Consider the following 133,787-nt stretch of genomic DNA (forward strand, 5'->3'; position numbering starts at 1 on the left):
TCTTGATCTCAGAGGTGTGAGTTCAAGTCCCACATTACAAATCTTTTTTTTTTTATTATTTTATTTATTTACAGGAGAGAGAGAGCATTGCGGGGGGCGGGCAGCAGACAGAGGGAGAAGCAAGCTCCCCGCTGAGCAGGGAGCCTGATGCAGGACTCAGTCCCAGGAATCTGGGATCGTGACCTGAGCCAAAGGCAGACGCCCAACAGACTGAGCCACCCAGGTGCTCTAGAGATTACAAGTCTTAAATACATTTGAAATATATACATATATCAAATCATTATGTTGTACACTTAAAACTAATACAGGGCTGCTTGGCTGCCTCCGTTGGTAGAGTGTGCAACTCTTTTTTTCTTTTTTTAAGATGTCTTTATTTATTTTAGAGAGAGAGAGACACAGAGCAGGATCAGGAGGGGCAGAGGGAGAGGGAGAGAGAATCTCAAGCCGACTCCTCGCTGACCGCAGAGCCCACGGGGAGCTGAATCCCACGATACCGAGATCAGGGCCTGAGCCGAAACCAAGAGTCAAATGCTTAACCAACTGCATCAACCCGGAGCCCCCTTGAGCAACTCTTGATCTCAGGGTTGTGAGTTCGAGCTCCACATTGATGTAGAGATTACTTTAGATAAATAAATAAACAAATGACTAAGTAAATAAAACTAATACAATGTTATACATCAATTATATCTCAGTAAAACTGGGGGGAATCTCTTAAGCAAATATGGAAAAAGGTTAAAATGGTAAATTTTATATTTTATCTATTTTTCCACAGTAAAAATTTATTTTTTATTTTTTAAATATTTCATTTATTTATTTATTTGACAGAGAGAGCACAAGCAAGGGGAGCAGCAGAGGGAGAGGAAGAAGCAGGCTGAGCAGGGAGCCCATGCAGGACTCCATCCCAGGACATTGGGATCAAGGCCTGAGCCAAAGGCAAGGGCTTAACCCACTGAGCCACCCAGGTGCCCTATAGTAAAAATTTATATAAAGAAATGAAAACATGTACACACACAAAAAAAAATACATCAAATACAACGAAAATTTTGAAAACAGAGGAGTGTAATAAGCTTTACTGAGGATTCAATTTTAATTAAATAACCTTATTTAAGATTTAAAAATAGATAATATATGGGGCCTCTGGCTGGTTCAGCCGCAAGAGCATACAACTCTTCATCTCAGCATTGTGGGTTCAAGCCACATATTGGGTGTAGAAATTCCTTTTTTTTTTTTTAAGATTTTATTTACTGGGGGGCCTGGGTGGCTCAGTCAGTTAAGGATCTGCCTTTGTCTCAGGTCATGATCCCAGGGTCCTAGGATCGAGCCCTGCATCTGGCTCCCTGCTCAGCGGGAGCCTGCTTCTCCTTCTCCTCCCCTGTGCTCTCTCTTGCTATCTCTGTCACTATCTCTCTCTCTCTCTCTCAAATAAATAAATAAATAAATAAATAAATCCTAAAAAAATACTTTATTTATTTATTTGACAGACAGAGACACAGCGAGAGAGGGAACACAAGCAGGGGGAGTGGGAGAAGGAGAAGCAGAATTCCCGCTGAGCAAGGAGCCCCACGCAGGGCTTAATCCCAGGACCCCAGGAACATGACCTGAGCCGAAGACAGACGCTCAACTGACTGAGCCACTCAGGCACCCCTATAAATTACTTTAAAAAATAACTAATAACTAGGGCACCTGGGTGGCTCAGTTGGTTAAGCGACTGCCTTCGGCTCAGGTCATGATCCTGGAGTCCCGGGATCGAGTCCCGCATCAGGCTTCCTGCTCGGCAGGGAGTCTGCTTCTCCCTCTGACCCTCTTCCCTCTCATGCTCTCTGTCTCTCATTCTCTCTGTCTCAAATAAATAAATAAAATCTTAAAAAAATAATTAATAACTAAATAAAATAGATAATATATATCCACATGTTTTTTTAAATGTGGATAAAGTGTATGGCATGAATTATCTTTCCCACTCCTGTTCTGTCAAAACAGTTCTCACCCCTTAATATTAAATAATGTTTAGTATTTATTCATTCTTGTCTATACTCACAGACATTTGTCAGCATGTATTAGCAAGTACGTATTTTCTTCCTGTTGCTGTTGTTTTTGATTGATTCATTTAGATATACTATGGGTTTTTTTTTCATCTTCCACAAGTTTTAATACTTTAATACTTTTTACAAATGGAATCTTTGAACTGCCATTTTCCACTAGTCATAGATCATTCTCTCATGGAATTGCCTCAACATCATTCCCAACATTATGATTTACCCCAAATATAAGTTCGATAATAGTTATATTATAATTCGATAGCAAAAAGGAGGCATGAGAGAAACTGCCAGTTGTCCCTCAGTGCCTATCCCATCTCTTCTAATAAAATCAATATAGGGGCACCTGGGTGGCTCAGTCCTTAAGCATCTGCCTTCAGCTCAGGTCATGACCCCGGGGTCCTGGGATGGAGCCCCAAGTGGGGCTCCCTGCTCAGTGGGAAGCCTGCTTCTCCCTCTTTCTCTGCCTGCTGCTCTCCCTGCTTGTGCTCTCTTCAAAATAAATAAATAAAATCTTTTTAAAAAATCATTATACCACACGTGGTCCCTGTGATTTACTTTGTTTCATATGATTATGTGTCTAAGATTTATTGGTGTCCTATTTAGTTGTGGTCCATTCTTTTCTTCTGCAAATCAACATACAGTCGGATATTGGTATAAATATACCACAGTGTACTTATTCATTCTCTAGTCAATGATCTTGTGAACTTCTCAGTTTGTTATTATAAACAGTTCTCCTGTGAGCCTCTGTGTACGAATCTCCTTGCACACCTGTGCAAGAATCTTAGGAATGGACTTGCAAGACCCTAGACCGGATGGATATTCAACTTTACTAGGCAGTACCAACTTTTTTCTAGGTGATTACAGCAATTGACAGCTACAGTAGTACTGTAAGAAAGCTTCCCTGTGTCAGACACTTATCCACCTGTGCCACCCAGGAGCCCCGGGGTGCAATTCTTTTTTTTTTAATTTTATTGTTTTTTTAAGATTTTATTTATTTATTTGACAGAGAGAGAGACAGCCAGAGAGGGAACACAAGCAGGGGGAGTGGGAGAGAGAGAAGCAGGCCTCCTGCAGAGCAGGGAGCCCGATGTGGGGCTCGATCCCAGGACCCTGGGATCCCAGGACCCTGGGATGCTTAACAACTGAGCCACCCAGGCACCTCAAGATTTTATTTATTTATTTGACAGAGAGAGACACAGCGAGAGAGGGAACACAAGCAGGGGGAGTGGGAGAGGGAGAAGCAGGCCTCCCGCCGAGCAGGGAGCCCGATGCAGGGCTCGATCTCAGGACCCCGGGATCATGACCCAAGCCGAAGGCAGACGCTTAACAACTGAGCCACCCAGGCGCCCCTATATATATATATATATTTTAACTAAACTCTACCCCCATTGTGGGGCTCAAACTCACTAATCCAACATCAAGAGTTGCATGCTTTACCAACTGAGCCAGCCAGGCGCCCCTCTATGTGTTTTGCAAGACATAGTATTAGTCCTGTCATCCTCCTGATTTATTATTATTATTATTGCCAGTTTGTGTTTTATAGATGAGGGTCCTCGGGCTTTGACCGCAGACTCCCGCAGCAGGTGCAGCCGCTCCTTCCGCTGCTGCTTCTTCTGCTTCTTCTTCTTCTTCTTCTTCTTCTTCTTCTTCTTCAGGTTTTCCTCATGCTTCTTCAGTCGTGGCGCATGGCACGCGTCTTCTTAGGCCACAGCTCCAGGGGCTTGTACTTCTTACTCCTGTAGAATTCTCGGAGGTTCTCTTTCTGAGTCTGGTTGATGACAGTGAGAACACAGGCGATAGAGATGCCAACAACTCGGATCTTGGCGGCTGGGAAGCCACGCCACCTGTCACTTTGGCGACGCAGCTGGGACAGCTGCACCATCAGGTCTTCCAGCGGTTTAAGCAGCTCTTCCTTCTTGCCGGGAAGTTGCAAGCCTTAATCTTGGCCATGTCTGCACAATCCGCCACCGCCGAGGCCGAGGGAAAGAGCCATCCTCCTGATTTTTTAAATGTGTTTTGGTTTTTTGTTTGTTTGTTTAATTCCCTCAAATAATAATTTGATGATGATTAAGAGCCAACAGTATCGGAGCAGGTGCCCGGGTGTGCCAGTTGTCTGGTAAGCCCTACAGTGTCATCACTTCCCACAGTACAGTGAGGTGGGTACTACTATCATTCCCATTTTATGAATGAACTGAGGCAGAAACATTCACCGGCTCATAATCAAGGAACAGGAATTGAAATCTAGTCCTGTCTGAGCTCTGTGAAGCCACCCTTTCATACAGCTTCTTTTCCTGAAGGAGAAAGCAGTATTAGGGATTGCAGCATAGAGCAGGGGTGAAAAGGTTACAAACAGAGGAATCGGTGTTGGGGGGTACTCTGGCATCACCACTCAGAAGCCAGGTGACTTTGGTCAGGTGATGCCACTCATTGAGTGTCACTTTCTTTATCTTTAAATTGGGGCAGAAGGTCATTATGATGGTATGCAGGGTCTAGCACACTTTAAGTGCTCAAATATGCACATGAATATATGTGTAATAAACATCTTGAAGCGTTCACTCTGTTTCAGGCTGTTCTCACTGCTGGCAACACAGCAGCGAACAAGGAGACAAAAATCCATGCCCTGAATGAACAAACAAGAAAAATAAATAAAACATACCATGTCTCAGGTGGTGATGAGTGCTGGGGAATAAAGAGGGCAGGGGAGGGGAGAAAGATTTGGGAAGTGACTATTATTAAGTCATCTCTACACCCAATGTAGCACTCGAACTCACGAACCCAAGATCAAAAGTCATATGCTTTAACAGCTGAACTAGCCAGGCGCCCCTGGGAGGTGACTATTTTAAATAGGCTGGTCACGATCAGACTCATGGAGAAGGTGAGATGTGAGTTAAGACCGGAAGGAGATCTGGGAGGAGTCATAATATAAGATCTCAGAGGGGCACCTGGCTGGCTCAGTTGGTGGAGCATGTGACTCTTGATCTCTGGGTTGTGAGTTCGAGCCCCATGTTGGGTGTAATTACTTAAAAGAAAAATCTTAAAAAAGAAGAAGAAGAATCTCGAGAGAGAGCATTTCAGGCAGTGGGACAATTGAGAGCAAAGGCCCTGAAGTGGGAATGTGTCTGGATTGTTTGCAGTGCAGCGGGGAGATGAGTGTGGCTGGAGGGAGTGAGGGAAGGAACGGAAGACGAGGGTGAGAAGGTCACAGCGTGAGATTCTGCAAGGCCTCTGGTTTGCAACAAGGACTTTAGCTTCCCTCTGAGCTAGATGGGAGGGTGGGGGTTCCTTAGCAGATCGTGAAGTGAAGCAAGCTCTTTCTATTACCAAGAGGTAAACTGGGGTGTGGAGGTGGGGTGCAGCTGAGATTCACTGACCTCTGCTTTAGGGGTTTCGGCGCTGCTCAGCAGGGAGGGCTGGGGGCGCCAGAAGGCCGCCACTATTCGAAAGGCGCTGGGAGCGCGGCTTCAGAACGCTGGACAGCACCCCTCGCGTTGCCGGGAGACCAGGGAAGCGGCGGCTCTGGGGGCGGAGCCTTGGGAAAGCGTCCTTTCCCAAGCCATTGGATGTGAGCACCAGGCGGGAGACACCTATGGGGGCGCGGCCCAGGGCGGAGCCTGCAACAGCGCCCAATTGGAAGTTTGCTGACGGCACAAGGGCGTGGCGTCTCGAGGCGGGGCCTGCTGGGAGCGGCGCCTGTAGAATACTTCTGTTCCATACCGGGTCTGTTGATTGGGCATAAGACGGGCGGGCCGTGTGCACCAGGCCGACCTAAGGGCGGAGAGCACGTGGTTTGGTAAGGGAGGTGTTGTCAGAGGCCGGACCTGAGCCGGCCTCTGCGCCCCTCGCGTGGAGACCCGGGCACAGGTTCAAGATGTGGCTGGAGGGGGTTCCCACTAGATCTCCCAACCTCCCCTTCCCTGGGAACGCCACCGTCGCCCAGGGAAGCCCCCAAACCCGGGGACTAGGTAGTTGGCTTTAAGAAGCTGATACTGAGGGGCGCCTGAGTGGCTCAGTCCTTAAGCGTCTGCCTTCGGCTCAGGTCATGATCCCAGGGTCCTGGAATCGAGCCCCACATCAGGCTCCCTGCTCAGCGGGAAGCCTGCTTCTCCCTCTCCCACTCCCCCTGCTTGTGTTCCCCCTCTCGTTCTGTCAAATAAATAAAATCTTAAAAAAAAAAAAAAAAAAAAAAAAGCTGATACTGAGGTCTCGGGACCCAGAAGAGCAGGAGTCGGATTTCTAGGCACGGACTGGGAATCCAAAACCTCTGGAAGAGGAGTTGGGGGTTTCGAATATTTGACAGAGTACTTGGAGCCCCGTGTTGGTTGGTTGTCCCAGGAGGCTGGAGAGTAATGTTTGCTCCAGTTTATCCAGCCAGGAATGGAGCCTATCATTCCGTGATATTCTCACCCCCGCAGCCCAGTGCCAAGTAGGCTGAGCTTAGCTGTCAGCTTCTTGGGAAACGTTGGAAATGGCATGGGCCCAGGACTTGCGACCTCAGGAAAATGACTTCCATGGCGTTTTAGACTTTTCTGCTTGTCTCCCAACCACAGAGCAGAGTGCCTATGGGCCCTCTACTTCTTGTGGACTGAGGCAATGCAGTGCCCCTCTCTGGGCCCGTCTACCCTGTCTGGGACATGTAGGTGTTACCTCTCTCAGGTTTGGGGGCAGTTTCCTCACCTAGTCCAATGAACTCTATGGCCTAAATCACCCTGAACCTCAGTTCAAATGCTCCAGGACGGGAGTCTCTGCTGATCACCTGGCCTGCATTCTCACCTCTCCCACACACCTATTCTCTGCCCAACAGCCAAAAAGACTGTTCTGAAGCATAACTGAGCCTGGGTTCTCCACAGCTCAGAGTCTTTCCATGGCTCCCCACTGCCCTCAGAATCAATGTTAGAACTCCACTGCTCGGGGCGCCTGGGTGGCTCAGTCGTTAAGCACCTGCTTTCAGCTCAGGTCATGATCCCAGGGTCCTGGGATCGAGCCCCGAGTCGCACTCGCTGCTCAGTGGGGAGTCTGCTTCTCCCTCCCCCACTACCTCGCTTGTGTTCCCTCTCTCGCTGTCTGTCAAAAAAAAAAAAAAAAAAAAAACAACTCCACTGCTCAGCTGTCAAGGCCCTGTAGTGGTTGGCCCCCACTGAACATCCAGCCACACTTCTCATCTTACAACCAGAATGCTTCACCCGCCCGACTTCAGCTGCCTGAAGTCCATTCCCAACACACAGCTGAACTTTTATGCATGCTGTTCCTGTGCACAGCATAACCTGTGCTCACCCTCCCTAACACACCTTCTGGTTCCGATTTAACTGTCCTGTCTTTCTTAAAACACAGTAAGCCTTGGGCGCCTGGGTGGCTTAGTTGGTTAAGCGACTGCCTTCGGCTCAGGTCATGATCCTGGAGTCCCGGGATCGAGTCCCGCATCGGGCTCCCTGCTCGGCAGGGAGTCTGCTTCTCCCTCTGACCCTCCTCCCTCTCATGCTCTCTGTCTCTCATTCTGTCTCAAATAAATTTAAAAAATCTTAAAAAAAAAAAAAAAAAAAAAAACACAGAAAGCCTTCCCTGACACTCGCAGCACAAGCTGGAACAGGGCTCTCTTGGTACCTGGAAGCTCCATGAGAGCAGGACCCAGGTTCATGTTCCCAGCACCCTGTACAGGACTGATAAATAAGCAACACCCAATAAATACATGTGGAGTGAATGAAACAATGAACACATGAAGTTTCCATTTATTCTGGGATGGATTAGAATGAGCATCCAGGCCAAGAAGGCTTGCTGGTGTGTGGCCCATAATTGTGTCCAGAAGTCTCAGGATAGGCTTGCAAAGGGCACAGACCATGTGGGGCTCACCCCTGCAGACTGCATCCTGAGGCTGAGCCCAGCTGCAAAAGGCCAGGCCTGGGGAACCAGGTCAGTCCTTCGGGGTAGGACAGGCCTGGCTGACTACACAATGGTCAGTGGTCAGAGGGACAGCACACGTTTCCCTGCCGGAGTGGAAGCAACTGGGTGTCAACTTCCAGGTCAGACTGGACCCCAGCCCACAGGGACAACCAGGACCCTAGTGATTCTGCTCAATGTAGGAAGGAGGAAATCCTGAATCTGTGTCCCATTACTGCTCAGAGGCCCCCTTTGGCCCTAGGTCTCAACCACCCCCCACCTCCCCTATGGGATCAGCTGAAATTCTCTGCAAGCCTCTGCCCCTCTGACTTCATCTCGGCCCACCACTCATGTGGCCAGCTTTTGCCTCAGTCATGAGGTCTTTCTCCCTTCCTCCCTCCAAAGGCATCCTGAGCCCTCTGGGGTGGTGTCCAGTCCTGGGTCATTGACCCTCATGGTCTATCCACCAGGTAAGCACCCTACCCTGATCAACTTGCTGAGTAAGCATGTGGGCCACTGGCTCTTCCCGCTGATGCTCCCCTGGTGATCTCTGCTGGTGACTGAAAGAGGCAGGACACCCTCCTCTGGCAGCATGTGGGCTGAGGCATCTCTGTTGCCCACCGTGTCCCTGGCCGAGGAGGACCTGGAGAAGCATCTCAGTGAGAACCTCCTCCAGGCTGGCTTCCTGCACTTAGAGGGCAACAGGCCTGGAAAGGCCTTGGTCAGCTCTGAATGACATGCCAGCACCCAGGTCTTCTCCATGTTCACCGTGTCGGCCATACCTTCCTAAACCCAGCTTGCTGGGACGGCAGGTCCTGCGGGCTGTGATACTGTTGCTGACCAGCTGCATCACAGTGCCATTAGCACCGAGGTCCCCAAGCAGTTAGGGTGCCAAGGGATGTGTGCTCATGAGCTGTCGCCTTGGGACAGGTCCCCGCCATGCTGACCACGTGATGATCCTGATGGTGGTTGACCACCTCCCAGGGCTGTGCCAGCAGCATGGGATAAAGCCTTCACCCAACTCTTTAGTGGGTTGTATAGTGTTCCCCCCAAAACGTACATCCAAGTCCTAACTGCCGATACCCGTGAATGTGAAGGGTCTTGGGATGCGCTCACCCTGGATTAGGGTGGAGTTGAAATCCAATGACTGGTGTCCTTGTAAGAAAGGAGCCTGAGACACAGAGGCTCACAGGGAGGTCCCGTGAAGGAGGCGGAGCCTGGAGTGATGCTGTCATGAGCCAAGGAATGCCCTAAGTCACCAGAAGCTGGAAGAAACAGGGCAAGATCCTACTCCGATACTGCTCTGTTCTTGACAATGTCTCTCAGGTCAACAAAACTTGCCCTGGCTTGGGGAGCGCTCAGGCCGGCCCCAGGGACCGAGACAGGCATCTATTCGAGACAAGCCACCCAGGGAGCCACCCTTTTTCAAAAGAGGAACGTGGCACCAAGTCACAGCTCCCTGAGGCCTCCACTTCAAGATGGGCTGGGAGCTCTTTCCACAGCCTTCTTCAAGATTCCTGCCCTTGTGAAGGGCCTGCATTCAGAAACTTCAATGTGGTGGTGGTCAGCGCTTTGGAAACTGGTGTTAAGGAGAGACTCGTGCCAAGAACACAGGCCCACAGCTTGAAGGTATTTGGCAGGCGGGGTAGGGCCTTCCTTCCCGTGGGTTTCTGAGCGCTGCAGGCTCCATCCACAGCCTGTGTCTTCTCATTTCAATACAAGGTCCTAATGATCTGGAGGGGCTCTCTGTCCCAGCCCCCTGGAAGTGTCTAGGAGAGACGATGGGTCATGGACATGTCACATCTCATCAAAGTCTGGGTTGGGACCCATCCCTCAGGTCTGTCTCATCTCCACTGGTGCGCGCACACACACTCGAGGGATCCCAGCTTGCGGCAGGCCCACCTGAATGCTCGCACTGTGGACCACCTCTCAGGTGGGCATCATACCATCCCTCCCTCTCCCCGAATTAGACCACCTGGGTCCTCCTCTGCTCCAGAAGACAAAATTCTTCCAGTGTTTTCTTTTGTCTAGTGCAGAACACCTTTCATTCACCTCTCCAAGGCAAAGCTTCATCCTTTGAAGGCACATTAGATTTTCTGCCTCAGCGGAAGAGTTCTGAGTCAAGAATAGTTTGATTTTCTTCCAAAGGCTATAGTTAACCAAGTACAGGAGGCCAAGGGACTTCCCGGGGTTCAGAACTCAAATGGTGCCTGGTCTGAGAGATGGCAGAGAGACGGCGAGAGGAGAAGGGTCTCTGCAGAGGTACAGCCCCAGGCCTCACCCAAGAGGCTCTTCCGAGACAGAGCTGAAGCCCGGGCAAAGGCAGTCAGGGCGCCTCCCCCACTCCGCCCCCTCCCCCCGGGGCAGGGCCAGAGCTGGAAAGCGCTGCTCTCAGGGCAGGTTCCTTCACCTTCACACAGCTGACACTTAAGCGCAGAACAGTCAGTAGCATCATTGGCCTCTGCCCACTGGGTGACCAATGGTCCCCCAAACAATGCAACACTGCCTGAGATTGAGAAGCACCGCTCCAGGGAAGCCTGCTAGAACGGGGCTGGGCCACGACTGAGCGTCTGGGCGGGGGCTGCTCCAGGAAGGCTGCTGGAGACACAAAACCACGCCATCCCGACATGGAAGGTTCTATGGCTGGGTTTCCCAGATCTTGGGATGCTTTAGCCAGATTCAACTGGCCTTTTTCAAGTCAGGTTACACGTACCAAACCTCGGACATTTTACTCCATGGTGACGTGAAACTGCACTTAAAACAACACCAGAACCCATGGAGCAGAAAAGCAAGCATGCAGAACTGTGAGAGCAAATCCCCAGACACCAGCCTGGGCCGCTCGTAAGCCACTCTGCAGACCATCAGGAATACAAGGTCCCGATGTAACCGGCTTGCTGGCCCCAGCCAACCTTGGAGTTAAGGCATCTAGAGGCCTGGAGCTGGACTCTTTTGTGACAGGGGACTGCCCTGCCACCCCCGCCCTGCATTCCCGTGCCGGGAACAGTGGAGGAACCTGCCCATCACACTGCCGGTGGGTCAGACACCCAGGCCTACGACGGGCACAGAGTTTTCTTTTTCTTTATTTGTCTACATTCAGCTTAATTCAGATGTACTGCCTGAATGATCCAGACATACAAAAAAACCCCACTCTTTCCCACTGGTTTTTAAAATAAAATCTTCACTTATAAAACTGAAACACTAAAGCATTAAAATACAGAAAGCTCGTTTAACTCACTTCACAAAAGCATTAACAGATGATGTATCCCTTCTGTAGCTATTTAAAGACAAACTGAGTTAACACTAACACCAATTGTAAATAGACAGAGGGATACGTAACTGCAAGAACTCAAAAAACTCTACTCAGACAAAGTTGTGATGGCAACTAACAAACCACTGAAGACATGGAAGTCCCAAACACGGCTAAATATGGGTCACAGGACGGGTCACAGCAGTGACCAGCTGCACCTCACAACACAGCAACGTGGACAGGTTGGGGCGGAGGGGACCTGGAGGCCAGCTGACGTGTTAACTGTGATGCATAAAACTGAATCTTACAACGAGGGGTAAGTGCAGAAGGTACAAATCTTCACCCCTCGGGGGGGCTTTATCTATACTGGTAGTTCATGCTGTGATCTGCGTTTCTGCCGTAGCCGCCCTGTGAGGACTGGTAGGAGCTGGGAGGGCCGCTGTAATTCTGGCCGGACCCCGGGGAGTTGTAGTTTGATTGTGACGAGTAGCCTCCTAGGGAAGAGAGGAGTGGGGTTAGAGGGGAGCAGCACGGGGCTCGCCCTGCCATCACAGCTCAGGACCACGGCCAGCACCCGAGCCGTGCTGTGTCCGCTTGTGAGACCGCCGCAGGGGAGCAGGACGGGCACGGCCGCTCGCTCAGGGCCTTTCCTGGGTCATCAGGGCTGGCGGTCACCGACACCCTGTGAGGTGGAACCACCGGACCCTGGTTCGTAAGCGGTGGGGATCTGTCCTGTACAGACAGCGGCAGCGGGAGCTGTCTCTGGGGGCCGCCCGAGCACAAGGCTGAGCCTGAAGCCCCTGAACCAGAGGCCACACAGCAGGCTGTCTGGGCCTCGGTGTTGTGAGCATTTTCCATACAGGAGCCATCATTTTAAGACCAAGGCAACATCTGGACGTCTGGCTTCTGAAAAGCCGAGAAGCTGGAGGTATGCCTGAGCCCGTGTGCCCGTGTCTCCCTCTTCCTGTTCTCATCCCACATGGAAGCCAGACGGCAGGTGCCACTGCAGCCCTGCCTACGCCACCCGCCTGTCCACGCCAGGCGATGCCCCTCATCACCTGACCCCCCCCCCACCGTACTGTGCCACCTGCCGATCCAGGCCCACCTTGTTTGCCTTGGTATGAGGAGCCGCCCCCAGAGCCACCGCCGTAGCCCCCGTGTGACCCTGGGTTGTAGGACGACCCGCCTGAGCCGTAGCTGTTCCCGCCGCTCCGGCCTCCACTACCACTGTAGTCTGGGGGAGAGAAGACAGCGTGGTTAAGGGGCCTTGGCAAAGACACGGCTGGGGTGGTCTGGGATCCTCGTGCTATGGCCCTGGAAGTGGCAGGTTGGGACCACGGGCCTTTACAAATCTCCCTGTCCCATCTGCTTTCATCTGGCACACGTCCATTCAGCTGAGGACTGCCAGGGGCCCGGCTGCAGCCCTGCAAGGTCATCGTGCCCTGGGTCAGCCCACTCACCAAGCTCGGACGCCCAGCTGCATCCTGCCTTCCCACCTACTCCTCCAACCCAAGCTTCCCAGCAGTTCAGGAACCACACGGCAGCTTCCTCTCCTCCCACCCAGCTGCCACCAGACACCCAGTGTCCCCTGGCCCCCACACACAGAGAGCACGGCTTCTTTAAAGTCCCTGGCCCGCCTGCGGACCAGTGTCCCATCACAGAAAACAAGCGCCCACCTACGCTTTCCTAGCTCGGCCACCAGCTCAGCTGCAGCCTGCTGGGTGTGGGCATGAGGGGGAGGGAGAGGCGGGGCAGAGAAGTGACTCGGGCTCTTTGGGGGCTGGAGGCAAGGCTGTCCCCAGGCCCATCCCCAGAGCTCCCCGCAGAGCAGCCGGCCCCGACTCACAGACTCCACCCTTGTGCCCCAGCCTCAGCGCACAGGCTTCCTTGGCACAGGGGCCTCCGCTAGACCCGCCTTCGGAGACCACCACAGGAAGGGAACGGCGAGGATCTGGGCCAAGGGCTCTCTGCCTCCACGATTTCCCTAAAGCCCGCCCAGCAGCCAGCACCACCCGGCTTCCTTCCAGTCCCTGAGCAAGAGGCCAGGGCAAAGGCCGACTTCCGACACTCCACGGGGTGCGCCGCGGGCCCGGACCCCGGCCAGGCCTCGGGGCCCTGGAAGCCAACTCACTGAATTTGCTCTCGTAGCTGTAGTCTGATCCGCCCCCGCCCCCGGGGGAGCTGTAGGAGTTTGAGTAGGAGGAGTAGTTGCCTTGTCCATGGTTATAGCCCTTCTGCTTGCCCTGCGGGGGGCCGTAGTTGCCATACTGGCCCTGGCTGTATGACTGCTGCTGGCCTTGGTGGGACTGGTAGCCCGAGCCGTAGGAGGGCTTCTGCTGGCCCCCGTGCGGCTGCTTCTTTCCGGCGTGTTTCGGGGGCACCGGTGAGCTGTAGTTGTCGCCTTGGTAGTAGGAGCTGTAGCCGGAGGAGCCACCACCGCCCCCGCCGCCGCCACCACCGGCATTCCCAGAATGCCCTCCGTTGCTGTAGAACTGACCTAAACAGGAAGGCAGCGGGTCAGGCGGAGGATGGGGGGAGACGGGGGGGGGGCAAAGACAGGGAAGGTGGCAGCTGTGGGTCCTGAAGGCTGACTCACAAGCCCCGCTGCCCGGGGCCAGGGCAGAGGGCCAGAGGCAGGAGAGCGAGGAGCAGTGGCTCGGGTCCTTAAAGCAGCCAGGTTCGGGCTGGTCCAGCCTTCAGCGCCACTCCCCCATCAGCTGACGACAACAATGGATCTTTGCCAAGCAGCCCAGGACAGTGCGCCAACAGCAGCTTTTGCAGCGGATGTCAACATTACAATGAGATGAGCTCCAGCGCGAGATGACATTCATGACTAGCTGTTACCCAGATGTCCCCGACGGTGACAGGGAAAGCAAAGCCCCAGAGAAGCAGCCGGCCACCCCCACCGCCCCCCTGCTGTGCTGGGAAGAGGCTCTGCAGTCAAAGGCCTGGGGAACCCCAAGGGATGCTCTTTAACAAGGCCCCGGAAACTGGTGTCACTCCTGGACGAACAACTGGTCTGATGTGGCTCTTGGAGAAGTAAATGGAGAGTTAGTCAAATGACCTGGGGGCGTCTCCCTGGTGTGACTGGTGCAAACGTAGGACTTAGGAGTGATTCTCATGGGGAGGCTCGCTAAAAAGTTGGGATCCGAACATCCAGGCCAGGCCTCCAGTTACAGCCGCAGACGGCCCCCCAGAGGGCCCCTCTTGGTTCCCAGCACAGCTGCCAGGGGCAGGCGGACCGAGCGTGGATTGACAAGCGTGCAGGGAGGCCGCCACATTCTCAGACCCTGAAGCTGAGAATGTCACAGTAAGACCCTCCTCTGGTCCTCCGTGTAGATCCCATCCCGCAAGACAGGTACGTCCACACCCTGCCCCCACCAGACACTCAGGTGGGCCGACGGGGGATGGGTCAGCGAAGGGGAGGTGGGAGGAAGGGGAGGCCAGGCCGTGTGGGTGGCTCGCAAGCCCAGCAGAGCAATCCCCAGCGCTCCCACGGGGCCGGTGGGGCTCCTGGCTGGTGGAGCAGGTAGGTGGGCCTGTGGGCACGCCTTCGCCGGTTGCTGCTGCCTCAGTCTACAGACGGCCGGAGCTACCCCGCTGAGCCCAGGGTGACTGGGAGGGGGAGGGGACACTCGCACACAGCCAACCTTCCTTCCCATATTTAGCACCAAGGGTTCCCCCGCCTTTTGGGTAGAGTTAATTTGGGAGTCATCCCATGCCTCCCACCCGCTGCAGATGTGCACCCCACGCTGCTAGGTCTTGGGTTGCTGGAACAATAATTTGGATAAAACTGACCTGTGACATCAGTTTATTTTCTTCAGGTGGCCTCCTCCACCCCTCCACCCGCCCCCATCACAAAGCCAAAAACACCAAGGAGAAGGGCATGGTCCACAATGCAAGAGAGCAAACATGCGAAGGCCTGGCAAGGAGGCTGGAGGATAGGAGGTCCTCTTCAGACCCCCTCTCAGAACCCCGCCACCTCAGCTGCCCCACGGCCTAAACTGAGCACCTCAGCGCCCCTCCTCAAGCACAGGAATGAATGAAGACGCCAAGTACTGAGGACTTGTTACTTTAACATGTATTGATTAAAAAAAAATAAAGGGAAGGAGAAGTTTTCAACGTCATTTCAGGATAACTATTTCCTGGTATAAAAAGACATTATTCTCAAACAATAACTTTCTAAAAAAAAAAAAATACATCATGCAAAGTTTTAAAAAGTTTCACTGAATGTTTCAAACCTCTGGGAACAAATTATATAGTAACCGTTTTGACCACTTTTTGCCTGAAAAAACGCAAAATCTTGCAAGTCAACGCAAAGGCAGGCTTTGCTGCAAAGGACTGCTGACCAGAGCTGAACCGTGCTCTTTCCAAAAGGGACTGCCACTGGGAAACGGGGGTCTTGGTGAAGAACGCTATTGCCTCCATGTGCCTCTGCGTACAGGGAGAAGTCAGAAACTCCAGCCTGCACCCAAAGGTGAGAGGGCAGAAGATTCCAGACCTTCTGGAATCCGTCATGGCTGCATACCCAGCAGCACTGGGTCCTCACGGGGAGAACTGGGCTGCGTATTAAGTCTTTCTGCTTAATTATTTTAAAGCCCCATTAAAACAAACAACTCTAGAATCCCATGCATTTGCAGCTGTGATTAGGACTTGCAAAATTCCACGTTCTCTCTCCCTTGAAGCCTGTCTGTTTCCTGCACTAATAATGGAAGCACAGTTTTGATACCTTTGAGAGTTCACCTCTAACTAAACCAGCCACAAAATACCACACCCCCAAACAAGAACCCACCAGAGCATTTACAAAAGGCGGGAGAGGTTAACTTAGCACAATGTACAATTCCCAATGTTCCCAACGTTTTACAAGCTTATTTAAAAAAAAAAAAAAGAAGAAGAAAAAAAAAAGCCAGTTGCTCTGGATTCAGATGTGATAAAATCATTTTCATTACTGTCAAAGGCATCAACCAGATGTGGGAATTTGTTAAAAGGTTAAAAATTCATACAAAACCTGCTGTAAATTAAGACAAAGGTAGATTAAAATGCATCATTATCTGTCTCTTAAATAAAGTAATGCTTTCCATAAAAAGCAAAGGTGGGCTTTTGCCTTGATGCTGACCAGCGCTGGCTCTAGAATTCTGTGCAATTCTGCACAAAAATGCATTCTCTGAAAATTGTTTTCCACTTATTGTGAACTTCAATATGACCAAGTTCAAAGGCAAATCACGATAAAAACTGCCATTGTCTTAAATTCTGCAGGCTAAGAGTTTCAGACAAGCTGCGGTGACAAGCCACGGTTGAGAAACCCAGTGAAGCACAGGGGCACAGCACGGACACTTTGGGTTTTGGAGTTCGAGAAAATTGGAGTAAAAAGTTGATTTTGTGTGCAATACTTTTAGATGCTCTAGGAAGACCCAAAATCATGATAGCCGTAGCAGTCTGTGAAAAAGTCACCTACAAAAGGGGGAGACAGAGCAGAGAAAAAAAATTAGAATTCTTTTGAAAAATGGCACAGAGCGCCACATTTGAAATTCATGTTTTAGATTTCTCTGCTCCTGTAACCCCCCAATGAAGGCTCCTTCTCAAGACAAGAGCTGCGCACTGTCAGGAAAAGCATCATCAGAGGACTGGTGCTTCGCATGGCTTACAGCAGAGAAATTTAAAATTCTGACTCTTAAGAAAATTTCAAGTCACACAAATATGTGTGTTAACATTTAAAGAACAAATTACACTTTTGCAGAACGGGGCTGGAGGATCGTCTGCCCTAACCACCCCTGAGAAGAGGTGCGTGCCACTCCTAAATCTCAGGGAGGCTGCTGCTGCTGGGCCGCCCTGCTCTAACTCAGGTGTGGCAGCTAAACTGTAGCTTCTCCCCAACCTCAGACAAAGAGAAACACACACTTACTGTAGCCTGCTGTCGCCGAGTTGCCTCCATACCCATAGCTGCCATATCCCGCGCCTGGAAGGAACACACACAGGGTTACAGGGCTGGAAGGTGAGTCTGCCCTGCCCCTGCTCTCCCGCCGTCTCGGCCTGACCCCAGGGGCCCCGCACGCTCCAGGGAGCAAGCAGGGTCCACGGGCCAACACAAGGCAAGGGTCCTCACCAGCGTTCATGTAGCCTCCATGGTTGGCGCCACCAAATCCTCTCCCTCTTCCTCGACCTCGGATGTTTCCTCCTCTTCCCCGCCCTCGAAGGTTCGGGGGCGGGGGCACTTCATTGTGCATGGGGCCTCCCATGCCAAACCCAGGGTTATGTGGCTGCAGGGAGAGAACAGAGACGAGGGGCGTTCACCTCGCACTCCAACCACAGGAGAACTCGAGCTAGGGCCAGAGACGGCCGGCCAACTGCTTACCTTAGCAGCAAATTTCGGTCCACCTCTGACGGGGACAGGGGCTCTCTTCTTCTTGTTGGCTTCCAGGGCGAGAGGGGCATCAGGGAATAGCTTTTCTAGTGCGGCAAGAGCGGCATATGCTTTTGCCACCTTTTTGTTTGAGCCAGCACCCTGAAACTTCTGTCCGTCCACCTCGACCTAGGAAGAACAGACGCATGGTCAGCGTGGCCCGGTGCCTCCCCCTGGGGCAGAAGTGCTCTCCTGGGGAGCCAGCTGCTCACCTCCATGACGAAACGCTTGTCGTGGCTGCCCCCGGTCTCGGAGATGAGCTCATACTTGAGGCCACGCCTCTTTTCGTTAAGTTCCATAACAGGGTTCTTGCCATGCTTGGTCAGGATCGGCCCCTGCTGTTTTACGTTCTCAGGGGAAACAGAAAAGAAAACCAAAAAACTCAGCTAAGGGTCTTCCGGCATGTGGAGGAGGGCAGCTGCCCCCCAAACATGAGAGAGGCCCCTCCACTCCATTTTCCCTGCTGTCCCGCACCACCCTCGCCTCCCAGCCTCTGGAAGTCATCTGAGGGCCTCCCAGCAACAGGACTGCCTCCACCCGCACCCTCTCTCTGGGGCATGGCCAGCCTTTGACCGAGGGCCATCCCACTGCAGCCCTGGGCGCTGGGTCAGCATCAGCAGGGCCCTCTTGGTGGTGGCTCAAAGGCTCACACCCAGCTCCCCGTGCAGGCCCCTAGACTGGAAGCTACTCTTTGGGGGGAGGAGGGGGCGTGAGTAACAAGAACCAGTAACCCTGCTGGCTCACAGGACACAGAGCTGCCGGCCCCCACCATGTGCTCACCTCGGCGGTGGGATCTGAGGGGAAGGCAGCACTGGGGGTCGAAGAGGCTTCCACCACAGGCGGAGGGGCCACCACGGCCGGCTTTGCTTCCGTTTCCTCAGCGGAATCCTCCCCCTTGCTGGAGTCTCTGCCTTCTGCGCCGGTAGGCAGGCCCATGTCCTGTAACACCTGCAGGAGGGACACCCGCAAGGCTCCCCAGTTAGGGAGGGGGACTTAGCACCAGGGTCATCTACAAAGATCTCCGCCCTTTCCCCAGGATCCTGAATCAGAGGCTCCTAGGGTGGCAGCCAGCACTGGAGGCTGTCTCCCCGATCCCCCGAAACCCTGCTGCCCAGCTACATTTGGGGACTCTGCCTGTCAACCACAACGACGAAGCCATTCTTCCATGTGTGACTTGGCAGACACTTAAACATCTCAACTCAGCGTTCACACACCCTCCCTAAGCCTTGAGTTGTCCTCGCTGAGGGTTTCGATAGCCTCGGACAGCTCCACAGGAGCCCAAAATGCAGAAGTGCTTTGCTGTGCAGAGAACAAGCACTGGGTGCCCGACCCTGCCCATGTTTACCTTCACGGCCACGTGCAGCTTGGCCGTCTTCTTGGATGGTCCGGAGGCCTCGAATGAGCTGCCGTCCACCTCCACAGACATGGTAAAGATGGGGGCGTGCACCGGGCCGGTCTGGGAAACCAGCTTATACTGCAGGCCTGGCTTCAGCTGGTTGAGTCTCATGAGGGCGTTCATAGCTTGAGGGGGCTCTGCCTTCTCCTCTACAGAGAGAGAACCCCAACACTGTTCTGGACTGTCAGTCAGCACTCCCCGGACGACCTCCTGCCGCACGGCCCGGTGGCCTGGGAGCCCACGCTGGCCAAGGCCTCACCCACGCTGCTCCCAGCGTGGCCACCCCACTTGCGTTCCAGAACCCCACAACAAGCAGTCATTTAACAACGGGCTGCGATATCCTGTCTGAGAAAATTAAGGCAAAAGCAAGCATCTCACCACTTCGGGATGACTCTTAATTGAGCCAGAGGAAAGACACACTAAGGACTAGAAACCAATGCTAGTACCTTTCTTCTGAATCTTCTTCTTCTTTTTGCTGGGAGACTTTTCCTCCCCATCTTCTTCCATCGGGCGCTTCATGGGCGTAATGGCATACGTGGTGCTGGGGGGGATTTGAACTGAAGGAAGAGATCACAAGAGAAAAGGCTGAGAATCCCTCCTGTGCTCCTGCCAGCAGCCCACGCGGACACCACCAGCCTGGCGCCGGGCCCCTGCGGCGTGCTTACCTGTGTAGTCCACTGGGTTTTCATTCTTTGGTTTCTTGGGCATCTTAGAAGGCAGAGGGTCCATACCCAGAACTTTATGGAGCTGGCCGAACGCAGCGAGTCGCAGGGCATGCTGGAGGAGGGGAAGAGGACCTGACTCAGCCGCCCTGTGCTCCCTGCCAGGGACTGTGCGCTCACTAACGCCTTTTGGAAGGGGTGGGAGCTGAGGGGGTTGCTAACGGTTTCCCCTACAACAGCAAGGGGTCCCCCAACAGCCAGGGGAGGGCCTGACTGCCAGGGCCCAACCTTGCTGTGGGGGAAGTCCAGCCTGTGATCACCCCCCTTGAGAGGAATACAGGAGACCCCAACCTGGGGACTGGTTGCCACACGGAGCCACGTGGTGGGCCTGTAAGGGAAGGACCCTGGAGCAGTGCACACTGCAAATAACATCTCCCCACTGAGCTCGGTGTCCAAAAATAGCACTCGAGCAGGCTGAGGGGACAGGCGACAACCACGCATGGCGCCAAGGGAAAGAAGCAGCCCAGGTTGGGGCGCCCTGTATCAGGCACAATCCCTTCACCTTCGGTCCCCAACCTGAGCCTATGAGTCCAGCGGCTACCCTGAGAATACCCAGTAACGGAACTGGAAGCCAGCGATTACAGCCTGGGTAAGGGCTCACGGTGGCAATGGCGAAGACTATACCTGCGCACTCTGTGTGATATCTTCCCGTTGCTGTCTGTCTAGATGCCCAATAGCATCAGTGGCTTCTTTTTCACAAGGGTCATAAATGCCAGAACCATCTGAAGGCAGGAAACAAGGAAGATATGCAGAGGATTATCTTTTAGCATCTTGGAAGAGTTGTGCTGCCTGAGGGAACCAGGTGCGTTACCCCCCACGCCCCATCCACACCCAGCTCTGGAAAACACGCTGAGCTCGGTGACCCACTCGGCGTCCAGCCCATGAGATAAATAATCCACGTGTCTCAGAGCAAGGAGCTCGCGTGGGAGTGGGTCACCACTGCCCCGGATCCGCCCTGAGTCACAGCTGCGGAGCCGGCACAGGGCTGGATATGATGGTGCAAGAGGGTAGTCACATGCTTCAGCCCTAGGGGGACACGGGGCTGCTGCTGCCCTAACCCAGTCGGGGGACCCACCAGGAAGCGGCCTCAGGGCCTCAATCCCTGTCCTTTCCCTGCAACTTGCAAAGCACAAGGCCCCAACCTGGCATCACGATCCCCGACGCCAGGCACTCCAGCACTCTCCGCAGGGCCTCGCCGGCACCCATTGGTCTGTTGGCCGTGCCGATGGACTTCTCACAGAGAAGCTCAAGGGGCTGAAAGGCAAGAGGGACAGTTAGCTCCAGTGTCCAGGAGGTGGTCAGCCGACACTGAGGAGCTGTCACTATGTGTGTGTGTGTTTTTTGGGGGGAGGGGTGTCAAAGCCCTCCAAGTTCACAAGTTGAGGCTAAACTGAAATCAGGACAACTACAGCCTGGCTTAGTGACTTTTCCTTAAAGGGACAAACAGTAAATCTGTCAGACTATGTGAGCCAAGAGGCCAAGCTGAGGCGGTTATGTAGGTATTTATATTTATTATGTAGCCGCTTAAAAATATAAAAACCCTCTAACTACGGGCAGAGATAGGCAGCTGGCCAGATTTGGCCTATGGGCCCCACTTTGCTGACCCCTGTCCAAGAACAGCTACAAAAATTCTTCGTGGAGAACAGTGTCACAGTAAACATGCTACCTGGCTGGCCCCCTCCCTAGGCTGAGCTTGTGTCCACCACTGGGGGGGGGGCCAAGAATGGGGATGGCCGTCCTGTTCTAGCTCTCATCCCCCACCCAGGGAGTGGCACAAAGTAGCTGCTCAATAAATGGCTAGTACGGGGATCCATCGGCCACACCCCAGAGGGCCCCTCCAGCCCAGTTATCGCAACATATTCCTGGGATGTGGGAAAACATCTCTGCATATCTGACCCTCAAGTGGCCATAGCTACAAGGTGCCTTACCCATCCTCTGAGGGGACCCCAGGTGGGCACGCGGGTACACAGGTCCCTCAGGACCCGGATGACAATGACACACGACTTCAGCCCGTTGGCTCTGGCCTAGAGAACAAAGCACAGGCTCTTTATACCAAGGAACCTCCCTTAAACACAAGGCAAACATGAAAAACACAAGTCTCAGGGTGCTACTTTGTCAAGGGTAAATGGTGAACGCTCAAGACCATCAAGTGTGTGGTCCGCAGCGGTTTCACCACGTGGATCAGAACAGGTTACTCTTGGCACAAAGCAGCAGCAGCCCACCTACTCAGTCACAAGCCTCCTCTGGGGACGTCAAATTTGTCTATGCGCGCTCCGTTAGCAACCGCACGCCTGCAGGTGCTAAGCTCGGCACGGCGATCTTCAACGTTACCGAAACTTTATGGTGCAAGTTAGCCAAGTTAAAACTTAGGAATTCTCTACCAAAAGACAAATAGAAGAACAAAATGCAAACCTGGAACCACTTGGCGTGTCGGAGGGACGCCAAGGCAGCAAGGCATTTCTGCCTGTCCAGAACGTCCGGGGGATCGTTGACTGATAGCGTTTCTATTCATGGATGGAATAAGAAGACAAGGTACAGTTTGACCAAGGGGTTTCTGTCAGGTGGAAAGGGGATGTGGCAGCTTCCTAAAGGGCAGCTGAGGCTCCCAGAATCTCAAGTCATCTCCACCCTAGACCAGGGAAGGAGAAGCTAGAGTGCATTTAACTCTGCCCTGAGGAGATCGTAAAAATTGGAGGCCCCTCCAAAAAAAACAAAAACAAGAACAAAAGTGGGAAGTTACTCTAAAAGGAATCATCCCATGGGGGAGGGGGACAGATAGGTGGATCCTATCTTCTAATAGACAATTACCTTGCTTCCTCCCCATGATCTCCCGATAAATTAGCTATGCTAAAAATTTCAATAGCAAAAAAACCCAAAAAACAAAAAGAAAAAAAAAAAAACCAATAAAAACAAAAACAAAACAAAACCCCCCAAAAAACAAAAACAAAAGCACCAAAATAGGTGGGGGGGGAGTGGAAATGAACTCCCTCTCTGCTTCCCACAACGGCCATCCCCTGAGGCATCTGCGGCAAAGGGGGACCACCTCCGCCCACCAGGCGGGACTGCCCTAGCCCCAGCCCTTGACAGAGAGAGTCCTGTTGGTCAAAGGTCCAGAGTCCCTAAATTGATAATTGGAATCAGGTATCAGAACCAAAGGTAATCAAAGAATAGCAACAAGGGCGCAAGGTGAGAGCCTCTGCTGCAGCAGAACTGGAGAGCTGTCACTGCCGCCACCCGGGTGTCAGGGGTTTGGATAAGGCCTGCGACCGTCACCTCCGCTCACCTCCGCTCTGCGGCGTGAGCGCCAATAAAAACCATCCTCGCAGAAGAGACACAGGAGGGGCCCTTGGTGGCCTTTGAATTAGGAAAGTTTTTGGTTTTGGTTTGCAAATCACACAACCGTTTACAACTTTATCCAAAACTCTGTACCAGCTCTCTGCATTTCAATCCCGGCAGCTGATAAAAGCAGCCCCTGGAAGAGGCCAAGCGAGGCCAAGCGAGGCAGCCCTCGGTTCTGCTGCGACACAAGCTGTTTGCACGACTCCAACGTGATGTTCATGCAGAAACCATCTGGTAGTCTTCCAGAATTTAAAAGCCATAAAATCACCAGGGACACACTTTTCCAAGGCCAGAGAACGCTCAACAGAAAAACCAAGTTTAACACTGATGAGAACACTCAAGGATTCAGATAAACAAAAAATGGTGCAATCCTCTATGAAAAGTGCTACTCACTTTTAGTGCAACCGTTTTGTCAAACTCCCAAGTACTGAAACTGCACGGGAGATGTGATCTCAGAGTCTACAGGTGGTCAAAGCTACACCGACAGCCTTTTACCAAAGCAGGCTAAAACTGAATAGCACATTTGCCTGGCGAGGGAACACCAAGTTTCCACAGTCCTGCTGGCCTTTCTCAGCCTCCCTACCTCCGGCTAATACTTTCTCCATTTCTTCTCTGACAACAGGGGATGTCAGGTGGATGGTCAGGGACAATGGAGGCTCTTTTGTGTTTTTTATCACAATCGCAGCATCGTCAACAGACTGGAGTATTTCGTACTTGTCTTCTGTGACCGCCTACAAAAGAGAATGCAACTTTCAAACACACTTCCTCCTCAAGGCAGGCAATCAACAGCTCTGTCTCACTGGTTACCCCAGCACACGTCAGCTTCTTGCAGGGTGACGGGACAGCAGCTCCTTCATCTAGGGGATCAGGACCTCCCTTCTGCCCACCATGTCTCTGGCCATTTTCTGGGTACTCCAGAGTGGAGGTCTCTAACTGCACAGAGAAGGCATTTTTCATGGGGAGCTTTACAATGCGATGGGTAACACTTCAGGGGCTGGGAGAAGGAGACAAGAGTGTGAATCCTCGTTCTGTCGCCTGGTAGTTGGGTAACTCTGGGCAAGTCACTTCATCTCATTCAGATGCTGGTTTCTAATGTATAAAATGGACTTCTTGACAAGACCTAAACCACCAGGCTGCAGGAGGCTTACACAGACACCACGTGCAAATACAACCCCCAGCTGAGCGGAATCCACCACTGGTGTTTCCCTCCTGGGGTGAGCAGCCATCAATGTGGAAAGAAACAGTGTAGTAAGGTAATCTGTATCATATGATGCACACACAGAAAAGCATGTGGTTGCTGCAAACGCATGTTTCTACAAAAGGATGTTCACCTGTCTTCTGCTTTCTCCTTTCTACCAGTTTATATGTGCCTTAATGAAGAAAATTCAAGCTCTTACAGGTTTCATTAGGGAAAACATAAAGGAAATACCACATTGAGGGGAAGACAAATGCACACTGAAAGATCTAAACTGGGGTTGTTCTCCACGTAAGCACTAGGGACCCTCTGGGCTGCTGGGCCAGCGTCCGCCTTGCGGGACACTGAGCAGCCATCTCCAGCCCCCACCGAGCGGAGATCAGCAGCACCCCACTCCCCCCCGCCCCCGTGACAACCAAAACTGTCTCCAACTCGCCAAATGTCCTCTGTGGGGGGCAAAATCGCCCCAGTCAAAAACCACTAATCTGAATCAATAAAAACACACTTTATTCGTATCTTTCTTTAAAGACTTTTTACAAAAGATGTCTTTCCTTTAGAAACATTTACAACAACGTAATTTTCACCAATGAATATACTTTTGATAGACATGGATTAAAATTAACATAAAATTACCACCAAAACAGAAAAGTTTAGTCCTTCATTCACCTGAAATACAGCTCTCCAGAAGTATCTACTGAACTGCATTAGCTCCACATTTCAATTCTGACCTCTACCCTAAATACCAAATTATCAGTTACATGTGGAAAAAAAAAAATCCATGTTTACATATGAAAATGAACAGTGCCTTTCCCTAAGGAATGTGATTTCTTAGTTTTGTTTCGTTACTTTATTCTTCTGCTGCTACTATTGCTAAATTGAGGGTGAGTGTGTCCCAAGGATGCAGCATACGGTGGGGACGCATGGAGGTCCTAAAACGCCAGGACTCACAACCAGGGATCCTGGGATCAACCACTCAGCTCCTTGCGCCCTAGTCACATCTCCTAAAATACTCGGACGATAAAATCCTATCTCCAAGGGTCGTTGTGAGAAGAAAAAGATACACATATAAACAGCACACCTGGCCTAGGGTGTGGTGTAGTCAATTCTCAAGAAATATCAGAGACTATTACTTATGCAACACTTTTGTAATGAAATAAATAAGCTGGTTTTTAAAAAGTTCTTATGTCCAGTTTTGGATCAGGGAGGAAGAGTTAATCATTATACCTTCTATCCGCCCATCCACCCCACTGAGCGTGGATTCAGAGCTCTAGCCCGGTGCAGCCCCGAACAGTGCAGCCCACCACATGGTAGGCACCGAGCCTTTCCCGGCTGACAGAGTGTCTGGGCCCATCTCGGTCAATCAGGCACCAGGACCTTAGCAGCCCTGCGGCATCCTGCCCATCACCTACTGATAAGGCATGCGCAAGCACGTGCAAGCGGGGGTTTGTAGTGTGCCTCCTAGTGCACAGCACAAACCAGCCTCTCTTCCTGTCCCGCCGTCCTCAACAAGCATGACCTGACCCCGCCCCGTGGAGGCAGTCACACTCACAGCGAGCTGGATGGCGAGGTTGTCAGCCACCTTGTCCAGGAGGGCGGTAGTGGGCTTCTCCTTACATAGCAGCACCAGCTCTAAATCCAAGTCCCCCTTGAGCAGCAGGCCCTTTGCCACGAGGCCAACGCGCATCACACCCCGCAGGGTTCTGGTCATGTGCTCCGTCTTCTGCTCCCTGAGGGACACACCAAAGTACGCTCAGTGAGGGATTCCGTGCAGCCAGAACCCAGAGGCCGTGGAAAGGGTGGAGTTTCTTAGAAAAGAAGATGCTCACTCCCATGCTGGCCAGACTCTCTAGGAAGGATCCCCACCCTCCAAAACCTCAAACGTACCCAGCCCCTTCTTTGGTCTCATCCTCTGGGGGCACATCCACATTCTCGGACTCCGCGTGCTCGCTGCTGCCTTTCTCCTGTTCGTCTATCCAGTCAGACACAGCTTTGAGAGCCCTCTCTGTGTGGGACACCATGTTCTGGACTGCCTCCAGTTCCTCTTGGGTTGGATAAACAGAAGAGTGCTTTGCCATCACGTGGCGATCGTCATTCACAAAAATTCGCATTGGACGCTGGAAATGCGAACACTCAGTTAAAAACCTTGCAGAGACATCGAGCAACCCTCCACTCATCTTTCAAGCTGCCCAACTCAGAATTATGCCTTATCATTTGTGTCAAAGTAGGCCCCCTACACGACCACTACTGAAGGTCTGAGAAGCAGGACAACCAGAGGGAACAGCTGTTCATTCTCAAGGCAGTTGAGAGAAAGGGGGCACACTCAACTTCCTATGTGTGTCTGTATGTATATACGTGTGAACTCTTAACACTATGTAGTAGTATTTTATAATTCAAGAAGTCTAATGAAAAAACATGAGGATCAAATGCCTTGGGGAAATGCTACATCTCTAAATACGAATAAAGAAATAAGTAAGATTAAAAAAAACTTACCATTTTTACTTCTTTTGCTGTAGTGTCTGGAAATCAAATGTTTGCTTATCTTTTCAAATTGTAACAGATTTCCTTGGTGTTATCAATACTTCAACTATCTATAAGATCAGAAAATCTTTTTAGTTTCAAATATTCCATAGATGGATGAATTTTAGCAGCCAGATACTGAATAGGACAAAAGACAGTGGTGCAACCACGTGAAGGGGCCCCGGTAACACAGCAGGGCACATCTTTATTTCCAAGTAACCACTGCTGAGGTACAAACAACTAATTACAAAATCCCCTAAAAATGAAAACAGCTGGTTTCAGAAGCCAACTCTGACTTCCCACTCTTTCTACTTCATCTTCTTTCATCTTTTTTTCATGCAAAGTATGCCAGTTTTTACAAATATAAAAAAAAAATAAAAAATCAATGAGCCTCCAATAAAAGGTAACAATACAAATGTTCAGCAAACTCTTGGTGTTTGGACAAGGAAAAGAGACAGAAGGAGCTCTGGTCTTTGAGGGTAATGAAAAAAATGGAAGGAAAGCATGAGACAGGAGCTTCTATAAACCGGAAGGAAAGAACCTTCTGAAACATCAGGTGGATGTGACCACAGCACCACGTGGCCACACCTGTGGGTTCCATTTTGGAGAGGCCGACAGAACTCAAGTGCGCAACAGAAGTCTTCAGGGCGGGCGCCTGGGTGGCTCAGTTGGTTAAGCGACTGCCTTCAGCTCAGGTCATGATCCTGGAGTCCCAGGATCGAGTCCTGCATCTGGCTCCCTGCTTGGCGGGAAGCCTGCTTCTCCCTCTGACCCTCCCCCCTCTCATGCTCTCTCTCTCTCTCAAATAAATAAATAAAATCTTTAAAAAAAAAAAAAAGAAGTCTTCAGGGCAAGCACAGCTGTAATTACCATCTTGGGCTCTAAATAACATGCTGACTACAACCTACTCAATTCCCACTCTGTGCAAACAGTCTGGTCCACACTGAAATCTTCCAAATGAGTAAACAACAACAACAAAAAATTCATCACGGTAATACACAACAGATGAATCCACCCATCCCATCCAACCACACAGCCCCTTTGATCTTGGTCAGTTACCAGCCAGGGCAACAGGCCCCACCTGGAAAGGCACACACTTCAAGGACAAACTTGGACATGATGGGCCAAAACAAGAATTTCCCACAATGCTTCAGGACTTCCTAACAATCTAATTGCAAATTTGTAAGTTTCAAAGTAGAACTATAAAACTGAAAGGTGGAATGAGAGGTGAAAATCCTGCAGAGCTACGCACAAGCAGGGGTCAAGACTATGCCTGGTGGGGTGGGGAGAAGAGTGGAGGCCAATCTCTGGACTCAGCTGTTCACGGTACCGCTGATGAACAACTCGGTCACCACCAAGTGGGAGCTTCAGCACGTACCTGGGCTTGAAACCCTGCCTGCCCAGCCACTAGCCATGTGGCCCTTAAGTTTCCTTGCAGCTTCCTTCTACACCTGTGACATTGATGCGGCACTCCCCTACCTTGGCAAGAGGAGTGAAAATTAAACAAGTCAACTTACAGAAAGCATGCAGCACAAACCCCATGGACCCTTCATAATGGCACCAACTTCTACCAACAAGATCTCCATTTGCCAGGTTGCCCTGGGGGCTAAGCAATGAGTGACAAAGTGCATCCTCTATGAAGAAGTTCCCATTCATTCAGTTAGGAACACAGGATATCAAGATTGTATTCAAAAAGAATGCTTTACCTGTTAGGTATGTATTTAAGATAAATTTATGGTTGAAAGTACACGCCTGGTGTTTGCTCTAAAACACTCCAGGGAGGCAGGCAGTGGAGACGGGGACAAAGATAAAACAGGATGGCGAAGTGCTTACAGCTGTTGAAGCTGGGAGACGGGTATGTTGGGATTCACTTGTGATGTCTGAAAACTGCCAATCCAGTTTTTTCTTTAATTGCAGAACAGACTTATGTACTCCTAACTAAAGTGCAGCCACCACAGGTCATCTAAAAATTTAACCAACGCTCAGATACCCAGTTCTAAGCCAAGAAGCAGACTCTGAGAAATCCCAACCTACTGGTGATATGGCCATGTTAAACAGCCCCCACTCCTGGCCGCATCTATGCTGGAACCTCATCAACCTGATAAAGAAGGCTGATGTTTAAAAACCGTGTTTAGGGGCGTGTGGGTGGCTCAGTCGTTAAGCGTCTGCCTTCGGCTCAGGTCATGATCCCAGAGTCCTGGGATCGAGCCCCGCACTGGGCTCCCTGCTCAGCAGGAAGCCTGCTTCTCCCTCTCCCACTCCCCCTGCTTGTGTTCCCTCTCTCGCTGTGTCTCTGTCAAATAAATAAAATCTTTAAAAAAATAAAAATAAAAACCGTATTTATTTACTCAACACGTATTTAGCATATACCTCCTCCACACCAGGCCCCGGGGCTGGCTGCTGAGACGGTGACAGACATGTCAGACAAGGGCCTGGCCCCCGTGGACCTGGCTGGCTGGCACAAGGTAGAGAAGAAACTCCTTCCTTCCAAGCCCAACAAGGCGCTAGGAGCCAGCATTTCACCGTACACGTACCAGCTCTTCATACTACACTCCTCCTCCGCCACAAACATCAAATGCAGAGGCTTTAAAAACAACAGAGCTTAAACCAAGGTTTCAGAAGGCTAAGACCTTTTCATTCTGGATTTTACAGACCTGACATTGTCTAACTTTCTAAAAGGAGCTCTCCAAAGAAATGGTTGATTCGGCACCTCGCCCTGGGACTGTGTGAGCCCGGTCATTTGCAGATCAGAAAGCAAGGAAGCGCTCGGACACTAGTGCAAGTCCAAAGGACAAGGAGTTGACTTGTAAAGGCTCCCACCAGCTATATTTGCAGCAATGGAATACAAAAAACAAAACAAACATAAAATGCTGCCGTATGTATGAAGTTCTAGAAGAGCCACAAGTGCTCAGCAGTTGCCTTACACAGGTGATGGCAGGGACATCTGGGAGGGGTGCTTTCGGGGTGATGGTCACGGTCTCCATCTTGGCAGGGGTTGAGCGTATGCAGTGGTCAAAACTAACTGAATGGTATACTCAAGATTTGTGCATTACTTAAAAAAAAAAACTATAAAAAAAAACTATAAATAAATACTGGATTCTAGTTAATATTTAGATACAAGACAGCAACTTTCTGCTACTTTGAAATGCATCATAAGAATAAAGTGGATTATAGGTCAGAGACATCCAGTAAATGCATGAATAAATAACTGTGGACTGAAGGATGACCAGAACAGACGGAGATGTGTGAGACAAAACCATAGTCAAAAACAAATAAACAACCATAGTCAAATGTCAATGGCAGAACCAAGGCTTTATCTACAGGTAGTTGTTCACTGTAAAATCGTGTCACCTTCGATGTATGTTTGAAAATTTTCATAATAAAACATTATAAATATACAACCAAAATTGATTCAGCACATTAAATGTACATAAAAGCTTGAGTCCATAACGATACTTAATAAAAACCCCAAACCCTAATTTGCCAATACTGGAGGTGTCTGTATCCCAACTCCCTACTCTGAAAACGGTGAAGAGGGACTGAAGCCTGCCCACAGTTGAGGTGGGGCATCTCAACCAAGAATAAATGCCATCTGACAAAGAGAAACTGGGAGTAGAAAATCACTCTTCTACCAATGGGTAAAAAGATACTGCGTCAGAAGAAATGAGCCCATCAAAAGTACCTCAAGGACACACACAAGCCTCCCCAATGCACCTGCTTTCAGCAACTGTCCTGCATGTAGGTTTCCATCTGCTGCCTTCACCCTTAAAACTCCGAACGTGGGTGTGCCTTGGCCGCGGCCAGCTGCAGCACCTGATCTTCCTCTGCTCCAAGAGGCAAGCCCCAGAAGGAACCCCCGAAGAGACTCACTGGGCTGTGGCTGGCCCTGACCACCACACCTGGCCCCCCATCTGTGGAACATTCACCCCCGGAGCCCTCCTCCTTTAGACCAGGCCTTGGTAGTGATGCCTCTTGATTCAGGGGCACAAAGTAAGAGCACGAATTACCTGAGCTAAAACAAATGCTGAAAAACTGGAGACAATGCTCCTTTGCAGGCCAGCAAATCTGGCCTCATTGTCTCTATGTGAACCCAGATCTGTCATCCAAGCCAGCTTTTCAGAAGCCAGCTGCTCTGGTCTTGAATACCAGGGGATCCATCCCATTAACAGACATAGGGGTCTTCTGCGCAAGCAGAAACCTCCTTTTCAAGATTTTTAGCAGAGAACACTGTTAGTGAGAAGTCCACAACACCCACCTACCTAGAGGCAACACTCCACTGGCCCCTGCCCTGCAACCACCATTATGATTAAAAAATGGGGCACAAGGAAGCCTGATTTTTACAAGTCCAGTTTCTCTGAAAGGAAACCGAAGCAAGGAACAGCTGGAGAGTGAAGAATCAGAATTTTAAACATGAACTTTGTGTGGCTGGGGATGTTCTAACAGGGATCAGGTTTCTTTCTTAAATCCAGCCCACTCACAACATGCAGTTACAGAAGTTTAAACCACAAAACCTTTTGCTTGCAGCGTGATGACATTTCTGACCTCTTGCTAATTAGAATATGACATATGTGGCACTTGCTGTTAGAAAAAAAAACACGCCCAAGTTAGCATGTGTGGATCAACAACCATTTATAGAATGAATGAACAGGTGTAGTGGCAACATCCTAACAGGTATGGCCCCACCTATCTTCCCGAGTAGATACCATGCCCCTTCCAGGACATTTCACGAAATCCTACCGCTATTCCAGCAACTCTGGGGAATAGTCCTGAAGCAGATGCTCATCTAAGAGACTGAAGGAATTAGGCTTTGAAATTTACAAGGATCCAAACCCCACTCCTGATTTCCCCATCTCTGGAGCTATCCTACCTATCCTGGAGTGTGAAGTGAAGCGATAGACACGTGCTACTCTTTAGTGACTCTACAAACTTGTACATTTTGACATCATCAAGGACACATGAAAAATAATTTTATTTTTTATTATTTTTTTAAGATTTTATTTATTTATCTGATAGAAAGAGACACAGCGAGAGGGAACACAAGCAGGGGGAGTGGGAGAAGGAGAAGCAGACTTCCCGCTGAGCAGGGAGCCTAATGCGGGGCTCGATCCCAGGACCCTGGGATCATGACCTGAGCCGAAGGCAGACACTTAATGACTGAGCCACCCAGGCGCCCCCCGCCCTTTTTTTTTAAAGATTTTATTTATTTGACAGAGAGAGACAGCAAGAGAAGGAACGCAAGCAGGGGGAGTGGGAGAGGGAGAAGCAGGCTTCCTGCAGAGCAGGGAACCCGATGCGGGGCTCAATCCCCAGGACCCTGGGATCATGACCTAAGCCGAAGGCAGACACTTCACAACTGAGCCACTCAGGCACCCCATAAAAAATAATTTTAACAAAGTAATCCAGTCAGAAGATGCCAATCTAAAATGCCACTCGGAGAAATTTTAAAATCCAGCACAGATCTGAAGTCTAGTACAGTGGTTCCCAATTCTGTCTGCAACAGTATTTTTACTGGTTCACAGGGAGGTATAAAGTTAGGAATAAAGATTTTCACAAATATTTTCAATTTTAAAAAGCATGTCTTTTCTCATGAAAAGATGGAGACTGGTTACACTAATTAATTAAAAAGATATTTTCCTTGACTAAATAAAAAGTTGACAAATACAGGTTTTTTCCCCCAAAATGTTTCTGGAACTCCCCTGGTCTGTGAGGCCCCGGACTCTAGGCCCACTAGTATTGTAGAGCATTCACGGGTCTTGGGAGACAAAAGCCCCAGGTTTGCGCCTACCAGGGCTCTCCAACCTAGCAGTTGTGAGACCTTCCAGCAAATTACCTACCTGTTCAGAGCTGGGTCAAACATGAGATGGAAAACACTAGCTATGCCGAAGAGTTGCAAATAGTAAGGATAAAAGATGACTTCGTGGTAAGATGTTTTATCAACCGTAAAATCTCAAATACACTATACTAAAGGAGGAATTTCAACAACTCTTGGATGAACCAACAGAAATGTTTTATTAAAGTCTGCCTGTGAGAGGACCTGACAGTAAAGTGTGTACCATGACTCCAAGTGGGAATTACCAAACCTCCTTTCCAACATCCTCTTCAAGCAGCAAGGGGACAAAGGAAGTAAGTTTAGGAAATCTTCCACACCTGGCTGGGGAGGGGGAACCCCGAAGGCAACCCTCCCATGTTGCCTTTTTTTTTTTTTTAAAGTAGGTTCCACATCCAGTGTGGAGCCCAATGTGGGACTTGAACTCACGACCCTGAGATCACGACCTGAGCAGAAATCAAGAGTCAGATGCTTAATCACCTGAGCCATCCAGGTGCTCCAGATTTTTTTTTTTTAACTTGGCATGCAATTTGTTTACTTCTCCCAAAAGCATCCCCCACCAACTGCCCATTACAAAAAAGGAAAAAACTCAAAGGATGTAATGTATGCGAATTCACAAACATGAATTATTTTAGTGGGTAAGGGTGGCACTTTTAGGTTTTTTAAATTTTTATTTTATTTAAATTAACATATAGCGTATTACTAGTCTCAGAGATAGAGTTCAGTGGTTCATCAGTTGCGTGTTAACACTCAGTGCTTAGTACACCATATGCCCTCATTAATGCCCAACACCCAGTTATCCCATCACCCCCCACCTCCCCAGGGTGGCCCTCTTTTAAATAAAACTTTTTATTCTGAAGTAACTGTAGCTTCACATGCAGCTGTAAGAAATAACAGAGATCACACGTGTACTCTCTAACCAGTTTCCCCCAATGGTAACATCTTGCAAACTACATAGTACAGTATCATAACCACAACCCAGACATGGATACAGTCAGACACAGACCACTGCCAGCCCCACAAGGATCCCTCCTATTGCACATGACTGGCCACACGCCCCTTCCACTACTCCCCATATGCCTAACCTAAGACCACTAATCCTTTCACCATTCCTATAATTTTGGCACTCCAACAACGTTATATAAATGGAATTGCAGAGCATGCAATCTTTCAGTATTGGCTTGTTTCATGCAACATAACTGCCTCAATATTCATCCAAGTTTTGTATCAACAGCTTTCTCCTTTTGGTTGCTAAGTAGTATTCCACAGTATGGAGCCACCATTGTTTAACCATTCACCTGCTGAAGGACATATGCATGGCTTCCCATTCCTGGCTATCAAGAATAAAGCTACTATGAACATTTGTGTATAGATTTTTATGTAAACATAACCATACATTTCTTTGGGATAAATGCCCAAGAGTGAAATTGCTAGGTCATATGGTGGTTGCCTGTTTAGTTTTGTAAGAAACTGCCAGTGTTTTTCCAGAGCCGAGATTTTAAAACACAAACTCAAGTTAACTTCACCAAAATCAACTCCATTCACCTTCTCTCCACTCCTGTCAACTCATACATCTGCTCTGTGCTGCTGTGGTCACTGGTGAGCCCTCTCCGGGCAGCCATTATTCCTTCCTGCATGGATTCTGCACAGGTCACCCACAGGACAAATGTTTATTAAGGGCTGTTATGAGCCATGGGGCTGGGATGGTTTTTTTCACATTGCTGACATTTGGACTGCTTTTCTGAATTATGAATACACAACAACCTGCAAAAAAACCCTAAATGTACCAAGGAGAAGCAAATCTAACTTGCAACATTTTATTCTTTAAACACACACAGACTCAGATAAGAAAAGCAGTCAAAAGGAAGCAACAGAAAAGCAAGTGGCCCAGAAGATTATCCCAGTTAAGACAGAGCTTGAACCACAATCCTAATGAACATAATACGGATGGCCGTTTGGAACATTCAAGAAAATTACAATGGATCTCAAACTGCCAATAGCATCACTTCTCACTAATCACCTAAGATTATAAAAATAATTTGGAGCAAATTTACATACTCTTATAAAAGGATGCACACTCAGTTTTGTAACTAAATGATCCTCACTGATCATATATGGCACACAAGAAGATAGCCTGTGGACAATAATCTCATTTTCTTGTTAAAACTAGTGGCTACAGGGGCACCTGGGTGGCTCAGTCGTTAAGTGTCTGCCTTCAGCTCAGGTCATGATCCCGGGGTCTTGGGATTGAGCCCCGCACTGGGCTCCCTGCTCGGCGGGAAGCCTGCTTCTCCCTCTCCCACTCCCCCTGCTTGTGTCCCCTCTCTCGCTGTGTCTCTCTGTCGAAAAAAATAAATAAAATCTTAAAAAAACAAAACAAAAAAAACTAGTGGCTACATTTTCAATTTCTTCATCCCCTAAACATTTAATTAAAAAAACCCTTAGGGCGCCTGGGTGGCTCAGTCGTTAAGCGTCTGCCTTCGGCTCAGGTCATGATCCCAGGGTCCTGGGATCGAGTCCCACATCGGGCTCCCTGCTCGGCAGGAAGCCTGCTTCTCGGCTCTCCCACTCCCCCTGCTTGTGTTCCTGCTCTCGCTCTCTCTCTCTGTCAAATAAATAAATAAAATCTTAAAAAAAAAAAAAACCCTTAAATTTCGGGGCACCTGGGTGGCTCAGTCATTGAGCGTCTGCCTTCGGCTCAGGTCATGATCCCAGGGTCCTGGGATCGAGCCCCGCATCGGGCTCCCTGCTCCGCGGGAGCCCTGCTTCTCCCTCTCCCACTCCCCCTTGCTTGTGTTCCCTCTCTCGCTGTGTCTCTGTCAAATAAATAAATAAAATCTTTAAACAAAAACAAAAACTTAAATTTCAACTGGACATCGCTTTCTCGAAACATGTGAAAATAGATGTTAAAAGTCACTTCTAAATTTCCAATCACAATTTATAATGGGATCACTTATAAAGTGCAACCTTGGGGAAATATCACAGGGATTTAACAGAGAATAAAATGGCAAGAAACAATTTTTAAAAGTCAGTACACTGACAAGGCTCCCTAACAAACACCTGTCCACCCGGTTTTCGATGTTATTTCTGTAATGCTGTTAGCACCACAAAAAGCACTGACTTACCCTAACTAGCAGAGAGGGAAGCTAGTTGTTTCAGACAAAACTCAGAAGTGCTGCAGCAGGAATCTGAAGGAATTTCATCCCTTCAGGGCCCCCAACACGCTTCACTGTGTGTAGACTCCTGTCAAACCACTATCTGCCTTTAAGTTCAAACCCTTTCACTGGAAACAGAAATCAAATCTTTTTCTCCCAGGACTCGGCTAAGATAAAAAGCATCCAATACATATGGCCTAGAAAATCCTAATTCCCATGTTCAATCAAAGCAGTATTCAGATAAAATGTCACCGCTTTGTGAGACATACATGCATTTCATACTAGACAGTGACATGTACAGTTCAAAACTGCACAAGGTTGATCAACTTACTGACAAAATGTAACAGGAGGGCAAATCCAAGGAGGTATAAACCCAAGTTTCCTGGGGAAGGTAATTATTCCTCTGAGTCATTAAAGATGAAATCAGGAGGAACTGGGGAGGAGGTGAGAGAGGTAAATAAGAGGGAGCTGATCCAACCCAAAGAAAACTTTCTTTTTTAAAGATTTTATTTATTTGAGAGAGAGATAGCACAAGCAAGAGAGCACAAGCAGGTGGAGCAGCAGAGGGAGAGGGGGGAGCAGCAGAGGGAGAGGGAGAAGCAGAGGGAGAGGGAGAAGCAGAGGGAGAGGGAGAAGCAGGCTCCTCGCCCGGCAGGGAGCTGGACACCAGGCTTGGTCCCAGGGTCCCAGGATCATGATCTGAGCTGAAGGCAGACACCCAACTGACTGAGCCACCCAGGCACTCCCCCCAAAGAAAACTTATAAAGCCCTTTTCCAGAAGAACATTTCCAAGCCCCACATCTTGCTACAGACAGACAAGCCTACTGCTTACTCAAAAAGAAGAGGCTTATAGACTTAGAGAAAGCTCTTTCCTCATCACTGACTCCTCCTGTTCTCACCTGGAGAACTTAAGCAGAGGAGCATGAAAATGAGCACCAAGTAAGTGACATCAAAATATTAGCAGCCACTCTTGACAATGTAGTTATTTGACAGGAAGAATTTAAGAAAACTAAGCAACAGCCTTAGATTCCTCACTCTCCATAACATGGGCCTCAAAACAAAACAAAAACAAAAAACCCTCTAAAATATACTAGAAGAAGCTAAAGAAAGGAATTTTTGTCTACAGGCACTAGACAAGTTCAATCAGGAAAAAACAAACAAAAACTGCAAGCAATTAGGTACCACTCCACTCCAAAGAGAGTGTGATTCCCAGGCTTGCCCAAGCTCTAGGAGAGTAGGGAAACTCTGATACACCCGCACCCAGTGCTGGCAAGGCCAAGCCTGGCAGTAACTGCCAGCCTCCAATCAACTCCAAACACTAGGGCCTGCAGAAATTCCATTCACAAATTCCGGGGTCCGGGATCTGCTCACATGGCGAACAGCAGCTCAGGGAGAAAGACCCCAGGACCAGGGACAATAGCACCTGCCAGTACCCAGTTGGCCTGTTTTTCCCTTTTCCAGCTGCTACTGAGTTTCTCGTTCCCACACTTCATTCACAGCCTGACTGGCTGCTGTTACCTACATCCCACGAGACCACACACAAAGCATCACACACAAAGCATAGTGGCAGCAATGTGAGCAATCCGCGGAGATTCCCAACCACAACTATCTGAGATTAAAAAAAAGAGTCTGAAGCCCTAAATTTGAGTCCCGACTCTGGGTGGCACCTTAGGTTTTCCTGTGGAACCCACATATGCCACCAGGCCACTCACTTTAAAGAGGAGAGAATCCCAAGCAATCAGAAAAAGATTCAGAATCACTGAAATACCTAAGTCCAGAAAAAGAAGCCTTCTCAGAGAAACTGGCACTCCCTTACTGATCCATCATGTCCCGTGAGCAGAATCCCAAGCAACGGGTCAATCAATTTTGGAAATACTGAGAAGAGATGGCTTATCTTCCCCAGTTCTGAACTGGGGGAGAGCGTGCTGATCACTGTACAACCCAGATAATTCATCCAGGCGCAGGATTCACTGGGGCAGAACTTCAACTCAGTCACTCAACTACTTGAGAAAATAAGGTAGAAAACCGTTTTAAGCTCTCATGTATGGGTCACAATCTTGCAAGTTTCAGCGTACCCAAATATCGCACCAGATCACCATTTTGAGGAAGGATGCAAATCCTAAGCAATCTGGAGAAAATTCATCATCAATGAAACACCTGAACTAAAGAAAGGGAAAGCTTAAACCCTCCGCCAAATATGGGTCCTGACCTGGGGGAGGCCTGGCCGACTACAGATTTGGGAACCCCATGCACCGATAAAGGCCTCCGGTGCAATCAGCGTGGGAACGGGGTTTCAGGGAGGAGGTCCGCGTCTCCACGCCATGTAAGGACAAAGGCGGCGACATTTCCCGCCTCGGGAACCTGGGACTCTCCTGGAACCGGGACGGGACTGGGACAAAGACTAGAAAGGAACGAGGAGGGGGGTCGCCCCTGCCGCTCCGGCCAGGATGCTACCGGCCAAGGGGGGTGTGTGCTCCCGGCACGTGCGCGCGTGCGCGCGGGGCGCCGCAACAGACAAAGCCGGGCCCGGGGGACTCGGCGGCCGGGGGCCCGGTGCGCGCGCACCCCCCGCGCGAGGCGCCGCCGCCGGCCGAGGGGCCGCGAGGGGGGGCGGATGCGCGCGCACCGGGCCCTCGCCGCCGCCGCCGCCATTTTGTTTCCTCGGCACAATGGGGGAGAGTAACGGCCGAGCGCGGGAGCGAGACTGGAGAGGGAGAAATGAGCCAGGCGCTGGGGCGAGGGAACCGGGCGTAGGCGGGGAGCGCGGGGCGCCTGAGGCCTTGTCACCGCGACCCCTCAGCCTGGCCCGCGCTGAGTGGGAGGACTGGCGGGGGGAGGGGCAGAGGCGGGAGCGGGCCCGGCCGCCGCCACATTGACGCTTACCTTGTCGGCGTTCCCTTCCCCGACCGCAACCGCCGCCGCCGCCCTCCTGCCACAGCCCGCCGGGGTCTCCCCCCAAAAGCCACGCGGTGCGCACCGGGCTGCTGAGTCCAACTGCAATGGCGAGAAGAGGAGGAGGAGGAGCCGGGGCCGGGGGCGAGCGGGCGGACGGGCGCGCGCCGGGGAGGTGCGGGCCACGTGATCGCTGGAGCCCCGCCCCCTGCCGCCGCGTTGCCGCTTGACGCAGGCCAAGCCGGGGAGGGAGGGAGCGACGAAAAGAGATAAGGTGGGCTTCAGTCACGTGGCAGGAGCGCAGCCGTTGCGTTGCTGGTCACGTGGCATCGAAACGTTTCGAGGCCTTGATCATGTGACAGTGGCCAATGTAGAGGCCTCCTTGGCCACGTGACAAGGAATTTGGCGCTGCCCTTTGCTGTATTGGTAGGTCTGAGTCATGTGATGTGGTCGCCGCTCTTTTTTTCCAATGGCGATTTTAAGCGGCATTACCACGTGATCCAGGTCGAGGGGCGGAGTCTCCCCTGCTGTGAGTCTATGCGCCTGCGCGGTTGCCATCTTACGCCCGTCGCTCATGTGTACGTTGGCGGAAACGGCTCGGAGAGCGAGGCACGTGAGTGTCCTCATAGTGGCCGGATTTCGGTCGGGGAGGTTAGTCCTCCGTCCGAGGTTACCTGGCGGAGCTTCCTCCTCTCTCTCTGCATCTCTCGCTAGAGGCCAAGAAGACCCGAGATTCGGGTGTCAGCAACGGCCGGACAGATCTTCTTGTTGCTGCCCCGGGACCGGCGCCGGTGAGCGCTCCAGTTCTTTGGTCCTGCAAACCCCCAGTGTAGCGTCTGGCCGCCCTGCCGGGCCCGGCCTCCAGAGGACAGAGCCCAGCTGCTAGGGGTCTTCTAGTGTCCCTTTCACAGGTGGAGAAACAGGCCCAGCTGGAGGATTCACATCCATGTGTGAGAGCCGGGTCTGCGGTCACAAGCTCGGCCAACCACAGCTCGGGGTTGTTAAGTAAAGGCGCCGGGGACCGAGCGCTTTCTCTTTTCAAGCCGGTTGTTGTTGCATCCTCCCGGAGTTTCGTGAGATCCCCGATGTACATACAGTCTGCCTACAGGAAGCCCCGCTCCCCTCCAGTGTCAGAATCAAGCTGGCGCTTGACAGACCTCGTTATTAGGAACGTTGTCATGTGCGAGGTTGTTGTTCAGAAACTGCCGGGACTCGGAACAAGGAATTATTGAAAAGGTTTCCTTCTTGAAAGTGAGTTAAAGACTTAACGGCATAGTAATGGTTTTTCCTAGCAGAAATGTAGGGATGTAAGCGCCTTTGTTAAGGATGCAAGACCCAGTATCTGCTCTAGGTTTGAGTCCCCCGGTGTGACCAAAAACAGCCCACTTCTCTTGAGCCTCCGTTTCCTTATCTACAAAATGGTTACGATTTTGTAGATAAGCACTTGGCACTTGGCACAATTCTGTGTGCGGAATAAATGCCTCAAAATGATAACTATTCTTAAAAAGGTAAGATGTGGGACGCCTGGGTGGCTCAGTCGGTTGAGCGTCTGCCTTCGGCTCAGGTCATGGTCCTGGGGTCCTGGGATCGAGCCCCGCATCGGGCTCCTTGCTCGGCGGGGGGCCTGCTTCTCCCTCTGCTTGCCGCTCCCCCTGCTTGTACTGTCTCTCTCTCTCTCTCTCTCTCTCTCTAGCAAATAAACGAATGGGATCTTTAAAAAAAAAAGTAAGATGTAAAAATGTTACAGAAATGGGTGCATACTCTACCTACTGCTTTTCTCCTATTTACCTTTTATTTAGGATTTTGAACAGATAATCTGTTCACCTGATACAAAATGTCAAAAGTTCAAGAGTGTGAGGACTAAATCAATCAGCCTCCCCTCCTTAGCAGCCAGTGTTAAGTTTTGTGTGTAACTCTACAACGGTGTTTTATTCATAGAGTTGCTTAGATTTATTTTTTATTTATTTATTTTTTGCCGTTTTTCACACAAATGTAGACATTCTGCGTCTTGCTCCCCCCCCACTTCACCAATTTGGAGATCTCTCCTAAATAGAGCTTGAGACTGAAGAAAGTTTTGGTAAATTTAAGGGCCCTTGTATTCAGGTAAAATTGGTTAAAGTAAATTTAGATTGTTTAGGGTCATCATGACAAGCAAGGTGATAACTGGCTTTAACAAATTAGAGACCAGCAATTCGGGACACTTCAAGGAACAGGCTCAGCGGGCGTGCCAACTTGACTAGGCTAACAGCGCTACCAAGTGGCAGAACGCGGAAGGTTTCTAGTTTTCCGACTCCCAAGTCCATAGATGGTTTTTGGGAGGGGCCAAAGATTAGATTTCTTTTTTTTTTTTAAGATTTTATTTATTTGACAGACAGAGACACAGAGAGAGAGGCAACACAAGCAGGGGGAGTGGGAGAGGGAGAAGCAGGCTTCCCACCAAGCAGGGAGCCCAATGTGGGGCTCGATCCCAGGACCCTGGGACCATGACCTGAGCCGAAGGCAGACGCTTAACGACTGAGCCACCCAGGCGCCCCCGAAGATTAGATTTCTGAAGAACTTGCTTTTGAGGCGGCCCCAAACACAGAAAGGGGTAGATAGGATCATGGTTATAAGCAAAGGCTTTAGATCAAACTGCAGTCTTCACAGAGGAGCCCAGGGCAGATTTGAGGAGTTTTTCAATCTCAAGGGTTTGCTAAGGATGCATGGAATGAGTGCTGGGGAAGCTGGTGTGGTTCTGATTGTTACCTATCGGACTGGTGGCTCATCCAACCTGGATTTTGTAGTAAGGGCTGCTGGGCAGCAGTTGGAGTGTCAAGGAAACCAGGCTCCCTTAAAAAGTGCCGTCTGGGGGCTCCAGGGTGGTTAGGTATCTGATTCTTGGTTTCGGCTCAGGTCATGATCTCATGGGTCCTGAGATCAAGCCCCGAGTCGGGCTCCGCACTCCACGGGGAGTCTGCTTGAAAATTCCCTCCCTCTGCGCCTCCCCACCCACTCAACGCATGTGTGTGCGCTCGCTCTCTCAAATAAGTAAATAAGTTTAAAAAAAAAAAGTACGTTCTCTTGGAGGCACCCCAACCCCACCCACCAGGAGTGGCCGGATGAGAGGTTTTCAGCCCAATCTTCTGACAAGCTACAATCCATCCTGCTCCTTGTCTGTGTTCTCTTTGGTCACCATGCAAGGCTGAAGCCCCAAGGTGCCACCTGCCCTCTCTTGTCCCTTCATCTCCACCCTGATGCAGCCTCCCACTACTGCCCTTGCCTTTCCAGCACTACATGGTTATCAATCCCTGTATGCACAACCATTCTCTGACTTCCCTGCCCTGACATGCCCTGTCATCTGGCTATGCACCCCCTGTCCCCATTACAGCCTCTCCCTCAACAGTTGAAGAGTAAGGTCTGTCCCCTCCTCTTGCCTTCCCTCTGTCTAGCCAGGTTCTGTCTTCCTCGGGGACTTTAGTGTTCTCATGAACATGCTCTCCATTTCTTGCCTTCCTCCTCTTCAGAGATTTCTCGCACTTCAGCCCCCTAACCCCAATCACACTGAGGGACTTTTCCTTCTGAATCCTTTTTGACCCATGCCTGTTGCCTTCCTCCCCTCTCAGCGGAGTGGACGTGGGTGGACCACAGTGTTTTGGGGAACTTCCCCTCTTCCTTGCTCAGTCTGGAGTTCAGTTGACGAGTCCCTGCTATCATACTCTGAAACTAGGTCCATGGCATGGACACAGTGATTGGCTTAGGAGTAAGGGACCCAAATCCAGCCAGTCAGAGCCAGTGAGCCCCAGGCCGGGGACTCTGCATGAGAAGCCCTTGTTGTTCTATTCTTGAAGCCAGGGAAATACCAGGTGGGGTTGGGGTGCAGCCGGGAGTAGACCTTGATGAAAGAACTTGACAGAATGAAACCAACCAGGAAGAAAGCTCAGCTAAAAGATGGAGCAAGAAAACAACATGGTGTATTCTCCCCCAAATTAAACAACATATCCAGCAATTCCACTTCTGAGTATATGCCCACCAGAAATGAAAGCAGGGACTCAAGATACTTGCACACCCCTGTTTATAGCAGCATGATTCACAATAGGCAAAAGGTGGAAATAACCCAAGTGTCTGTCGATGAACACATAAACAAGTTGTGATATATGCAGACAAGGGAATGTTAAGTATTCTACAGCCTTAAAAGAGAAGGAAATTCTGACATATGCTACAATGTGAATGAACCTAGAGGATGTTACGTTAAATGAAATTAGGCACAAAAAGCTAAATACTGTGTGACTCCACTCATAAGAGGTCTCTGGAAGAGTTCGATTCATAGAGGCAGGAAGTAGAATGGTGGGTGCGTGTGGGAGGGGGAGTTTGTGTTTAATGGGGACAGTTTTCATTTGGGAAGAACAAAATGTTCTGGATGTGAAGGGTGGTGATGGTTGCACTAAAGTGTGAATGTACTTCATGTCACTGAGCTGTACACTTAAAAATGGTTTGGGTGGTAATTTTTATGTGTATTTTGCAGCAATTACATATTTTAAAGATTTTATATTTGGGGCACCTGGGTGGCTCGGTTGGTTAAGCGTCTGCCTTCAGCTCAGGTCTTGATCTCGGGGTCGTGGGATTCCCTGCTCAGTGGGGAGTCTGCCTCTCCCTCTCCTTCTGCCCCCACCCTGTTCATGCTAGCACTCTCTCTCACAAAATAAATTTAATTTTATAAGTAAACATATTTATTTTGACAGAGCACGCGCGTGCGCGCATGTGACAGGGAGAGGGGCAGAGGGAGAACGAGAATCCCAGGCAGACTTCCCGCAAAGTGCAGAGCCCAATGCGGGGCTTGATCTCACGACCCTGAGATCATGATCTGAGCCAAAACCAAGAATCTGACACTCCACCGACTGAGCCGCCCGGGCGCCCCAGCAATATTTTACATTAAAAGAACGAGTAGTGAAAGTGGAGCCGTATCATGGCCACATAAGTTTGAGCCCCAGGATGTTGAGACGCGGGGAGAAAAACCGGCATGGCCGCAGAGCGATGCTATCATACGGGCCAAGTGTATGTAGGACCCCAGCCACCTGGAGTTCGTCATCTTCGCCTGCCAGGGCCCTCTAGGCCGTCCTGAAGTTCCTGCTGTTCTAGCTAGTTCTTGCTCTTGCTCTCATCCCACAGAGCAGCTGGCTGCCGGTCGCTTTGGCCTGCTGGGTCTCCGTTCCCCCTTTGTTCTGAAAACCAAGGTTTTCCCTTAGGGAACCACCTCTCCCTCACTGTGTTTCCACCACCCAGTCTCTGCCTTGGATCTGGCTGATCAAAACCCCACTTCTTTCCTGGTCCAGTGACTGGTGCAGAAATGATGTTTCACCAGAACTGGCCAAAGACTAGGCCACTCTGGGACTTGCCTCCAGTCATCTGAGAAATAGAAGGTCTTTCTGCTCGGGCAGGTGGGCTGGGAGGGTGTGAGCCTGGGATCTACAGTTTGACATGTCCTTTCACACCTTCCTCCATTCACTCAAGCATCCTGTCACCTCGGGGCCTTTGCACTGGCCGTACCCTCTGCCTGAAACACTCTCTTCCCTCAGGTATTCAGAGCTCCCTCCCTCACTTCTCTGAGCTCCCTGCTCCAGCTGCCCTGACCACCATTTCTCAAACAGCACTGTCAGATTATCCTGCTTTATTTTTCTTCAAAGTGTCTATCACCACTTGTTACATATTTAGTTATTATCTGTCTCTCTGGCCAGAGAGTAAACTCAGACCAGGGAACATGGTTCTGGTTCACCCTGGCTTAGAGCACTCGATACAGTGAGTAAATGCATGAGTGGGTCACCCACCACACCTGGCCCCCACTGTGCCCAAGTCAGCCCAACCTCCCGGACAGGAGCCGAAGAGGAGCTCCCCATTTCCCTGAAGCCACTTTTTTTTTCAATGAAGGCATAATACAATCATTTACGGGTACATCTTGGTAACTGTTTACATATGCATCTGTGTGAGCACCACCCGAATCAAGATAAGGGGCGTCGGCACAGCCCCAGGAATCTCCCTCCTGCCCCTAGCCAATCCCTGGCCCTATTACATCCCCTGGATTAGCTTTACCTGTTCGAGAATGTTACAGAATTGGAAGACCTCTTTGTGTCTGTCAGTTGCCAGAGCCACTTTGTTTTCCGCCAGCCTGTAACTAGCCCACACACCCATGCCTGCAGGCCTCCTTTCCGCTAGGGCAGCGGGCTCCCTCCCCTTGGCCTGGCCGCACCACGTGGAGTATTCTGGATTGGTACCTCTCAGAGCTGCAAACCACAGAAATGAATGCTGGCCAACCCAAGCAGAAAAGAGCTTGCGTACAGCCCACCGGTGACACAGACCATCGGGGAGGGTGGGAGGAGCTGGCCTTGAAGCTGTGCAGCGCGGAGCTGCTGCTGGGGACACAGCGAACAAACCATCCCATGGCCCTGCCCTCGTGGAGCTGACCTCACTGGGGAGGCAGGTGATAAACAATAAGCAAGGTAGTGGCGAGTGCAGTGGATGAAAATAAAGCAGCGCGGTGGTGATGCGGGGCTGGGGCAGGTGACATTTTGAGTTGCGCATTGCACAGCAAAGTCCTTACGGGGAGCGAGGGACTGAGGCCACGCAGCTTGCTGGGAGATGAGCATTCCAGGCAGAGGGAACAACCAGTACAAAGTCCCAGAGGTTGACCGTGCTTAGGGAAAGAGCAGCAAAGAGGTCTGAGGCACTGGAAGGGGGCTAGGGTGAGAGGTGGGAGGGAGGGCCGTCCAAGAAAGGGTGGATAGGTCCTGCAGGGCCCCAGAGACCTTGGCTTTCACCCCGAGTGCTTTGAAAGCTAGGGGCGGTTTTTGGACAGCAGAAAGCTAGCATCCCTCCTGCATCTCCCCTTGCACATACCCTCAAGCCCCTGCGCCTCTTTGTCAACCCCAAACTAAATCCACCTTCTGCCTGCACCTCCCACCTTGGTGAGTTTGGGAGAGAAAAACCCCACAGTCCTAACATTGCTCATTCATGTGGTGTTCCCCCAATTTTTCACACCTTGTTACGGCTTCCAACGTCACATGCTCTGCCCTCCGCTGACGTCCTTTTTTTTTTTTTTTAAAGATTTTATTTATTTATTTGAGACAGAATGAGAGAGAGAGAGAGAGCATATGAGAGGGCAGAGGGTCAGAGGGAGAAGCAGACCCCCCGCCGAGCAGGGAGCCCGATGCGGGACTCGATCCCGGGACTCCAGGATCATGACCTGAGCCGAAGGCAGTTGCTTTAACCAACTGAGCCACCCAGGCGCCCTCCGCTGACGTCCTTCTTACCGTGCTAGAAAATAGTCGCTCCATTCGTTTGCTCCCACACTAAAGCCAGGAGCAATTGTGCCCACGCTTTCTGCCTTCCACACAGCTCCAGATGCTGCCGTTCTCTGGCTCTCCCCTGAGTCCACTTTTTTTCCTTCTCCCCGGGGTTCAGACCTCCCCTCTCTGGACACTTAACTCCCCAGGTGATCTCAGCCATCCCCACGATCTCAAAGACCATCAAAACACACTCCCGATCACATGCCTCCAGCCTAGAATTCTCCTGTGAAGTCCCGACACATCCAACCATCTATGTGACCGCTTCCCTTGGAGATTTTGTATGAAGCAAGTCAAAATACACCGACCTGCCTGGATCCCTTCGGCCCGGCTTTATCATCTCTGCCTGGGCTTTACGGGCTTTTGCACAACTGCCTGCCCACCAACTCTCTTCAGAGAACTACCCTGGGCTTGGGACCACGTTGCCAACACTCTCAAGAGGATCAGACTGGGTCATACTGGACACTTTGCCTCCACGCCCAGGAGAATCAGATGTGCCTGGGATCGTCAGCTCCTGGGCCACCGTTAGTCCGTGACCTACCAGTTCAGGACAGCTCTGAGATGTCACTTATCCGCCCAAGCTCCCTGCGGGCTCAAGCAACAGGTGCCCTCCACGGGACTCTGCCTGAGCTTGCTCCCCTCAGCCCCGCTTCCTCCTGCTGCTTTGAGTCCTCTCTCTTGCACATGCAATCAATCAAGTCGAGCTCCGTCTTCAAATGACATGCAAAATCTGCATGCTTTTCATCATCTTCACCAAGACCACCTGAGTCCAGTCCACCAGCAGCACGTGCCCAGATTAGTGCAGTAACCTTTTTTTAATTTAATTTTTTTTTAAAGATTCCATTTATTCATTTGAGAGAGTGAACGTGCATAAGCAGGGGGGAGGGGCAGAGGGAGAAGCAAACTCCCCACTGAGCAGGGAGGCGACATGGGGCTCAATCCCAGGACCCCCCCCCCGAGATCATGACCTTAGCCAAAGGTAGACGCCCAACTGACTGAGCCACCCAGGTGCCCCAAAAATCTTTTTTAAAGTAGGCTCCACATCCAACCCAGGGGCTCAAACTCACGACCCTGAAACCCAGAGTCACAGGCTGTACTGACTCAGCCAGGCGCCCCTCCAGTAACCTCATTGGTCTTCCTGCTCCCACTTTTGTATGGTACCATCTCCACACACAGCAGCCGGAGAGTTTTGAGCATGCATAAAAGACTGGAAACTTAGATGCTGGCGTATGCTAACACACTAGTAACAGTGGACACGCTGTGCACCAGGCCAGGCACTGTGCCAAGCCCTTTGCAGTCATTCAGCTGTTCTGTGCCTTTGTGTACCACGCACTCTGCCCTGCTCTGGGATAAGGTGGGGGGAAAAAAGAGGCCAGATCTCTTTCCCCTTTGAGCGAACATGCTGGGTGGGGAGGCTAACCATTATGAAGTGAAAAGACAAATACTTGCAGATTGTGACAAATGCCATGAGAAAAATAAAGAGGGTGATGTGTGGTCACCAAGAGAGGCCTTTGATGAGCCCAGAAGACTTCCTGGAGGAGGTGATTCCTGAGCTGAAAGCCAAAGGATGAGGAGCTAGCCACACAAAGAGCCAGGTGAGGAGCATTTCAGGCACAAGCCCTGGGGCCAGGGTGGCTGGATGAGTCAGCAAGGGGGAGCCCCTGAGGCAGATGGGGGCAGGGCCTCATGAGCCGCAGTGAAGACTTTGGCTGCTATGCTGAATAAGGTGCGAGCCATGGAGGGTTCTTGAGCAGAGAAGGGGTGTGAACTTACTAGAGTGTTTACAAGCACCCTTTTGCACCTGTGTGAGGAACCGTGGAGAAGGGGAGGTGATGGCAGGAGCCAGGGACCTGGGTAAGGGACTGCGTTGGTTCAGGTGGGTGATAATGGGGGCTGGGAGCTGAAGATGGGGAGGAAGTGGGTAGGTTTGGGAGGTATTTTGGAGGCGGGGCTAACAGGAACTGGGGATAAGGAAAAGAACAAACTCAAGGAGGCGACACTCTCTGGGGTCTGTACAGGGTAGCGGGTAAGGGCCTGGGGTCAAGGAGACCTGGGTTCAAGTGCCTTCTAAGCCACTTTCCCACTGGCCACCTTCAGAAATGTAACCCAACCTCCCAGCCTCAGTTATCGAGGAGAGTAATAAAAGTGGTATATATGGTATGCAGAGAGGAAGTACTCAAGAAATGGTGGCTATTGAAGAAAAATTCCAAGGGTGGGAGTACAGGGAAAGGCAGTGGCCCAGCTAGCTGACAGCGACAGCTGGCAGCAGGGGGCAGCAGCGAGCCTTCAGGCAGCAGGGCAGGGCTCAGCTCTTGGCAGCTTTATAGGTTCAAAGAGACTGCACTAGCCTGTGGGCGCCTCAGGTGACTGGGCCTGGGGACAAAGCAGGCCTGGGGGCATGTGTCCAGGCCATGGGACTGAGGAGGTGGGCGGGAGGTGGACAGGCCGTCACTGCCTTCTGGAGTCTAGGGATCAGACCCTAATAAGAGGCATTTTGGGGGCACGTGGATGGCTTAGTTGTTAAGCGTCTGCCTTTGGCTCAGGTCATGATCCCAGGGTCCTGGGATCGAGCCCCACATCGGGCTCCTGCTCTGCGGGAAACCTGCTTCTGCTTCTCCCTCTCCCACTCCCCCTGCTTGTGTTCCCTCTCTCGCTGTCTCTCTCTCTCTGTCAAATAAATAAAATCTTAAAAAAAAAAAAAAAAAAGGCATTTTGTTCAGGAGAAACCTGAGCTGCCTGCGTGGTGGGATTCAGGCAGAGATGGGGCCGGCAGTCGGAGGGCTTCCTGCCCTCCCTCCTTCCCCGGGAAGACTCGCCCCAGCTCAGAGACTCAATCCCAGGGCACTCGAAGCCGGGGTTCCTCCCACCAGCCTCCTACTCCCTCCACAAACACTCCAGGCCCGGGCTCTGTACAATAGGCACTTTATTAGTGGTTGGAATGCAGTTAACACGCAAGAGTGTGCAGACAGAACGGGGGGCCTGAGGGCTGGCGGGCAGGCACAGGAGACTGGGACCCCAGGCTGGGTTTCTCCCTCTCTGGGGTGCCGCCGTGGTGCTGATGAGCAAAGACATGAAGTCAGGGGGCCGGGGATAGGGCGAAGGGGGAGCCGGGAGACCAGGTCCCCGGAGTTCAACGAATTTGGCAAAAGGATCCCTCAAAGTGAGGTGACGGGGGGGGGGGGGCGGGTTTGCCCACAGCATCTGCGCCAACCCCTTACCCTGACATCGTCCCTCGGGTGGATTCAGCTGCTTGCTCTCTCACAGAGAGAGCTGTCGGCACTGGCGGGAGAAGGGGAGACATTGGGCCAGACGCCTCCAGCCAGCCAGCAGGTTTCCATTAATTAAGCAGCTGTTAGCGGGCTCCTTCCTCCTGCTCTGGTCTGTCCACACCGGTCTGCTCCCCGATCCCAGCAGCCCTCCCCCGACAGACTCACTCCCTCTCCTTCCAGGACACCCCTGCCGTGGCCTCCCATGCCAGGAGCCACCCCCACCTGGCCTCGCCACTCCCACCCCAGCAGGGAGGGCATGACACAAGGCACTCCGCAGCTGGCCCCATCTCAGCCGTGGAGACAGACAGAAAAAAGCTAATAGACCCTTTAATGCATGTCCGGGTTAAAAAATAATAATAAAGAAACGCGTATGGCAGCCTATGAGGCAGCTGTTCAGCCGTCGAGAAGGTGCTCAGTCCTGGCCAGAGCAGACACGAGTGAACGGGGGGCCTCAGGGGCTGGAGCTTGGTCATCACTCTTGCAGACACAGATGCTGCCCCATCGGAAGAGGAGAACAGGAAGCATGAGGCAGCCCACAGAGGTCGGGCCCCCCTGCCTGCCAGACATCAAGAGGCCTCACCAGACTTCTCTCCATCCGGGCCAGCAAGGGCTGGAGTGACCTATGCGTGCAGTCCTGGGGCGCCGCCTGTGAAAACTCCAACTGCCCCTTGGCATAGGGAGGAGAGGCCCCAAATCTTCCAGGTCCCTGGAATCCAGCGGTAACTGGATGGTTGGGGAGGGTGGGGGGAGGCGGCAGTGATCGGACTTCAGGTGAGCCCAGGCGGCCAGGGGTTCTGACCCAGCTGCCGAGCACCCAGTGTGAGACTTCTGGAGAGGTGGGGGGAGAGCGGGGGGCCTTTAGGACTCAGCCAGCTTCTTGTTGGTTTTGTTCAAGAGCCTCTTGAGGTTGGGAGACATGAAGTAAGGCCTCTCAGTTGAGCCATCATTCCTCTCCAGGTCCTCCACTGTGGAGAGAGGCCCCCAAGACGGTGGCATGAGGGGAGCCCATGGGCAGGGGCCTCCAGGGACAGGGTGGGAGGATGAGGGCCACAGAGAAGGCTCAGAGGGTTAGGAAGCAAGACACACTGGGACTGGAGAGGGGCAGGCTGTGGTGGGCTCGGGAATGGGACACGAACACGCTCCCCACACTCCCAGGCAGGGTTGCCCCGCATGCACCCCCGGTCTACAGGGAGGAAACGAGGAGGCCTGCCTGGCCCCCACGCCTCCCTCCCTCTCTACTCCTCAACTTCTGCCCGCTTCCCCTCCTCCGCACTCCCCTTCAACAGGATGTCTCTCAGCTCGGGCGACATGAAGTAGGGTCGCTCCTGAGAGCCGTCATTCCTTTCCAGGTCCTCACCTGGGCTCCCCCCAGGAACCGGCAGGGGGAAAATGGGGTGGTCAGGAAGGGAGGGAAAGAGGGAGGCAGGGAAGAACAGGGAAGCCAGCAGGCATGGAGTAGAGGAAAAGAAAAAAAAAAACAGACAGATGGAGAGACCAGAGTTAGTAGCAGCCACAGATCCTCCCCCAACAAAGCCGGAAACTCCAAAGCCGAGGGCCCAGGGGCACAGCATTCTAGCTGCACCCTGGACCAGGGGGCAACAGGATGGAGCAGCTCCGAGCAGAGGGAGGAGGCCGAGAAGGCATGCCAGGGCCCTCTGACGCGGAACAGCTAGTCCCCGGGGAAGCTGGGGGGCTCCTGGCCGTTGAATACATAGCCCCATCAGATGTTATGCCCAGAGGGGAGAAGGCAGCCAGGGCCTGGCAAGGTTGGGTTGAGGGGTCACTCACAGAAGCAGAGGAACAACGTGTCCACACACATGCCGTAGACACTGAAGAAGCCATGGGCAATCAGGTAGGAGCCGATGATCACCGTCTAAGCAAGGGGAGCCAAGCTGTTTCCACCCCAGCTCCTAGAGCAACTCCCACTCCCCACACCCTCCCAGGCTCGGATCCTGTCATTTCCCTGCTGACAAGCCCTCCTTAGAATAACATACTAAGTCCTGCCATTCACTCCTTGTTTTCTTCAACCCCAGGGCCTTTGCACATGCTGTTGTCCTGACTTAGTCAAGTTTTTGTCTTCTTATCCTTCTGTTTTCAGTTCAAACATGAAGTCCTCAGATACCACCTCCTCCAAGAAGTTGCTTCTGACATCTAGACCCTGTTTTATGCTCTCCTAGCACTGCATGCCTGTCCTCTGAGACCTTTGGCTGGCTGCAATTTTATGCGTGTTTAGGGCGTTACAGGCATAATGCCCTCATCCCCACTAGACTGTATCTGTCCCACGTACGGCCACACCCCCCAACAATTTGGAGACTCACAGGGCCTTGGCAGGTATCTGATAAACACTTACGGATTGAATTGAGTGGACCATGGAGAGATTAAATAACTTGCCCAAACTGACTCATCTTAGAGCGAGCAAATAGAGAACTCAGATAAAAATCTAGGTCATTGGGCTCCAAGGCCTGCACTGCTCTCAGGGTGATGACATTACCCCTTCATGGCCCCACCACCTCCCTGCCCTTATCCCCACCTCCTCCCCCCTACACCAGTCTCCTCACTATTCCTGGCATAGGCCCACCTCAGGGCCTCCGTATTTGTGGATCCCTGTGCCTGGAGGTTCCCCGTATCTCCTTCAGATCTTAGATCCGACATCACTTCCAAAGTGAAGACACCTGGCCTTCCAGGCCTGCCCAGATCCTCCACCACAGGCTCTAACAGTTTAACGGTTCCCTGTAACTCTCCCCTGTGGCACGGATCAGTCTGTAATCATGAGGTCTATTTGCTTCTGAAAGGTAAGGTCCTCTGGAGGGAAGCCTTTCCTGCCACCCCTCCCGCCCCCGGCCTGGTACACAGTAGGTGCTTACTACATGTTTACAGACTGAATAAATCATCAATCCCCCACCTGTGATCTCCATCCACATCTGTCTAGTCAAAAGAGACCAGGAGGCCCCAGCACCTCCTTCTCCCTGGACCCCCACGCATCCCCAAAGGTCCATACCAGTATAGGGACCCAGTAATAATTGAGGGGCGGCGCTGTGTCCTGCACAATCCTGATCCGGTGGGTGAAGAAAAAGAAAGCCAGGATCCCTAAAGAGAGGGAGGAAACCAAGATGGATGAGGGTTCTGGCTAAAGGAAGCCCCCTGCCCACGACCTCAGAGAACATGACACTCGTCACAAAAGAAGGGGGGGGCCAACAGCACTGTGCAAGTCACCCCGACACGCTTGTCACAAAAGATGTGGGGGCCCAAAAGCACTTCGCAAGTCACCCCGGCAGGCTCCCACAGCCCCACGGGCTGGCCAGCAGCACTCACCCACACTACCCACGATCAGAAGTTTGCCCAACAGGAAAAGGAAGTCGGTAACTTTGTCTAGGACGGCCACTCTGCAGGGGACAGTGAGAAGCAGGCATGAAGGCGGGCTCAGGGACTGGGGGAGGAGGGAGGCAGCCCGAGGGCCATGCTTTCCCTGACCTGATGATGTTTCTCATGAGCAGGAAGAAGGCATTCCTGGCCGAGGTGCAGAAGTTGGTGCCATAGATTGCAATCTAGGGGGAGGAGGTGGAGGGGGGATCAGTCCCACTGGCTGGGAATGAGGGTTCCTCGTCCCCAGCAGGGGCTGGTGGGCTGGTTCTGCGTCCCAGGCCTCCTCACCATGATGTAGGCATTCCTGTTGAGGAATCGGATGAACTTCTCCAAGCACCAGAAGCAGCATTTGAGACAGGTCATGAGGAACTTGGCAAACTTGTTCTCGGCGGCTAAGAGAGAAGGGAGGGATGCAGAGGTGAGGGGAGACCCCTGGTAGGGATCCACCCCCCCCCCCACCTCTTCATTACATGCACACAGTCCAGGATTTCTGGAGCTCACCTACTCAAAGAGACAAGGAGAGGAAACCTGATGCAGAACCCCCGGGGTCCTGCCCCTCACTCAAGTAGGGACCAACGGCGCCCAGGACTCTCAGCCCAGACCCCGAGGAAGGGCCCTACCGTGAAGCCTTCCAACCCAGCCTCCAGGGGGGAACCAATCACAACCCACACTACTGCCCTGGCCCCGCCTCCCAGGCAGAAGCCAATCATCGCCGCCTCCTTGGCCCCACCCCCCAAAGTAACCAATCCCAGCCCCGCCGCTGTCAAAAAGAAACACGCCTCGGCCCCGCCCTTCTCGGCACAAACAAATCTTTGCCTCTTCAGGAACCAATGGTGGCCCAGGCCTCTTGGTCCCGCTCCGCCCCCATCCCCAGAAGTAAGAACTCCACCCAATGGGCTCCCTCAGCCATTCCTCCACCTTGGGAACTAATTGCTCAAACTCCCCACTCCACCCTCCTCACCCCAAGCAGAAACCAATCACAGTCCCATCGTCCTAACCCCGCCCCCCATAAACCAATCCCCGATCCGCCCCTCAGCCCTGCCCCCCAACAGCCAAAGCAAGCCACCCGAGGGCCGCACCTTTCAGGCGCTGATCCAAGTACTCGAGCATCACTCGGATGATCTGCACAATGGCCAGAATGAGGGCACCAAAGGCCAGGGAGCCTGTGTGGTACCTGAGGGCCAAGGGGGTGGTCAGCGGCCGCGCCAAGGCTCCTCAACCCGATCTCGCCCCCACTCCCAGGCCACCTGGAGTCCCACCTGAGCGCCCGGCCGAAGGCAGAGAAGAGTGGGAAAGCAGGGAGGTCGTCTGGCTTGTGCAGGGCCCAGTAGTAGGAGGCGAAGGCCCCAGCTAGCGTGACCTGGCCCAGGGCCAGTACAAAGTTGGCCAGCCAGAAGAACATGAAGGCATTGAAGATCTGCAGGCCCAGCAGGGCCCGATGGTAGCCCGACTCACCCCCGTAGAAAGCGAACTGGCAGTGGGCACCAGGGCACAGGCGGGATTCATTGGAGGAGGCGAAGGTCTGTGGGAGGGATGCAGAGCTGGGTCACAACACAGGGGCCAGGGGGTCAGAGTGGCTTCTGGGCATCAGGTCTGGGTCAGATAGACCGTGAGGTGGGACAGGAGTCGTGGGAATCAGAGGTAAGTCAAGGGACTGGGGGTTCAGTTATAGGGGCTTCTAAAAGGGGTTCCAGAAGCAAGACAGGATCGTTGACTTCATGGGGGGCAGTTAGTGAGGCAGGATAAGCTACCCTGGGGATCAGGGCTGGGTCATGCATCAGGAGAGTGGCCACATGGACAAGGACAAGAGTGGCAGAGATCGGTATGAAGACCACAGGGATCAGGAGAGGGGCTTGTGAATGGCAAGGAAGGGGATCTAGAGGCAAGACCTGGCTGTCATTGGGTTAAGGGAGGGGTATGGGGCAGGAAATGAAGTCAACGGGAGAAAGGTGGGTGGTTCAGTAGTCAGGGTGGGCTGGGGGCTGCCAAGTTGGATCTCTCCCCCACCCTGCTCCCCACATCCAGCACTGGGCATACAACAGGCACCGAATGTTTGCTGAATGGTCCCCAGGCAGGGATGAGAGGTTTCAGAGACTCTGTGGGCTGCTGGGGAAATAGTCGACCCCCACCTCAGGGTTGCAGGTTTTCCCAGCAAATTGGCAGGTGCCACCATCAAAGATCTTATAGATGGCTTCGTTGGAAGTGGACAGGAAGCTGGAGGTTCATTAAGGAGCCTGAGGTTTGGGATTGGGGCCCCGGTGGCTTGTGAGAAAGGATCCATTCCCCTACCGGGTTCTGGTCTGCCCCCACCCCCCGAAGCTGCAGGTCACTTCCAGGCCAGTTCGGCCCTTAGCCACCCCCAGGGTCGGGGATCCGGGTCTGAGGGTGGATACACAGCAGTGCTAGCCCAGTAGGCGATGCAAAGGCACAGCAGGAAGAAGGTGACCAGTGGGTACAGCAGGGAGCACATCACGTATCCCACAGCCCTGGGGAGGAGTAGAGACAGGCATCAGGGCCCGAGCAGCCACAGGACCACCCCAGCCCAGCCCCGGGGCACCCTGGCACCCACCTGCTAGCTTCTTTGATGAGCGCAATGGCGATGAGAATTCTCTTCCGCAGGAAGATGAGCAGCAAGATGATAATGGCCTCAAGGATGCTCAGAATGATCACTGTGGGGGGCAGAGGGGGGCCCAGTCTGCCAGCCGCCTGTCCCCACTCCCTCCCAGGCCTCACCGGGGGCAGGATGCGGGGAGGGGATGGGACTCACTGAAGGCCATCCACGTCTGCCGCAAGTGCAGATACACGCGGAGGTCTGTCTGGAAGCCAAGGTCCACCAGGGAGATGTCGGAGCCAGCCTCGCCCCGCAGTCGCACGTACTCCACGTAGCAGTGAAATATTCCTGCACAGGGGACCGACCTCAGTCCACTGGCTGCTCCCCCAATGTTGCAGAGCAGGTGGGAGCACCCCCATTTAGCAGAAGCAAGAACCAAAGCTGAGAGCGGCTGCCATTGCTTGTAACTGCCTCCGAGCCTTTGTAAAGATTGATTGATTGATTATTTGTGAGAGAGAGCGAGCAGGGGGAGGGAAAGAGGCAGAGAGAGAATCCCAAGCAGACTCCCCAATGAGCACGGAGCCCGATTTGGGGCTCGATCCCAGGACCCTGAGATCATGACCTGAGCCGAAATCAACAGTCAGATGCTTAACCGAATGGGCCACCCAGGCGCCCCGCCTCCGAGCCTTTGTACTTGCTGTTCCCCCTGCTTAGTACTGGATTTCTCACACCCTCCTGTCTCTACTCAAATATCACTTTTTTTTTTTTTTAAGATTTTATTTACTTATTTGTCAGAGAGAGAGAGCACAAGCAGCGGGAGCTGCCGGCAGAGGGAGAGAGAGAAGCAGGCTCCCCACTGAGCAGGGAGCCTGACGCGGGACTTGATCCCAGAACCCTGGGATCATGACCTGAGCTGAAGGCAAACACCTGACCAACTGAGCCACCCAGGCATCCCTCAGAAGTCACCGTCTAAAGAGACCTTCCCAAACCACTTCTCCCATTTCGAATCACCTCCCCCCTCACACTCAACTTCTTGGCCCTTCTCTCTGCTTGGACCTTCTAGAGGGTTTTCTGGTTTATTATTATTATTTTTTAAGATTTTAGGTAATCTGTACACCCAACATGGGGCTCAAATTCACGATCCCGAGATCAAGAGTCACAGGCTCCCCCTGGTTTATTATTTCTTGTCCATCTTCCCCACACCCCCAGGACCTAGAAAACTGCCTGGGACACACAGGCACTCGATCCAGACTGGATGCACACATGCATAAATGAGCGGCTGAATAGGTGCCAGGTTGCTCTGTGACCTGAGGCTTTCCTTCCCACCCGGTAACAACGATTCATGGGTGGGGACTGAGGATGTGGGTATTAACATCCCGTGGGGTGGCATCGGGGATTTTCAATATTCCCCTTAGCTTTTTGTAGAATAAAACTGTAAAATGCAGATAAAGTAAAAAACAAAACAAAACAAAACAGGGGTGCCTGGCTGGCTCAGTTGATAGAGTATGCGACTCTTTTTTTTTTTTTTTTTTAGTATGCAACTCTTGATCTGGGGGTCATGAGTTCGAGCCCCACGCTGGGTGTAGAGATGACTTAAAAATAAAATCTTAGGGGCACCTGGGTGGTTCATTTGGTTAAGCATCTGCCTTCGGCTCAGGTCCCTGGGGTCCTGAGATCAAGCCCCGTGTCCGGCTCCCCGCTCAGCACAGAGTCGGCTTCTCCTTCTCCCTCTGCGCCCCCCACCCCAGCTCATGTTCTCTCCTTCTCTCTCACTCACTCTCTCTCAAATGAATAAATAAAATCTTTTTAAAAAAAATAAAATCTTAAAAACAAACAAAAACCATTTGCCTAAAATGCCAGCACCCAGCTAGAAACCATCATTAGCGTGAATATTTTAATATCTGCGTCCTCACGTTGGCCTGCCTATGAGACATCTTTCCCCCTGGAATGTTTATCTGAAGAATCAGAATGTGAAGCACTGGGTTTTGTGCATTGCCTCTGGGTTGCACGGGCCTGAGACCTACGGGGCCCTCCCCCCATCTCGTCTGTACACTTTTTCCCATTAAGCCTCCTAACTAGTAAATACTAATTAGCCCCACTTTATAGAGGAAGAAATTGAGGCATGGGGAGGTTGAGTCACCTGTCCAGGGTCACAAAGGAAGGAACTGGCAGAGTCGGCCTTTAAACCCCAGCTGTCTGGGGCTAACACACACATCTTTAACCATGTAGTCTACTTGAGAATGCTTTTGGATGTAGATAAAATGCAGATCCAGGTCCCACCTGGAAGGCTATGATCTAACTCATCCTCCATCAATAAACACGGAGGTTATTTCCAAGTGCCTACTCCCATAAACAAGGCTGAGATGCACATCTTCACAAATATGCCAAATAAAAGACAGATGGCTTAGGACAAGATTCTGGATGGCCACTGTCAGATCAGAGAGCAGAGGCATTTTGCGGGCTGTGGAGTGGGGAGGGTGCAGGGATGGGGAGACATACCGTAGCCCAGCACCAGAATCACCATGATGATCATCACCCAGACCATAATGCCGGCCAGAAAACGGAGCAGGACAATGAAGAGGAGGCTCATCAGCATGGCGATGACCAGGCCTCTGGGGATAAAATGGGGGCATCAGCAGACCGCACCCTCTCACCAGCCCCAGGCTACACAGACTGGGGGGGCCACTTTCCCTCCCAACTTACATAACTATCCAGTACCAGGAGACCGTGTAATCTTCAAATATCCGCATGGCCAGCTGCCGCGCCTCCAGGACCCCGTTGGCCTTCCTGGGGACAAGCAGACAAGGCTCATGTTGGAGCCCCTCCCCGATTGGGTCAGCCCCAGGGGACACCCTGGCCCACCCGGGGAAAGTAGGACCCCGAAGTAGGACCCCGATGTGGGCGGGCTGCGGTCCTCACTTGGCGCCCTCCACCAGCTCTGTGATGTTCTTTCGAGAGCCATGCCCATCCTCATAGGTCGTCTCGTTGCCCACCATGAGGACCCCCTTGTGGGCGTGGATGGCTGGGAAGCATCGCTGGGCCACTGCGTGGAGCAGGGAATGAGACCAGTCAGGCTGAGCCCCTGAAACCTCCCACCCCCCACTGCCGCCCCTCCCCCACCCCCCCCCAAGTTTGAGGAACCCCAGACTCACAGGGTTTGCTGGGGATGAGGACAGCAGGGCAGTCACCATCCCGAAGCACTTCAGCTACACCCTAGCAAGAAACGGGGAGAGGGGTTCATGCCCCAGGCCAGGACCCTCCACCCACTCCCCCCCGCCCCTAGGCTCCCCTCACCTTGGTGTTCTGGAAGCCAGGCACACAGAACTGTTTGTAGTACTGAAAGTCCTGGGATTTGTGAGCGTTCAGGTAGGTGAGATACCGGTCGGGGCATTTCTCCACGCAGATCTTGGAGGGGCAGGAGGCAGGGGTTGGGTGGGATCAAGACAGACACCTGATCCCCACACAGGACAGAGGCCCCACCTCCCATTCACCGGGGAAGAAAAGGACCTGGTGATGGAAAGCAGGGGTAGCAAAGAAGATAGGGGAGCGGCCAAATTACCTGAGGGGTGGGACATTGGAATTCCAGCAGGACCAGGGGGCTGGCACACTTCACAATGTTGAAATAAAACAGGTAGGGTTTGTTCCTAGAATTGGGGAAGGGAGATGGAAACTCAAGATTTCTCAACCTCCCTACGTGTAATATCTAATGCAAACAACTCTAGTAGCAGCAACCCTATTCTAAGCTCTGCCTGGTGGCTCATCTAACCATCCCAACAGCCTCAAGACGGTGGGACTGGGATGAGCCCCGTTTCAGAGATGAGGAAAAAAAAGGCCCAGAGAGGTTGGGACACTCGTCCTAGCTCATACAGCCAGGGAGTGGCACAGCCTGGATTGAACTTGCTTTTAGCTCACCTGTTTAGCTCACCCGGCTTGACATCAGATCCAGGACGGTCTCCTCTCTGTCCCTCCCCTAAATCGTGAGCTCCCAGAGGACAAGACTCTTAATGTCTCATTTAGTGTAGTGTCCTCGAGGCCTAGAACAGCGGCTGGGGATGGTGGGAGCCTAGAACCTTCTCCCCAGTGCTCATGAAGCCATCCTGCCCACACCTCTCCAGTCCCACCAGGCCCCAAGGAGCCAGACTCACGCATTTTTTGTGCCCTTCTGCCCGCAGAACTCGCCTCGGCTATCAGTGGGGTAGATCACCTTCCGAGGGTCCCCATGGGTCCAGGCTGTGGAGGGATCCAGGGACACTGAGGCACTGTCATTCCTCACCAGCATCCCCATGTCTGCCCTAGAGGCTGTGGCTTGTCCTCCCACCTTGGAAGCCCAATCCTGTGCCCTCCTCCACTCACCTATGATGCCCACTGCCACGTAGCCCACAATGGCCAGGAGGAGGAACACACAGCAAATGATATCTGTGCAGCCCCTGGGGAACAGAGAACAGCATCAGGGTGGGAGCCTTGGGGCCCTGTGCATCACGGACCCCACCCTGCCCTGCACATACACCCACATTCATGTGTTATCTGGACATGTGTCCTTAATGGCGTGAAGGCTGTACCAAAGAGCACGTACATTTCACTTTTTTTTTTTTTTTTTTAAAGCAAGCTCTACGCCCAACACCGGGCTGGAACTCACAACCTTGAGATCAGGGGTCGTCACCTGCTCTACTGACTGAGCCAGCCAGGTGCCCCTTACATTTTGATACCTAATGCTACACTGTTTTTTTGTTTTTTTTTTAAGATTTATTTATTTATTTATTTGAGAGAGAGAGAGAGAATAAGTGACAGCGAGCATGAGAGGGAGGAGGGTCAGAGGGAGAAGCAGACTCCCTGCAGAGCAGGGAGCTCGATGCGGGACTCGATCCAGGGACTCCAGGATCATGACCTGAGCCGAAGGCAGACGCTTAACGACTGAGCCACCCAGGCGCCCCCCCCTTTCTTTTTTTAAAGATTTTATTTATTTATTTGAGAGAGAGAGAATGAGAGAGAGCACATAAGAGGGGTTAGGGTTAGAGGGAGAAGCAGACTCCCCGCTGAGCAGGGAGCCCGATGTGGGACTCGATCCAGGGACTCCAGGATCATGACCTGAGCCGAAGGCAGTCGCCCAACCAACTGAGCCACCCAGGCGCCCGCTACACTGATCTTGAAGCAGTTGGCCACAATGTTCAGCTCTCCTTTGACTGAGAGTGCCCATTTCCCCCCACTTTTAATAGCAATAGGGATTCATGTTTTTTAAAATTTAAACTATTTTATATTTTAATTTTTATTTTTTTAGATTTTATTTATTTACTTATTTGAGAGAGAGAGAGAGAGAGAGGTGAGTGAGTGAGAGAGCACAAGCTGGGGAAGAGGCAGAAAGAGAAGCCGGCTTCGCCTCGGGTCATGATCCCAGGGTCCTGGGATTGAGTCACGCACTGGGCTCTCTGCTCAGTGGGGAGTCTGCTTCTCCCTCTCTGTCTGCTGCTCTGCCTACTTGTGCTGTCTCTCTGTCAAATAAATAAATTAAATCTTTTTTAAAAAATTCATATTTTGGGGCACCTGGGTGGCTCAGTCAGTTAAGTATCAGACTCTTGGTTTCAGCTCAGGTCACGGTCTCAGGGTCATGGGATCGAGCCCCAAGCTGGCTCCTGGCTCAGCACGGAGTCTGCTAGGGATACTCTCTCTCCTTCTCCCTCTGCCCCTCCCCCCCCCACGTGAGCCCACGTGCATGCTCACCGCGCGCGTGCTTTCTCTCTCAAATAAATAAAATCTTTTTTAAAAATTTCGTATTTCCAAATTCCCTCCAAAATATACTGAGCCACTTAGATTCAGAGCAGCCTATGTGCCAATCTTTTTAATCTTTGCTAATCTGTGATGGGGAAACTATTTGGTTCCTGTTTTAAATCCCATTCCTTTACCTTTCAGTGAGTTTGCACACTTCCCCATAACTTCACTGTCTATAGTATTTTTTGTTCTAGAAATTATCTCTTCCAGTCTTTTGGCTGAGTTTAAAAATTCATTTGTGGGGCACCTGGGTGGCTCAGTCAGTTAGGGGTCTGCCTTCAGCTCAGCCATGATCCCAGACTCCTGGGATTGAGCCCCATGTTGGGATCCCTGCTCAGTAGGGAGTCTGCTTCTCCCTCTCCCTCTGCTTGCCACACCCCTTGCTTGTGCTCGCTCTCTCTCACTCACTCTCTCTCAAATAAATAAATAAGATCTTTAAAAAATAAAAATAAAAAATAAATATTCATTTGTAAAGACTTCGGGGGCACCTGGGTGGCTCAGTTGGTTAAGCGTCTGCCTTCAAGCTCAGGTCATGATCTCAGGGTCCTGGGATCGAGTCCCCAGTCAGGCTCCTTGCTCAACAGGGAGCCTGCTTCTCCCTCTCCCTTTGCCCTCCGCTCCTGCTCTCTCTCTCTCACTCTCTGTCTCAAATAAATAAATAAAAATCTTTTTAAAAAAAAGACTCTGTATATTTGGGAAATTAGTTCTTTAATTGTCAAGTCGCAAATATCGATCACCAGTTTGTTGGAGAGCAGATGTGGTAAAGAAACATCTGGGGGGGTAAAGAAACAGGGGTTGAGGCAGTGCTAACACTGACCCTTCTCTCCCAGGAACCCAGAGCCCTTACCTGTGGTAAATGGGTCCTTTGAAGGTAGGGTCATACTTCTGTGGTGTTCCTGAAAATCGGCAAGATTGAGCAGGGTGACCAAGAAGGGGCTGCAAGACTACCCTCCCCCAGAAGCCCCTAGGGGTATCTCTGGCCCAGAGGAAGAGTGAAGTCCACAGACCCAGTGGATTTTTCTGCCTCACCCTACCTCCCGGCGACCACACCCCAGCCCCCAGTACGGGCAGGCCGAGGCAGGGGGAGCCGTGGCTGATGGAGACCAGCCCCGAGTTATCACCTGACGGCCACCCACTGCGGAGGGGGCAGGACTGGGGGCCACCTACTGAGGAAGGGGCTGGACCGGGAACTGGGAACGGGGAGCCAGGCAGGGGGGGGGTTCCAAGGTGGGATCTGGAGAAGGTTCCTGCAGGAGTACAGGGGAGGGGGCTTACGAAGACAAACCCTTCAGTGGAGGGGGTCTGGAGGGGGCTCTGAGAGGCAGCTCCCGAAGAGGACTAGGGTGAGGGGCTACCCGCAGAGATGGGCAATTCTGCTCCCCACGCTTGGCTCCCGGCCGGGTCTTCCGCTGCCCCCTCCAAGTGGCCAGGCCCGGGGGCGGGAGGGGGGCGCTGCCTACCGTGCTTCCCGTAGTAATGCTGTCGCTCGCTCCCCATCCCCGCGGGCGCCCAGCCCCGGCGGCCGGCTGCCTGCTCCGAGCCCCCTCGGTGCCGGGTCTGGAAGCGCGGGCGCCCCGTGGGAGGGACGGCTGGACCGACGGGCGGCGGCTCCTCCCAGCCCGGGGCCAGGCGGGGCGGCCCAAACCGGTCTGACCGGCCCTAGCTGCGCTGCAGCCTCGGGACGGACTGGCCGACGGATGGGGGGCGGGGGAGGGAGGGCCGCGCGGGGCGGCAGCTGCTCCCGCCGCTCACCCGCCACCCGATTTAGCCCTCTCCGCCCCCCCCCCGCCCAGCCCCCCCCCCCCCGGGCAACTCCGGCTTCACCCCGCGGCCTCGGCATACGTCCCAACCAGGCGACGCCGCCTACAACCCCTCTCACCCCGGGCAGGGCGCCTCATGTGGCCCCATTCTGCAGGTATGGAAACTGAGGCGCGCACGGAGGTAACTCTAGATAGAGGCGCCGCAAAACAGGCAGATGGCTGAACCCAAACTCCCAAATACAGAGTATTTGCGCTGAAAACGCTCAAGCCAGTGGACGCGTTTTATTTCGGTCTGCATTTTTTTTTTTTTTTAATGAAATGCCAACAGTGAAACATTGGGAGACTCCGTATAAACACCCACATCGCTATTCTCTTGAAGACTGGCAAAATGGGACTGGCAGCCCAGATGCCCCATCCCTGCCTGGCACTGCCCTCCGGGGCCCCCAAGGCTAGACAGCCGAGCTCACCACCCCTTCACACATCCCAACTGTGAATCCTGAAGCCATTGTTTTGTAGAACAAGTATTTATTGAGCACCTACCGGGTGCTGGCCCCGGGGCTGGGCACTAAGTACGGTGGCAAGCGAGAGACCCAATTTTGTGGGTCTGTTCTCGTGGAGCTGACATCCTAAATGCATGGCCTAGATTCAAATGCTCCCTCGGCCCCATCCAAGCCAGAGGACAATTCAGCCAGTGTCTTGCCTGCCCTGAGCCCCCTCAACTGTGAAATGGGGCTAAAGGGTCAAACCAAAACTGGTCACAGACCAATCACAGGATACCAGGAGGCATATAGTTGGCTTGGCAATTTATGGCCAGCACGGATACACTGTAGTGAGTGTAGGGGTGCTTCACGGATATGGGGGCACAGGCATGCAGGGGCCACGGCTGGGGTGGAGGCATACAGCCCGCAAAGAGGGTGTTTAATCAGTGTGGGGGTACACAGCAGGGGTGGGGGCGTATACAGCTGGTGCAAGGTGTACAGTCAGCTGGCTATACTCCCCCCCTTACTGTATTCCCCCACACCAGCCATCCGCTCCCCGAGCCAACTGTATGCTCCCTCGATCATGTGCCTGTTCGCACTGCACCGCCCTCAACAGCTCTTTGAGGCCAGCTGTATACTTCATAGTGTAGTCGATTACATAGTTGGTGCCGTGGCATGATCAGCAGGAATATATATTCAGCGTGAGGCATACAGTCAGCGATGGGGTTCTACAGTGTGGTCATATACAGCTGGTGCTCAGTAAGCTGCTACCTCAGAGTCAAGCATCCCCTGGCAGGGCTCTGGTCACTAAGTCAGCTTATCCCTAGAGGAATGCACCTCCCCCGAGGGGCCTCCAGCTGTGGAAGCCCCACCTGACCCCTGGCCCACAGGCTTTAGCAAACAGGGGAGGTTCAAGGCTCCAAGCCATGGCCTTGGGTGACCAGGCCTCCCAGAGAACCCTGTGGTTCCCGTGGTCTCTGCCAACCCCAAGGCTGGCTGGTCCCACCCACCCAGTCCAAGCAGTGGACAAAAAAAGCGGGCCCGGCACAGGCTGCGGCCTCTTCCCAGCTACACTAGGTCCCTTGGGGACACTCCTGCAGAGCCCGGACTTCAGCCACCAGCTCCACCCTGACGATCCCCCAGCATTGGTCCCCTGAGCTGCACACCCCTGTGACACCCACTCCTGGAGGCTTCATGGGTGTCTCATACTCAGCACAGCTACATCCAAGCCCCTGATGGGTCCCCAACCTGCCCCGGCTCAGAAAAGGCAGCTTCGTCTTCCCAAGTGCCCAGACCAGAAACCGGAGACACCTCGCTTTACTTCACGCCATCTCTGCCTTCAGAATCTATCGAGAATCCAAGCACTTCTCACCCCACCCTCGTCACACAGCTGTGGTTTCCTGCCTGGACCAGTGCAGGCAGCTCCACCCTGCTCTCCTAGCTCCCCCCTCCCCCTCCCCTCACTGTCTGTTCCCTCTGTGACAGCCCGAGAAGCCTGTGAACACCTCTGCCCAGAACCTTCCATGGCTCCCGCCTCCCTTGGAGGAAAAACCCAACTCTTCACCATGACCTTTAAGGCCCCCTACGCTCTGCCGGATCTCCTCCCTCTCTCCCCTTCACTTGGTTCACCTTCACTGGCCTCATTTACTATACCACAAACTCACCAGGCATGGTCTCACCCCAGGACCTTTGCACTGGCTGTTCCCTCTACCTCGAAATCTCTTCCCAGAGATGTCCATGTGGCTCCACTTCATTCAGGCCTCTATTCAATCATCCCCTCCTCAGCGAGGCTTTCTCTGACCATCCTATCCAAAACAGCATCCCTCTCACCTCTACCCCATCACCCTATTTTATTTATTTATTTTTAATCACCACCTGACACATCACACATTTACATACTGCTTGTTTATTGTCTGCCCCCTTGCCTGTTCCCAGCACAAGGGCAGGGATTTATGTCTGTTCTGTTCACAACTGTTTCCGGGGCCCAAAATAGCACCTGGCACTTGGTGTTTGTTGAATGAATAAACACAGTACACAAACCATTTATAGATAGCTAAGCCTGGGGGCGCCTGGGTGGCTCAGCCAGTTAAGTGTCCAACTCTTGATTTCAGCTCAGGCCATGATCTCAGAGTCCTGAGATCAAGCCCCCTGCGGGCCCTGCGCAGCTTGGAGTCTGCTTGGGATATTCTCTCTCCCCCTGCTCCCCGCCTCCCTCCCCGGCCCCTGTACCCAGCTTGAGTGTTTGTGTGTTCTCTCTCTCTCTTTCACATAAATAAATAATATCTTTTTAAAAAGATAGCTGAGGGGCGCCTGGGTGGCTCAGATGGTTAAGTGTCTGCCTTCGGCTTAGGTCATGATCTCAGGGTCCTGGGATCGAGCCCTCCCTCTCCCTCTACTGTTCCCCCTGCTTGTGCTCTCTTGCTCTCTCTGTCAAATAAATAAATAAAATCTTAAAAAAAAAAAAAAAGATAGCTAAGACTGAAAGTAAAAACATAGCTTGGAGTTTTCCAGGTGCATGTATTTAAAAAATTAATTTGTGAATTCCATATGTAAAGAATTTAATACATGATAAATGTGGAATTTTCACTGGGCAGGGAAAGGATAAATCAACCTGTCAGTAGCCTTGATTGCATTAGGAAAGAAAAAAAGTTAACTTCACCCCCAACCCATAGCAAAATAAATTCCACACGCATTAATCATGCAAAATAGATAAAAACGCAGAACTATTATGAGTATGAAGGGAAAACACAGGAACATATTTCCACCATCAGGAGGCGAGACCGGTAAGGGTGGAGAAGAGATAAGGGAGCACCGGAAGTTTCTTGTGTCCCCTGAATGGCAGCCAGACTGGCAAAGGGGAAGCAACCATTTAAGAATGGCTGATGCTGGGGCCCCTGGGTGGCTCAGTTGGTTAAGAGTCTGCCTTCGGCTCAGGTCATGATCCCAGGGTCCTGGGATTGAGCCCCGCATCAGGCTCCCTGCTTGGCGGGAGGCCTGCTTCTCCCTCTCCCGCTCCCCCTGCTTGTGTTCCCTCTCTCGCTATGTCTCTCTCTGTCAAATAAATAAATAAATAAAATCTTTAAAAAAAAAGGTGGCTGGTGCTGACTGAGGAGTATCTTTCAGACTCTAGCTCTGTCCTCATTATACTGGAGGTCCTATCATCAACCCATTTCACAGTGGAGGAAACCAAGGCTCAGGGAGGGGAAGTGGCTTGCCCAGCCACCTAGCAACAAGTAGAGGGTCCCTACTCCAGGTTTGATGGGTGAGTGGGAGCCACTGAGAGTCTCTGAGCAGGAGCATGACCTGGCCAGGCCGGGGAGGGGAAGACACAGAGAGAGGTTTCAGCTCTCAGAGAAATTGGTGGCTATGGATGTGAAGCGGGGCCATGACCTTGCTGCATGAACCTGAGTTGTCCCTCTGTAAGATGGAACTAAAGATACAGGGCAGCGCCTGCCAGAGGCTTGGTATTGGTATTAGTATCTCTCAAGAACTACCAGAGGGAGGGACGCCTGGGTGGCTCAGTGGGTTAAGCATCTGCCTTCGGTTCAGGTCATGATCCCAGGGTCCTGGCATCGAGTCCCGCATCAGGCTTCTCGCTCTGCCTGCCACTCTCCCCGCTTGTGCTCTCTCCCTCTCTCTCTCGGACAAATAAATAAATAAAATCTTTAAAAAAAAATAAAAAAAGAGGGCGCCTGGGTGGTTCAGTTGGTTAAGCGACTGCCTTCAGCTCAGGTCATGATCCCAGGGTCCTGGGATCGAGCCCCGCATCGGGCTCCCTGCTCTGCGGGGAGCCTGCTTCTCCCTCTCCCACTCTCCCTGCTTGTGTTCCCTCTCTCACTGTGTCTCTCTCTGTCAAATAAATAAATAAAATCTTAAAAAAAAATAAAATAAAATAAAGAAAGAAAGAAAAAAAAAAAAAGAAAGAAATACCAGAAGAAACATTGGTACAACCATCTGATGGGTTCCAGTAGCTCTCATTAACTTTAGCGGGGTGGGGTTGGGGGGGGGCGGGTTGAATACTCCTGGATTCTTTTTTTTTTTTTTTTAAAGATTTTATTTATTTATTTGAGAGAGCAAGAATGAGAGAGAGTACATGAGAGGGGGGAGGGTCAGAGGGAGAAGCAGGCTCCCCACTGAGCAGGGAGCCCGATGTGGGACTCGATTCCGGGACTCCAGGATCATGACCTGAGCCGAAGGCAGTTGCCTAACCAACTGAGCCACCCAGGCGCCCGAATACTCCTGGATTCTATCACTGAGCCCGATCCAAACCTGTAGGGTGAGAACTTGCTGAATCTTTGCAACAATACCGCAAGCTAATAACAGTACAGATGCCCGGATGCCTCCATTTCACTGCCCTTTACCAGTGCCAGGCACTTTTCCAGAACGTCACATGGTTTCCCTGGGTTCCTCCTTACAGCAACCTTGGGAGATGGATCCCATCCTTTTTTTTTTCTTTTTTTAAGATTTTATTTATTTGCGAGAGAGACAATGAGCGACAAAGAGCATGAGAGGGAGGAGGGTCAGAGGGAGCAGCAGACTCCCCGCCGAGCAGGGAGCCCGATGCGGGACTCGATCCCGGGACTCCGGGATCATGACCTGAGCCGAAGGCAGTCGCTCAACCGACTGAGCCACCCAGGCGCCCAATGAAACTTTATTTATTATTTTTATAAAGATTTTATTTATTATTTGACAGAGAGAGAATGAGAGAAAGAGAGCACATGAGAGGGGGGAGGGGCAGAGGGAGAAGCAGACTGTCCATGGAGCAGGGAGCCGGATGCGGGACTCGATCCCGGGACTCCAGGATCATGACCTGAGCCGAAGGCAGTCGCTTAATCGACTGAGCCACCCAGGCGCCCCTGAGATGGATCCCATCCTTACCTCCCTTTGAGGGACGCAGACCCGGGGGCCCCCAGCGAATCATGTACCCACGGTGAGCAGCAGAGCAGGGCCACCCAGCTCAGGAGTGAGCATCCAGATGAGCTGCCTGGGGCTGCTGTGGCAAATGGCCACCCACTTGGTAGCTTCAAACAACACCAACTTGTGGCGCCGGGATGGCTCGGTCGGTTAAGGTCTGACTCTTGGTTTCAGCTCAGGTCATGATCTCAGGGTCATGAGATGGAGCCCCATGTGCTCAGTGGGTTCTGTGCTCAGTGGGGAATCTGCTTGAGATTCTCTCCCCCCCCCCCCCCCCCGGGCTCATGCTCTCTCTCTCTCAAATAAAGAAACCTTAAAAAAAAAAAACAAACCCGGGCGCCTGGGTGGCTCAGATGGTTGAGCGTCTGCCTTCGGCTCAGGTCATGATCTCAGGGTCCTGGGATCAGGTCCCGCATCGGGCTTCCTGCTCCTTGGGAGCCTGCTTCTCCCTCTGCCTCTCTCTCTCTGTCTCTGTCTCTCATGAATAAATAAATAAAATCTTTAAAAAAAAAAAAACCCACACAGACTTATTATCTTATGGTTCTAGAGGTCAGACATCCAAAGTGCATCCCGCTAGACTAAAATCAAGGCGCTGGCAGGGCTGTGTTCCTTCTGCGGCTTCTCAGGGAGAATGTGTTTCCTAACCCATTCGGCTTTTTTTTTTTTTAAAGATTTTATTTATTTTTTTTTTAGAGAGTGAGAGAGAGAGAAACAGTATGAGAGGGGAGAGGGTCAGAGGGAGAAGCAGGCTCCCCGCTGAGCCGGGAGCCCGATATGGGACTCGATCCCAGGACCCTGGGATCATGACCTGAGCCGAAGGCAGACGCCCAACCATCTGAGCCACCCAGGCGCCCCCCATTCGGCTTTTAGAGGGTGCCTGCACACCCACATTCCTTGGCTTGTGGCCCCTTCCTGTGCCCATTCAGCCCACATCCACGGACACTGCCATATCTCCTTCTCTGACTCCCTACTGCCTCCTTCTTCCCTTTATAAGGGCCCTTGTCCTTGGATCCACCTGGATAAGCCAGGATAATCTCCCCATCATAAGATCCTACATTTATGTATGTATGTATGTATGTATGTATGCATTAAAGATCTTATTTATTTATTTGTCAGAGAGAGCACAAGCAGGGGGAGCGGCGGGCAGAGAGAGAAGCAGGCTCCCTGCTGAGACTTGATCCCAGGACCCCGGGATCATGACCTGAGCCGAAGGCAGACGCTCAACCGACTGAGTCACCCAGGCGCCCCATAAGATCCTACATTTAATCTCAGCTGCAAATTTCCTTTTGTCCTGTCAGCTAACATAGTCACAGGTTCCAGGAGTTAGGACATGGACATCTTGGGGCGGGGGGGGGGGGGGGGAGGAGGCATTACTCTCCCTATCACACTGCGTAACCAGGGGTTGAGAAATTGTCATGGGACGGCGGGGGGTGGGGGGGCTAGGGGGTGGGTATGGGGGAGGAATCCACCCACTCCGTTTCCAGATGACCCAGAACTTAGAATGGTCTTTACATTTTTAAAGGGCTGAAAAACATCAAAAGGGGAAGACTAGTTTGCCATGTGAAAATTACATGAAATTCAAATGTCAGCGGCCCTAAGTCCATTTTTCTTGCTACACAGCCATGCTGGTTCCTTTTCATGTTGTTTGCGGCTTTCAGGCAACGGCAGTGGAGTTGGGAAGCCAAGATAGGCCGTACGTGGCCTGCAGAGCTGAAAATGTTTACTCTCTGTTTCTTTGCAGAAACAGTTTGCCGCCCCCGGTCTTGAGGCCATGAACCAAGTGTTGAGCCCCATTCTGTGCCAGCAGGTTTCACATGCTCTCTTTGTTTTTTTGTGGGTTATTTTATTTTATTTTTTTAAAAGATTTTATTTAATTATTTGACAGAGAGAGAGACAGCGAGAGAGGGAACACAAGCAGGGGGAGTGGGAGAGGGAGAAGCAGGCTTCCTGTCAAGCAGAGACCCCAATGTGGGGCTCGATCCCAGGACCCTGGGATCATGACCTGAGCCAAAGGCAGACGCTTAACAACTGAGCCACCCAGGCGCCCCTGTGGGGTTTTTTTTAAAGGTTTTATTTAGGGCGCCTGGGTGGCTCAGTTGGTTAAGCGACTGCCTTCGGCTCAGGTCATGATCCTGGAGTCCCGGGATCGAGTCCCGCATCAGGCTCCCTGCTCGGCGGGGAGCCTGCTTCTCCCTCTGACCCTCCCCCCTCTCATGTGCTCTCTGTCTCTCTCATTCTCTCTGTCTCAAATAAATAAATAAAATCTTTAAAAAAAAAGAGGTTTTATTTATTTATTTGAAAGAGAGACAGAGAGGGCACGAGTGGGGGTGGACAGCAGAGGGAGAGGGACAAGCAGACTCAGGGCTCGATCCCAGGACCCTGAGATCATGACCTGAGCCAAAGGCAGATGATTAACGCACTGGGCCACCCAGGTGTGCCCACATGCCCTCTCTGTAACAACCAGGAGTGGTATTATTGCCCTCAAAAGGGCTGGGGGCATGGACATGCCTTTTCCCTCTCCAGGCTGCCATTTTCCTGTCTGGAGAGTGGAATTAATACTTAACATTTGCTTCGTGGGTGTTAGGATTCAATGCTCAAAAAGCACTTAGCACAGGTCTGGAATTCAACAAACACTAGCCAGGGGCGTGGTGCCATTTGACAGACAGGGCAGAATGAGGCCACATGCTCAGACCACGTAGCTGGTGAGGGATGGAGCTGTGTGAATCAAGCCAAGGCCCCCCTGGCTCCAACCCAGGCCTTTTCCTTGGCAGATACTGAGAGAGGCAGAACTAAAGATGGAATAGTGGGGGGAGCAGGTGGGGGGAAAGCTAGGCCAATAGACCAGGCTGGGTGGGGGAGGCGGCCCTTGGGTCCCGGCCTTGCTGGGCCTAAAGGCCGTCCCAGCCGGTGCGGTGGGTGTAGAAGATAAGGAAACCGGTCCAGGCTGCTCAGGCAGAGTGCTAGGGCCAGGGCATCAAGTGCCACCCAGCCCCCACGGCCTCCAGATAGCGGCCAAGTCCCCAAGGCTTACAGTGGCCCAGGGCCTCACCTATGCAGCCGGGCCAGCTCACCCCTGCCTTCCCAGAAGTCTGTGCCAAGGGAACGGGATCCCAGCCACCCACATGAGTCCCTTTGACAAAGACTTTGGGGACAGCGTCCAGGTAGGAAAGCCAAGTGTGACATTCCTCGTCACAATGCTAAGAGCAAAAGATAGAGCACCTACTATGTGCCGGGCCTGCGCTGGGCACCAAACCAGACATTTATTTCTAGAAGCTCATGTCATCCTCACAAGGCTCTGAGAGTATAGGGCCAAATACAGAAACCGAGGCACAGGGATGCTTCATGACTTGCCCCAAATCACACAGCCAGTAGGAGCTGAGATTGGAACTCTGCTCCTGACAACCATGCTCTTGAACTCTATGCTCCGTGATGACCCCCACTCACTGGGCATTTACCATGGACCAAGCTCTTGGCAAAGGGCTGTACCTGCATCAGTTCACTGGAGCCTGGAGGCAGCCCCAAGAAGGAGCCAACACTGGTGTTAACCCCATTGTATGGATGGAGAAACCAAGGCTCTGGTATATAAAAGGTACAGGTGGTACAGGGCGAGGAAGAATGCCGCTGGACTGCAGCAGAGGCGATGCCGGGTTCTAGAAGCTGGGTGAGAGTCAGAACTCCGTGGTGAGCTTTTCTGTAGATGTGCTTGTTTACTTAGCAACTCGGTACCAGGTGATTCAGGCGTCTGGATAAGCGCTATCACCTCTGTCCTGGTCTCCCGGCTTCCGCCATTGCACCTCATAGCGGCCAGAGGGCGCCTGTGAGCACCTGAGTCAGGCCAGTTCCCTCTGCTCAGAACTCTCAATGGCTCCCATCTGTCTCAGTACAAAAGCCCAAGGGCACAGGCCGTGCCCTCGGCCTGAAACGTTCTACACGGCTCCCTCCCTCCTGCTCCAGTCACCTTAGGATGGTCTTACAATTTTCAACTCTGCCTCCAGGCCCTACAGATGACTCCCACCCCTCTTTCCTGCATTATTTTTCTCCTGAGCCCTTCTCTGCCATTCTAAGAATGTCCCTCATTTATCTTTTTTTTTTTAAAGATTTATTTATTTATTTGAGAGAGAAAGTACATGAGAGGGGGGAAGGTTAGAGGGAGAAGCAGGCTCCTCGCTGAGCAGGGAGCCCGATGCGGGACTTGATCCAGGGACTCCAGGATCATGACCTGAGCCGAAGGCAGTCGCTTAACCAACTGAGCCACCCAGGCGCCCGTCCCTCATTTATCTTAATACCTTGTCTGTTTCCCTTTCCAGAAAGTCAGCTACACCACTACAACACCTGCTGTGTCTCTGGGGTCTAGAACACAACCTGGCCCACGGTACCCTCACAATAACCGTTTGAAGGGAAGTTATGAATGAACTCATTTCTAGTAAGTAACCTCTATGCTTATCAGGGTAACAAACTTCAGCCAGAACAAGCCTGCAGACCAAAAAATATCACTCTCCCTCTCACCATTGGCCCAGAGCCCAACTTCCTCTGCCTGGTTTCCCTTTCCTCCTTCTAGACTGTGTCTAAGTACACATGCATAAGCAAACTTGTAGCTCTTTACCACCCCCCCACACCCTGTTTTGTTACACACACTGTTCCCAACTTCGCTATTTCACACGCTAACATAATCCGTCCTTGTTTCCCATCAGGGAGGTTCCTTAGACCTACGTCAACTATTTTACAAGGCAACATAGTATCCCATCTGGGAACAGTACCATTTTTCATTAAACCAGCCTGAGGAATTTTTCAAAATACTGCCCGGAAGCCACACATACACACAGAAATTAATAGGCTAAGCTCGTGCAAGCGACTTCGTGGTCGTGTTACCTCTGGGATGAGGACAGTTGGCCGAGGGTATGTAAAGGGCTCTTTTCCTTGGAAGGCTAAAATTTTCCGTGTGGTTGAGGGCTTATTTTTAATTTTCAGCACCCCTCTGCCCCCATAGAGAGAACATACTAATTTTATTATATAAGAGATTAAAATCATATGTAAAAACAACTCCCCTGGGACACATGGGTGGCTCAGTTGGTTAAGCATCTGCTTTCGGCTCAGGTCATGGTCCCAAGGTCCCGGGATCGAGTTCCGCATCGGGCTCCCTTAGCAGGGTGTCTGCTTCTCCCTCTCTCCCTCTGCCTCTGCTCGTGCTCACTTGCTCTTTCCGTCAAATAAATAAAATCTTTAAAAAATTTAAAATAAAAACAAAAACAACTGTCCCTCTGGGGATTGACTGGGGAGGAGCACAAGAGAACTTTCTGGGGTAATGGGAAGGTCCTTACTTAAGCTCTGCAAATTTTCTTCTGTTAAAGGACACATATTTAAGATTTTAAGCTTTGTGGTTCACATACCATCTCGGTCACATATTCCTTTTAATTTTTTTTAACAACAACTTATAAACAATGGAGCCATTCTTAGTCTATCGGCTTTACAAAAACAGGCCTCAGCACAACAATGAGAATATACTTAGCACTATTTTTTTTTAAAGATTTTATTTATTTATTTGACAGAGACACAGCGAGAGAGGGAACACAAGCAGGGGGAGTGGGGGGAGGGAGAAGCAGCCTTCCCCACCAAACAGGGAGCCCGATGTGGGGCTCGATCCCAGGACCCTGGGATCATGACCTGAGCCGAAGGCAGACGCTTAACAACTGAGCCACCCAGGCGCCCCAGCACTATTTTTTTTTTTAAGTAGGCTCCATTCAGCATGGAGCCCAACACAGGGCTTGAATTCAGGTGACCCTGAGATTCTGACCTGAGCTGAAATCAAGAGTCAGAAGCTTAAATGACTGAGCCACCCAGGCACCCCTATACTTAACACTATTGAAACTTACAACTTTACAAATGATTAAGATGGTAATCATTAGGGGTGCCTGGGTGGCTCAGTCATTAAGGGTCTGCCTTCGGCTCAGGTCATGATCCCGGGGTCCTGGGATCGCCCCCCTTCCGGCTCCCTGCTCAACGTGAAGTCTGCTTCTCCCTCTCCCACTCCCCCTGCTTGTGTTCCCTCTCTCACTATGTCTCTGTCAAATAAATAAATAAAATCTTAAAAAAAAAAAAAAGAGATGGTACATTTTATGTGATGTTTTTCACCACAGAATAATTAAACCTAAAATAACAATACTGATTGTCCCCTCCCTGGACATGAGGGGCTTTTGGGGGGCTGTTAATATTTTTGTTTCCCCCAAACAAAATCTGGGTGCTGATTCCACGGGTGTGTTCACCTTGAGAAAATTTCTGGCCCCTCATACAGTTAGGATGTTTCCTTTTATGTATGAATTGTCTGCTTCAATAAAAAGCTTAAAATATTCCCCTTGATTGGTTAAATATAAGACTGGTTCCATATAAGACGGTCCATCCACAAATGCACTATTTTATGCAACTGTCAGAAAACACTGAGGAGGGACGCCTGGGTGGCTCAGTCGTTAAGCATCTGCCTTCAGCTCAGGTCATGATTCCAGGTCCTGGGATCGAGCCCTGCATCGGGCTCCCTGCTCGGCGGGAAGCCTGCTTCTCCCTCTCCCACTCCCCCTGCTTGTATTCCCTCTCTTGCTGTGTCTCTGTCTGTCAAATAAATAAATAAAATCTTAAAAAAAAAAAAAAAGAAAAGAAAAGAAAACACTGAGGAAACTTACCAGGCACTGACATGAGAAATGTCTCCAAGACATATTAAACAAAGAAAGCAACCAAAAACAAAAAAACAAAGAAAGCAACATGTGAAACAAACACCTTTTCATTCATAAGTGTCTGTTGAATACCTACTAGGTGACAGGTGCCGTGAATATACCTTCAGACACACAGACACACAATCCTGCCTCGTGGAATTAGCACGCTAGAGATTTGCTGGTATTTTTGTAAAAGGAAAAAAAAAAACCCAGCCACTAGATAAAATATATGTATATAATCGCACGTAAAGTTCTAAGGCCCAGACTCCATTTGGAAGAAAGCACAAGATGCTGGAACAGTGATGCATGCCAAGAAGGGTGTGTCACACTGGGAGAGGGAGCAAGAGGGAGATTCTTCATGATAAAGCTACACCATCTTTTTATCTTTTGTATTTTGAAGCATATGAATACTTTTGAAGTACGACTTTTGGAAAGAAATAAACAACAACAACAACAACAACAAAAACCCAACTTTCAATTAATAAGTCAATATCCCCTCCCAACAATATTTTTTTTGAAAATCAGATGCCAGATCCCCACGGTCACCTGAGTTGGACTCTCTAGCAAACGGGGCCAGGGAATCTGCTTTTTATTTTTTTATTTTTTATTTATTTATTTTTTTAAAAGATTTTTTATTTATTTATTTGAGAGAGAGGATGAGAGGAGAGAGAGAGCACATGAGAGGGGGGAGGGTCAGAGGGAGAAGCAGACTCCCCGCCAAGCAGGGAGCCCGATGCGGGACTCCATCCAGGGACTCCAGTATCATGACCTGAGCCGAAGGCAGTCGCTTAACCAACTGAGTCACCCAGGCGCTCCCGGGAATCTGCTTTTTTTTTTTTTTTTTTAAGATTTTATCTATTTATTTGACAGAGAGAGACACAGCGAGAGAGGGAACACAAGCAGGAAGAGTGGGGGGAGGGGAGAAGCAGGCTTCCTGCCAAGCAGGGAGCCTGATGCGGGGCTCGATCCCAGGACCCTGGGATCAGGACCTGAGCCGAAGGCAGACGCCCAACGACTGAGCCACCCAGGCGCCCCAGGGAATCAGCTTTTTTTTTTTTTTTTTTTAATTTATTTGCGAGAGAGAGAATGAGAGACAGAGAGCACATGAGATGGGGGAGGGTCAGAGAGAGAAGCAGACTCCCTGCCGAGCAGGGAAACCGATGCGGGACTCGATCCCGGGACTCCAGGATCATGACCTGAGCCGAAGGCAGACGCTTAACTGACTGAGCCACCCAGGCGCTCCCGGGAATCTGCTTTTTAAACAAGCACCATTACTGTTGTCTCACCTACCACCGCACCCCACCCTCCTGACGGAGTCTATTGTCTTGGGTTCTAGAATCTTTTTCCATGATCATGCCAAGGGTGGACGGGAAGGATGGCAGTACACATTGCTGTCATCCAACAGGGCCAGGAGCCATTTCTCTGGTCTGCTCCATGCTGCTGCCTCCTCTTGATGTGGTGTCTGCTGAGGAGGGAGCTTCCTGCCCTGCCCAGGCCAGCCAAGTCTATGCCTTGACAGAGGGCTGCTTTTCCATCAGCTCACGGAAAATCCATGTCCCTAGGATTAGGGGCCCCAGAGGCCTCTTGAGCAGGTACAGCCTACCAGCCACTGTGCAAAAGGCTGCCCCCCAGTGAGCATGGTCTGCCCAGCCCTGCAGACAAGGATCCAGAGTCTAAGAGATGTCACCAATTCTCCCTTGGCTACATAACTCCTAAGTGTCAGAACCAGGATTTGAACCTGGGTCTGTCTGCCGTCACCCCTCCCCCCAAATTCATGGTAACTGATGGATGGGAAGGCATTGGGATACAAGGGATATGTGAGCAACTCTGGAAACACCATTCCCAAAGGAAAGCTCCTCATTATCTGGCAGGGACTTCGTGTGGCAGCCTGAGGGCCCAAGGTTTTTGGTTCTGATAAGAATGGACTATTTACAAACTAAGTGAGATCTGCCCCCCCCCCCCCCCTTCAAGGAGTCAAGCCAGGTGGCCCCTCTAGAGGAGCTGATGATGGCCTGGATATAAGACCTAGCTGAAGTCTCTACCTCAGGCTTCCTTGTGCCTTAGAGAAAAATAATTAAGTAGCTGTATGGTTTGTTTGCTGTTCCTTCTGCCTAGAACACACTTCTCCCAAATCTTCCAGCAGCCACTGGCTCCAACTCCAGCCCTTGGTCACCTAAAATAATCCCAGATGATCCTCCCACACACATGCTGTCCTGTTTAATGCTCCACAACACTTGTAACAACCTAAAATCATATATTTATTCAAAGATTTTTCTGCTTTGTTCCCTGCTGTGTTCTCAGTGTCTAGACCCTGCCTGTAAGCAGCTCAATAAATACTTTTTGATGGAATGGGCTTCTGGCACCCAGCACAGCCTCTGTTGGGCACAGAGGTCCCCTGTCTAGAGTGTGGGTCTGGCAGGGCCTGAGAGGGTTTGCTTGGGCCCATCCAGGGCTGGCTCCCTTTGGCCAAATTCAAGGCTTGGTGAATCACATCACTGTCCTCTCTGCCATCCCCCGCCCCCAGCCCTGCCTTACAGAGACCCAAGATTCCTCAGGTGCTTCCCACAGGACGGCAGGGCCTGGCCAGGACTCCAGGTTGAGATTCCCAGATCAGAGACAGCCAGCCACACCCAAGGGATGCACAGCACCCACAGACTCAGGGTCTGAGGCTTGAACCCAGAACCAAAAGCAAGGAGGCCCCTGGAGGTTGTGCCAGCAGCTTCAAGCAAGGAGGGGAGTGGCTGGGCAGTGGCCAGGTTCCTGTGTTTCCCTCTAGGCTGGGCTGGGCAGGGAGGGTCCCAGCCTCCCCCATCTATGTGTCTCTGCAACCTGCTGAGGCCACAGTCCCTGGTGGCGGCAGCCAGGAGGGAGGCACATCTCTTGTCAGCTTGTTTTTGTTGATTATTTTTGAGCGGTTTCCTGCCCCCTCCCCAAAGCTTTCTGTCTCATAGTTTCCAGGAAGTTCCTGTCGCACGAGGAGGGGCAGCGGCGCCCCTTCGCCCCAGGGGAGTGCTACGTGGGCCATGTGCCCGGCTCAGCCCTGGGACCCAAAATGGAGAAGAGAAAAGAGAAACTGAGGATGGCACTCCCCTCCGTGGGAACCCAGGGGAGGGAGGCACTGCAGGGCGTGGGTAGGGAGGAGCCTCATCTTGGCCCCAACCCCTGGGCACGCAGGCGAAGGCTACCCGCAGAGGTTCACGGAAGGGGGGTCCGCGTCACAGGGACCTCGCGAAACGGTAGCGGGCACCCCCAGTCCCTTGCACACGGCCAGGAAAGTTTCTCAATGGTTTCCTGCTTCTTTCCTGCCACCTCAGCGAGGGCGCCCTTCTTTCCGTCCTTCCAGGCCGCTGGCAAGAACTGATGGGCTTCCACCCCCACCCCCACCCCCAGCAATCGGTCTGTCCAGGCTTGCCTCAGTTTCCCCATCTCGCCAGAAGCCCGGGACGGCTACTTCTCGGGGGATGCAGGCAGGAGAAAGAAGTGGACTAAGGCAACCAGAAGAGGAGGGGGGTTGGGGAAAGTCGGGGCCCTATCCCTTTTCCCGAGCCCCGGTTGCCAAGCCTCCCCTCCCCCGCCTGGCATCTGAGCCGCCCAGATAACCGGACCTCCCCGGGCGGAGCATGCGCCGTGCGTCCCGGGCCATCAGCCGGAGGGGGTGCGGGGGCTCCCGGGAGAGGGGACGCGGGGCGACCCGGCGGGAGCAGGGGGGCGTGGGCTCCGCGCCGAGCGGAATGCGGGGCCGGGAAGCAGGAGAGGGCCCCCAGCTGCAGCGCGGGTGTTTATGATCTCGGAGGTACCCCTCCCCCAAGGCCCCCCAACTCAGCCGAGGCGACCACGGGCCCGAGGCGGCTCCTACCGTAGGCTCCGTCCTTGCGCTCGTCCTCCATGGCCGCGTCGGGCGGGGAGGGGAGTCCGAGCCGGAGCGACCCCAGCCCGCGCGGGCGGGAGGCTCCGCGGGCTGCAGCGCCCCGCCCCGGGCCCGGCCCCGCCCCGCCCGCCGGGCCAGCCCCGCCCGCCGCCGCCAATGGGAGCCCGGAGCAGGCCGGGGCGGGACGTGCGGCGGGGCCGGGCTCGGGAGAGGGTGGGGCCCCAACCTTTGTTTCCCATCTGCGCTCAAGGGAGACTCTCTCCTCGGTGTGTTCGGTGCGCTAGGAGCAGTTGTCACCCGTTCATTCATCCACCTATTCCCTCATCAGATAGATACTGAGCGCTGACCGTGTGCCAGTGAACAGACCAAAAAATGCCATGTTTTCATTCATCAGATTGGCAAGAATTTGAGCGTCCTAGGTAACAACCACCGGGCTGAGCACATGCTGTGGGTCAAAACGTTATCTGGCAGAAACGATTAAATCCGGGGCACCTGGGTGGCTCAGTCGGTTAAGCGGCTGCCTTGGGCTCAGGACATGGTCCCAGGGTCCTGGGGTCCAGCCCCACATCGGGGCTCCCTGCTCAGGGGGGAGTCAGCTCCTCCCTCTCCCTCTCTTCTGTGCGCATTCTCGCTCTCTCTCAAATAAATAAATAAAATATTTAAACAAAACAAACACTTTATCACAGCTTTAGCCATAAGGACCAAAAATTGGAAGCTACCGAAATGTCCATAAACGGGTGACTGGCTCAGCACACCGTGGTCCATCCGTACCATAAAATAGTCCTCAGCAATAAAAAGGCATCAACTACTGATAAGTACAATAGCACCGATGAGTCTCAAAAAAGAGGATGGTGCTGAGTGACAGAGGCCAGGGACTTCTGAATGAAGTTCAAGGACAGGCGTAGCTAATCAACCCAGGGGAACTGGTAACTGAAAGTGGATTAGTGGTTGCTTTTATGGGTGGTAGGGCCTCTGGGGCAGCTTCCGGGGGGAGGGGGGTGGACAGGAAGCAAGACTGTGGTTACACAGGTGGGTTCAGTTTGTGGCAATCGCTTGACTTCTGCACTTTTTTTTTTTAAGATTTTATTTATTTGCGACAGAGAGAATGAGAGACAGAGAGCATGAGAGGGAGGAGGGTCAGAGGGAGAAGCAGACTCCCTGCCGAGCAGGGAGCCCGATGCGGGACTCGATCCTGGGACTCCAGGATCATGACCTGAGCCGAAGGCAGTCGCTTAACCAACTGAGCCACCCAGGCGCCCCGACTTCTGCACTTTCTTAACATGTTTCATTTTATTTTATTTTTTTTATTCTTATGTTAATCTCCATACATCATTAGTTTTAGATGAAGTGTTCCATGATTCATTGTCTGTGCATAACACCCAGTGCTCCATGCAGAATGTGCCCTCCTCAATACCCACCACCAGGCTAACCCATCCTCCCACCCCCCTCCCCTAACATGTTTCATTTTAAAATGGAAAAATTGTAAATAGGAAAGAAGGAGGTGGCCCTGCAGGTTGTAACAAGAGTGAATGTTTATAGGGAGCTTACTCAGCTTCAGAAGAGGGATTACGTACTTTGTATTTGATCTTTATAATCATTTTCCAGTTGGGGAAAGTGACACAAAGAGGTTAAGCCATTTCTTAAGTGCTTCGTATTAAATCCTCGCAACCCTTTTCCAGTTGGAGAAGATGACACAGAGAGGTTAAGTAATTTCCCCACAGTCACCCACGTAGTGAGTGTGGGGCTATACACGGATTTGAACTCATGGAGCCTGACTTCACAACCCACAGGCACTCCGTAACCCTGCCAGAGTAGCCTGGCTAGATTTCCAGGTCCCAGTGGTTAGTAAAAATAGCAAGTTGAAAAATAGCAAGTTGTATTTAGTTGGTTAGTTGTGAACGGTATGGGGAAAAGAGAGAAACGACATTACACACACACACACACACACACATATATCTGCATGTAACTTAATAGAAAAAGATCTGAACATACCAGCCAGTTGTTGTCAGAAAGACCAGGATGGAGGGAGTGGGGACAAAAGGGACTGTTTCCCGATCTACAATGTTCTCTCTTTCCTTCTCTCTCTCTTTTTAATATTTTATTTTATTTTTATTTTATTTTATATATATATATATTTAAGATTATATTTATTTATTTGAGAGAGAGAGTGAGAGAGAGAAAGAGCACAAGAGGGGGGAGCGGGAGAGGGAGAAGCAGACTCCCCGCTGAGCAGGTAGCCCGATGCGGGACTCGATCCCAGGACTCCAGGATCACCTCAGCCGAAGGCAGTCGCTCAACCAACTGAGCCACCCAGGCGCCCCTATTTTATATATTTTTTAAAGATTTTATTTATTTGACAGAGGGAGACACAGCGAGAGAGGGAACACAAGCACGGGGAGTGGGAGAGGGAGAAGCAGGCTTCCTGCCGAGCAGAGAGCCCCATGCAGGGTTCCATCCCAGGACCCTGGGATCGTGACTTGAGCCAAAGGCAAATGCTTAATGACTGAGCCATCCAGGCATCTCTCTCTCTCTTTAATAGGAGAAAATATTCATGTGGGTAATTAAAACTCTATTGAAAAAAAAATAGATTTAGGGGCTCCTGGCCCAGAATTGAGCCCCATGTCGGGCTCCTTGCTCGGGGGGGGCCTGCTTCTCCCTCTCCCTCTGCCTGCCGCTCCCCCTGCTTGTGCTCTCTCTTTGTCAAATAAATAAATAAAAATCTTCAAAAAAGAAAAGAAATAGATTTAACGTGGAGGAAAAGGAACCCTTGTGCGCTGTTGGTGGGAAAGCAAATTGGTGCAGCCCTACAGAAAACCGTACAGAGGTTCTTCAAAAAATTAAAAATAGAAATACCATATGAGCCAGGAATTCCACTGCTGGGTATTTACCCCAAGACGACAAAAACACTAAGTATAAAAGATATACGCATCCCTATATTCACTGAAGCATTCTTTACAGCAGCCGAGATATGGAAGCAAACTTTGTGCCCATTGATGGATGGCTGGATGAAGATTCAGTGTATACATATGATGGAATATTATTGAGCCGTAAAAAGAATAAAATCTTGCCATTCTTGACACCGTGCATGGACCCAGAGGGTATTATGCTAAGGGAAATCAGTCCGAGAAAGGCAAATACCATATGATTTCATTTCCATGTGGCATCTAAACAAAGGGACAAACACACAAACAAAACGAAACAGAATGATAAATACAGAGAATGGGTGGTGGCCAGAGAGGGAGGAGTGGGTGCACATAGGTGAAGGGAATTAAGAGGTACAAACCTCCAGTTATAAAATGCCTATGTCACGGGGATTAGAGAGTACAGCCCAGGGGATACAGTCAGTAAGATCATAATGACATTGGATGGTGACAGATGGCATATCCACACTTACTGCTTAAGATACAGAATTGTCAGTTTGCTGTGTTGAGTGCGCCCGAAGGCAATAGAACATTGTCAACGATATTTCAATTAAAAAAAAAATCATAAAATTAAAATATATTTTAAAAATCGGTTTAATCAGGCTGGTCACAAAAGGATAAATGCTGTCTGATTCCACTCATATGAACTCCCTAGAGGAGTCAAATTCATGGAGACAGAAAGTAGATGGTGGAGGGCACCTGGGTGGCTCAGTCGTTAAGTGTCTGCCTTCAGCTCAGGTCATGATCCCAGGGTCCTGGGATCAACCCCACATCGGGCTCCCTGCTCTGCGGGAAGCCTGCTTCTCCCTCTCCGGGTCCCCCTGCTTGTGTTCCTGCTCTCGCTATCTCTCTCTGTCAAATAAATAAATAAAATCTTAAAAAAAAAAAAAGTAGATGGTGGGCGCCAGGGGCTGGGGAGGGGGAGGGGAAGGGGGAGTTTGGGTTTAATGGCCCAGAGTTTCAGTTTTGAGAGATGAAAGGAGTTCTGGAGAAGGATAGTGGTGACGGCTGCACAATGCTTGTGAATGTGCTTCATACCCCCGGATTGTACACTTGAAATGGATAAAATGGTAAAGTTTATGTTAGATAGATAGTTTTTTTAAAATAGATTTTTAAAAACAGGGTGCAACACAGCTATGACAGGGGAGCGTGGGACAGTCGAGAGAGCCCAGAGCAGGGATGTGACCTAGACATGGATTGAGAGATCAGAGAAGGCTTCCTGAAGAGGAGACCTTATCGCTGCTGGAGGCTAGGAAAGCAAAAATGAGTAGGCATTGTGCGTTATTGTGCACTGTGCGGTTAGGTGCTGGATGAAAGAGAGAGAGAGGAACCGAAATTAAGGAAGTCAGTGCGTCTGGGGCAGTAGGTTCAAGCTCAAGCGGTGGTGGCTAGTGAGAGAGTTCAGCTGGGGTTGTTTCTCACTGTATTGGCCCCGCAGGCAGCTCCAGGGCAATGGGAGCCACTGGGGATATGAGAGTGAGGGAGTGTCAGTTTCAGACCACTCCCTTGAGTAGTGTGGAGAAGGAACAGAAGGGGGTGCCTAGAGGCAGAGTCCCAGAGGGGAGGCTGGGGTGGACTCTAGGCATCCAAGAGGAACTGGGGCAAGGCCACAGCCCCTGGGAACAGTGGACATTGCAGCTGAGGGGGAGCCATTGGGCACACAGAGCTGCTCTGTTCTCTGACCCCACTGAAGCTTTTGGGTTCATGCATTTTTCAGCGAAACAGACCTTGAGTTTCAGATTCCAGGGCTCTGGGCCCCGGCTTTTGGATTCTATTTACTGCCTGAAAAACATCTCAGGGACCCAGGAGAAGGGCCCTTCAGAGGGTCGGTGATGATGGGCTGGGGCAAGGGCCTGGCAGCGTCCGCAATCCCCCTGGGTCACCTTCTGAGCATGGAGCAGATGGGATGGAGAGTGGCAGCAATGCCCCTCTTTTGAGCAAAGACAGAATAAAACCTTGGGCTTTGCAGGGCTGGATTCCAGCCCCACCACTGCTGACAGCATAACTTTGTCCAAGTCAGTCCATTTTCTCCTCCCCTGGGCAATGCTATCTGTCAAACAGAGATAATAGGCCTCCCTCCCTCAAGGCTTTGTTTCTAGAAGAATTCCCACAGGGGAGACACTTAGGGCATGGCCTGGGTAAGCTGAGTGCCCCACCGGCTGAGCTGTTGTTAGGAATAGGAATACTTGTATCTGGCAATGCAGCAGAGCAGTTGGGAGTGGGTGGGGATTGAGTTCTTGATCTCCAAGAATCAAATTCAATTTCTGGCCCAATTGCCTCACAGCTGTGTAGCCCTTGGGCAAGTGCCTTGACCCCTCTGGGTCTCTGCTTCTTCCAATGTAAGAAGACAGGAATGGTCTTCCCCTTGGGTCCTGAATTATCAGGAAAAGCAAAGATGGGAAGACCAGAGTCAACCAGAAAAAAAAAAACAGACTTGGAAAAAAAATCGATGAAGACAGAAAGAAGTATCGGGAGAGACGTGCTCGGCGAGTGTGCACTTCGGCTGGGCTGCCCTTGCCATGATATTATCCACGTTAGAGGCTCGCCAGGAGAGTGGGTAGTTCTAATAGCAACAGCTGCAGTCTTTGCTTCCCTCCCTCAAGTCCCCGGTGGGGACACCCACCCCACCCTCAGAGGCTGATAAAGGTGTGGGGCTGGGTTTGTAGAAGGAAGGAAAGATGATGCCTGGGTGAGCTAGGTGTCCAGCCCCCCACCCTCTGGCCCTTTGGGACCCTCCCTCTATTGAGCAGGATCAGTTCCAGCCAGGCTGGAAGTGAGTTTCCCTTTCCTTCTCCTGCTCATCCCGCTAGGAGGGCAGACAGTTGCGGGGTCTGTAATAGCTGATGTGCAGGGAGCTTCGGTGCTGTGCCAGGCAGTGAGCAAAGCCTGAAGAGATGGCACCAAGACTCTCATGCCCGTTTAACAGAAGGGGAGACTGAGGCACAAGAGGTGCAATCACTAGCCGAATGCCTCAGAGCCAATTGTGGAGTCAGGATTCAAAGTGGCCACCTGTGTCCTTTTTTAAAAAAATTTTTTTACTTATTTTATTTATTTATTTTATTTATTTTTAAGATTTTATTTATTTATTTCACAGAGACATAGAGAGAGAACACAGATAGGCAGAGCGGCAGGCAGAGGGAAAGGGAGAAGCAGGCTCCCCACTGAACAAGGAGCCCGACGCGGGGCTCGATCCCAGGACTCTGGTATCATGACCGAGCCGAAGGCAGACACTTAACCGAAAGAGCCACACAGGCGTCCCGCTGCCACCTGTGTTCTTAACTGCTTCACGGTAAATAATAATAGCAATGATAGCAAATAATAATAATAACATTATAGAGTGTTGGCTACATCCCAGGTCTGTTCTAAGAGTCATCCTGGGGGTAATAACCCAGGCATCTGCGTGATAACCTAAGGAGGAAAGAGCAGTTACCTCTATTTCTCAGATGTGCAGACAGGAATCCAGGCAGGGGAGGGCAGGTGCCCAAGGCCACCCAGTTGGCTGGTGGCAGAGCCAGGACTTGAGGTCCAAGCAGCTGGCTCCTGAGGCCTCGTAGAAACAACATAGAAACAACAACAACAAAAACAATATTAGTACTCCCTTTATGCAGGCTCTGCATGAGGACTCTTTCTGCTGTCTTCTCCCTGCTCGTAAAGTCATGGTGGGAAATTTCCAAATGTCAGCCTCTTCTCTGATTTCCCTGTCTCACAGTGCCCCCCCAAAACCTGCCACCTGCTCAGTTGCCTTCTTCTTTATTTTTTTTTTTAAGATTATTTATTTATTTATTTGACAGAGAGAGAGAGCACAAGTAGGCAGAGCAGCAGGGAGAAGGAGAGGGAGAAGCAGACTCCCTGCTGAGCAGAGAGCCTGATGTGGGGCTTGATCCCAGGACCCTGGGCTCATGACCTGAGCCAAAGGCAGACACTTAACCACTGAGCCACCCAGGCGCCCTTCACTTGCCTTCTTGATCAGAGATGATCAGGATCAAGATGATTAAGACGATCTCCCGTCATGATCAGAGATGATCTTGTTTTTTGGTTTTTATGTTGTGCGCCTCTCACCCTCCGTTGGAGAGCAGTGGAGTGGCTTGGTCTATTTGCCATCCATAGCGGTACAGGGGGTACTCGATAAATATTCATTCACTGCATGAATCAGCCTCAGCAGCAGCATTACCGTAATGAAAGCAGCCTCCATATGTTCGGTCCAGCGCCCAGGAGGTACTCAATGTTTGGTGAGAATATAGTCACAATAATAATGACCATTGATCTTTTCACCATTCTATCAACATCTTAGTGTCTTATAACAGGAGCTTGTAAATACTTTTGGAACGAATAAGAGTAACATTAGGAATAATAATAAAAGTAGTTACATTTGTTCTGCTCCAAGTTCTACCCACAGTTCCTCAGTGAAAGAATTTACTAGTCAGTAAATATATGAATGAAAGAATAAATTAATTAGTAAATCGTTATTGTATGAATGAATGAATGAATGAATGATTTGCACAAATATATTTTTTCCTCCCCTCCCCACGGACCTGGACAGCTATTATTTGAGTACCCAGTGTGGGGCACTGGGGACACAGACATAAACAGGACAAAATTTCTGCTCTACTGGGGCTGGTGTGCATGTGGGAGAGACAGAAGAGAAACAAGATGAATGGTTAAATGGGTAGATGGATGGAGATGGATGGATGGGTGGGTGTATGAATGGGTGGGGGGGTGAGTGAGTGGCTGGCTGGCTGGGTGGACGAATGGATGGGTGGGTGGATGGACGGGTGGGTGGACGAAGGGACGGTTGGTTGGTCTGGAGATTCCTCCCATCAGCCCTCCTGGGTGCAAAGGGAAAGGGAGGCGGGGCAGCTGTCCCCTTCGAAGCCCCGCCCTGCAGCAGCCTTCGCGTCGGCCAACAGTGCCGCTCACCTGGAGGCCTCCCCTTTAAGACGCTCTCACCTGGGCACTCACCTGCGCGCGGCCGCTTCCGCAGGAAGAAGGAAGCGGCGCCGCGGTCGCTTCCCGGCGCTCCCTCCCCGCCTCCCGGGTCCGCCAGCCGCCACCATGTCCGCCTCGGCTGTCTTCATCCTCGACGTCAAGGGCAAGGTGGGCCGGGCGCGGGGGGTGCGGGTGGGGGGGAAGAACAGGTGAGGCTGCGCTCCCCTGGACCCAGGGGCGGCTCCTCCTCGCGGGCGGGGAGGCTCCAGAAAGCTCCGGGAGCGTGGGAACACCCCTTCCCCAATCCCTGGAAGTCCCGGGTCGAATCCCACCTCCACTGTTTACCAACCGCGCGCCGCGGGGCCGGGGACTTTGCCTTTCTGAGCCTCAGTCTCCCTGCCCGTAAAAATGGGAATAACAGAGGTCCCCACCCAAAAAGAATGTATGCCACTGGGTGGTGTAAACTACTTATCACAAGAACCCTGCTGCAAACATGAGGAGTTCAGTCCACTGAAATTATTTCTATCACCATCTATTCCATCATCCACACGATTCATATTTGGGGAAGACAGCAGGGGCAGGAGACCCTCTTTCCCATTTGGGGCTGCCTTGTCCCTTTCTGAAGCCCCCTCTCATTCGCCTTTTCATTTCAAATCAATCAAAACGGTGGTGGTGAAAAGCTAAGGTGTTTGAGGACCAGCTCTGTGCCGTCATGGTTCTCATCCCTGGTCTAGACCAGCTCAGGAAGTAGGTACTGTTAATATCGAGTGCTTACTGCCTGCCAGACAGCAGCTATGTGGGTATCATCTCTCCCTCTCTTTCTTTCTAGAATCTTTCTTTTTTCTTGGCTTCCTTCCTTCCTCCCCACCCTTCCCTTCCCTTCCATGGGCCCCACCTCACCAGTTGGGTGCCTGTGAAGCCCTGGGCAGGAGTAGGAATTCCGGACCCAGGTGTCTTGGTTCAATTCCTGGTTTCCCCACCTGTTAGAGACATGGTTCACACCTCGGTGTCCCCATCCTTCACATGAAGACACATGAAGATGAAGCTGCTGCCTACCCGACAGGCTGTAGTGAGATCCAAATCAGTTAGCAAACATCCCGTCTTTAGTAGGACACGGCTGGTCCTCACTGAGGACTCTGGGACGTTTGCTGTTGTTATCATGTACCCATTTTACAGAGGAGGAAACCGAGGCATAGAGCAGCAGAGTCTCTTGCCCCTGCCCGGCACCCAGGAAGTAGAGTCAGAACCAGGCACTCTGATGCCCCCGGATGAAGGGGCCCAGACCCCAGCGATGACCAGGCCTTCTCTGCTCACCCTTAGCCCCTGATCAGTCGCAACTACAAGGGCGATATCGCCATGAGTGAGATCGAGCACTTCATGCCTCTGCTCTTGCAGCGCGAGGAGGAGGGCGCCCTTGCCCCACTGCTGAGCCATGGCCGGGTCCACTTCCTGTGGATCAAACATAGCAACCTCTACTGTATCCAGCCCCTAGCCGGGTTCCTGGAGGCCTGGGGTGGTGGCAGCTCAGGCCCGGAGACGGTGGGACCGAGGACAGAAGTTGCACAGCACATCAGCGGCTCGGGTTGGGGGTGGTGGACAGGGTGAGGTTTTAGGATCTGTGCCCCACTTGAGACCTCCAAAATGGCACCTTTTCCTTAACTTTGCTGCCCATAGTGGTGGCCACCACACTGAAGAACGCCAACGCCTCCCTCGTGTACTCCTTCCTCTACAAGACTGTTGAGGTAAGTTCTGGCTTCCCATTGGCTGGCTGGTCTGTCTGTCCAGCCGATTTGCCCTCCTCTTTCAGGATCCATCTCTCCTAGGAAACTTGCCCCGACCTCCATCGAAGCGCATCTCTCTGTTCTCATTAGCTGCTAGGAGATCATCTCTCCCTGTAGGGCAAGGACCAAGGAGGTTTCCAAGACGGTGACTGCTCAAATCTGAGCCAGAGAAAACTGGGTTCCAATCCCAGCACCGCCCCCGCCCCCAGCCGTGTGACCTTGAGCAAGTCACTTCTCCCCGTTTCTCTAAACTGGGAGTTAAACCAAGTCCTGCTTCGGGGTTGTTGTACAAATTAGTCAAATTCATATTTATGAGTGCTTAAAACAGTGCTTTGTATACAGTAAGTGCTCAATAATGGTTTGGTATTATTGTTAGCATTAGTACTATTTTTAGAATCATATAATAATTTGAATGCTTGCTAGATGTCATTCTTGACTGAGAAGGTGCTCAGTAAATCCTTTTCAACTATGGTGAGCGCTGTGAATTGTGTAAGGCTGATGAATCAGACCTGTAGCCCTGAAACAAATAATACATTATATGTTAATTAAAAAATTAAAAAAAAATACTTTTCAACAAATAGGGAATGTGTACTGATCTGTCCCCTGCCAAGCAAAGAGGGGACACAGCTGTGCACAAGACAGGCGCAGTCCCTGCCTGTCCTGAGGAGTCCAGGGCCCCAAAGGAAATGCAACAGGACATTATGAGACCCAGTGAGTGGGGTGCTAGCCTCACCTTGACACTCAAGGGGGAGGAGGGGTGGTAGTGGCTTCACTGAGGAGGTGACATTTGAGCTGAGGCCTGAATGATAAGAAGGCCACTGTGAGAAGAATGTCCCAGGCAGAGGGGACAGCATATGCAAAGACTCTGAGGTGAGAACAGAGAGAAGGCCAGTGGGGCTGGAGCAGAATGAGGGATGGAGGGCTTTTCAAATGTCAGATGACTGGTAAGTTCTCTGCTGTGGTTATGCCTACACCTTCCCAGAGGCCCTGAATTTGGGGTCCCAAACCCCTAAAGCTCGTGGACTCCCTGAATTCTTAATGTCCCAGCACTGGTATACAGTAGGCACTCAATAAGTGCCTGTTGGGTTGCTGGCTGGATGAGTGAGGCCCCAGCCACACCTCTGCTGGTGTCTGTTTCCCCGCACCCCCAGGTATTCTCTGAGTACTTCAAGGAGCTGGAGGAGGAGAGCATCCGAGACAACTTTGTCATCGTCTATGAGCTGCTGGATGAGCTCATGGACTTTGGCTTCCCGCAGACCACGGACAGCAAGATCCTGCAGGAGTGAGTGGGCCACGGGGGCAGCCACAGGGGGAGCCGCTCATGGGAGGCAGTCAGGGAGGGTCCGGGAAGCGTCTCTGGGTCCAGCTGCTCATCGCCCCTGCCCTCCCGACAGGTACATCACGCAGCAGGGCAACAAGCTGGAGACTGGCAAATCACGGGTGCCACCCACTGTCACCAACGCTGTGTCCTGGCGCTCTGAGGGCATCAAGTACAAGAAGAATGAGGTCTTCATCGATGTCATAGAGTCTGTCAACCTGCTGGTGAGCCCCCCCCCCCACTCCTTCCATGGCCTGGGGGCAGCAGAGGAGGCCCTATGCTTGTTGACCCCTGTATGTGCATCCTCAGGTCAATGCCAACGGCAGCGTCCTGCTGAGCGAGATCGTGGGCACCATCAAGCTCAAGGTGTTTCTGTCGGGAATGCCAGAGCTGCGGCTTGGCCTCAACGACCGGGTGCTCTTTGAGCTCACTGGCCGTAAGCATTTGGGGGGGCAGGGGCGCTGGGGCGCGGGAGGGAGCCGACCCTACCCCATCCTGGGACCCAGAGAATTGCAGCCCGTTCTGAACTAAGCACTCGAGTGCCCTCTGCTGGTCACGGCCAGTGCAGTGGCTGCTGGCTCGTTGGCGCAAACAGTGCTTCGTTATTGGGTGCCTGGCACAAGTACAAGGGTAAAAAAGACAAATCACTGTCCTCGTGGAGCTGACATTCAAGTGGGAGTAGGAGGACGGAATCGCATCCTATTTAAAAACCTGACAACGAGAGCCAGATTCCCTGGATTCAGAGCCTAGCTCTGCCCCCCTGGCCGGCTGGGTTGACCCCGGGCAAGTTACTCATCCTCTCTGGGCCTCAATTTCCTTACCTGCAAAATGGCAGGTAATGGCAAGTGGTAGGCGGTGAAGGCAGGGCTAGCGACCTGGGATAGGGTCTCTAGCCCAGGCCTCCAGGGTCACCCGCTGGCCCGCTCGGCTCTGAGTTTCAGGGAGCAAGAACAAGTCCGTGGAGCTGGAGGATGTGAAATTCCACCAGTGCGTGCGGCTCTCTCGCTTTGACAATGATCGCACCATCTCCTTCATCCCACCCGATGGCGACTTCGAGCTCATGTCCTACCGCCTCAGCACCCAGGTGAAGCAGGGTGAAGCAGGGTAAAGCCTCACTGCAGAGGGTGAAAGATGACCCCAGAACCTCCAAGAACTTCCTCTTCTGCTGTCTGCAGGTCAAGCCATTGATCTGGATTGAGTCCGTCATTGAGAAGTTCTCCCACAGTCGCGTGGAGATCATGGTTAAGGTAGGCCCAGGGGAACAGTTGAATCCAGTGCTTGATCTGCCCCTCCCCGCCATCACCCACCTAACCCCATCTCCCCCATCCTCCCTGGCTCCTTATTCCCCTCCAGCCTCACTGGTCTCCTGGCTGGATCTCAAACATGTCAGGCACGGTTCCCTGTAGGGGCTTTGCATTGGCTGTTCCTTCTACCTGGGCTGCTGTTCCAGCAGCCATGCCCACAGCTTTGGCTCCCACCCTCTCCCACCCCCTTTGATTTCTGCTCTGCGGGCCATCACATCTACTTCTCCCCTGCGTGATTTCTTTTCCCCAGTGTCAGGCACTTAGTAGGTTCTCAATAATGTCTAAATGATGGACAAAGTATTAGTTATTATACTATGATTTTAATGGAGCTTCTACTTTGTAAGGGAACTCTAAGGGACAAGAAGGAAGAAATAAAAGATATGCTGTCCTCAAGGAGCTTGCAGGCCAGCTGGAGAGACAGACAAACCATCAGCAAATCCTGGGCAAAATAGATCCCTAATCTGCCCACTTCACCCTTCCTCCACTGCATCTGCCCTGGTCTCCCAGCTCCTGCCCTCGCCCCCCACCATCTGTTCCCTTAGAGGGCACCTGTGAGCACTTCATTCTGGCTGTGTCTCTCTTCTGCCTACAACCTTCCATGGCTCCCACTTCACTGAGAGTAAAAGCCAAAGTCCTGGCAGCCCACAAGACCCTGCGACAGTCTGCCCTGTCACCTCCCTATCTTTACCTCCCTCCACTGTCTCCCTCCCTTGCTCCATTCCAGCTATATTGGCTTCCTCTTTATTCACACCAAGCAAGGTGATACCTCAGGGCCTTTGCACTGGCTGTTCCCTTTGGATCATACTCCCTCCCTGCCCAGATATCCACATGGCTCCTTCCCTCATCTCCTTCAGTTTTTTGCTAAATGTCACCTCCTCAGAGGCCTTTCCTAACTGCCCTATTTAAAATTGCAACCCCCCCCCCCCCATGGGGCACCTGGGTGGCTCAGTTGGTTAAACATCTGCCTTCAGGTCAGGTCATGATCCCAGGGTCTTGGGATCGAGCCCCGCATCAGACTCCCTGCTCAGTGGGGAGTCTGCTTCTCCCTCTCCCTCTACCCCTCCCCCCCAGCTCGTGCTCTCTCTCATTCATTCTCTGTCAAATAAATAAATAAAATCTTTTTTTTTTAAAGATTTTATTTATTTATTTGACAGAGAGAGACACACAGAGAGAGGGAACACAAGCAGGGGAAGTGGGAGAGGGAGAAGCAGGCTTCCCACGGAGCAGGGAGCCCGATGCGGGGCTTGATCCCAGAACCCTGGGATCATGACCTGAGCCGAAGGCAGATGCTTAACGACTGAGCCACCCAGGCGCCCCAATAAATAAAATCTTTAAAAAATACAAAATAAAATTGCAACCCTCTATCATTCCCTACCTCCCTCCTTGCTCTATTTTTCTCCTACGACTTAATACCAACTGACATGTTTTATTTACTTGCATATCAAATATACATATATACATGTAATATTTACGTGGTTTAAAGAAAGTACTCAGCATATTCACTTTATAATTTTGCCACCCACATTTTTTTAAAGATTTTTAACATTTTTTAAAAGATTTATTTATTTGACAGAGAGAGAGACAGCGAGAGAGGGAACACAAGCAGGGGGAATGGGAGAGGGAGAAGCAGGCTCTCCACTGAGCAGGGAGCCAGATGCGGGGCTTGATCCCAGGACCCTGGGATCATGATCAAGGCAGACGCTTAACGACTGAGCCACCCAGGCGCCCCTTAAGACTGATTTTTAAGTAGTCTCCACACCCATCCTGTGGCTCAAACTCACAATCCCAAGATCAGGAGTTGCACACTCCACCAACTTGAGCCAGCCAGGTGCCCTGCTGCCCACATTTTTAACCATAATACTTTGTTCTGCTGGTTTCTGATTCTATCAGTGGACTGACTTGCTTTGGTTGTGTAAGATTGATTTGAACGTGAGTCCCAGGAGCTTTAGCTTAGTGTATCCCTTTCTGTAGTTGTAGAATATTCCACCATGGGGATCTTTTCTGTTCCTTCTCTTGCATGGATTGTTCCAGTTCTTGGCTACTCTAGTTCTCATTGCCATGAACAGCTCTGTGCATGTCTCCCAGCATCCCAAACAAGAGCTTCTGCACAGCTTAGAGTGAGCCCTCTTTTACAGATGGGGAAGCTGAGGTTCAGAGGGATGCAGATGTCCCCCATCTAGGAAGGGAGGGGACCTACTTTGAACTTGGGTCTGCCTGGCTCGAGAGTCTGTGTTTTTAGATTTGACCTTGTTCCCTAGTCTCGGGGTGTCAGGGAAGCTGGATTGCAAGATGAATGAACAGTCACCAGGGAGGGTCTTGACGCCCCTCAATATCCCCATCCCTGCAGGCAGGGAAGGGGAAGGGGCCATTAATGCTGGTGCTTCCCGGAAAGAATATCCTCTCTGGTTTACTTGGAGGTCCTCTGCCCCTGATTCTACCTCTCAAACATCCCTCCCCAAATTCATCATTAGTGGTAGTTACCATAATGCTAGCTACTGTACACAGAACACTTAAAATCCTTGTGTTCAAAGTTTGTCCCATGTCACGTGCTAATACAGATGATGTAACTTATTCATTTATCTGTAAGGAAGGCATGCGATGGTTGACAACACACGCTCAGTTCAAGTCCCTGCTGTGCTAGGTACCAGCTAATTGACTTGGACAAAGTGCCTCATTCTCCTCATCTGTAAAATGGACCTTAGGGATGGATCCTACTTTAGGGAATTAGTGAGAGGACCAAGTGGTTGGCTCGGGGCCTAGCACATGCTAGGGGCTCATTAAATGCCAGCTCTCAGATGAAAACTCCTCTGTGAGGGCACCATTAGCATTTTGGACCAGGCAAAGGTGTAGGACACTTTGCAAAAGGAAGGCACCCACAGCCTCTGGAGTCTCCTGTGGGTGTGACCCCCAGCTCTGCCATGTGTTGGCCGTGTGTCTCCAAGCAAATGCCTTAGCTTCCCTTCGTCTCCATCTTCTCATCTGTAAAATGGGCAGGCCGATCGTCCCCACTTCGGGATTGCAGAGGCTCTCCCCGAGGTTGTGCGGGGGATAGGGCTTGCTGAATATTTGCAGAATGCAGGAGGGAATTCTTCACGCCCCACACCCTCTCCCCTGACAGGCCAAGGGGCAGTTTAAGAAGCAGTCGGTGGCCAACGGCGTGGAGATATCTGTGCCCGTGCCCAGTGATGCCGACTCCCCAAAGTTCAAGACCAGCGTAGGCAGTGCCAAGTACATGCCAGAAAAGAATGTCGTTATCTGGAGTATTAAGTCTTTCCCGGTGAGTACTGGGGTGGGTGTGGGATCTGACGGACCTGCCCTTGTGGCTCGCGAGCAAGGCAGAGAACAAATCAGAGACCCGTGTGTGTTTGCATATGGTTATCCTTTAGGGGTAATAAAGCTGGAAACCAGGTCAGCAGGGTGGTTAAGCTCCCCGCCTCCCAGGGCTTGAGGAAACCAGCCCTTGCCTCTCGCAGCTAGACAGCCTTAGGAAACCCACTTCCCTTCATGGAGCCTCTGTTTGCCCACCTGTGAAATAGACAGGATCACGTTACCCTCACCCTTGGGCTGCTGGAGGATTTGGTCAGTGCCTGCGAACGGCGTGGTGTGCGGGGTCCATCAGGGCCTGGGAAATGGGGAGATGGTCATTGACGCCTTCTGACCAGGCTTTTTAGTTCGAAGCTTCAGCTGTATCTTGGCCAGGAAGCTTCACTTTCGGGTCTGAAATGGACAAAGAACAGAGCCTGCTCTGGGGGCTGCCCTGAGGATGGTCTGGGGCAGAGAGAGGCCTCTTGGTGTGTCTGATGCCCCCATGTGCCCTCAGGGGGGCAAGGAGTACCTGATGCGTGCCCACTTTGGCCTCCCCAGCGTGGAGAAGGAGGAGGTAGAGGGCCGGCCCCCCATTGGGGTCAAATTTGAGATCCCCTATTTCACCGTCTCCGGGATCCAGGTGAGTGTAGTGAGCCCATGTCTTCTCTCCTTGGCCTCAGTGGGTTCCCCGTTTTCCTATACCTTGGCTCAGGTCACATCTGTTCCCTGGCCTGTGACACCTCGTCCCCCCCCCAAACCACCCCGTATCTATTCCCTTACACTGTGCCATCTCTTTCCCAGGGTCCTGGACTGCCTCCCTGCTCTCCTCCTCCCACTGCCCGTGCCACACCTTTTCCCCCACACGTGTCACCTCACCACTCCCAGACCGTGTCACCACATTCCCCCTGAGTTCCCTCACCACAGCCAGCCTCTCTGCCCAACCCGGGCCACCTCATTTCATCCCCTTTCAGGTCCGATACATGAAGATCATTGAGAAAAGCGGTTACCAGGCCCTGCCATGGGTTCGCTACATCACCCAAAGTGGTGGTAAGGCAGCCCGCTCCCTGGGACTCTGGGGTCACGGAGATCCAAAAGATGGTCTCTGGGCTTTGATGACACTCTGGCTCAGAGGGCACCAAAATCCAACAGGCCTGGCTTCAGTTTGCCCATCTTTAAAGTGGGGGCAAGTGCCAGCTCTAGGGTACTGATAGGGTTTGGACAAGGGACTGAACACAGCACCCCCATCTGTATCTGGAGACAAGCTTGTTGCTATGGTTACCTTCCCTGTGTTGAACCCCATTCTTAGCCTTGTTACATCCCCATGGAGTTGATCATGAGCTCTGGGGGGGGAGATAAGTGCGGGAGGGGTCTTTCCCTCTGTTCCCTTTCCCCAGTTCTGAGATGGTCTCTGCTCATTGTTTCCCTGCAGATTATCAACTTCGTACCAGCTAGGAGAGAGAAGAGGTGGGGACTTGGACATGGGGCCTTCCCTCTTCCCAGGCTGGGACTGTAGACTTGGGAGGGAGGAAGATGGGGGATGTGTGTGAGGGAAGGCCCCTGACGTAGCAGTTTCTTGTTCCCAGCACCCAGCACCTGGCTTCCTCCCTGCCTTTCCCTCCACCCATAGGCTGGGGAGGAAGAGTTTCCCTACCTCCTGCCTCTGGGCTCCTCCCTCCTCCCAATTGTATATGAAGAAATAGAGGAGGGTCCTGAAGCCCCCTCATGAGTGCCTTCTTGCAGTGACCTGCCTTAGGGGTGTTGGGGCCCCTCCTTCACAGCTGCTGAGCCCAGAGGCCATGCTGGCCCACCCTGAGTTTTAGGATGGTATTAAAAAGAATGAATCTAGCTGCTGTGTGTATTCTTGGCCAGGGACTGGGGATGCCGGGAACACCCGTGAAGTGCTGGGATGGGAGCGGGCAACGCAGATCCGTTTCTCAGGCCTGGGCATGGCACATCTAGGGCCGTGCAGTTTCCCCCCTCGCTCCTTGGGCTCCCTGTTTGACGATCTTCAGTTTCCCTTGTAGCAGCCAGAGGGCGCCTCTTAACTTCTAAGTCCCGTCCTGGCTCTCAGCACCCTCCCACGGTTCCCTTGTGAAAAGTAAAAAGTGCCCACTGCAGTCCACAAGCCCGATCTGCGATACCTCTCCCTCCACTTAACCTGTCCTCACCTCCTCCCACTCTCCCCCTCTAGTCCGCATGCTTCCTGTGCACAACAGGTGCTCCCACCTCGGCCATTGCATCTGTAATGCCTGTCACCTGGCATGCTTTCCCCCAGATATTCACCTGGCTTCTTCCCTCACCGTCAGGTCACAAACGTCACCTCCTCCGGGAGGCCCTCCCCGACCTATTTCTTTTCTTTTTTTTTTTAAAGGTTTCTTTTTTTTTAAGATTTTATTTATTTATTTGACAGAGACAGAGACAGCAAGAGCAGGAACACAAGCAGGGGGAGTGGGAGAGGGAGAAGCAGGCTTCCTGCTGAGCAGGGAGCCTGATGTGGGACTCGATCCCAGGACTCTGGGATCATGACCTGAGCCGAAGGCAGCCGCTTAACGACTGAGCCACCCAGGCACCCTCCCCGACCTATTTCAACGGCCTTCCTTTCCCAAGAGACCATCACTTACCAGTTTTATCACCTCCATAGCGTTTACCCCTCTGAAAAGATTTATTTTTTTTTTAAAGATTTTATTTGGGCGCCTGGGTGGCTCGGTTGGTTGGGCGACTGCCTTCGGCTCGAATCATGAATCCTGGAGTCCCTGGATCGAGTCCCGCATCGGGCTCCCTGCTCGGCGGGGAGTCTGCTTCTCCCTCTGACCCTCCCCCCTCTCATGTGCTCTCTCTCATTCTCTCTCTCTCAGATAGATAAAATCTTTTTAAAAATTTATTTATTTGACAGAGAAAGACAGCGAGAGAGGGGACACAAGCAGAGGGAGAACCGGACTCCCTGCTGAGCAAGGAGCCCAATGTGGGACTCCATCCCAGGACTCTGGGATCATGACCTGAGCCAAAGGCAGACCCTTAACGACTGAGCGACCCAGGCGCCCGTGAAAAGATTTAATTACTGTCTTCTCCCGACCTCAATGGTGGGGGTCCTGCAGCGGGAACCACCTGGCTGGCTCGCTCTCCAGTTGCGCGCCTAGTACACAGAGGGTGCTCAGTAAATGTTCGAAGACAGGCATCTGTAAGTGCCTCCTCCGACCTCGACTCTCGCCTCCCAGGCTCGATCACGTGGCGGCTGCAGCTCGCAGCGTGTTTTGTCCTCGCCGTGGCATTTGCTGTGCCAGGTTTGGTTCAGTCTGAGCCAGAACGTGATTCCCTCTCACCCACCCCATTTCCCCGTTTGTTTTCTTGACGGTGCTTAACGCTATCTAAAATTATGTAGATGCCTGAATGCGCGCTCCCCAGCGCCGGGACAGGTTCCAGCACACAGCGGGCGAGTGAATGAAACAAAGCGCTCTGCACATACTAAGAGCTAATAAATGCTGATCGCGTGACTGAATGGTGAAACTCCGGCCTGGACTGCCCCAGCCCTGCCTCCCTTCCTCCCCGAGGTGCCGACCGCCCGGGGCATACCGCGCTACCCTGCCCCTGACCTTTCTCCCGCGGGTCAGTTAAACCGGCTCCCTTTCCCGCCCGCCCGGCGAGTTTGAAAACCGAAAACCCCGCCATTGCCGGCGGTCCACCGGTCGCCGCGGCTCGGCCAATCAGGAGCGGCACCGCCCATGCCGGAGCGTAAAACTCCCCCGGCGACGCGTGGTCATTGGCTGCGCTGGCCGCGTGGGCGGGGCGCCGCCGGGTCGCGCGCCGGGCAATGCGGCTGGGCGACAGTGTAGCGAGTTCATAAGAAAACAAATCCGCAGCGTTCGGGGCGGGGCCTCAAGCGCGCTGGCACCGCCCCCTGACGGCCAGCTTGGCAGCGGCGGCGACGCCGCCTCAGACCAGACGTCGAGGAGGAGGGAGGGTGAGTTGGGGGGAGACCCGGCCCCCAAGGGGCGGGCGCCGGGCCGGGCCGTGCGGGCGGCGGAGGGTTGGGCCGGGCTGCCAGCCCCTGGCGACCCGCTGGCCGACAGGGGGAGGAGCCCGCCGGGAGGGCCGGGGTCGCGCCCGAGAGCCGACTGGTGAGCCGCGCTGGGAGCCTCGCCCGGGCCAGGTGCGCCTCGGAGGGGATCTGCGGGCCGGCTTCGGTGGCTTTCCCCGCACTGACGGCGCCGGGGTGGGGCGGGGGGCTTTGCAGGCTGCCGGTGTCGACATGCTGCTGGAGGAGGTCCGCGCCGGCGACCGGCTAAGCGGGGCCGCGGCCCGAGGCGACGTGCAGGAGGTGCGCCGCCTTCTGCACCACGAGCTGGTGCACCCCGACGCCCTGAACCGCTTCGGCAAGACGGCGCTGCAGGTGAGGGCCCGCGGGCGCGGAGCGAGGGCGGGGCTAGGACCCCAGACCCTTTCCCTTACGTTTCCTGGGTCGCGATGGGGTGGCTGACTGGGGGTCCCGTCCTTTTTCCCTGGGCCGATGTTGCTCCCTGATGTCCCTTTTCGTGGGTGGGTGGTGGATGGGGTTAGGTTGGGGGAGGGGAGGACTTTCCATCTTTTCTGGAGGATTTCTTATTCTCTGGGTGCGGAGGATTCAGTTTCCCTGCGGAGGTTCTTATTCCGTGGTGTGAGTTCAGCTTTTTTGGATACTGGTTTCATAGGGATGGCTCTTGTTTCTTGGAGCTTCTGTGGGGGGGGGGGATCCAATCACTGGAAGGAAGGATTCAGGTTTCCAGGGGGTCCCCATTTTCTGGAGGGTTCTCTGAGAGGTACCCAGTTACTTGGGGGAGATCTCCATTCCTGGATTTGTTTGTTCCCCCAGATGCCTGGTATATTAAGGGAAGTCCTAATGGGGGCACAGTTACACATTGCACGGGTCTCCTTATTCCCGGGGGGGGGCATTTTACAAGGGAACCCCATTTCTTAAGGGGGTCAGGTACACTGGGGATCATCCCCACTATATGGGAGGAGTTATTAATTGGAGAAGGGATTTCAAATTCCCTGGGCATCTCCTTTCCCTTCAGTCGGCTGTCAGGTTCTTTGGGGGCATTTTTCATTCTATGAGGCCTATTTCCTGGGGGGTTCCATATTTCCTAATGATTTCCCCTATGGGATGGGGTGTGTCTTTGCTTCCTTGGGGAGGGTCTTAGGTTCCTTGAAAGTTTCCGTGGAGGCTATTCTCTAGACGATTGTCTTATCCTTAGGGGGTGACCAGCTTTTTGGGGGTCCCTCTTCCTAGGAGATGTCTTTCTCTGGGGTATCCAACAGCTGTCTGAGAGCTTGTGTTCCCTGGGTTGTCCCCATTCTTTAGAAGACCTCTAGTGTTCCCTGTTCTTGAATGGCCCCTCTCTCCAGTGACTCCCTTTTCCTGGAACCTCTCCCTTGAGGACCTCTTACCCTCTGCCCCCACACAGGTCATGATGTTCGGCAGCCCCACCATTGCGTTGGAGCTCCTCAAGCAAGGTGCCAGTCCCAATGTCCAGGACACCACCGGCACTACTCCAGCCCACGATGCAGCACGCACTGGATTCCTGGACACCCTGAAGGTTTTGGTAGAGCATGGTGCTGATGTCAACGCGCCTGATGGCACTGGGGCGCTCCCCATCCATCTGGCAGTGCGAGAGGGCCACACGGCTGTGGTCAGCTTCCTGGCTACAGAGTCTGATCTCCATCACAGGGATGCCAGGGGGCTCACACCCCTGGAGCTGGCTCAGGGGATAGGGGCTCAGGATCTCATGGACATACTGCAGAGGCACACGGTAGTACTGCTGTGACCTGGGGCCACCCACTCCAGCAACCGGACCCAGCAGGGTTCTGTGTCAAAAGAGGAGGGAAGAAACACTTTCTCCGCTCACTTCTGCCCACTGTCGAAAGGGGAGGGGCACCAGTTTGTGGCTTGTTGGTGTTGATTTGCGGGGGGGGTGTGTTTGAGGGACATTTCTCATTTGTTTTTCTCACCCCTTTTGATGTGTTGGGCGGAGAAGGGCTCCTGCAGGCAACAGCCATCTAAACGGTTCAGTTTTCTCTGCGCCTCGGATTGCTGGGGCTGCAGACGCCCAAGGGCAGAGCGTTTAAAGCCCCAGCCCCAGAGTGAGGTCATCACTTCCAGGGCTCCTGGAACCTGGCGACCTTGGCTGGCTGTACCCAGAGAGAGACCTCAAGTGTGCACACTGCTTTCAGGCATGGGGGAGGGGGGAGAGTTTCAAATCAATAAAAGGATAGTATGAGTTCATTCATATTTTGTTGGAAGCTTGTTTTCCAGTCTCTTGTACAGCGTTAAAAAAAAGAGATTCTATTTATTAAGCTTTGTGGAAAAAAATTGTTGTGTGATAACTTAATGTTTTTACCCATTAAATTAAGACTTGTGCATGATCACAGAGCTGGTGGCTTCTGATTTTTGAGTCTGCGATGGAGAGCCGCGCGTCCAGGATGTTTGTGGGGGGTGGGAAGGGGGTCGCAGATCGTGGGTGCTTTGGGGGAGGGGAGAGAGTGGTAATTCCCAGGGTGCCAGAGGTGAGTGAGCTGGGTGGGGCAGCGGTTTACGCTGTCGGAACGGAAGGGAGGCAGGAAACCGCGAGTGGAGAAAGGGCCCCCAGATGTCAGCTGGGTGCCGGGAGCCCCGGGCGGGGGGGGCGGGGGCAGTGGGCGGTGGCTGCAGTCTGACCCGCAGAGGCGTGACCCGCGGGCGGGGATTATGGTCGCACGGCGTAAGGGATCCGGGAAAGCATGGGGACAGGATGAGGTGCGGCCCGCGAGGCTCCTCCTCCTCCAGGGCTCGCCGGGGCCGGGGCGGGGGCCGAGAGTAGCCCCGCCTCCTTCGGGACACTCGCCGCACGCGTGCGCAGTGGGCCGCAGAGTCGCCATGCCGGAACCGCGCGGGTCTTCGCCCCTTCGGGTAAACGCGGCGTTTGCCGCGCGGTACGGCCGCTACCGGGAGCGCGAGGAGCTGCAGCGGCGTGAGTGCGGGGCGCATGCGCGCGGGGCGGCGGCGCGTGCCGGGTAGTCGGGAAGTGGGGGTTTAGCTGGTCCTCCACGCTGATCTGGGGGGCTCCCATCTGTGCCCCGCAGTTAAAGATCGCTATGGGGACCGGGACAGCGGCGGCGACTCCAGCTCTGAGTCTGACTCTAGCGACGAGCGCGTGGTGAGCTTTCTCACCCCGGTGCCGTACATTCGGGAAGCATCCAAGCCCCCCACCGCTTCCCGACCCCGATATACAGAGGGCGGCTAACCTCCAACCGCATTTCACCCGACGGGAGTTTCCATCCACCTCTTCCTAGTCCCATGAAGGACACACAGCTCCCTCTCCATCCCCAGGCGGTGGCCAGATGCCCCCCTACTTCCCCTCTCCCGCCACCATCCACCGGCCCATCCTGATGTGTGAGGTGCGACCGCAACAGTTTAACCATTTGTCAGGGCCGACTCAGTCCCGGAAGTGGAACATCCTTCTGCCACATGGGGCACTCACCTTCTCACATCAGCCCTGATCTTGGGGGCCTCACTGTGCAGCCCGGCCCCTGCTTGCTCTCCCACATATGTCCTTTCTGCTCACCAGCCCCCACGTCAATCCTTTGTCCCCAGGAAGTATCCTCCCCTTGCCCATTACCTTCCTCTATCTCAGATCCTGTACCTCTGTGTGGCCCGCCCCAGTCCGCCCCCACGAGGGCCCCTCTTCCTCTGTCACCTGCTTCACATCTTCCCACCGCCCCTCTTACCCACCCTCCATCCCCCAACCTGCCTCTGTCCAGCTGGGTCCCTCTCCTTCCTCCTAATGTATGCCCCCCCACCCTAATTTCCACACCCTCTCAGCCCACCTGCTCTGTTACTTAGTGTCCCCCAGCCTCCACCAGGGCTGTCACCGTCTCCCTTCTGAAGTCATCCCCGATCCTTCTCATGCCTTAGGAATTTGACCCCCAGCAAGAGCGTGACTTTTATAGGACTCTCTCCTTGTTGAAGAAGAAGGACCCCCGCATTTATCAGAAGGATGCCACCTTCTATCAGAAAGCAGGTCTGAAAAAAATAAAAAATAATAAAAAAAAAGAAAGCAGGTCTGGGGTTGCGCCTCCCTAAAGCCCGGGTTCCTCATTGCCTTACTGGTTTTTGTGACGACGAACCCTTATACCATATATGTTTTATGTTCTATGCCGGAAGTGCTTAGCGGAGTGTTTTAGGTTATTACTTGTTAATAATGACTGTGTGCTTGACCCTGTTCAAAGCATGTGTTACTGAGTGAGCCCAGCCAGCTACTACCATGTAGTACAAGTGTGATATTTGAAATCGTGGTCTGACCCTGGCCCCGCCCGGTGGGATTGTCCACCTGGGGAAGGAAGGGGGTTATGGGTGATGGCAGGTGTCTTCTGGCAACCCGACAGCATCGTCCTCGGAGAGCGAGGAAGCTGAGGAAGCCAAAGAGAAGCAAAAGAAGATACGGCCTATGTACCTGAAGGACTATGAAAGGAAGGTTATCCTGGAGAAAGAAGGGTGAGGAGAGATCCTGACCCCCCGCCCCATCCCTCCCCAGAGCCTTCCCAGGGCAGGCGGATGCATGGGAGTCTTAGAAGAGGTGGGAAGAAGCTGGTGGTGACTCACCAGGATTGAGGGAACCCCAGAGAACAGGAGTGTCCGTGACCCATCTGCACCGCACTGCCCCCCAACTGCTGCTCGTAACAGCTCCCCACCCCGTGGGGACAGACGAGCCGTGGGGAGTCTATTCTGAAGCCCCCATTTGTCCTTACACAGCAAATATGTCGATGAGGAAAATTCAGATGCAGAGACCTCCGATCAGAGATTCCAGGTAGGTAGGGTGGAGGCCCCGGTTGGGGGCCGAGGGGCCTGGGGCTGGGTCTGAGGCCCATGTCGCTCTCTCTGCAGCAGATCTCGTCGCAAAGTTACGTAGAAGAACAGAAACAACTCAAGGAAAGGTGAGCCTGGGCCTACTGAATAGCCAGATGGATCAGATTTGAGCCTGAGTTCAAATCCAGCCCTGTTACTTCATGGCTGTGTGCCCTTGGGCACATCACTTAGTCTTTCTGTGCCTCAGTTTCCCCGTCTGTTAAATGGGGTTGATGACGCCCTCTATGTCACAGCACTGCTCTGAGCTTGTTGAGGAGAGCCCAGGACTTAGTAAACAGGGTTCACCTTGGGACTGTGGGCAGGGACCAGGCTTCGTCTCCTGAGGCGTACTCTCTCACATGGGCAGCTTCCGGGCATTCGTGGAGGACAGCGACGATGAGGACAGTGCCGGGGAAGGTGGCTCTGGGTTGCTGCAGAAACGGGCCAAAACCAGGGAGGAGAAGGTGGGTGCTGGGCCTGGCTGGCTGGGGGTTGGTGGCAGGAAGGGGTCCCCAGACCCTCAGTGCTGGCCTACCCGCAGGCCCAGGAGGATGCGGACTACGTGGAGTGGCTGAAGGGGCAGAGGGAGATTCACAACCCTGACGCCCTGAAGGAACTGGTGAGTTCTCAGGTCTGGTCCGTCTCCAGGCTTTTTCTGGAAACCAGTCCTTGAGGGAGTAGCCAAGAGCCCCTAGTCTGAAGACGGGGTGTGCCCCTCTCTGGGTGCCAGTTTCTACTCCTGTAAAATGGAAATTGTCCCCCCTACTTTATAGGCTGGCTGTGAAGTTTCAGTTATTTAAGTCCACATGGAGCCAAGCCCACCCTCCTTCCCTGCCCACAAGTCCCTGACCTGGGTCCTGTTCCCCACCCCCCACCCCCAGACGCACCTCAAGGAGTATTGGAACAACCCAGAGCTGGATGAAGGAGAGCAGTTCCTGCGGGATTATATCCTCAACAAACGCTATGTGGAGGAGGAGGAAGGCGAGGAAGAGGAGGCAGAGGAGGAGGAAGGGTAAGCAACCATGTCCCCCAGGGGCCTGGAGCCAGTGCCAGAAGGCAAAGGGCCCCAGCTGTTTACTTTTTCACACAGATGGTAGCGGAGTTACTGTTCTGTGAGGAGGACCTGCGGCGTGTGGGCTCTGGAGCTAGGTGGCCCTGTCACTGGATTTTGTGCCTCAGTTTCCCTATCTGTAAAATGGGGGTGCCTCCGAAGTAGGGCTCTTGTGAGGATTCAGTGCGTTACTGCAGCTGGTACACAGGAGTGCAGGGGCTCAGCTGACCCCCAGCCCTGTCCCATTTTTGTCCCCCAGGGGCCCCAGCCTCCCGGTCCAGCTAGCCGTGGACGATTCCTCAGATGAGGGGGAGCTGTTTCTGAAGAAGCAGGAGGACTTTGAGCACAAGTACAACTTCCGCTTCGAGGAGCCGGACTCGGCCTTGGTGCGGGACCCGGGGCTGGGGCTTGGGGGGGTAGGGGGGACCTGGGCCTTGGGGCCCGGGCCGGGAGAGCCCAGAATCACCTCTGTGGCCCTTCTGGTCTCCCCTGCTGCCCACAGGTCAAGACCTACCCTCGAAGCATCGCGTCCTCTGTGCGCCGCAAAGATGAGCGCAGGAAGGAGAGGAGAGAGGAGACACGGGAGCGAAAGAGGAGGGTGAGCGTGGGGCTGCCGGGCTGGGGAGGGCTGCCCACCCTGCGGGGAGAGCTCATGCCCTCCCTGTCCCCCGGGCCTGCCACCCGCAGGAGAAAGTGAAGAAGCAGGAAGAGCTCAAGCAGCTGAAGAACCTGAAAAGGAAGGAGATTCTGGCGAGGCTGGAGAGGCTGCGGCAGGTCACAGGCAACGAGACACTGGGCTTTGAGGAGCGGGACCTCGAGGACGACTTTGACCCCACCCGGCACGACCAGCTCATGCAGGTGCAGCCCCTGCGCCCCACCCCAGCCATGCAGTGCTGCTTGGGACAAGGCTCTGGAATCCGTGCTTGTTTCCTGGCTGTGTGGCCTCAGAGAAGTGACTTGCCGTCTCTGAGCGTGTGTCCCTTTCTCTCTGTAAAGTGGGTTCAACCATATTGTGTACCTCAGGGCCAGTGTGAGGATAGCCTGAGAGAAGTACACATAAAAACTGGTAACGCTCAGGGAACAGGGAGTGGCTGCGGGTCCTTGGAACTTGTTGCCATTAATGTTTATTGTTGGTTTGAGGGGACATAGCATCCGGCCACAGAAACAGGCAATAGGGCTGTATGGGGAAAGCAGCGGGGACCCTGTGAACCCCAAAGAGACCCCTGACCAAGCCTACGAGCTCAGGGGAGGGGACTGAGGATGCGTAGGCTTCAGTTTCTCCATAAATGGAGGTAGTTTCTGTCTCTTGGGGGTGCTTGTGAGAATGCAGGGAGATGCAGCCCAGCATTGGGCATACAGTAGGTGCTTCATAAATGACATGATTTGCAATATCTGCCTTTGCCAGGCACCCACTGGGTGCTGGGATTCCATCAAGGGCCCAGCAGTTTCAGTCCTCTTGGAGCTCATGAAATGGCAAGAACCAGCCTCGTAGTCACTGAGCACCAGGCCACAGAGCGGTCGGTCCCTGCCCTCCCAGAGCTCCCAGTCTAAACTATACAGTTATAACCCCCAGCGATCAGAGTGGTGGGGGGGACGTGCAGGGGGAGGTGGGGTCTTAGAGGTGTCCCGGGTCGACTTTGTTGGGCGTGGTGGTGAGTGGGTCAGGGCAGGCAGCTGAGGCCTGAAGAGCAGTTAGGCAGCCAAGGAGGGAGGGAGCGCACCAGGCGGGGGGCACCGCAGGGGCAAAGGCCTGTGGGAGGGAAAGAACGGCGGCTCTGTGGAACAGAATGGTGCCCAGTGCGGCAGGGGGTACTGGGGCATGGAGGGGCCTGGTCACACAGGGTTCCCCTCACGTCAGCAGCTAGGTCTGGAGGGTGCTGGGAGCCACGTCAGGTGTAGGAGTACCACTGTGGCGGGGACTGGGCCTTGCTGATCGTCCGGGCCCTGACCCTGCAGAGGTGTTTTGGGGACGAGTACTATGGCACCGTGGAGGAGGAGAAGCCGCACTTTGAGGAAGAGGAAGGGCTTGAAGGTGAGGTCCCCGGGGGCACCAGCCTGGGGAAGCTGCTGGGTCTGAAGTCCGAAGTTCCACCCTGACCCCCTACCTCTGTGGCCTCTGCAACCAGATGACTGGAACTGGGACACGTGGGCTGGGCCTGAGCAGGGTGGAGCTTGGAATCAGCAGGAGCTGCACTGCGAGGACCCCGACTTCAATGTAGGTGCCATGGGCAGAGGGGAGACCTGGGGGGGTACACGGGGCCGCCCCTCCCCGCCGACGGCTGGCCTGACCTTGGCATCTCGACAGATGGACGCGGACTACGACCCCAGCCAGCCGCGGAAAAAGCGGCGCGAGGCCCCCCTGACGGGCAAGAAGAAGCGCAAGTCACCCTTCGCCGCAGCTGTGGGGCAGGAAAAGCCGGTGTTCGACCCTGGTGAGGCCCGGGCTGGTGGCGGTGGGCGGGCGGGGGCTCCGCGGGGCCCGGCGCACCCTGGCAGCCTGGCTCCCGCCCTGCACAGGAGACAATACGTTCGAGGAGTACCTGGACGAGTATTACCGGCTGGACTACGAGGACATCATTGACGACCTGCCCTGTCGCTTTAAGTACCGCACCGTGGTTCCCTGCGACTTCGGGCTGAGCACCGAGGAGGTGGGGCCCCACAATGGTGCCCAGCCTGGGGGGGGAGGTGCCCCGTGGGCAAGGGGGAGTGTGCAGCCAGTAGATGCTGCGACCCCCCCCACCCCCGTTCCTTCTCTGGAAAACACCAGTACTGATAACGTTCCCCTGCCTCAGACGGGGGGCTTCCAACAGTGCTTTGCCCTAGAACGCGCCGTAAATAGTACTTTTAAATCTATTAGCTAACATCCGCAGTTGGGTGGCCGTCAGGACTGGGTGGGCTCTGGAAACAGATGGCCCAGATTCGAATCCTGCTGTGGCCACTCACCAGCTGTGACCCAGGACGCTGTGCTTCCATTTCCCCATCTGTAAAATGGGCCTAACCGCAGCCCCCACATCGTGGCTGTGGAGCTTTGGTGAACGTGTGCGGCTCTTGGAGCGGCGCTCGCCCCTCAGCCCTGGGGGCCGTGGGGGCTTCACCAGTCACGGCCAGCAAAGTCCACGCTTATGCCCCCTGTACCTTCTGCATTCCCTCAGTCTCCCCGGCAGCCTTTCAGTAGTTTCTAAGGGGCTTGCCCACCTCCTGGTTGAGGAAACTGAGGCCTGCAGCTGGGAGCCTTGGCACCGAGCCCCTTGCCTCTTCTGAGGCTGCTGGGACCGTGGTGCCCGAGTGAGGCTCTGGGACCCCTGGGCCCAAACTGGAATCTGAAATCAGCCACTTCCCGACCACCTGACTAGGGCAAGGAGCGCCTTGCCGAGCCTCAGTTTCCCCATCTGAGGCCCGCTGCCAAAAACATCCAGTGGCCTCCACAGAAAGCAGTCCTCTCCTGCTATGGTGACATCCCTGCCGAGCGGTAGTAGCATGACCCGCCTTTGACCAGTGAGGCGGCTGAAGCTGCGAAAGCCAGCCCCCCGCGCCCCCGATCCAGGGCTCACACAGCAGGACCCCACCCTCCCTTCCTGTGCAGATCCTCGCTGCCGACGACAAGGAGCTGAACCGGTGGTGCTCCCTGAAGAAAACCTGCATGTACAGGTGACAGGGCTGGGCCAGGTGTGCCCCGGGGGGGGGGGGGGGGACCTCCCAAAGCTCCCGGCAATAGGCGCCGTCTGTGGGCACCCCCAGGTCAGAGCAGGAGGAACTGCAGGACAAGAGGACGTACAGCCAGAAGGCCCAGAACTCCTGGAAAAAGAGGCAGATCTTTAAGTCACTTTGCCCAGAGAGGTGAGTGTCACCGGCTGGAGGAGGGTGGGCTTGGGAGCCCATTGGGCCTGGGAACGGGGCCTCTTTTCTCGTCCCGGGCCACAGCTGCGTGACCTTGGGCAAGGCCCTTGCCCTTTCTGGGCTTGCTTCCTTATTTTTAAAATGAGGGTAAGGGGTTAAGATGGCTCGTTTCTTGTTAGTTTTTGAGGATTAAGTGAATTCATGTAAAGTGCCTAAAACATAGGAAATACCATACAGGTATTATTATTATTATGCCCATTATTTCCTGATCTATAAAGCAGGAGTGATAGGACCTCAGAGAGCTGATTTAAAGCTGCAATAAATCAACTTCCATGAACAGCTTTAGTATAGGCTCAGGCTCAAAAAGCCAGAGTGCTCAGCAATGCAATCGAGTCTCAGAGTTCAGTAGAAAAGGCCCAGTTTTGGTGTCAGACTTCAGTTTGAACCCGAGGCAGGCCCCGCATTTGGTGCCTTGCCTCTGAGCCTCTCCTTTCCTCATCTGGAAAATGGGGGATGTGTACTCAGGAATTGGCCTAATCATGACCAGCTTGGGCTCAGCCTCCACTTTTCTGCTCAGGACGGAGACGCTTACGGAAGCCACAGGGAAGCCACACAGAGACAAAGATGGCCCGCCCGGGCAGCTGCTGGCATCTGCTGGGGCCCACAGGAAGCAGCCCCAGCCTGGGAGCCCCCCAGCACAGGAAGAAGCAGTTCCCGTGTCACACACCCAGAAGCCAATCCCCCAGAGGCGGAGGAGGGGCAGGAAGGCGCGTCTCCTGGGCCCCACCGTGACACTTGGGGGGCATGAGTTTAGCCGCCAGAGACTGCAGGCCTTTGGCCTCAACCCCAAACGGCTGCACTTCCGCCAGCTGGCCCGGCAACGGAGGAAGCCGCGGGGTCCCAAGAGCGGCCCCTGAGCTCCAGGGAGCAGGCAGGGGCCCTGGCGTTCCTCCCTTCCATCGCACTCCTCATGCATGTCCCTCATGGACCGTGTGGACTCATGGGCAGAGAAGTCTTCCTGTCTCACAGATGTGGAAGCCGAGGCCTACCTAACAAGCTTCCCCCCCGCAACTCCCCTTGAGACACAGCTTGGACCCCATCCCGCAGACGCTGGGCCAGCCACAGCCACAGTCAAGTTAAACGGCTTTATTAGCCCCCAGTGGCCACAGTTCCCCCCACCACCCCTGGACTTCGGCAGGGTGGGAGCTTTGGGACCAGCGAGGGGCACAGGTGGTCCAGTGCAAACTACAGTACTTGAGTCAGGCCCTGAGTGGGTATCTGGGAGCCCTCCCTCCCTGCCCTGTGCGGAGGGCTCAGCCGGCCGGAGAGAGGCATACTGGCTCTGCCCCTGTCGGGATGGCCCCCAGTTCCGAGGTTTCCTGGACTGGTCTCAGCTGCACTTGTCAAGGGTGTGAGAACGGGAAGACCCATCACCTCCAGATTTCAAGCTCCCACACCCAGCATGACATAAATAAAAAAATAAATAGTGCGCATCTTCTCCCCCAACCCCACCCGTTATAAAAACACAAAGTCCTCAGAGCTTGGGCGTTTGGCTTTGAGGAGCCGCCCCGTGCGAGGGAGCCGCAGTGTTGGCTGGGAGAGCTGGGAGCAGAGGTCTTCCAGGCTGTGGTCCTGAGCATGGCCCTCAGCTACGGTGAACATGGGGTAGCGCTCGGTGGCTGAGGAGGAGCTGAGGACCTGGCGGGAGGGGGGGAGAGTGGCTTAGCCCCAAACCATATTCACTGTCCTACAGGTATAATTATCCTAATAGGTATATTATCAGGTGCTTCCTGAGCTCAACTCTTATCCCTCCAGGGCGATGACCCAGGCCAGCCAATCAGCACCTTCCATTCCCTGGCCACTGTGATGGGCACATGACCCAGGGTGACCAATGAAGAGCAACCTTAGGATTTTTGCTGCATCTTCTGGGAGTGTAGGGCTCCCTTTCCACTGAACAGGGAGGTGGGTGCCCAGAAAGGCCAGTGGCCACCCCTTGCCACTATAAGGGTGAGGCCCTGATGGGACAGTAGAACCGTGAGACAGGGAGCTCATGGATGCAGCTGTCCTTCAAGCAATGATGTCCCTAACTTTTCATCTCCTGCCCTTCTTTTGGTCCAATCAGTCCTAGCCAGGCTTTTGTAGCTTGTGGGCAGGATAATAGTCTTGATTCCCCAGGTCTGCTGGACTCGAGGTCTCTCTTCCTCTTCTACGCCCTCACTGCCCCCTGCCCTCTGCCCTCCACCGCTCCTGGCTCACCCTGGTCAGCTCTGAGCAGAGCGTCTCAAACTCCTTCTGGTCTCCAGCATAGAACCCCACTGTACAGCTTGGGTCCATCTTGGCGAAGGCCATCTTTCGGGGTGAGGTGCAATGGAAGGACTGGGGCATACAAATGAGGGAAGCTCAGGGCCCCGGCCTCCTCCACCTTCCCCAGCCCCACCCTAGGGATCTGACCCGGCTCACCTCCAGGGGGAAGTCAGCCTGACTGACATCCACAGTGGGCTGGCAGTAGTGGGGGTCCAGGTAGAGCAGGAAGTCATCTGCAGGGGTGGAGGCATGAGGGGGGCTGAGGAAGGGTAGGGTGGGGGGGGCAGGATGGAGCGGGATGGGGCGGGCCTACCCTGATAGCCGATGAAGTACAGTGAATGCCGTGGCTTGCCCCCCATGATGCCCAGGCATAGCTCTGAACGCAGGAGCTCCTGCAGGGAGAAAAGCGGGTGGGGAGTATACTCCGGGCAGGTGCGGTCAAACAGGCCCTTGAGAAGCACTTAGCAAACCCCGCATGTGTGCAAACCCAGCCCCTTCTCATGGAGCTGACATTCCAGTGTAGGAGATGAATAAAAAACAAGACGAGTAAGTGCTGCCATGTGTCACTAGGCAATAGCACTGGGAGAAGAATAAAGAAGGGAAAAGGGCTTTGCAATTTTAAGTAGGGGAGTCAGAAAGGCCTCACTGACAGGTGACATTGCAGCAAAGGCCCGAAGGAGGTAAGAAAGGGAGTTAGGAGTGCATCTCTGGGGAAAGAGCACTCCAAGCAGCTGGAACAGCGAGTGCAAAGGCCCTGAGGCCTGTGTGTTCTGAGAACAGTGAGGAGGTTCATGTGGTGGGGGCAGAGAGAAGTGGGAAGGAGAGTGGGGGCAGATGAGGTCAAGGCATGGGTAGGGGCATGGTACAAAGCCTTGCAGGTGTAGGGAGAACTTTGGCCTTTATTCTGAGTGAAAACACCCCAGGGTTTTTCCAGCCTTGCCATTCCTTTTGCCTGGAGCACTCTGGCTCCTCATCTGCCCTGGCTGGAGAGGGGCTTTCCTAGGCTGTAGCCAACCCCCTCTGCCCCTCGCAGTGTTAGTTTTCGTTCCTCTAGAATCTAAGGTTCAAATGCCACAGCTATCAGTTTGGTTTCAGACCCGCTGTCTGTCCTTCCCCCAGTAGAATGTCTGCTCCCAGAGGGCACGAACGTTTGCCTCTTCGCCCCTGAAACCCAGCAGCTGGGACAGCATTTGGCACATACTGGGTGCTCCCTAACTACTGGGTAACCAGATGGACGGATGAAGGAAGCAGGAACACTTGACCCAAGCTACAGAAGCCTGTGTGGCTCCCGGGGGAGGCTTAGTGGAACTTGGCCGAACCTACCTTCACACAGGGCACATACACGGGGTTGAGAGTCTCGCCGCCCAGCCGCACTGGCACCAAGATGACCACGGCCTTCCATTCGGCTGTGGGGTCCAGCCTGGCCACCAGGCGTGCCACATCTGCCTTGTACACTGGGAGGAGGATGCAGCAGGTTACATTCTTACCCGCCCTTCGAGCCTCAGAGCGGGGCCCTCCACGTGCCCCTGTGATGTCGGAGGGTCCCACTCCTGTCATCAATGGAAACGGAGGACTTCCTCATGCCCCACCCACCCCAAACTCTACCCCCCGACAATTCCAGGGCCTCCGGGCAGGTGTAGACATCCCCGTTTTACAGAGCGGGTGACTGAGGCCCTGAGATTTAGATGAAGAACATAAAACCAGGAGGAGGCAGAGAGCCTTCCCCACAGCCCAGAGCACCTCCCCAGTTCCAGGCCTGCTTAGTCTTTACTTACTCAGCGTGTGAGTTTGCCAATATGGAAACAGGAGCTCCAAGCAGTCTGCCCCTCTGCTGAATGTCCCTGCGTGTCCCTCCCCCTCAAGTCCAATCTGCTGGTCTCCATTCTCCCACGTCCTCCCTTACTGCTAGGTAAGCCCCTTCCTGGCTCCCAGAAAAGTGGATCCAACCCTTCTGGAAACACAGCTGCTATGGTCAGAATGCTTGTGTCCCCCTACCATTCAGATGCTGAAATTCTAACCCCCAAAGTGACGGGGCCTTTGGGAGTGGACTAGGTCATGAGGGTGGAATCCTCATGACTGGGATCAGTGCCTGTATAAGGCCCCAGAGAGCTCGCCGGCCCCCCATCATGTGAGAACACGGCAAAATGAACCAGGAAGTGCGTCCCCACCAGACACCAAATCTGCTGGTGCCTTGATCTTGGACTTCCCAGCCCCCAGAACTATGAGAAATAAGTTCCTATTATTTATAGGCCATTCCGTCTGTGGCATTTTTGGTATAGCAGCCCAAACGGACTAAGATAGTGACCATCTGTTAAAATCAAGTATCGCCCCAAACATCTATAAAATTGACGGTTTTTTGCAAAAAAAAAAAAAAAATCAAGTATCGCCCCAAACATCTACAATTTTATATAAAAATTCATAGGTTTTGTAGATTCTCTGACACCGATCCATTGAGGCTCCTATTAATGAAGACCCTATCTAAACTGATTTGGAGGAGGGGCGCCTGGGTGGCTCAGTCGGTTAAACGTCTGCCTTCAGCTCAGGTCATGATCCCAGGGTCCTGGGATCGAGCCCCATGTTGGGCGCTCTGCTCGGCAGGGAGCCTGCTTTTCCCTCTGCCTCTGCCTGCAGCTCCCCCTGCTTTGCTCTCTCTCCCTCTCTCTGTCAAATAAACAAATTAAATTAAAAAAAAAAAAAAAGAAAGAAAGAAACTGATTTGGAGGATAGTGGGGATCAATAATAATATTTAATATTTGGCGAACACTCACTACGTGACATGCCCTGCTCAAATGGTTTAACTTGTGTTATTTACTCACTTAATCCTTATAACAATCCTGTGAGGCAGAGAGCAGACTTCTGTACATGTTAGAATTATTTACAGAGTAAGAGTAGATTGGACCTGAGAGAGGGAAGCCTTATGTCCTCTATTCTATCACTGGCAGAGAAACCCCTAACGTTTCCTCTGCTGGTTCCAGAGGCAGCGGAGGGGTCCTGAGCACCTCCCACTGCGTGCGCCTCGAATCCTTTCCAAGGCTTCCTCTGCCCCAGAACTCGTTTCAGCCTCTGAGAAGGTAGGTCCTCAGACGCAGCTGAGGTAGCGACTGGCTCAGGGTGAGAACTCTGGGACCTTGGTTTCCAGTCTCTTACCTGTGCAGTCCTGAGAAACATACACCACCAGGCGGGTGACCTCTGAGCAGCTCTCCACAGCTTTCCTGGGGGGGGAGAGGGAAGGCCTGAGTGCCTGGGGGAACCCAGTGGCTCCCGTGTCCCCTGCGGCGGCCCTCACCTGAGTATGTGCGCCACCAGAGATGGCCCATACCAGTCCCCCGCCTTCTTGCCTGAGCTCTGCCCAAGCTCCACCAGCCGGTGTAGGCCAAAGGGGGCCTGGGGGTGGTCGGCGAACCAGGACACTATCTGCCGGTGTCGACGTTCCTGCTCCAGCTCAGGGGTGCCCCGGGCCCAGCGCGGGGGCATCCAGCGTGCAGGCTCACGGTAACGGTTGGGAGAGGCCAACCCTGATGGCTCAGAGGGGCCCGGGCCCGTGCTCTCGGCCCATGTCCAGTCTGGTGGGGATGGAGTACAGAGTCAAAGGGTGCTGGTGGGGCGGTGGGGGTCACAGTTCCCATTTGCTCATGCTTTCTGTACAATTCTAATGCTCCTGAGACCCCAGGTTTACCAACAATATTCACATTCCTGAAACTTGTTGTAACAACTCTCACTCCCCCCCCCACCCAAAACATACTTTGCACACAATCTCACATACATTTAAGCTTAGTTTACAAACAATTCTGACCCTGCTGCTCTGTGTGCTTGGCAGGATGCTCCTAGGGCGCACTTCCCTTCCACCACTCACCTCGGGGCAGGAAATGCAGCAGCAGGCCCTGGGCCAGCATCATCTGCCCACTGCGCAGCATGCATCCCCAGCCACAGTCCGAGGTTAGGCCACCTCCAGCCAGGGGCGGGAAGTCCCGGCGGTATGTGAGCCACAGGCGGGACGCGAAGTCCCGCTGGAAACGCTGGATGTCACCTACAAGAGCAGGCTTGTCAGCTGCCACCAGGCACACCAGGCCCCCCTCAACCCCAGCCTGGGGCCACCGGCTCACCCTCGCCCTCGAAGCGGTAGCGGCGGCCACAGAGGTGGACGCTGGAGATCTTGCTAAAGCTGGTCCGGCTTTTGACTGCCCAACCTGGGGAGACGCGGGGCAGCACCCAGCCAGATGAAGCGCTGGCTCGACAGACATGTAACACAACAGTTACGACAGCAGCAGCGCTTCCATCCCCCACCCCGGTCTGTGAAGCAGACACCATCCCAGGTCCCATCTCAGGGCTGGCCCTGGGCAATCCATGCCGGATTCCCCTCCGATGGAGGCAGGGACCCTCGTAACGGCCACGTGAGTGTTTGCCATCAATTCAGGATGAATAAAGCAGTTCTGATGATTGTATCCGTTTTACAGAGGGGAAAAATGAAGGCACAGAAAAGCAAAAAACCTTGCCCAAGGTCACCCGGGAGTGGCTGAGGCTTGGAAACACATTCCTTTTTGGACCTGCTGCAGGTCCGCCCGGGGCAGGGCAGGGCGGGGGACCCACAGGTGACTCACAGGAGGAGAGCAAATGGTGGAATACTCGGCAGGGCCAGGGTCTGGCTCCCCTCGCCCCCCACCCCCTGCCTGGCCGAGCCCTCGGCCCGCTCCTATCTCAGAACACAAGCCCCGGGCCCGCCCCCTCCTCACCGTACTTGACGTTGTTCCAGGCCGTCAGGAACTTCGCCTTAAACTTGTCCACTTCGTCCGGCTCCCCGGGGGCGGCCGCGGGCGAGCCAAGAGCGGGGCCGCTGGCTCCAGAGGGCCTCAGGCCGTTAGGGTCGGGGACTCGGGGGCCCCGCGGCCTGCGGCCCTCGGGGCGGCGCGCGTCCTCCGGGCTCCCGCTCCGGTACTGCGCGGCGGCCGGCGACACGGAGTTCATGGGCGCGCCGGGAGGGCGGACCGAGGGCCCGGGCGGGGGCCGCGCGCGAGCGCCCAGGGGGGCGGGCCGCGACGCCCGGGAGGGCGCTAGTCGGCCCCCGACGCGGCGGCCAGGCCCCCGGCCCCGGCGCGGGACGCTGTCACCGCCGCCGCCGCCATTTTAGCGGCCCTGGCCCCGTGAGCCAGGCGGGCGCGACACGGCCGGACGCCCCGCCCCGCCCGGCCCCAGCCTGGGTCGCCGGGCCCGGTTCCGGGTGGACGCGCCGGGACCTTCGGCCGCGGCGCCCCCCCGCAGCGCCCCACGAGCACGCGCCGCCACCCTATCGAGGCGCCCAGGCGCGCCCGAGCACCCCCCAGCCCCGCAGGCCCTTATCGGAGGCCCCAGAGCCGGGAGGCCCCGCCCCCGGCCCGCCCCGGCCCCGGGCGGCCCCGGCCCGGCCCCGCCCCCGGCCCCGCCCCCGACCCGCCCCGGCCCCGGGCGGCCCCGCCCCCGGCCCCGCCCCCGGCGGCGCGCAGGGAGAGGCCGGCGGCGCGCAGGGAGAGGCCGGCCAGGGGGCGGCCCCGCGCGGGAGTGCACCTGCCCGCGTCCCACCCGCCAGAGCGCCCCTCGGCGGCCTGGGCCTCCGGGACCCGCGCCGCTCTGGGGCCGAACCTGTGTGACACCTCCTCCTGCTCGCGCCCCCAAGTCACACCTCCCTGTGCCTCAGTTCCCTCAGGAGCAAAAGGGGCTCAAATACAAAAGCATAGACGAATCTTCGTGATAATTCTGCGGCGGAAAAGAAGCCAGATAAAAAAGAAGAGTATAGGGGCACCTGGGTGGCTCCGTTGTTAAGCGTCTGCCTTTGGCTCGGGTCATGATCCCAGGGTCCTGGGATCGGGTCCCGCATCGGGCTCCCGGCTCCGCGTGAAGCCTGCTTCTCCCTCTCCCACTCCCCCTGCTTGTGTTCCCTCTCTCGCTGTGTCTGTCACATAAATAAATAAAATCTTTAAAAAAAAAAGAGAAGAGTATATACTCTCTGGTCCCATGTACCTAAAACTCCAGAAAATGCAGCCTCATCTCTAGTAACAGAAAGCAGATCAATTTCTGGGTGTCTGGGGGCGGAGTGGGGAGAGGCTAGAGGGAGGGACAAAAAAGGGCTAGAATATAACTTTTTGAGATGGTGGATATGTTTAGTATTTTGGTTGTGATGCTGGGTTACAAGATGTGAAAACTCATCAGATTGGACACTTGAAATGTGTGTGATTTGCAGTATGTCAGTTATAACTCAAAGCTGTAAAAAAATTTGTCAATGCATCTGACTCGGGAATGTTAGGAGGACGAGCTGAGCCCATCCGTGCAAAGCGCTTTAGCATGATATTACAGGCACAGTCAGGGGTCAGAGTAAACAAGCCACAATCTCAAAGGTGGATGACAGTGGTTGTGACCCTGTAAATGGCAGAGAGGGTGGCCTCTAGTGGCCAGCTCGAGGGCACTGTCCTCAGCCAGCTGCAGGAAATAGGATGAGGCTGTGGGATGTGAACAGGGTACAAAAAGATGGTCACTTCCCTGACTTTTCCTCCGCTCTACCCTCACTGCGCCTCCCTTCAGCCACACCTGCCTCCTTTCTCAAATCCAACAACTGCAATCCCACCCCAGGACCTTTGCTCGAACAGTTCCCCCTGCCCACCTAGGCCTCACATCCTTGCATGGCTGGCTCCTCCTGGACCTCTGTCAGGAATTTATTCAAATGTCATCCCAACAGTCTGACCGTGCTCAAAATCTACCCCACCGCCTCCTTTGGACTCCTTTCCTGTTCCCTGCTATTTTTTTTTTTTTTTTCACAGAGCAGTTACCACAACCTGATTGAGGTCAGGCTCCCGTAAAAAATACTGCAGACTGGGTGGCTGAAACAACAATTTCTTTCTCATGATCCTGGAGGGTGGAAGCGTGAGATCAGGGTGCCATGACCACCAAGATCTTGGTGAGGGCCCTGCTCCTGGTTATGTCCTCATGTGGCCCTTCTCTGGTGTGTTCAGTGAGAGAGGCAGAGAGAGAGAGATCTCCTGTGTCTTCCTCTTGGCATTAACCCCATCATGGAGTCTCCACCCTCATGACCTCATCTAATCCCTGATCATCTCCCAAAGGCCCTGCCTCCTCATACCATCACACTGGGGGCTAGGGTTTCAATATATGCATTTTGTGGGGAGACACAAACATCCAGACCAGAGCACTGATCATATATATATATGTGCTATATTTATTACCTCTGTCCCCACCACACCACGAGGCCAGGGGACTCTGTCCATCTTGGTCACTGCTGGCTCCTCAACACTCAGCATGTGTCCTGCATGTACACATGCTCAACAACACAGTAAGTGCAACAAATAACATATGGAATGGAAAGAGAACTTGTTGCAAGGGGCAGATGGTATGTGGGGGCCACAGGTGACCCCCTTCCATTGGATCTGGTGGCTGACCACCCCCTCCTCGGGGGATACGGTGGGGCCCTGGATTCCTTGCCCTTCATTCCCCCTTGCCAATGAGTATAATCACCTCATCTCCCCACCTGGGTCTCTGGCCCCAGCCCGGGGTCCAGCCTCCACATGTGTCCCCCTTGGAATGTCCCTCAGGCTCCCCAGGTTCAGTGTGCCCTAACTGGTCCTGCATTTCACCCCCGCTGGCTTTTCCTCCCACACCCTTGCCCCACCCCCACCCCCAGCCTCCCTTGCTTCCTTTAGCAGAGTCTGTCTGTCCCCAGGTGTCCTCATAATCCTGAAGCAGCCCAATAGTCATGGCCACTTAGGCAGATGCGGTGATCAGGCCTCTTGGACAGGTGACCCTGCCGCCCTACACCTCAGTTTCCTCATCTGCCAAATGGGCTTGGCAATAGTGCCTAATTCCTCGGGTTTGGGAGGATGAAAGGAATACGCAGAAGGCTAAGAACAGGGCCTGGCTCACACCAGCCACGACTTCCGTGGGAAGTGTTGCTGCTATTGACATTCTTCTTTTTTTTCTTAAAGATTGTATTTATTTATTTATTTATTAAGATTTTATTTATTTATTCATTAGAGACACAGAGAGAGAGGCAGAGGGAGAAGCAGGCTCCCAAGGAGCAGGGAGCCCGATGCGGGACTCGATCCCAGGACCCTGAGATCATGATCTGAGCCGAAGGCAGACGCTTAACCATCTGAGCCACCCAGGCACCCTATTTATTTATTTATTTATTTATTTATTTGAGAGTGCATAATCGGGGGGTGGGAGGGGCGGAGGGAGACAAGCAGACTCCCCACTGAGCAGGGAGCCCGATGCGGGGCTCGATCCCAGGACCCTGAGATCATGACCTGAGCCGAAGGCAGATGCTTAACAGGTGCCCCTGCTATGGACATTCTTATTCACCACTGCCCTCCCGGTCTGGCCCCCAACGCTAGCAGCCGGCTGCCAACCCTGAGGCCTCTAATCCACCCAACAGCTGGAAGAACCTATTTATCAAGTTATTTATTTTTTTATATTTTTAGAGAGGAAGGGGGAGGGGCAGAGGGAGAGGGAGAGAGACAATCCCAAGCAGGCTCATGCCCAGCATGGAGCCCGAGGCAGGGTTTGATCTCACAGCCCTGAGATCATGACCTGAGCCGAAATCAAGAGTGGACGCTTAATCAACTGAGCCACCCAAGTGCCCCTATCAAGTTATTTTTATGAACAGTTTCTTTTTTTTTTTTAAAGATTTTATTTATTTATTTTAGAGAGAGAGAATGAGATAGAGAGAGCATGAGAGGGAGGAGGGTCAGAGGGAGAAGCAGACTCCCTGCCGAGCAGGGAGCCCGATGCGGGACTCCATCCAGGGACTCCAGGATCATGACCTGAGCCGAAGGCAGTCGCTTAACCAACTAAGCCACCCAGGCGCCCTTATGAACAGTTTCTATACACCAAAGAAATCTAGAGCAGTGCTTTTTGGTAGATACATAATGTGAGATATAATATTCAAAATTCTAGTAGCCATGTTAGAAAAATACAATCTAATTTTAAAAAATGGGCAGAGGATCTCAATAGACAGGTTTCCAAAGAAGACATACAAATGGCCAGCAGGTACATGAAAAGGTGGGTAACATCATTAATCATCAGGGAAAGGCAAATCAAAACCACAATGAGAGGGGCGCCTGGGTGGCTCAGTCGTTAAGTGTTTGCCTTCGGCTCAGGTCATGATCCCAGGGTCCTGGGATCGAGCCCCACATTGGCTCCCTGCTCCTTAGAGAACCTGCTTCTCCCTCTCCCTCTGCCTGCCTCTCTGCCTACTTGTGCTCTCTCTCTCTCTGTCAAATAAATAAATAAAATCTTAAAGAAAAAGAGAGAGAGATACCATATGATCCAGCAATCCCATGTCTGGGTATTTATTCAAGGGAGACGAAGACAGGATCTCGTAGAGATATCTGCACTCCTGTGTTCACCACAGCATTATTTACAATAATCAACACCTGGAAACAACCTAACTGACCATTAGTGGATGAATAGATAAAGAAAACGTGGTGTGAGGGGCACCTGGGTGGCTCAGTCGTTAAGCGTCTGCCTTCAGCTCAGGTCATGATCCCAGGGTCCTGGGATCGAGTCCCGCATCGGGCTCCCTGCTCAGCCAGGAGCCTGCTTCTCCCTCTCTCACTCCCCCTGCTTGTGTTTCCTCTCTCGCTGTGTCTCTCTGTGTCAAATAAATATAATCTTTAAAAAAAAAAAAGTTCAGGGGCGCCTGGGTGGCTCAGTTGGTTAAGCGACTGCCTTCGGCTCAGGTCATGATCCTGGAGTCCCGGGATCGAGTCCAGCATCAGGCTACCTGCTCCGCAGGGAGTCTGCTTCTCCCTCTCCCACTCCCCCCTCTTGTGCTCTTTCTCTCTCTCATTCTCTCTCTCAAATAAATAAATAAAATCTTAAAAAAAATTAAAAACTAAAAATTAAAAAAAATTTAAAAAATTAAAAAAAGTTCTCATCATAAGAAAAACAGTTTGTAACTATGTGAGGTAAAGGATATTAAGTAAACTTAGTGTGCCAATTATTTAGCAATATATACAAATATCAAATCATGTTGTACACTTGAAACTAATACAATGTTATATGTCAATTGTATCTCAATAAAAAATCAATTTAAAAAACAGGTAAAATTAATTTTTTAAAATTTTATTTTTAAGTAATCTCTACACACAATGTGGGGCTCAAACTCACAACCCGGAGATCGAGAGTCACGCGCTCCACTGACTGAGCCAGCCAGGAACTCCAGGCAAAATTAAGGGGTTTTTTTGTTTGTTTTTGGTTTGCTTTTTAAGATTTTATTTATTTATTTATTTATTTATTTATTTGTTAGAGAGAGCGCACAAGCAGGGGGAGCGGCAGGCAGAGGGAGAAGCAGACTCCCCGCTGAGCAAGGAGCCTGACATGGGGCTCAATCCCAGGACCCCGGGATCACGACCCAAGCAGAAGGCAGACGCTCAACCGACCGAGCCACCCAGGCACCCCTAAAATTAAGTTTAACAATACTTTTTATTTAACTCAGTATACACAAAATATTATCATTTCAACATGTACTAAGTATAAAAAATGATTATTGAGCTATTTTACCTTTTTAGGTGCCGTCTTCAAAAGCCGATGTGTATTTCACAATTTGGACTGGCCACGTTTCAGGCGCTCACCAGCCCCATGTGGCCAGTGCCTACTGTATTGGACAGTGCAGGAAATATAACCATGGCCCACGTCCAGACATGTGACATCCTAGATGCAGTTGGTCCCCTGGGTCCTTCCTTCCCCAGACAACCTCTGCCTGAATCAGGGCTGACCCCTTGGAGCTGTTCAGCGCCTGCTCTGTATCTCCATCTGTGCTGACCCTGCTCTTTCAACTCCTTCTTCCCTTCCTCTCCCCCTCCTCCTCCTCCTGCAAGGTCCCATCCTCTTAAGCAAACCAGTCGCCAGGCACCCCCACCCCAGGATCCCCCACTGGGCTGCATCAGACTTGTTTGGTGCCAACTGGCGCCACCACCTCAGATCCCAAATCCCAGTGTTGTCCCGGGCCAGCCTGCCTTTGGACTGTATTGTCTCTCCCAGAAAGATATGTTGAAGTCCTAACCCCAGGTACCTGTGGCTGTGACCTTATTTGGAAATAGTTTGCAGATGGCATTAGTTAAGATGAGGTCATACTGGATTAGCGTGGGCCCTGAATCCAAGACGACTAGTGTCCCTGTAAGAAAAGAAGACAGAGAGACACAGACACCAGGAAGAAGGCCAAGTGACCACGGAGGCAGAGATTGGAGTTATTCACCTACAAAACAGAGGTGCCAGTTACCGCCAGATGCTAGGAAAGAGGCAAGGAAGGAGTCTCTCCTCTGCCCTGGCGCCTTCAGAGAGAGAGGGACCTGCTGACACCTTGACTTTGGGCTTCTAGCTCCCAGGACTGTGAGAGAATCCGTTTCCGTTTCAAGCCAGCCCTTTGTTCTAATTTATTACGGGCAGCCGTGGGAAACTAATATCGCCTCTTGGTGCCTCTTCCCCTTCAGGCCTCAGCTTGCCCAGCCTCTGCCCTGAGGCCTGTCCTGACCTCCATGGGGCTAGGGTCATTTTTTGTTTTTTAAAGATTTTATTTATTTGAGAAGGAGAGAGAAGGAGAGAGAGAATAAGCACAAGAGCCTGGGGGCAGGGGGTACAGAGGGAAAGGAACAAGCAGACTCCCCTCTGAGCAGGGAGCTGGACACGGGGTTCGATCTCAGATCGACCTGAGCTGAAGGCAGACACTTAACCAACTGAGCCATCCCGGTGCCCCGGGCTAGGGCCCTTTATCTGTTCTCAGTCTCTCCCTGACCACAGCTGTAATAATTCCTAATCAACTGTGTCATTGCTCGTGAATCCTGGTGCCCCTGTGAGAGTGAAAGCCCTAGAAAGACAAGAGCTATGACTCTCTGACTCCATTATTCTCTCAAGAACATCCGTCATGCCTTGCAACATGCCTGCACCTAGAGCTGGCGATGACAAGAGAAAACCAGACATCCCCACTCCCTTGTGTCTCTTGTGTTAGAACACAACTGATGCACAATAACTGTTTGTTGAATGACTAAATGATTATAGAACTTAGCCATCCTCAAAGCCTCCTCCCAGCTGTTTCTGAGTCTCCACAGCTGGCTTCTCCAGGGCTCCAGATCAGTTCCCTACTGACTTTTCCTGTCTTTTATTTTATTTTTTTTAAGATTTATTTATTTATTTTAGAGAGAGAGTGAGCAAGAGGCAGGGGAGGGGCAGAGGGGAGAGAGAATCTCAAGCAGACTCCCTGCTAAACATGGAGCCCAACTCGGGGCTCAATCTCATGACCCTAAGATCACGACCTGAGCCGAAATCAAGAGTCGGACACTTAACTGACTGAGCCACCCAGGTGCCCCCTGACTTGACCTGTCTTAAGTACTTAACACTCAGCACTACCCTACAAGGTAGGTACATTTATTATCCCCCTTTTACAGATGAGGAAGAGAGGCTCAGATATAGAGGTCATCCAGCAGGGGAGCTCCTATTATCCCCAGGGATAATCTTCAGAGTCACCATGCATTTATTTTTTATTTAAAGATTTTATTCATTTATTTGACAGAGAGACACAGTGAGAGAGGGAACACAAGCAGGGGGAGTGGGAGAGGGAGAAGCAGGCTTCCTGCCGAGCAGGGAGCCCGACGTGGGGCTCGATCCCAGGACCCTGAGATCATGACCTGAGCTGAAGGCAGACGCTTAACGACTGAGCCACCCCGGCGCCCCACCATGCATTTAAAAAGTAGAACGCAACCCAGTGAAAACACTGGTAAGAGCTTTGAACAGACTCTTCACAAAAGAAAATACACGGATGCCAAATAAGCACCCGAAAGATTCTCAACATCAGCAGCCGTCAGGGAAATGCAAAAAACCATGGGACAACCAGATCCCACAACAAACCCGCCAGAAGAGCTGCAGTGAAAGAGACTGCCCACACCAAGTGCTGGAGAGGACGTGGAGGAACCAGAACATTGGAAACACGAGAGGTTTGTTGTATGTCAGCGACAGCTCAACAAAGCCGAAGGCACAAATCGGCCAGGGCACAGCCGCAAAAGTGCACTCGAGTGGAACCCAATACGGTAGGACTGTCTCCCGGTGACTGCATCTTGGCGTCGCTGCCTGAATTTCCTTCTGGGTCTCAGCAATTCCAAGAATGCCTCTATGCTTCTCCACCCTGTTCCCATGCCCCTCAGTGAAATACATCATGCCCTGGAAATCCCTCCTGGGCTGAGCAGTTGCTAGAATAAATTACACACTCTTGAAGAGACCTAAATACGCAGACAGATGCTTTCTCACCATCAATCACGCTCCTTGTCAAACCTCCTTGCCTCCTTGAGGCCATCCTGTGCTGTCTCTCATGCCTCAAGAGTTGTGTGAGGAAATGTGCTAGAAATACACTCTGCTCATTGCTGTCTTTCCGGCTGAAAGGATGTAAAGCTCTTCTATCACTCAACAAATGGTTCCTGGGGCGCCTGGGTGGCTCAGACAGTTAAGCGTCTGCCTTCAGCTCAGGTCATGATCCCCGGGTCCTGGGATCGAGCCCCGAGTCGGGCTCCCTGCTCAGCGGGGAGTCTGCTTCTCCCTCTCCTTCTGTCTGCCGCTCCCCCTGCTTGGGCTCTCCCTCTGTCAAATAAAAAATAAAAAGTCCTTGGGGCGCCTGGGTGGCTCAGTCGTTAAGCGTCTGCCTTCAGCTCAGGTCATGATCCCAGGGTCCTGGGATCGAGTCCCGCATCGGGCTACCTGCTCAGCGGGGAGTCTGCTTCTCCCTCTCCCGCTCCCCCCTCTTGTGCTCTCTCTCTCTCTCACTCTCTCTCTCAAATAAATAAATAAAATCTTTAAAAAATAAAAAATAAATAAATAAAATAAAAAGTCCTTAAAAAAAGTGGTTCCTGAACATCTACTGAGGACCAGGCTCTGTCCTGGGTTCAAGGCTGCAGCACTGGGTAAGTAAGCCAAACACCACTCTCTCTCCTCTTGGGGTCTTGGAGGGGGGATGCGGGAGATTGATGCTAAACTCGTTACACAAATAATTTCACAGTTATGATAGCAGTAAGGGTCACGTCGGGAACTACAAGCTGCCAAGAGGGGGAAGTAATCTTAGTTCAGTGGCTGCGACCCAGGAGGACGTCTCTGAGGAAGCCACATTCAAGTTGGACTCTGGATTAGCCTAAATCCAGTTTCGCTGCAAGAACAAACATGTCCAAAGCACAGTAGTTTAACACAACCAAAGTTTATTTCTCCCTTGTGTTACTCATCCTCTGTGGGCTGGCAGGGGCTCGGCTCCACACCGTTAGGCAGGGGCCCAGGCTGCTGAGGCACCCACCGTGTTGTGGCTGCGCCATGTTGGACTCCCTGCCTCAGACGGCTCAGAGGGACAAGAGGGAGACTGGAGAGGCGTGGGTGGGCTTTTCGATGCCTCTGCTCAGAAGTGACTGACATAGAGAAGGGATTCTACTTCCACTTGCATTCCGATGGCCAGAATTAGTCCAGGCAGTCACGGAATTGGATGAGTTTTCCAGTTAAGAGCTATTGGTTTACCTTCGAAATGTCCATCATGGGATCAAAAGGATGAGGAGGAATGAGCCAGAAAAAGAAAGGAAGGGAGTGCATTCCTGGCAGCACAAACAGCAAAGTCAAAGACATTGGAAATAAACAAACAGTGGATCTATGGCCTCAAAATTCTGACAGAAAAGGCCTTTTACTCCAGACCACTATTTCCAGCCAAAATAGTGATCAAGTGCGAGGAGCAAGCAAAGACATTTCAAAACACGGAGGGGCTCAAAAATGTTATCTCCTGTGCTCTTATGTTCTTAGAAAGTTATTGCAGAATGCACCCCACCAGAACAAGGGGGCGAACCAACAACAACAACAAAAAAGGAAGACACGGGATGGAGGAAACAGGTGTCCCAATATGGGAATTGAAGATGATTCCTGGGACGGTGGCAAGAGAAACTGCCCAGGAGAAAGAACTCAGGAAGAAAACAGAATGCTCCCTATACATTATCTGGACGGCATGATCATTTGGAAAGCTGAATTGAGATGTGCTGCCAGAACTTCTAAGAAGGAAAAAAAAAAAGGCAATTATCTCCAGGTGGAGAAATTATACATCATAATAATTACACTTTCCAATTGTATCCTTCAAAGGGAAATCAAATTACCTTTCCATAAAAGCAATAAAAAGAATGTGAGCCACCAAGACACCCGGTGAATGGTGTCTCCTATCCAGTTGATGACTCAGGGGCACCCTTCGATGCCTGGGAGGCATCTCAACTCAAATGGCCCAAACTGAACTCCACGAACGTAACTTCCTAACTTTTCCGACGCTCCATGTCTTCCCAGCCTGAAACACAACCTACCAAGGCTTGAGGACTCATATTGGCTCAGATGGAGATGCGCAGGCAAATTTGGGATGACCTCCTCTCTGAGTCGGCCAATCAGAGCAGTCCATCCCCTAGGCCCGGTGACTGGTTTGGTTGTGTCATGTGATCCTTGCTGGACCAATGAAATGCAGTACTAGGACATCTGTTGAAACCTTGGGGGCAGTTGAATATCTCTTTCCAAGTAGCTGCTTAGTGGAAATCATGGGTCTGTAGTGGAGACAAGATCTCTGCCACCCAAAGGGGAGCCTGATGAGATGAAAGCCCAGTTGAGCCAGGAAGCAGCAAGTTAGATTCCTAGTGGCACTATATAGCTTCTTGATCCAGCCATGCCTAGAGTCAACGCAACTCCTAGACCCCTAGATTTTTAGTTACAGGAGCCAATTCATCTCTTCTTTTTCCTCACATGAGTTTGCATTGTTTTTAGTTGAACTTAGTTTTGTTTTGTTTTTCTGGAACTTCCAACTAGGCAAATCCTGGTCCATAGGGCCCCTACTCAATGCTAGACATTGCACTGAAGAATTGACATGAGGGGCGTCTGGCTGGCTCAGGCAGTAGAGTGTGTGACTCTTGATCTTGGGGTTGTGAGTTCGAGCGCGATGTTGGGTATAGAGATTACTTAAAAAAATAAACTCTTAAAAAAAAAAGAAAGAGTTGACATGAACTGATTCATTGAACCCTATGAGAGAGGGAATAATCTGATTCCCATTTAACTGATTGGTACTGAGGCTCACAGAGGTGAATCTTTCCACCCAAGATCATCAGAGCCAGGATTCCAACCCATATCTGCCTGACCCCAAAGCTTGCCTCTCTTTGACCATGAGGAGCAGTTGCCAGATTTGGAGATTCAGAGGCAGGAACTATGCTATGGGGTGAAGTGGGTGGGGGTGGGGGTGGGGGGAGAGCCAATACCAACGGCCAGGACTTTTTGAACTTTCTTCAAAGGGTACCAAGGAGTAATGGAGTGTTGTGAGCAGAAGGACAGGAGGAAGGATGGACTGAAGTGTGAAAAGTGTATCAATAACAGTAACAAACAGTAACAAAAAGTAGTAACTACCAAAACCACAATTGGATGCCACCTCACCCTCATTCGGATGGCTATCATAATAAAGGACAGACAATAACAAGCATTAGCAAAGATGTGGGGAAATCAGAACCCTTATACATTGCAGCTGGGAATGCAAAACGGCACGATCGATTTGGAAAACAGCCTGGCAATTCCTGAAAATGTTAAACAAAGTTACCATATGACCCAGCAATTCCACTCTCAGGAATATACCCAGTGGAAACAAAAATATATATCCGCACAAAAAGGCTACACACCAAGGTTCAGAGCAGCGTTTTCCTAGCTAGCCAAAAAAGGAGAAACAACCCAAGTGCCCACAAGCTGATGAATGGAAAAACTAAACGTGGCATAGCCATACCATGACACTTTATTTAGCCATAAAAAAGAATGATGTAGGGATTCATGCTACGACACGGCTGGGTCTTTTTTTTTTTTTTTTTTTAAAGATTTTATTTATCTATTTGACAGAGAGAGACACGGCGAGAGAGGGAACACAAGCAGGGGGAGTGGGAGAGGGAGAAGCAGGCTTCCCGCAGAGCAGGGAACCCGATGCAGGGCTCGATCCCAGGACCCTGGGATCATGACCTGAGCCGAAGGCAGATGCTTGACGACTGAGCCACCCAGGCACCCCGACATGGCTGGGTCTTGAAAACATGCTCGGCTGAGTGAACGAAGCCAGACACAAAATATTACATACTGTATGATTCCATTCACATGAAATGTCAAGAATCGACAAATCCATAGAGGCAGAAAGTAGATGAGTGGTTTCCGGGGGCTGGGTGGAGGAGAGAAATGAGGGTGATGGCCAGTGGGTATGGAGTTTCCTTTGTGAGTGCTGCAGTATTCTAAAATTAGATGTGGTGATTGGTGACACACTCTGTGAATCCACCAAGAACCATCAAAATCTAAAATCCACACTTTAAGTGGGTGAATTGTATGGTAGGCGAATCGAGTCTCAATAAAGTGGTTAAAACGTAATATCTGACATTTATATCGTGGTTTGCTCTGTCAGGAGAGGGTTAACACGGCACTGATGACTGCATCCGTATTCACAAGATCACTGTGTGAAAGACCCCAGTTTACAGAGGGGGAGACTGAGATCAGAGAGGTTTGGCAAGTCATCTAGTGAGGTGGTGGTCAGACAGCGGAGGCTTGGCATTTCAGGCCCCACCAGACCTGACCCTTACCCCACCCCCAACACACCCCCAACCCCCTCTTCTTCGCTCTCCCTAAGCCAAGCTCCTGCCCAACTGACCTCATTTCCTTTTCTTTCGCACATTCTTTGCAGCCTCCAGGCCTTTGTCTGTGCTGATCCACTGCCCTGCCCAGCTGTTCTTTCCCTTCTACCTAGTCTGTAAAATGAATGTCTAAGTGTGAGGCGGGGGGAAGAGAGAGGAGGTGCTGACTCCCAGTTTCCAAGCCTACGTGAGAAGGTGCAGGGAGGAGGGTACCTAGAGGGGAGGCCTGGGGGAAAGATCAGGGCCTGCCTCCTCCTGTCTCCCCAAGAACTTGGCCCCCACCCACATCAACAGATTTTGAAGTCCTTGTCCTGAGTTTAACCAGAGCCGTAACTGGGGACACAGGCAAGGGAGGATGAGCTCAGCTTTTCCCCCCTGGGCAGTTGGCCAGGTCTGGGATGAAAAGGTGAGGAGAGAGAGGTGTGTGGCTCCGCCCAAGTCCTGCCCATCATCTCGGGACAAGGTGATGCCCCACCACCAGGCTGCCTTCTCCCTTTCCCCCGACAACCGAAAGTCTCTTCTCGGAGCCTTTTAGAACCTTTAAGAAGAAGTCCACAGATACAATAAAATACTATTCAGCTGTAAAAAGAAATGGACTCCCGGTGCCTTCAACAACTGGAAGAACCCCGAAAACATGATGCCAAGTGAGAGAAGTCAGATACAAAAGATCACCAATTGCATGATTCCATTTACATGAAGTATCCGGGGAGGGGGCAATGAGGAGTGGCTGTTTAATGGATGTGGTTTCCTTCTGTGGTGATAAAATGTCTTTTTTTTTTGAAATGTCTTAAAACTAGACAGAAGTGGTGATTGCATACCATTGTGAATGTACTCAAAGTCATTGAATTGTTCCTTTAAAATGGCTAATTTTATGTTATGTGGATATCACCTCAGTTTTAAAAAATAAAAGGAGTATTCTAGGTCTTTGCTCAGGATGATTCCTCTGCCGGGAACCCCCTTTCTGTTGACCTCAGCTCCCTTCACCTCCTTAAGGAGGGATGCCCGGCTCTCTGGATCTGAAATGGTTCCCCCAGTCACTCTCCTATCACACTGTGATATCTGATTGGTTAATAGCACACATCACTATGTGGAATTTGCTTATTGACTTGTATGTGGGTTTTTGGTCCCCCCACCAGAAGGTGAGGTCCTAACGGCAGCAATGGTGTGTCCCTATTTTCAGGTGAGGAAACTGAAGTGCAGAGAGGTTTAGGAACCTGGAAATCTCCCTGCCATCAGTCTGCCCCCAAGTCCATGACCCTGGCATCTCAGCCAGGAATCCCAAACTCAAATACCTTCAGAGGCCAGGCTGGCAATCTACATGGCCAAAGCCACCAGGCGGCGTGGCCTGGGAGCATCCGCCCACTTGAAATGGCAAAGGTGTTTTGAAAAATTAATAAACTTATTTTTCAGAGCAGTTGTATTACTCTGAAATTAAGTGGAAAGTACACAGTCCCCATATACACCCTGCTGCCCCACAACCTGCCCCACTGTGGACATCCCACATCACACTGCCACATTGGGTAGAACTCGTGAACCTAACATGACACGTTATTATCACCGAGAGTCCACAGCTGACATTAGGCTTCACTCTTGGGGTTGTACATTCTATGGGTTTGGACCAATGTATAATGACATGTATCCACCATCACTGCCATAAAAATCCGCTGCGCCCCACCTCGTCATCCTTCTCCACCCCTTACCCCTGCCATCACTGAGCTTTCTACTGTCTCCACACCTTCGGCTCTTCCAGAATATCATAGAGCTGCAATCAAACAGCATGCAGCCTTTTCTTTTCTTTCTTTCTTTTTTTTTTAAGATTTTATTTATTTACTTATTTGAGAGAGAGACAGAACCCAACGCAGGGCTCGATTCCATGACCCTGAGATCATGACCTGAGCGGAAACCAAGAGTTGGGCGCTGAACTGACTGAGCCACCCCAGCGCCCCACATGGAGCCTTCTCTGACTGGCTTCTTTCGCTTAGTGATATGCATTTAAGGCTCCTCCTGCCTTTTCATGGCTTGATAGCTCATTTCTTTTTAGCGCTGAATAATATTCCTGTGTGTGGGTGTCCTGCAGTTTATCCATTCCCCTACTGAAGGACACCTTGGTTGCTTCCAACTTTTAGCAATTACGACTAAAGTCGCCATGAACCTCTCTGTGCAGTTTTTTTTTGTACTATACCCTAGTCCTATGAAGCAAGGCACCAAGTCCATTCCCCCTCAAGGACGGGGCCACTTAGCTCCACTCCTTATGGGAAGGAGTATCAAGAATTTGTGGACAAAGATTAAGGCCATCAAGGTGATTTTTTTTTAAGATTTTATTTTATTTTATTATTTTTTTAAAGATTTTATTTATTTGACAGAGAGAGATACAGCGAGAGAGGGAACACAAGCAGCGGGAGTGGGAGAGGGAGAAGCAGGCCTCCTGCGGAGCAGGGAGCCTGATGCGGGGCTCGATCCCAGGACCCCGGGATCACGACCTGAGCCGAAGGCAGATGCCCAACGACTGAGCCACCCAGGCGCCCCTAAGATTTTATTTTTAAGTAAGCTCTACACCCAATGTGGGGCTTGAGCTCAAAACCCGATGATCAAGAGTCGCATGCTCTACCGACCGAGCCAGCCAGGCACCTCACAAGAGATCAAAATGATTAATAAATATTTAGGAGTAGAAACTTTGAAGCTATGCAAATGTCCTGTTTCTCCTTAAAGTTTTATCCATTAAATTTCTCATCCATCAGTGGATTCTGCCTGCAGCAGTCATTACTGTGGTATTCTTATGGCTAGTTTCTATTTTCATTGTTCATTCTACATTTATTTTTTTTAAAGATTTTATTTGTCTATTTGAGAGAGAGAGCATGCGTGGGCAGAACGGGGGAGGAGCAGAGGGAGAGGGAGAGGGAGAGAGACTCTCCAGCAGATTCTGAGCTGAGTATGGAGCCCCATGCGAGGCTTGATCTCATGGACCCTGAGATCACCACCTGAGCCAAAACCAAGAGCCAGACACTTAACCGACTGAGCCACCCTGGCGCCCCTCATTCCACATTTATTAATTGAAAGTCTCCAGTCAGGGAGATTTGACCCTTCTCCTCCATTTTTAAATGGATTTAATCATGTATTTTTAATCAGTATGGACTTGTGGACATTTATTTCATCGTTTGGGTTATAATCCAATACTACGCTTATTCACTTTATTCTCAGATTGATCCAGCTTTGGCCAAGAGAAGTTCTTTCAGGTTGGCTCCTGTGTCCTTTCAGCTTGTTTTAAGGACTTTCTGGGAAAGTGTCCAGGCTTGGTATTTTCTCTGCCCTAGCCCTAGAATCAGCCATTTCTCCAGCCCTGGGTCCCTGCATTGGAAAATGGTATTTAAAGACCAAGACCCAGGGGCTGAGTGTACTCATTTTTTTCCTAGAGTATCAATGCTTCTGAACCTTCAGCAGATAGCACTAGGGAATATGTGTGTGTTTACTAAGCCATGTATACACACATTTATATTTATTTTCATATCTGTCTTTTAAAAAAAAGATTTTATTTATTTGTCAGAGAGAGAGAGAGAGAGAGAGAGCACGCACAAGCAGGGGGAGCAGCAGAAGGAGAGGGAGAGGGAGAAGGAGGTTCCCCACTGAGCAGGGAGCCCGATGTGGAACTCAATTCCAGGACCCTGGGATCATGACCTGAGCCAAAGGCAGATCCTTAACCGACTGAGCCACCCAGGCGCCCCTTATATCTATTAAAATAAACATGTCATACTGCTAACCAGAGTCCAGCACCACATTGTTGTTGTTGTTTTAAGATTTTGTTTATTTATTTATTTTTAAAGATTATTTATTTATTTATTTGAGAGAGAGAGAATGAGAGACAGAGAGCATGAGAGGGAGGAGGGTTAGAGGGAGAAGCAGACTCCCCGCTGAGCAGGGAGCCCGATGCGGGACTCGATCCCGGGACTCCAGGATCATGACCTGAGCCGAAGGCAGTCGCTTAACCAACTGAGCCACCCAGGCGCCCAAGATTTTATTTTTACGTAATGTCGACACCCAACGTGGGGCTCAAACCTGCCACCCTGAGATTAAGAGTTGGTACGCTCTACTGCTCCACCGCCTAAGCCAGCCGGGCACCCCCACCTTGCTTATTTGCAACTTCCCTCTGCAACAGCGTGAAACCCTGGCCGTGAGGATCTACCATATGTACTTATTTGTTCAACACTAGCATATAAATAGTCCCAGAGCTATTAATCTGTACCCCTTCGAGCAACAAATTTACCAACAAAAAAGTACAGTGTTTCTGGCCAGGTCAGAGGGTTGTTTGAATGGGAAGACTCTGAGCTAAGCAAACAGGCCTGGGGTTGTGGGCCACACTTGGCCCTTGGGCCTCCAGTTTGAGATCCCCCAAACTGTGACTGCTCTGGTCTCTGGCCAGGGGGAAAGTTGTCAGTTTGCACCTCCCTGCCAGCCGCATTCATGCCTCAGAATTGGTCTGAAGGGGGTGGAGAGGGCAGAATGGAACCCCTCCCCCCGCCACTGTGGTCCTCCAGCCCTCTAGGTGGGTGGGGGTCTGAGGGGACCATGTTAGGCATTTTGTCCTCTTGCAGGCACTGACTCAGCTGTGAGACTGGGTGCAGACCAGGGCGGGGCAGCCCCTGTGTGAGGGCCCTGGGAGCAGAACCTGCTTGGTGGGTGTGCCGGCCCAGGCATGCATCAGGTGAGCTGTGCTTCCCCAAGGAAGAGACCAGGCTTGACTTGGTGGGGGGGGTGTAGGGTGGGAGGGCATGGGTTGGGGCTGGTGGTGCTTGAGGCCCATGGGGCCTGAGCTGAGTCCTCTCCTAATTCCTCCTCAGGGATACGGTGGTGACCAATAGTACCCAACATTTACTGAGCTCTCACCGTTCGTCCTGCCTCTGGTTTTGTTTTGTTTTTTTTCCTCGTTCTGGTTCTGTTCTGATACCTTTCATCCTCAATAATATCCCTCAAAATGGACACTGTTATTAACTCCATTTTACAGATGAGGCCACTGAGGCTCAGAGAGGGCATCATTTGCCCATGGTCCTAGACTACAAAGTAGCTGAGCCTGGCGACAGACTCTGAACCCTTTATATTTAGATGACATTGGGGCAGAGGAACAGACAGGGTCTCTGCCTTCCTGGATCTGGGGGTCTGGGGCACAGACACACAATAGGCCACATGAATAAATAAATAATCAAGGTAATTTCAGATGGTGCCAGATGCCATGTGGGATTGGGGAGGAGGGAGAGAGATCAAGGAAGGCTTCTCTGAGGAGGTGACCAGCTGGGAAGGGTTGGGGGAAGGGTGTTCTGGGCAGACCTATCCCCAAGTGCAAAAGTCCTGGAAGCGTGTGAGGAATTGGGAGGAGGCCAGCGGGGATGGAGGGCAGTGGATGGCTGGAGGCAGGGATAGCAAAGAAGTAAGTAAGGAGACACCAAGCAGAGCCATGGGGATGGTGGTGAGGACTTTGGCAGTTACTTTGAGTCACCTAGGGAGCCATGGGAGAATTTAGAGCAGGAGAGGTACCTGATCTGAGTATTAAGAACTGTGGCCACAGGTGTGGACTGGTGGATACGGGTGGAAGAACAGAGATGTCCAGGCTCCTGACATCTGCTGGAGAAATCAGGGTCCCAGTCTACAGAAAAGAGGCACTAGGAGGTGGGGGGTGGGTGGCGATTGGAGGGCCCTGGACAGCATAGAGCCCAGGGAGGTGTGAAGAGGCCATCTTCCCAAGAGGGGTGTGGCTTCCCTTTTGCAGAAGGGGGTCATTTATCCAGCATCTGGGTGGCCCCACTGCATTTGGGGAATCTTCAGGGCTCATCCCTGCTGGCTTGGAAGGCAAGGTTGTGGAGCACCACTACCCAAGCATTCCGCATCCCCCCACTCCAGCCCCACTGCACTGCCCTGCCTGTGTCTTTGGTCAGAGCAGGCAGGAACCGTTCTGTCTCCC

At 52.5% G+C, this 133,787-nt stretch overlaps 6 protein-coding genes and 1 pseudogene across 24 annotated transcripts; 3 read left to right on the forward strand and 4 right to left on the reverse strand.

The window, feature by feature from the left end:
- LOC123863059 (large ribosomal subunit protein uL29-like) overlaps positions 1 to 3,986 on the reverse strand; it is a 6,628-nt pseudogene extending 2,642 nt beyond the window's left edge.
- A 1,420-nt stretch (positions 3,987 to 5,406) lies between these two features.
- On the reverse strand, positions 5,407 to 38,744 carry ILF3 (interleukin enhancer binding factor 3). Of its 9 annotated transcripts, XM_045863009.3 has the most exons (21): positions 38,589 to 38,743; positions 26,697 to 26,794; positions 26,091 to 26,320; positions 25,756 to 25,933; positions 23,595 to 23,742; positions 22,085 to 22,176; positions 21,601 to 21,696; positions 20,815 to 20,926; positions 20,297 to 20,394; positions 19,616 to 19,727; positions 19,397 to 19,507; positions 18,900 to 19,099; positions 18,335 to 18,502; positions 17,767 to 17,904; positions 17,507 to 17,683; positions 17,258 to 17,411; positions 17,057 to 17,110; positions 13,286 to 13,651; positions 12,260 to 12,388; positions 8,391 to 11,648; positions 5,407 to 5,801 (listed from the first exon to the last, which is right to left on the reverse strand). In XM_045863009.3, exons 2-20 carry the CDS (start codon positions 26,697 to 26,699, stop codon positions 11,512 to 11,514), a joined length of 2,703 nt encoding a protein of 900 aa, XP_045718965.1. In that variant the 5' UTR covers positions 26,700 to 26,794; positions 38,589 to 38,743; the 3' UTR covers positions 5,407 to 5,801; positions 8,391 to 11,511. The 9 variants fall into 9 exon arrangements, with proteins under 9 accessions (XP_045718965.1, XP_045718966.1, XP_064427063.1 ...); XM_045863010.3 differs by lacking the exon at positions 5,407 to 5,801 and having other exon boundaries at positions 10,970 to 11,648; positions 17,767 to 17,892; XM_064570993.1 differs by lacking the exons at positions 5,407 to 5,801; positions 12,260 to 12,388 and having other exon boundaries at positions 10,970 to 11,648; positions 17,767 to 17,892; positions 38,589 to 38,744.
- A 101-nt stretch (positions 38,745 to 38,845) lies between these two features.
- AP1M2 (adaptor related protein complex 1 subunit mu 2) lies at positions 38,846 to 96,188 on the forward strand. 3 transcript variants are annotated; one of them, XM_064571142.1, is made up of 12 exons: positions 86,343 to 86,593; positions 87,746 to 87,902; positions 88,100 to 88,167; positions 89,358 to 89,488; positions 89,601 to 89,784; positions 89,834 to 89,960; positions 90,466 to 90,608; positions 90,700 to 90,771; positions 93,947 to 94,105; positions 94,649 to 94,774; positions 95,106 to 95,181; positions 95,564 to 96,188. In XM_064571142.1, the coding sequence occupies exons 1-12, from the start codon at positions 86,552 to 86,554 to the stop codon at positions 95,584 to 95,586; spliced, it is 1,308 nt and encodes a 435-aa protein (XP_064427212.1). In that variant the 5' UTR covers positions 86,343 to 86,551; the 3' UTR covers positions 95,587 to 96,188. The 3 variants fall into 3 exon arrangements, 2 of the variants coding, with proteins under 2 accessions (XP_064427212.1, XP_045719841.1); XM_045863885.2 differs by having other exon boundaries at positions 89,601 to 89,748; XR_010405210.1 differs by lacking the exons at positions 86,343 to 86,593; positions 87,746 to 87,902; positions 88,100 to 88,167; ... (7 more) ...; positions 95,106 to 95,181; positions 95,564 to 96,188 and adding exons at positions 38,846 to 39,848; positions 45,672 to 47,719.
- SLC44A2 (solute carrier family 44 member 2 (CTL2 blood group)) lies at positions 48,816 to 78,719 on the reverse strand. 3 transcript variants are annotated; one of them, XM_045863014.2, is made up of 22 exons: positions 62,317 to 62,516; positions 61,704 to 61,752; positions 59,447 to 59,520; positions 59,239 to 59,323; positions 58,653 to 58,737; positions 58,388 to 58,498; positions 58,246 to 58,306; positions 58,013 to 58,136; positions 57,797 to 57,880; positions 57,593 to 57,705; positions 55,310 to 55,441; positions 55,112 to 55,211; positions 54,936 to 55,028; positions 54,672 to 54,756; positions 53,802 to 54,064; positions 53,622 to 53,716; positions 52,831 to 52,934; positions 52,651 to 52,724; positions 52,492 to 52,562; positions 52,178 to 52,266; positions 50,968 to 51,052; positions 48,816 to 50,144 (listed from the first exon to the last, which is right to left on the reverse strand). In XM_045863014.2, exons 1-22 carry the CDS (start codon positions 62,351 to 62,353, stop codon positions 50,038 to 50,040), a joined length of 2,121 nt encoding a protein of 706 aa, XP_045718970.1. In that variant the 5' UTR covers positions 62,354 to 62,516; the 3' UTR covers positions 48,816 to 50,037. The 3 variants fall into 3 exon arrangements, with proteins under 3 accessions (XP_045718970.1, XP_045718969.1, XP_045718968.1); XM_045863013.2 differs by lacking the exon at positions 62,317 to 62,516 and adding an exon at positions 78,567 to 78,719 and having other exon boundaries at positions 50,081 to 50,536; XM_045863012.2 differs by having other exon boundaries at positions 50,081 to 50,536; positions 62,317 to 62,520.
- A 1,766-nt stretch (positions 96,189 to 97,954) lies between the features above and the next one.
- CDKN2D (cyclin dependent kinase inhibitor 2D) lies at positions 97,955 to 100,535 on the forward strand. Of its 2 annotated transcripts, none has more exons than XM_045863886.3 (3): positions 97,955 to 98,092; positions 98,366 to 98,521; positions 99,573 to 100,535. In XM_045863886.3, the coding sequence occupies exons 2-3, from the start codon at positions 98,381 to 98,383 to the stop codon at positions 99,930 to 99,932; spliced, it is 501 nt and encodes a 166-aa protein (XP_045719842.1). In that variant the 5' UTR covers positions 97,955 to 98,092; positions 98,366 to 98,380; the 3' UTR covers positions 99,933 to 100,535. The 2 variants fall into 2 exon arrangements, with proteins under 2 accessions (XP_045719842.1, XP_045719843.1); XM_045863887.3 differs by lacking the exon at positions 97,955 to 98,092 and adding an exon at positions 98,147 to 98,249.
- Positions 100,536 to 100,889: 354 nt separating this feature from the next.
- KRI1 (KRI1 homolog) lies at positions 100,890 to 109,365 on the forward strand. Of its 4 annotated transcripts, XM_045863017.3 has the most exons (19): positions 100,897 to 101,114; positions 101,227 to 101,300; positions 102,059 to 102,164; positions 102,529 to 102,637; positions 102,896 to 102,950; positions 103,028 to 103,077; positions 103,356 to 103,452; positions 103,530 to 103,607; positions 103,870 to 104,000; positions 104,299 to 104,425; positions 104,542 to 104,637; positions 104,727 to 104,897; positions 105,996 to 106,071; positions 106,166 to 106,254; positions 106,345 to 106,471; positions 106,557 to 106,687; positions 107,623 to 107,687; positions 107,778 to 107,876; positions 108,454 to 109,365. In XM_045863017.3, the coding sequence occupies exons 1-19, from the start codon at positions 101,021 to 101,023 to the stop codon at positions 108,791 to 108,793; spliced, it is 2,115 nt and encodes a 704-aa protein (XP_045718973.1). In that variant the 5' UTR covers positions 100,897 to 101,020; the 3' UTR covers positions 108,794 to 109,365. The 4 variants fall into 4 exon arrangements, with proteins under 4 accessions (XP_045718972.1, XP_045718971.1, XP_064427153.1 ...); XM_045863016.3 differs by having other exon boundaries at positions 100,890 to 101,114; positions 103,031 to 103,077; positions 106,166 to 106,471; XM_045863015.3 differs by having other exon boundaries at positions 100,891 to 101,114; positions 106,166 to 106,471.
- On the reverse strand, positions 109,003 to 115,536 carry ATG4D (autophagy related 4D cysteine peptidase). Of its 3 annotated transcripts, XM_045863018.3 has the most exons (10): positions 114,911 to 115,533; positions 114,284 to 114,367; positions 114,034 to 114,207; positions 113,467 to 113,743; positions 113,328 to 113,392; positions 111,504 to 111,634; positions 110,494 to 110,572; positions 110,337 to 110,413; positions 110,133 to 110,252; positions 109,003 to 109,574 (listed from the first exon to the last, which is right to left on the reverse strand). In XM_045863018.3, exons 1-10 carry the CDS (start codon positions 115,140 to 115,142, stop codon positions 109,392 to 109,394), a joined length of 1,422 nt encoding a protein of 473 aa, XP_045718974.1. In that variant the 5' UTR covers positions 115,143 to 115,533; the 3' UTR covers positions 109,003 to 109,391. The 3 variants fall into 3 exon arrangements, with proteins under 3 accessions (XP_045718974.1, XP_054360896.1, XP_045718975.1); XM_054504921.2 differs by lacking the exon at positions 110,494 to 110,572 and having other exon boundaries at positions 114,911 to 115,536; XM_045863019.3 differs by lacking the exon at positions 110,133 to 110,252 and having other exon boundaries at positions 114,911 to 115,535.
- Positions 115,537 to 133,787: the final 18,251 nt, after the last annotated feature.

Source organism: Mirounga angustirostris, unplaced genomic scaffold (genome assembly GCF_029215605.1).
Source record: "Mirounga angustirostris isolate CCGP_5_RB_7025 unplaced genomic scaffold, mMirAng1.0.hap1 SCAF_1, whole genome shotgun sequence".
Lineage (NCBI taxonomy): Eukaryota > Metazoa > Chordata > Mammalia > Carnivora > Phocidae > Mirounga > Mirounga angustirostris.

Coding starts and splice junctions, on each gene's coding strand:
- CDKN2D (XM_045863886.3), top strand. CDS start 98,381: ATGCTGCTGGAGGAGGTCCGCGCCGGCGACCGGCTAAGCGGGGCCGCG. Junction 98,522..99,572: donor TCGGCAAGACGGCGCTGCAG/GTGAGGGCCCGC, acceptor GCCCCCACACAG/GTCATGATGTTCGGCAGCCC.
- KRI1 (XM_045863015.3), top strand. CDS start 101,021: ATGCCGGAACCGCGCGGGTCTTCGCCCCTTCGGGTAAACGCGGCGTTT. Junction 102,165..102,528: donor CACCTTCTATCAGAAAGCAG/GTCTGAAAAAAA, acceptor GCAACCCGACAG/CATCGTCCTCGGAGAGCGAG. Junction 104,426..104,541: donor AGGAGCCGGACTCGGCCTTG/GTGCGGGACCCG, acceptor TGCTGCCCACAG/GTCAAGACCTACCCTCGAAG.
- SLC44A2 (XM_045863012.2), bottom strand. CDS start 62,353: ATGGGGAGCGAGCGACAGCATTACTACGGGAAGCACG. Junction 58,499..58,652: donor TCCAATGTCCCACCCCTCAG/GTAATTTGGCCG, acceptor TGCCCCTCCAAG/ATCTGCGTGGAGAAATGCCC. Junction 52,267..52,491: donor TCTGATCGTGGGTAGTGTGG/GTGAGTGCTGCT, acceptor CCCTCTCTTTAG/GGATCCTGGCTTTCTTTTTC.
- AP1M2 (XM_064571142.1), top strand. CDS start 86,552: ATGTCCGCCTCGGCTGTCTTCATCCTCGACGTCAAGGGCAAG. Junction 89,489..89,600: donor GACAGCAAGATCCTGCAGGA/GTGAGTGGGCCA, acceptor CCCTCCCGACAG/GTACATCACGCAGCAGGGCA. Junction 94,106..94,648: donor GGAGTATTAAGTCTTTCCCG/GTGAGTACTGGG, acceptor ATGTGCCCTCAG/GGGGGCAAGGAGTACCTGAT.
- ATG4D (XM_045863018.3), bottom strand. CDS start 115,142: ATGAACTCCGTGTCGCCGGCCGCCGCGCAGTACCGGAGCGGGAGCCCG. Junction 111,635..113,327: donor TGTTTCTCAGGACTGCACAG/GTAAGAGACTGG, acceptor TCCTCCTCCCAG/TGTACAAGGCAGATGTGGCA. Junction 109,575..110,132: donor TCTGCTCAGAGCTGACCAGG/GTGAGCCAGGAG, acceptor CCCTCCCGCCAG/GTCCTCAGCTCCTCCTCAGC.
- ILF3 (XM_045863009.3), bottom strand. Junction 17,684..17,766: donor ACAAGCGTTTCGTCATGGAG/GTGAGCAGCTGG, acceptor TGTTCTTCCTAG/GTCGAGGTGGACGGACAGAA. Junction 17,111..17,257: donor TGGAGGCTACATGAACGCTG/GTGAGGACCCTT, acceptor TGTTCCTTCCAG/GCGCGGGATATGGCAGCTAT.